This window comes from Hydra vulgaris, chromosome 10 (genome assembly GCF_038396675.1).
Source record: "Hydra vulgaris chromosome 10, alternate assembly HydraT2T_AEP".
Taxonomy (NCBI): Eukaryota; Metazoa; Cnidaria; class Hydrozoa; order Anthoathecata; family Hydridae; genus Hydra; species Hydra vulgaris.
Window position 1 is genome coordinate 28,230,416 of NC_088929.1, and position 144,179 is coordinate 28,374,594.

The following is a 144,179-nucleotide window of genomic DNA, read 5'->3' on the forward strand; positions in this document are numbered from 1 at the left end:
ACCTTACAATTCTCATCACAGTATAACTAACAAATTATACAAAAGATGTATGGCAAAGTTTCAGGTTATTTTATTTAATAAAATAATGAATGGACATTTTTGATCATGGTTGTGTAACTACAGACCCGCGCAGATACTCTAGTTTTATTGGAAATAGTAACGACAAACCGTCAGCAAGCCTAAAAACATTCCTGACATTCACAATTCGCTCCGATAAAGTTTGTAATAAAAAGCTATTTCGCAAAGATGTGGATAAGCACATTCTCCAAATGCTTTTATTAACAATGTTCAAAAATAATGTTATTTAAATAACTATAACTTTCCAAAAATACTTATAAAAGAATATTGATAATAAAAGAATTAGGATTTTCAAGGATTTAAAAGTATATAAATATACTTTAAGTTAAAAATGTAATGCACTTTGTAAAAACATACTTGAGATAAGAATATTGTTGAGCTTAAGGACAAGTTAAACAGATATCAAACACTTTATAAAAACATATTTGAAGCAAGAACATACGCAGTGAAAAAAAAAAAAAGTTAATTAGGATTAACTTTTAAATAATTCTCCAATTTATCCTTTTTATAAAATTTAAGTATAGACAAAGTGCACGATTTATAAATTTATTTGATAAAAAAAAAAGGATTGAAACAATAGGAGTGGGTACAAATTTAAAGATTTAAAAATAATTTTAAAGAAGTTTATTAATGAAAGAAAACCTACTTGTTTATAAGAGTTTTTTAACGTATTTTAGCTTCAAATATAAAGCCCAAAATAAAATTTTGGGCTTTATATTTGAACAAAATTTAAAAAAAATTTAAAAAGATTTTGTTTTGGTAACTGGTTGCCGATTAAAACCTTTTTTGGTAACTGGTTGTCAATTAAAGTTTTCGTTTTAAAAATTGTGTTTACGATTTTCTCTATAAAAATACCATTTCTGAAAAAAAGATCTTTTATATTTAGTAATAAACTAAATTAAATAGGGTATGCCAGGGCTAGTCTTTTTGATCATGCAAAATGTCAAAATATGCTTAACTAAAAACGCATCACGCACCAAAACTTCTTATAAATGAAAGGTAGTGGACTAGAATGGTAATATGCTGCCTCCACTCAATTACAATATGTATGTGTGTTTATATATATATATATATATATATATATATATATATATATATATATATATATATATATATATATATATATATATATATATATATATATATATATATATATCTATTAACGCCTTTCGTTTCTAGTTCCAATGTCATTGCTGGAGATATTGCCGCGTAAACATGTTTGAAAAGTAGGGCCGGCGCGAGTAGGTTTCAAGTGGGAAGTGTTGCCATACAGGTTTTTTGGCTAAAACATTTTCAACACAAAAAAAATCTAAATTGCTCAACAATGTTGAAATTAGTTAATCTATAATTTTTTGTTTTTCTCCTTTAAAAAAAAAGTTGCTTACCGTTTCTAAAGTCACTGTAGTTTTATGAACATTTTTAACTGTACAGTCACAGTAGTTTTGATACACCGAAAAAAATGCATTGATTGGGTACATTTACATTCATAAAACAAAAGCGCCTCCGTTTTGTTTTCTCCCTAAAAGCACGCAAATATGTAAAGCAGCAATGTAAACGATGGTTTGTTGTTACCTAGTTTTCTATTTCCGTTTAAAATAAACGCAGAATTTTGTGATGAGAAACATATATTTTAGGGGGCGCCAGTTGACTGGCTTAGAAAGCGCCGAGGAAGGGGGGCAGCTTGCTTCCCAACATCGTATGCTGAATCTTTAGAACAATATTACTGATCAGTAGTGAGTTATTTCACTATTCTTACTAGAACATTCCAAAATTTTGGCGCGAAACTTTCAATAAGTAAATAGCATTGTTCCTGGGTGATGGAAGCCCATTCTTTTTGGACTCTTGTGATGAGTTGTTGGCGGTTTTAGGGTTTCAGATTTTTAAAAACGCTGTTCTAAAGCCTTGCCCATACATGCTCAATCCAACTAAGGTCTGGTGAATCCTCTGGCCAATCAGCCTAAACATTGTTGAACTCCCCATTGATGACATCCATTGTTGCTTTTATACGCGGTATTAGTATTTTCGCGGGAAAATTTAGTTTCAGGTTCTTAAAAGAACCTTCAGATACCAGATAACAATAACAAACAATTAAAATGTTGAAAAACTTTGAAAAGAGCAACTTAAACATGGCAATGAAAAATATGAGGAATGTATGTACGTATGTATGTATGTATGTATGTATGTATGTATGTATGTATGTATGTATGTATGTATGTATGTATGTATGTATGTATGTATGTATGTATGTATGTATGTATGTATGTATGTATGTATGTATGTATGTATGTATGTATGTATGTATGTATGTATGTATGTATGTATGTATGTATGTATGTATGTATGTATGTATGTACGTATATATGTATGTATGTATGTATGTATATATATATATATATATATATATATATATATATATGTATGTATGTATGTATGTGTGTATGTATGTATGTATGTATGTATGTATGTATGTATGTATGTATGTATGTCTGTATGTGTGTATGTATGTATGTATGTATGTATGTATGTATGTATGTATGTATGTATGTATGTATGTATGTATGTATGTATGTATGTATATATATATATATATATATATATACATATACTAACGTGTGCGTGTACATGCACGCATACACATGCATTAAGAACGTTCTATTCAGTTAAAGAAGGTTGGGATAAAAAAGTATTAAAAATTAAAATCTATTGATAACTAATGCATAAAAGTTTCTAAAAATATAGAATTATAATAATTCAAAGTAAGAATCAAATTAAATAAAAAAGTAAGAAAGATATTATAGAATAATAAAAAACAAACATATTAAATAATAAAAAAAGAATCATATTAAATTTTATTTAATATATATAGACTTTAATTTATTTGTATTACCCATTTAATTATCAACATATAAGCAATATATGTTGATATACTGCGTGGCATAGCTTAAACAAGGTAAATTATAGCTTGGTTTTAAATAAAGGATTAGATTATGATCTTTTCAAGTCTTTTCAGCCATAAGAGCTATAAATAATATATTTATATCTGTTGAAACAGTATTTTATTGCTTGCTAAATAACTTACCAAAACGTTCATCCATGAGTACTGCTTACAAGAATTTTTATAAAATGCTCAATACATTTTGTGTAAAAAACTATTCGATTATTTTTAATATACTTCTTATTAAAGAAACTCAAAAAAGACTCTGTGACTCATTTTGAATTTCTTTGAGCAGCTTCACAAAAAAAGGCATTTAATATGGCAGTTTCCCAAATCCTTTCTCTCCAACGACGCTTTCTTTTATGATCAGAGTAAAATTTTAATCACAGATTCTTGGTGCATAGTTCAGCACTCTAACCAATAAACTACTAAAAAAAGTTACGGATGTACTCCGAACTTTAGCTAAAATAATTATTATCTGATATATTAATTAATTCGTTTTAAATTATCATTTATTTACTATAAAACAAAACTAAAATAAATAAAAATAAAGAATATGTTAATAAAGAATACATGACCAGTGTCGTTTTGTACATTTCGGTAATTTTTTTAAGTAATAAGTCGAAACTTCCTTATCAAATAAAAATGTTTTGTAATTTATTCATTTAATTTTTTTTTAACGTAGCTTATTACCATGCTGTGCTGTAGAAATACTGGATTATTACCATATTTACAAAGTAAATGAATGCATTCATATTTACATTGATAGTAAATAAAATTTCAAACTTTAACCTTGGTATATTATCTTGAAGCATCTATTTAAAGATAGCAGTTTTTAGACAAAACCTTAAAAATTGCCGACTACTTTCTGAAAAAAAAAATCCGATTATAAATTGAAAATCATCTTATTTGGGGTAGGGGGATATGATCAAATCTTAAAATCGCCTCTGCTTGTGAAGCCCAAATATTTAAGTTTAATGTGTATATTCATTTGATTACTAGAGAGGATTATAGTGCGGTTTTGTATTTTTATTTTACCTAAAAAGTAAAACTCGACTTTATCAGTATTTTTATATATGCAATTTAAGTTATTGCACAAATCGCAAGATTTTACTAGCTTTTCTACATCTGAGAGAGTAAGACTAACAACTATTTTACATACATCACCAATCCAGTAAAATTTTCACAGGTAGATGTACCTATGACCAATCAAGATTAGCCGATGAGTAGTTTTTACTAGTAACTGGAACCAATTAACGTTTGTGAATCTTTTAAATGTCCAGTATTTCTATTTTTATAAGTAAAACAAAAGTACCATTACTGCGACTTAACTCCAGTGCCAAACAAGATTTTTAAAGTAAAGATATTTTTTACTCCTTTTGATCTAAGAAATTAAATCGAGAAACGATATAAAGTATGTTATCATGATACTTGATGAACTTTTTTAGTATTTAAACTTTATAGAGTTTTCTACACTAAACAATCTTAAAGATTACTTGAATTTAATAATATAGTAACATGACACTAAGCTTATTTTTTCGCTGAGCTAATTAACGCAAATTGCGGTTATCCGACTGCATAATTAATGCCTGTTGACTTTCAAAAAACGCAAAAACTCGTTAACTAACGCAAAATTTAATTGGGCCGAAGATCAAGACTGCTCGGGAAGTGATCACTCATGTTTTGAATTAATCAAAAATATGATACATTTATAATTAAAAAAAAAAGTTTTTTCACGATAAGATGTGAATAATGTAAGAGTTTGGCAGCGTCTTGTTTCGATATGTGTAAGTTGTTCCAAAACCTCATTTTTTACGTCCAATAGTTTTAGTTCGTTTAGTTTTATGAAGATAGATAAATATTTATTCCTTAGAATATTTTTCTTTTAGAAGCGAGATCTATTTTCCGAATCATACATATTATGGGAAAACCGAAACAAAAAGTTCTAATTATATTAAACTAAATTTTAAGTTAAATAAAACTTAATTTATTTTGACAATTTGTTAAGCACCCGATTTGTAATAACATTTATAAGCATATTTCATAGAAGCACCCAATTTGTAATTACATTTATAAAGTATATAAATGTAATTATATCTATAAGGTTATTTTAAATTTTTTTTAGTCATCTCGAGAAAATTTAGTCACTTGTTCGTAAAGTCATTTTTATTGAATAAATTTGCAACAGTTAGTTAAAATACTATTAAATATAAGTTAATTAAAATACTATTCAATTACTTGTAATAAAATAAAAATTATTAACTTTAATAAAAAAATTTATAAAAACTGCTCTATATATTACTTGCGTATACAAATGAAACTGAAGTAAAAACAACCTTATACATGCAGCATTTTTATTCTAAAAACGTTTTCCGAAATGTAAAAAATTTTTTTTGAATGGTTTTAAACAATATTTTTAACAATATGAGAAGCCTCGATAACTGTTACCGGACGTTTATATTGAACTCTTGTATCAGTAACGGGTACAGCCAAACTGTAAAAAAATAAAGCAATCAGTATATTATTTTTCTCAACAAATATTTCAAGTTTATAAAACTTTTATTTTATTTTTTATATACGATACCTCACGTTCGTTTTGTTGTTTATTATAAATAAGGGGTTTGCTTTTGTTAGAATTTCGTCATTCACAGATATTCCTAAATTGAATTTATTAAAAAATATCAAATACTGTTAAAATAAGATAAAATACTGATAAAACCATTAATTCCTGGTAAATTAATTTTAAACTGCGTCATATAGAGTAAAAGCGAGTCAAAACCGATCACCGAACAATAAAAACCAAATAACTGACTTATTTTTTAAAATTTTTCAACTATCTTTTTAAAAAAGATAGAAAATACCAAAAAGCACATTATCTATTAGATTTTTTTATAATTGTATTTGAAAGTATGAAAACCAAAAGAAAAAAAGATCTTTTTGGCAGAAATTCTGTTAAAATCGATCGATATAAAATACATTTAATAAATTTAAAATTTTATATATCTAAATGTATATATTTTTATATAGCATACAGACATATGCTATACATTTTTTATATAGCATACAGAAATAATAAAAGACTTACAGTTTTACATTTTTTGATAAAATGTAATGTTTTGTTAAAATGTTTTGATTAAATGTAAAACTTTGTTTTACATTTTGTCAAATAATGTAAAATAAAGTTTTACATTTTTTACAATAAAAAAAAATCTGAACCCATTACAAATGTTTTGTTGCAGAACCAAGTATTGCAATTTGGATTCTTGCATAACATTACGTCCAAATGTAATTCTTTTTACGCTTTCTGCATTTAATAACTTTTCTTCTTTTGGCTGAAGGTGATGTAATCGGTTCTATATTTTGAGTTACTTCTTTTTCTGCAGGGTTTGGCATTGGCATTATGAGAACACCGCGTTATGTAATACATTGGCCAGCTATTTTTTGAATATTAGGTTGCCTCGATTTTTTTTTCACGAGACTTATTTTTTTCTTCAAAAAAACTCTTTAGCTCATTTTCCATTTCGATTTTCATTCTCTTACGTAGTGCTTAGTACTCGTCGAACCTTAAGCTGCTGTTAATGGTTTAGAAGATAATGCTAAAGGCTTTTTAGTTGGTAATTGGCAAATTGAAGACGTCGGTTAATTAAACGTTTCAGAGATAGCTAATGCCTGTTGATTGATTTTATTTTTGTCAAGTGAAAATAACCTTGTATATTCAAAACCAGCAATAGCGTGCAAACGTGTAAAACACTTTCCGCTCTCATACACCTGTTTGAGCAACGAAGGAAAATTTTCTTTATCCAACCAGAACTAGAAATTGAATATTTGGTGCCAGTAGGAACACCTAAAGCCCACTCAGCTCTAAAGTTTCGTTTTGCTTTGTATACCACAAATGATAGTGTATAATGGATGTTTTCATTGTTACCATTGAGTTTCAAAACACGTTTCGTACCTTTTCTACATACTACAGTTGCTTTGCCTTAATCACCACAGAAACCCGTTTCATCGCAATTCCAAATGTGACAGCCAGAAGTAATACCAGACAACTGATATTGTTTAGTGACAACTTCAAAATAATTATAAATTATTTCTTGCGTACAAGAAACAGCTCTAGCAGATGCTAAATTGTTAGTTTTTCTAGTGGGAATTTCCTTAGACCATCGCTTCATAAATGGATAAAACAAGACGTTGCTAGGCCCACCATTTTTAAATAGGTCTGATCGATTTGTACGAAGAAGGTAACCGCATACGAAGTCCATGACATCATTTCGTGTTAAACTATAACCCCAATTAAATAGGAACTTAAACGCATGCACCATCATTGACTCTGTTTGCTGTGAGAGTACGGTTGTTGATCCTGATCCCTTGAAGCTATCTTTACTGTTGTTCTTACGACCTATGAGAATGGAATGCCATATTTGAATGCAGCTTTTCTGATTGAAGTATTTTTTTCTTTCATACCATTTAACGCAGGTTCTATATCTTCTTCATTGTATGAATTTTTACTTGTTGTCATCTTGAAAGTGAATAAATAATAAATATCATTGAGTCATTTTTGTAAAATAACTTTATATAGGAAGTACCCGGAACTAACACATGAGAAAATCCAATAATTTATTTCAAATATTTGAAAATTCACATGCTACTTAATAAAGGAACTTAAAGTAAATATGTAAATGATCGGTTTTACCAGAAAAAATTTATTATTAATTTTTCTTACTTTTTTGTCTAATTTTGAAGTATAAACTGAAATAAGAATTATGTAATCGGTATTAAAATTAAATTTTCTACAAGATAGGGGTAAAATTATTTTTAAACGAATTATCGTTGCTGGAGTTATTACGATAGCAAATAAAAGAGAAAAGCAAATATTTATGACTCTCTTTTAAACTTTTATATATAAAAAAAAATAACTGAAAAATGACTTGGATTTTATTTTGACACATATGAATGGAGAAGATGATTCACTTTCTTATGGTGTTTTTATTCTATAAATATTCTTATCAGTTCCGGTTTTTTTAAATTTTTTTGACCAGTGATCTAAAAAATAGCATGATCGGTTTAAGGTTCATGAAAAGCGCAACCCAAAATGATTCAATACTGAAATTAAAACTGTGTCTAGAGAGAAATATATGTTATTTATGAAGTTTTGATGTTGTTCTTCTAAATATAAAGATAAAATTCATACATTGATGTTTCATATATGACGCTTTCAAGCATTGTACAAGTAGTACAAGAAACGCAGACTTCAAAGTTCTGCACAGAATGTCATTCAAAAAAGTGCATCGATTTAACCAGAGGAAATGAGCGAAATGTCCTGACTTTAAGTAATATTATGAAGATATAGATTGAACAATTTCTTTCTCTCCAACTTTCTGTAAAAATTTTTCGCAAAATTTTTTCTACGTAGATAAATTTTAGCTAAGATTTAACTTAAAAAATATTCAATAACCTGCACCCCTAAGGGAGGGCTATGGGGTGAGCAGTAGAAAGATTCCTAACTCCTCCCCAACTCTTTTTTTTTTTTTTACAAATTTTTTAGCTATGCAAAAAACTTATGTAGTTTTTATATAATTTAACAATCCTGCCACTAAAAATAAAGTTTCGCCAGTTTGCCCAAATGGACAAATTTATATGTGTTTTTTAATTTTTACTTAACAATATTTAGAAATTGTTAAATAAAGACTAAAACTCTGAAAAAGTTTGGCTAGTTTAGTGTTTGACAACTTAAAGAAAATTTTGATAAAAGATTATAGAGTTCTGTAAATACATTGGCAAAATGCATTCAGATTATAAAATCAGGTTTATTATTTTCTAATGTGGTCGTAGCACTTAATTTTGAAAATTATTTTGTAACAGGTTGGGGGGGGGGGGGGGGGAAACAACAAGGATATTTGGAACACTCGCTGTTATTATCAAGCTTAAACAGTCATATGATGGCAAAATGTTTCCAATATTACTGTCTCAAATAAATTTATCTTTAATTTAATATTTTATTTCTTGAAGACAAGAAATAAAATATTAAATTAAAGATCATATCTGCTCCTTTCTTGTTTTAATAGGCTGAAGTAGAAGTTATTGAAAAAAAACTACTTTTTCTCTTTCAATTAATATGAATTGTAGTTGTCAAAGACCACATCTGAACTGTTGTTGCTATGTGAATGCCTTAATTATCTTAAACTGCTTTTTTCAAACACTCTTAGGTCAGCATTGCTAAATGCTGACTTAATTCCAAGGACTTTCACTAATATGAGATGATTCTAAGTTTTTATCAATTAAAATTAAGGTATTTTCTTGATTCAATTATTTAATTTTGATGTTTCAACCCTGTTTAATGCATACAAATTTGTTTAGCAAGAAGCATAAATGTTTTTTGGACAAATGTGAAATAAGCTTTATATTCAAAACTTATTTTGGAGACAAACTGTCTCTAAAATAAGTTTTAAATATAAAGTTGTATTGCACGAATTGCATTGATAAGTTTTTTTGATCTTTTTCCAAAGTAAATAAAGCAACAAGCATAAATTAGACATTTTGTATCTGCCATTTTGATAATACCTTTTTTTATATGATTGCTTTAAGAAATATTAGGTGTAATAGCGAGCCTTTATATCTGTATTGTAATTTTTTTTACCCAATTGAATAGATGATCATAAAATGACAATGTCTGGTGGCATTAAATAATGGAAATATTGCAAATAGATTTTTTTAGAATGCAAAAAAACTACTAAAAACCCTTGATCATCTTGAAATCTATGGTCATAAAATTTATTAAGAAAAAATGTTTTTTTTTAATTCAATTTATGCAGTAGTTTTAAGAAAAATAAAAAAACTGGTTTCAAAGAGCCCTGGAAATGATAGCAACACAAAAAACTATTTGCTGAAAACAACAATTTTTTTGTCTGTTTTTTGAGGAAAATGTCAACAAACAATGTATGAGTTTTAAAAAAAAATTAAATAACTTTCATGAATTAAAAAAAAATTTACCATCTAAATATTGTTTTAATAGCGATTTCAGCTGTTGATTTTCTTGACATAGTGCATTTTTCTCATTACTTAAAGCTATTTTGTCAAGTAGCACCTAAACATAGTTTTAAAAATTTATATCACAAGTTTAAAATTTATATCATAATAAAGTCAAAAGCTTAGAATATTGAGTAAAAAGTACACATTTCATGTACAATAAGCTAACTTTCATTGCCTATACAGCATCAATAAAGCAATTTTATATGACTTTTTTTAAACCCAAATTAGTCTTGATCTGAATTGGTCAAAAATATATATGGTATCTAAACGTTTTAAGAGTATTTAAAAGTTGTTTCATATACTTTATTATAACTATAGGCAGTATGATAAAATATAATAATGGAATAGAATATAAAACAAAACTAAAAAGCTTTTACATATTTAAGCTAAGAGATAAAAATAAATTAAATTGATTTAAAACATATATATAGTACATTCAACAACTATGAAAATACATTGACAAAACGCCCATTATACACAATTATTTTTATGTCAAATGTCTTACATATCAAATCGTACATACAGTGCAACACACAGGACAAGTCTAAAGTTTTTGGGTTCAGTCCAGTTAAACTTGGAGTTGATTAGATATAAAATTTAAAAACAGAAAAACCTACTTTATTGTATCTTTTCCAAAAGTTTTCCAAAGGTGAATATTCATGGAAAAGCTGCACAAACAAAGTTCATTTTTTCTTTAAAATTAATACAATAAATAATCTTTTACAAATAATATATTAAAAGAAAACTTAAGTAGTATACCTCTGCAAGAGGTTCTGAGGGTTTTTCCTGATTGAACTCATCTACTTGCTTTTCTTCTAATACAGTCAATGAAGTAGAATAAAATGGAAGAATCTAAAGTTTTTAATCAGAAAATACAACTTAACTTTCAAAAAGGATAACTACCTAATATAACTTATTTATTGAAACTATATAATCATATTTTGATGAAATAATATTTAGACAATAATATAAGTTTATTAATAAATACAAAATAAGACTGCAAAATAAGTTTATTAATAAATGATCATTATACAATGCTATAAGATAATTATTAAGAAGATATAAATATAAGAAGATAATGATGTTATAGACCATAGAACTAATATTATATACATTCATACATATTTATATATATATGTAAGTTAAGCTAGTGTATTCTACAAATAGAGTGCTCAATGTTCTTAAAGAACAGAGCAATAATATATATATATATATATATATATATATATATATATATATATATATATATATATATATATACATACACGTATACATATACATATATATACACATATACATATATATATATATATATACATATATATATACATGTATATATATATATATATATATATATATATATATATATATATATATATATATATATATATATATATATATATATATATATATATATATATATATATCACCCCCTGATGGTTTTTCAATAAAAACAAATTTTTATATGCTTAAATATAGATTTTTGACCCGAATTTTTTTTTTAAATATTGAATTTACATCAAAAAAAATTTTTATAACAAGAAATTTATATTCCTATACTTAAAACAAAAATTATCCATTAAATTAGAAAAAGTGTAAGTCAAAATAGTGTATCACCCCTTAAATAATTATTTTGCTAATATAAAATTAATAGTCTATTTGTGCGCCTTATGCCTTGAAGACTGCAAGACATCTTTTAGGCATTAAATTTACTAAGTTTTTAAGCCATTGGGTGTCAAATTTTTCCCATTCCTCAATGAGAATTGCCTTTAGATGCGAAAAACTGAATGGTTTTTGATCAGCTACTTTAATTTTAAAAAGATTCCATAAATTTTCAATCGGATTTAGGTCTGGTGACTGAGGAACCCAATCTAACATTTTAATACTGTTTTTCTTTAACCATTCAGTAGCTAACTTTGATGTGTGTTTACGATCTCCATCCTGTTGAAAGATAAAATTACGAGATAAGCCAGCACTTCTGGTGCTTGATCTCAGTTTTCGCTTCAGAATATCAGTATAAACCTCTTTTGTTATTATTCCGTCAATGAATTAGAGTTCGCCAACACCACTCTAAGCAAAAGAGCTCCAAACCATCATTTGACCTATGATAAGAGGAAAAAATAAGTTAGAAGTATATATTATATTGAAATTTTATAATAAAGCTTAATATCACCTCCCCCATGCTTGACAGTTGGTCTCATACATTTAGGATTTAGGCATTCACCATTTTTTCTCCATTTGCGCACGATACCACCAGAACCAAACAAACATATTTTTGTTTCATCATTTTGTTTTAACTCTTTGCAATTGGTCAATAGTCCGATTTGAATGTTTCTTAACCCAAGCCAATCTTTTCTTTTGATTCTTTTTACTCAAAAAAGGCTTTTTTGGAGCAACTCTACCTAAAAAACCTCGATTTTTCAAGCGATTGTGAACAGTTTGAGGATTTACAGTTATACCATTATCTGTTTGTAAATCTTTCGCAAGCTTTGTTGCAGATAATCCTCGATCTTGTTCAACTTTTCAAATAATTTCTCTATCAATGCATTGGGTAGTCTTAGCTGGGCGTTCTTTTCTTAGCAAATTTTTAACAGTACCCATTTTTTTATATTTTCTAATGATATTTCCTACACTATTAGGCTTAACATGGAATATTTTAGAAATAGTTTTATATCCTTTTCCCCTTTTATAGTGACCCAGGATCAGTTTTTTTACTGATTCATGAATTTCATATCTTTTCGCCATAATTTTCTTATTAAGAACCTAAAAAGAAAACAAACTTTGCTAAAAAATTAGTTAGAATAACTTCTATCAATCAAATTTGATTGTTTTTGGCTTATTTTCTGCAATTTTACTTATTTAAACAACAGAAAAGTTAAAAAATGATTAGGGGGTGACACTTTTTTGACTTACACTTTTTCTAATTTAGTGGATAATTTTTGTTTTAAGTATAAGAATATTAATTTCTTGTTTTAAAAATGTTTTTTGATATTACTTCAAAAAAAAAAAAAAATTGAGGTCAAAAATCTAATTTTAACCATATAAAATTTTGTTTTTATTGAAAAATCAACAGGGGGTGATAGACTTTTTTGACATACTGTATATATATATATATATATATATATATATATATATATATATATATATATATATATATATATATATATATATATATATATATATATATATATATATATATATATATATATATATATATATATATATATATATGTTAGGGTGGCTCTTAAAACAATATTTTTTGAAAATATCTGCTCTCAACCTCTAAATGTGTTCTATATAATAAATAATACTGGGCCTAAAAATTTTTTATATATATTTATTATATATATATATATATATATATATATATATATATATATATATATATATATATATATATATATATATATAACAATGCGTTTTTAGATTAACCCTGTGACATCACACTAAAATAGCCTGCTGCCAGGAGCTTCAGTACATACATACATTGACTATTTTATACCCTGCAGCCGCAAAGGAGCGCCACCACAAAGACTGAGGGTGTGGCATGGGGCAGCAATCTTTTGTTTCATTATCTTTTAACTTTTTTCTGAAAAAGCTGCAGGCTATAAAGATAAGCAAAACTAGTATAATAGCTGAAATAGTTGAATAGTATAGTTGAAACAACTATACCCACAATAAATTATGTATCCATTTTCATTCTTGTCAAACATCATCAACATGATAAATTTTGTGTTTAATTGTAAGATAATACAGTTCACATAAAAATAAAAAAAATCAAGCAAAAGAAAAAAAAAATAAAGTAATCAAATTAAAACAATATACAAAGTTCAAGTTTCATTTACTTTTTCTTCTTCTGTCTCTAATTTCCTACACCTTTCAGCAAGCTTTAATATCTTTTCACCCTAATAAAACAAAAAGTGTTAATAACACTTTAGAGTACAATGAACAGTTTGAAAATGTTTCTTAAGTTAGAAAAAATTCTCATCATGAGTAATCTTGTTTTTCCTAATTTAATTTCCTCAGAAATTTTATATACATAGAGCACCATATTTCTCAATATTGTTATTATTTAGGTTAATTAATTATTTATCAAAATAATTAATATGCATATATAAATAATCAACTTTCTCTTTTATTTAATTTGCTACATAACTTATGCAAAGAAATGCATTCATTTTAAAGTAAAGTTAGAACAGTGAGAGGTGATGCCTTTACCTCCTGCCTCTTTCTTCTTTGACAAACATAATCAGGGTAACTCAAGAAATTTAAACGGAAAGGCTCTCAAAACTTTTCCTTTTCGCATCCATTTAATTAACCCTTCATCCTGTCAATGGTAGTATAGGGTAGAACCTTAATAACTAAGTTTTCGAGAAATGCTCATTTTACGTTGATAAAGTTATTTATTTATATATTGAAAACAATTGGATAACCATTAACTCTTGCATTATGATGTACTAAAACAAAAAAATCAGCTCTACATATGCCTATTAGTAAAAAGAGCAATTTATTGGACCAGGGAATTTGTCTTATTCATTGAGAACTACTTATTGAATGGGACAAAAATATTATTGAATAGGACAAATATAAAAGATTACAAAATGAAAAGAGGTCAGTCATAAGCTTCAAGTATGTTAAGCAGTAAAGGTTGTTTAGACCACTAGGGATGCCAAAAAGGCTAAGCATATGGTATGCACATTCGTAATAGGAGCACCATGAGAAATTTTTGTTTTAAAGAGACATAAATATGTCCTCATATTGACAAACCTAACAAATTATAATTTTAAAAGCCAAAATTAATGAATTTCATTTAATATAGAATATATGATTTTTTTTAAGTAAAACAAAACAGTGTAGTCTAAAAGCTTAGAACTATTTCCATTAATATAAGTTAATTATTAGCTTGTTAAGTATCTAATTTACTTTGAAAAACTCAACAACAAAGCGACTTATTAGTTTTAAAAAATTTAATTTTATGTGTTAAACTAATACACTAAAAACAACACTTATTGCTTTTCACAAAATATTAAGTAATAAAAATTAATTATATTAAAGGAAGTGATATTAAAAGTAAAAGATATTAACAGTTAACTTCACATAACTCACACTCATAGTAACGCTTCTTACACTTCTTAGCTATTACAATTATAATTACAACACTCTTACACTTCATTGCTATTACAATTACCACATATCCACAATTGACGAGAGAAACACTAAATCCAATAAGGCCCAACAAAATTTTTTGAGTTACATTTGCATATTTTGTTAGTATTTTGTTGTTGTTGGTTGATGATGCATTTTTTACAGATAACACAACTTTTTTTTTTCAAAAACGGCAGGGTTACTTTTGGTGAAGAACTTTATGGAGATTCCTAATCTGCAATAAAAATAAAAAAATAAAATAATAAAATAATTTCTTTCTGGGTGGGTCAGCGTTGTTTTGAATGGAAAAATGACTAAAATATGACTAAATTAACAGGGCGAAACTATAATTAACAAAAAACTTTTTTTTTTAAATTTTTGATTAATTCAATAATTGTTATGTTGAATTTTAGGAAAATTAATTATTTGGTTTGATTATAAAAGTCATAAAAATAAACACAGAAAAGGATTTTTTGTAAAGGGTATTTTTGCAAAAATCAGGCACTTTTTTCATATTTTAGTCAAAGAATGTTATGGTAGATTGTATAGTTTTTTTAAATTTTAATTAAAATTTTCAAAAAAAAAAAAAAAAAAATGTCTTCTTGAGGGTAACGCTTAGTTTTCAATGAAAAAATAACTAAAATATGAATCATTAAAGAGAAAAAAATATAAATTAAAAAAAAAACTTTTTTTAATTACTTGATAAACTCAATATAAACTGAACCATATGTTGAACTTTATGTAAATGTAATATTTTGTTAAAAAGCCAAAAAAATAAACACATAATGGGGGGGGCTTTTGTGAAGGTTGTTTTCAGAAAAAATTAGTCAATTTTTTCATATTTTAGACAGTGAATGTTAGTGTAGGATGCGCTGTCTTTTCTGTAACTAATAATAAGTCAAACAACTTTGTTATAACAAAAAGTATATTATATTCTAATACATTTTATAATATATACTTTATAATACTGATACCTTTATTAAAATGTACATATATTTAACAATTATTAGTTTATAAATTTTATTTAAAATTTGTGAGTCCAACTAAGTTATATTCAGCATTGTTTGTGCTCATAACACCCCTACTGATTTCTTGTGCTCTTATATATCTTTCTCATTTCTTATGGGAATATATTTTTGCACAAGCTTTTGTAACCTATATTAAAAATTAAAAACAATTTAGTCATTAAAAAAATTTAAATAAGTTATTATATTCCTGTAATTATATAAACAAAAAACCTGCTTAACACAATGTTCAATGGATTGGGAATGGCATGGCCAATTTGGAACAACCATATGCGAAAATATTTTCTAACTTCATGGGTTGTGAGGCTTGTGATAAGTAGTGGTTCGTATATTGAATTTTTCCACTCAATTAGATTAGTTAATTTATCAGCATCAGTATATATGCATGGGATTTTGCAAACTCTTACTGAATTATCTCCGAACTGAGTATTATTATCTCCTTCCCTTCTAATCTCTAGTACCTTTTTCACTTCTAACTTTCGTTCCTCTTCGTCTTTGAAAAACAAGAGTCTTGATAATGCATTCACTAAATGCAACCCATGCAGATCTCTTTACAGTTTTCATTCTATTGCAACAACCTCTTTTTTTTGATATTTTAGTTGTTTCAATTGGAATAAAATATCCCGAGGTTCATATAACCAGGAACAAAGAGAATGATAAAAAAAAATGTTTGGGCAGGATTTTTTTAAGTAAAACAAAATAATAAAGGTATACCAAGAAAACCAAACTTTGTTGTTTTACTCAAATTAGTAAAACAACAAAGTTTGTTTTTCTTTTTTACATCTACAAACTTTGTAATTTATTCAAGTGCATTTAACTCCAAAGAGTTTTAGTAAATGACATCATTGCAAAATTTCGATAAGAAATCTGAAAATTCTTCTTTTTTTTTATCAAATTATAGAACCTTTTTTTTATTATTATAGATTACTAAAAAATTGGTTTAGTTACTTATTATTACTAGAGATGGGCCGATTCCGATTCTCTGTTGCAATTTCGATTCTTTACCGATTACGATTCTTTTGCGATTCTTATTATTTTAATTAAAACTGTGAAATAATAGCAACTAAACAAGTAACATAACATTAAACAATATATATGTTTGTATGGAACTTATTATTATTAAGAAACAAATAATATAGTCATAAGTAATGGTAAAAGTGATCAGATACACAGAATGTTGTCTTTTCAATCAGCTTTTACATATGATATTAGTACCGTTAGTACTGATAGTTAAGAAACGGGAGGTTCTTGTTCAAAAACACAAGCATTTGCACTCGTTCCGGAGTTAACCGGCTTCTTTTCCGGTCGCAGATAAGACCCGCAGTACTAAAAAACCGATCCGAAAATACTGTATATAGAGGCGTCCCTAAATATTTCTGTGCTAGTTTTTTCATGTTAAGAAATTTGGATTTCCTCCAGTATTCAAAGACGTCCTAGTGACTTGCAAGTAGAGGTTCTTTCAAGTACATTGCTACTTCATTGTGCAATGCGCAGTATAAATCTAAAACATTAAAACAATTTAAAGGCTTGCAATATTTAAAGTACAATACTAATATAGAAGCACAATACTTACTACAGAATTTGTGTTGATTATTTGGTTATATAATGACCAAACAGCACCTGGAGCAGGTGTGGTAGGTTCTTGATTTTCAGCAGCTTTAATTTCATGACCCTCGTCTATGTCCAATGCATTTAACTCGCCAATTAATAAAGTAACAGCTTTCTCAGCCATCGTCCTGCTCCTAAAAATCTTGTTTTTAAATCTGGGATCTAGTATTGTTGCAAAAGCATATATAGGTTTGTTCTCGCAGTCTCTGTAACGCTGATGCAAATATTGACACAGAGATTCTTTAAAATTTCCGTAGTCCTTGATGGGATCAATTGACATGTTAACTGCATTTATTATTGGGATAACTTCTGATGTGGTCACTTTCGATGAACTTGCAGTAAGCGTGACCTCTTCAAACACTTTTAAAGCAGCAACGAGAGGAACCAAACTATCCCATTCTCCGGTTGACAACTCATTGTTTTGTCTAGTAGCTTTTGGGAAATGTGGCATTACCAACAGAACGCATCTTTTTGTTCAATTAAACGGTTCAGCATGTGGAAGGTGCTATTCCATCTAGTTAGCTCATCTTGAATAATGCTGTGTTTAGGCAGTCCCAGAATATACTGAGATTGTCTCAAAAGTTTGTATGACTTAACCAAATGTTTTAAGTGTCCTACTATTCTTCTACAGGTAGCAGTTAGTAAAGATATGCGTTCATTGTCGAGGCAGCTGTCTTTCACAACCAACTGAAGTGTATGGGAAAGACAAGGAATATTTGTAAACTTCTCGACTTCCATAGCAGAAACCATATTTCTGGCATTATCTCTTACTACTACATTGAGTTTTTCAAGTAGTCCCCAACGCTCAAGTGATTCCTTCATAAAATTAAAAAGATTGGTTGCGGTGTGGGACTCATAAGGATAAGGTACCACGTCAAGACAAATGTGAATTTGTTTCATATCTTCTGTGAGGAAATATGCTGTTAGGCTCATGTAATCAACATTGGCTGTTGAGCTCCAAATGTCGGTAGTTATAGTAACATGATTAGCTTTTTTTGCCAAGAACTGAATTTTACTTGATACCTTCTGATAAATGCTAGGAATTTCAATAGTCGAGAAATATTTTCTGCTTGGTATCGTATACCTTGGCTCCAAAAACTATAGTAACCTCTTGAAACCAGGATTTTCTACTATACTAACAGGTTGGTTATCTGTGCATATCATTTCAGCAATAAGCCTTGTAATTTTTCGTTTTTTTGTAATCGTTAAAAAAAGTTGAGAATCGTGATTCTTACGATTCCTTGAGAATCGGTAGAATCGGAATAGGCCCATCTCTAATTATTACATAAAAGTTTTGTTCATCATAAATTACTGTAGAATTTCTTTAGTTATTTTATTTTCTAAATTTTTCAAAGTTTGCATTAAAAATATGAACAAAATGTTTCAGATATTTTAAGCTCGTCTATTGTTATAAATTATTTTTGTATTATATTTATTGTTTTTAAATGATTATTATCCTTATTGAGACTCTTGTTAAAAAAATTATTTTGTATTATTTAACACTGCCACAAGCCACTAACAGTGGCTTTTGATTTTTTCAAATTTTGACTGCATACCGCTGGTAGCAGCTTTCGAGTATGCTTCACAATTTATCTTGTTTTGTACATAAATTTTCACTGTAGACACATATAACCTGTTTGTTCTTAAGGTTTAATTAATTCTCTACATAATCAAGAACAAATAAGAGCCATATTGTGTTATTATAAAAAGTTATCACTTGACAAAGATAAAAAATTTTGAGTAATCCTTGATTAAAAAAAACTTCTTCAAATTTAGTTCTAAAATAAAGCAGCATTTGCACTGTAAAATTTAACTCGTAGAAGTTAATAAGTATTTAGCTAAGTAATTAAAAACGTCTTTTGAAGAAAAACATTTTTTTATGCATTAAATGAGTTTTGTTTTGGACTTAATGTTTTAATTACTATTTATAAAGCAATGGTTTTAAGCACTTTGCATTTCTTATTGTTTAGTGATGCATGTTGAAAATTTATTTAATTAAAAAGTTCATTTGTTTAGCTTTCTATTGATATATAGTTTGTTATGCTTTTAAAGAAATTTACTATTCGAATTTTAATTAGTTGTCGATGTTATGCCATCCAAATTTTATTCAAAAAAATGTACGGTTGCAGCATAAAGATTTTTGTAAAAACGGCTAGTAGTGAAAGAGTTAACATTATGAAAGTTTAATTAACAGCATTTATTTGCTAAATTTTTTATTGGGTACAAGTATTCTCAAAATTATATTTAATCATGCTAGAATATATTTAATGAAATTCATTCTGTAAAACTTGTATTGGTGATTTTATTTTATTTTTATAATTGAACAATTATTGGTCAAGATTGCAAATAAGTGTAGCATTATCGAGTAAATTTTAAAATTGAAGTTGTTTAATGAAAAACTTTTTAATGTCAATTTGGTAGTTTTTTGATTTATAAATTTAAGAGACAGGTTTTAATGTAAAGTACTTGCCAAATACGACATAAATAGGGAAATATTAAATATACAATTTTTTTAATGCGCGCTGCAACACATTGACAATTTTAATCGCCATCTGTCTTGAATTATTGCCATAAAACATTAATGCTTTAATTAATAAAAAGCTATCTGTAAATTTGTTAAGTGTAAAATCTATAAATATTTTCTAACTAAAAATTTGAGAATTCAGCAAATATCCTTAATAAATGATGTCAATTACCAAAATTCTTTATTAATTAAATATTTAAGAATTTGTAAAATGTCATTTCAATAGGAGAACAAAAACGTCATAGTGATAAACAGCTTAGATAAACTAGAAAAAAAGTTCACACTGTTTAAATAAAAAGAAAAAAGATTCAGAATATATAATAAGGTGATCAACATCTTTTTTGAATATTTATTATATTCAAGAGAATATTTATTATATTTTAACATAAAAACCTTATATTTATTTGGTTCTTGTGCTTTATAAAAAAAATTTCTTTTGTTTAGCTTCCTATAAAATTCCAAGGAAAGTCATACAATTGATAATAAACACTTATTTTAAAAAACAAATAAAATAAAAACAAATAATATCAATTCAAAGAATAAAAATTCTAAAATAACATCATTTACTAAAAAATTTTGGAATTAAATATGTTTGAATAAACTATAAAGTCTGTAGATTGCAGTGTATATATTAAAGACTTTGAGAGACTGGCTAACATGGAGACAGCGAGCTTTGAGTAAAACAACAAAGGTTGTTTTTCTTGGTTTACCTTTATTATTTTATTTACTTAAAAAAATTCTGCACAAACATTTTTTTTTTATCATTCTCTTTAATATGAACACAACTTGTCTCTGCACTTTGCAATCCCTTTAATTATTCATATTTTAGTCACTTTCTCTTTGAAAACTAAGCACTTACCCCAACAAGACACACACACACACACACACACACACATATATATATATATATATATATATATATATATATATATATATATATATATATATATATATATATATATATATATATATATATATATATATATTTCAAATTCAGATTCTCCATAAAATTCCTCCCACAAATGAACTCCCCTTACTTTTAAAGTTTGATAAAAACAGTAAAAAAACAACACACTTTACCGTAACATTCTTTGTCTAAAATATGAAAAAAGTGCCTGATTTTTGTAAAAATACCCTTCACAAAAACTCCTTTTCTGTGTTTATTTTTATGACTTTTTGAACTAAATAACCAATTTTCCTAAAATTCAACATAAAAATATATTGAATTAATCAAAAATTTTAGAAATTTTTTTTTGTTAATTATAGTTTTGCCCTGTTAATGAGTCATATTTTAGTCATTTTTCTGTTCAAAACAACGCTGACTCCCCAGCAAGACATTATTAAAAAAAAAATTTTTTTCGCAGATTAGGAATCCTCATAAAATTCTTCACTAAAAGTAACCCTGCCATTTTTGAAAAAAAAAAAAAATGACACCCTATTCTCTAAAGTTAATTTTTCTTTTTTGTTTTTTTGTGTTATTTTTACCTTTTTCAACATTTTTTCTCTCATTTACTGTCTTTTCTGGAGTTTTAGTTAATATTATACTTTTACCCTGTTGTCATATTTTCTAGAGTCTTTTCTGGGAGGCATTTTAAGGTGTGGATGAACAGTTCCATCTGCACCCTAAAATGCCTGACTAAATATTTTGACTGATGATTCCAAAGAATTAGCTTGATTGTTTATTTTGTATAAATGTTGATTATCTGGTTGTTGAATTTTCTTATTTCTTGGCTAAAGAGTTCTGTCACTAACACTAGATGATATAAAATCACTTTCCCTGAATATTTAACTATTGAGTGGATAGATCCCACATTATTGAAACCCATTGCAAACATTTTTTATTGTGAATGACGTATTATATGCTGTGCATGCTAGTTAGGCAAACTATAAATATTCATAATCTTTCCTAGATTGGAAGCCAACCATTCATTCTGAGCCAAAATAAAATAAGATTTAAAAGGCCCAAACACTGAAACATTTTATGGCTGCAATCTATGACTGCAGTGTGACGGAAATGTTAACAAAATCAAAAAAGTCTTTTTTTCAAATCTTATTATTTCAAATAAAATGAGGCTTTCAAGGTTGTCCATTAATAATAGCACTGGATGATCCGCAGATGGCTTAGTATGGGATACAAAGTGCTTTATTGCAAATAAAAAAGTTGTCACTTGTCATTCAACTACTTTTGTTACACAACCCAAAGCCTCCTGTCAGTGCACCACTTATCATAAAATCCTCGTAATTTACTATTGGAAATATAAATACAGGTGGAACTGTATTACCCATAGCATTCATGAAAGCCAACATCACTACCAACAACCTTCTTTCTGCTGAAACAACATGACCAACTTGCTTAGCTCCACGAGTTAAAATAATATTTGGAGGGTCTGTAAGTGTTATTAACCCGGTCTCATCTGCATTAAAAATACATTCAGGTTTGAATTTATATTTTAATTGAAGTAACAAATTATCAAAAAACATGGACACAGTATGTTCATTAAACATGGACACAGTATGTTCCTTAAACATGGACACAGTATGTTCATTAAACATGGACACAGTATGTTCATTAAAAACATGAACACAGTATGTTCATTAAAAACATGGACACAGTATGTTCATTAAAAACATGGACACAGTATGTTCATTAAAAACATGAACACAGTATGTTCATTAAAAACATGGACACAGTATGTTCATTAAAAACATGGACACAGTATGTTTTTTAAAAACATGGACACAGTATGTTTATTAAAAACACGGACACAGTATATACATTAAAAACATGGACACAGTATGTTCATTAAAAACATGGACTTAGTATGTTTATTAAAGGCAGTTGCATCAGCAAGGCTGACTTTTTCTGGTTTTCATAGTGATAATTTTTGATGGTGCATCGAAAAAAACTGTTGATCTATTGCTTTTCTGCCATTTTATTTAGGTGCCAAGAATCAGGAATATTTTTTGAATTCAATGCAACACTATACTTGTAAGCTAATAATCTAGTTTGTAGTTTAGTTAAACTGTAACACATATTTGAAGACATGCAAATAATTTACAAGAGCACGTTCATCATAGGCGTGAAAATTTTTCTATTTCCTATGTTTGCAATGTATTTAAAGTTTTCTGGCAGCTTTAGAGATCTTTCCATTTTTACAACTCTACCTACTGCAAATTTTGATAAATTATATTTTTTAGCTGCATCTCGAATCAACATACCCTTAAAAACACTTTTGACTGCATCTTCAACATCTAAAGAATTTTTTCGAATTAATTTTGTGTTTGGTTTCATCTAAAAAAAAATTAAAAACTTCATAAAAATCAAATACGTAATCATATAATACAAATGGCCTATGATATTTGCATTATCATAGGGCATTTGTATTATATGATCAAACTATGAACACTATGTATGTGTATGTAACTATGTAGTGTGTATAAATACAAAACTAAATATCGAAAGTAAACTAATTCCTTAAATATATTAATGTATATAAGTATAATAAATTACTACAAACTTAAACTTTAACTATAATTAGATGTATATTTTATGGTGCAACAGAAATTCGAAGAATTACAAAAATTTGTTAAAATGGTTTGATAAAATTGTTTATTAAAATCTTTTTTCAAGTAAAGTGATGTTGCCTTTTTAAATTACTTCAAGTCCAACTTTTAAAGTTGTTGATGAAGTTGAAATTGATTAATTACTTTGAGCTTTCAAACAAATATTTAAATTTTAATTAAAGCATTGGCACACTCGTTTAGAACCGCACCACAAGAACTGCCATTAACATTAAATGAGATAAAAATATGTGACCGTAACTAAATTGCCAAAATATTCATTTATTTTTATTTTTTCCAGTTTGTTTGAATTCAAACAGTTTGTTTGAACAAATCCCATTCAATAATCATTACTTTGTCCCATTCAATAAGCTTCCCACTTTATTCACAAATGAAGGGCCAGACTAAAAACAACATTACCTTAATGTGAATGGTCTAAAAATTTTAAAACTAGAGACGGTGTATTTAAAAATGAAGTTTAATTTTCGGTAACTTCAGTTCTCACTGCTAAATCAGAAAAAAAAAATTGTTTTTTAAAATAACTTTTTGTTCTTCAAAACACAATATCAGATAATGCCATTGCGCTTAGACATAATAGGAATAATGATTCGATCTATTGAATGGCTATTTCTAATACTTTAAACCACAGGAGTTTGAATATGTAACCATAAATGCTTCTATGCAAATTTGATTTTATCCCATTGAATAATTGTCCCATTCATCAAGGTTCTCCTATATGGTTCATAAATAGAATGAGTATATTTAAAAATAAGCCATACATTAATGATTGCATAAAATATTATAAATAGTTTTAAGGCAAAAAAAGGAAACTATCAAAACAATCAAAGAAAAAGTTTTTTCTTCTTGATTATTTTAAAAAGCCAAAAAACTTTTAACGGTGAAATCACTACTTTTAATAAAGGTTAGACAATCACTTTTACCCTAAAACTCTATAAAAATTTTCAAAATTTTAAAATTTATTTATTTAAAATCTTAAAAAGTTCCTTGAATTTTTTCAATGGCAACTACTAGTATCTAGAAACTTTAAGGTAAAGGTTTGTTTTAATTTTAAACTTTATTGTTTAAATCGCTCAAACAAAATTACTCTAATTGATATTATGATAAATACTATGATATAAATAGGTGATATAATGTGTGTTTAAATTACCTTGCATAAAACCAAGTTAAAATAAAACTGTACACACAAAAAAGAGAACTTACATTTTATTTTGTTAAAAAAAATACTTTAACAATAAAGCTGTTTTATGCAAAGGTATGGTGAATGTGGTACTTTAAAAAATTGTTACAAGGCTTAGCTACTTTAGTGATTACCTTATATCTCTCACATTAAAACAAAAATAATGTGGCAAAAATTTTGATACTGTATATTGTTTATATAGTATAATTATGTCAATAACATTTTTTAAAAAGACGTGGCTTTAAAAACTTCTTACTATTTTGATATATAAATGACACATTTGATAATTGCAATTAAAGACATAATATTGTAAATAAAGGCATCAAAAAGAAATTTTGATTTTTGACATTTCATTATAACCTTCTATTACTAATATTTACAAATGAGTATTATTTCTACATAAAAGAAAATTGAAACACATTTTGAACTATTTTTATATTGAAATATGGAATATAAGCATTGAAATTATGCAATTAGATATGGTGACCTATTTCTTTCTATAGACCTCTTATTAACCACCTAACTTAATGCAATGATTATATGTATATTGTATAAACAAACATACTAATTTACTTATTACTATATCAATGAAATATTTAATGTTTATTTAAAAAAACCACCTAAACATTTGGCTTCTACTACATTATAAAGTATTGTTGTGCTGGAAATAACCTTTGATATTTATATACATTTATTTATTATTAATACAGGTTCAGCACACTCTGTATTTTTAAATTCAAAGAACAACAAAAAAAAAAAAGAAAACAATCTTTATCTTTTTTTTGAATAGAAATCAACATGAGTTAGTTTTAAACTTTTTTTTCAAATTTTATAAAAAAGATATAAGTATAAAAGAGATATTAAAAAAAAACCTTTTCTTTCTTTCGTTCTAGCTCTTTGATAACAGAGTTACTTTGAATTATAAGTGTTGTTAATTCAGATCTAATTAAAAAATAAATAACAGCTTTACAAAATAAAAAGAAAAAAAAAATCAGTTTTTCTTGCAGAACAAAAAAAGATATAAAAATGATTGTTTAAAAATATTTGTTTTTAAATATTTTAATATTAGTAAAAGTATATAACAATAAATTAATCACTGTATTAAAAAAAATATTAAATAAATATGTGTAAATTAAAGTAAATATAGTTTACAACATACCTTTGCTTTTCTCTAAATTTATTCATTTGATCTTTAAGTTGATGATACTGATGAGCAATACTTTCTCGTTCCTAAACTAAGTAACTACTTTTATTTTATAAAATTATCATTTTTTTAATGCTTGAGAGAAATTAATCTCTTTTATTTGTAGAGCTAATAGTTGACATAATACACATATACAGTTTATTCAATCTAAAACCTAAAAACTTTATTTCATTCAATATTCTTAATTAACTTATCTATAGTCAATATAAATCAAATGGCATATATAGTATAATAAAACAAATGTTTTGTTAATTTTTTTTTTTACATACACTACCATTCATAATTATTCAAATGACATTAACTTTTTTTTTTAATGTTATTTTTTATTTAACTGTTTTTATGTTTATTTTTGTACTATTAGATAATTTAATGGTACTTTAATTAAAATGCTTTAATAAAAATCATCATAGTAATAAAAATGTTAAAGTTAGCAAAACTACATAAAAAATGGACCATCAATGACTGTAAATGTGGACCGACATGTCGAAGATTCAAATCTTTGATTTTAAGATAAGATTGTTTATCTGGAAAAAAAAATCATAAAATGTATGATAAAATAGTGTGTATGACTGTATAACATGATGTATGTAGTGTTAAGGTGTGAGGCTGTTTTGGTTGGACAGCCACAAGTGACTTTGTAAAAACAGAGAAAGTAATGACAAAAGTAGTTTAATTGTACACATAAAAAATCATGCTACGCCTTCGGAAAGATGAGTTAATGGGAAGCCATTTGTTTTTTTAGAAGAAAATGACTTAAAGCTTAAATCCAAAACATATTTTTCAAAAAATTGTATAAGTTATTTGACTGAGTTTGAGAATGATCAAATATTTAATAGAATGATTTAGCCTCACCAATCATAAGATCTCTCTTCTATCAGATTTTTATGAGAAGAATTGAAATTAATCTCAAAAACTAATACCTAATAATGCATAAGATGGGAAAAACTTATTAGTTAGTGACACAAAATCGACTTATCCAAATTGAAACAATTTGGATAAGTCGTATGTATGTATGTATATTAGGGATATGAATTTTTTAAAATAAAGTTTCCAATATAAAAAACAGATGAGCTTTGGTTTGAAAGTAACTGAAAAGTCATTGCTTTTACATAATTTTTGAAAAAGGTCACCCACCATGACCTTTGATTACTCACTGGCTCCCATATATCAGTGAATTTTTTTCTTCAAAAGTATATCAACCTGGGTCTCAAAAGAACTAAATTTCATAGAGATTTCAAAAATAATAATGACCATGCTCATAAATCTACATGACATTATGGTGTGAGGAAATGTTTTATTTTGCTTTGCTTGCAGTATTGAACCATTAGAAAGCATGGAAGAAGTGAAACAACTAGTTTAAAAATCTACAGCCTGTCAATCAATTGATACAAGCCTAATATAATGGCTGAAAAGGAAAATAGAAGTAAAAAGAATGTAGCAATAAAATAGTATGGAAATAACTCATTATGAGGAACAGAACTATCTACCCTAATTGACTGTAGACCTACATAGTATGCAATATGATATTATCATAAAGATCAAACCAGTGTATGTGTTATTCAAGAATTAACACTATTTCTCAAAAAGGAGTTCTGAACATAGTTCTGACAAACAATGATACAATATTCTAAAGCAATTTGTTTTCACAATTTATAAATAAATGGAACATTAAACTTTGTTTCAATTGCACCTACATACCATTAGAAAATAGCATTGTAGAACAATGTTATCAAACTGTCAAAAGATTGGCAAAGAGAGTTTCATGCAGCATATTAGAGGCAATGTATTGCCATAACGTTGGTTCAAAAGATGGTTGTAAATTTTCTACTGCACCTATGAACTAATTATACCAATACAAAATGAGAGTAAGAGGAATTGACGACAATAAGATGCACATGAATTTTATAAGAAGATAACTAACATATTCAAGCTTGGCAAGAAGGTATGGGTGAAGCCCCTGGATAACTGATACAATTATCAATACAATATTAAAATAATTACAGGGATCATCTCGGAACAAACGATAGAAGTGGAAAAAATGTGCTGGCACATACACTTCTTAAAACCCATAAGAGTGAATGGTGATTCAGTTAAGATGCTGATGGTGCAAAAGAGAATACAGAGAAGTAAGATATCTGAACGTTATAAGATGTAGTATAAGGTAAAGTGATTGTAATAACCAAAGGGAGTGTAATAAACAAAACTTGTTAGATAGGAAGTCATTTGCAATAAAAATTTATTAGTAAAATTGTACAGCAAATGATCAACTTGTATTGTTCAATATGATTGCTCATGAATAATTGTTATATATTATTATAATTATGTTGAATTTCACTAGAAATAAAGATGCTTTACACATAGCTGGCAAAGATTGTTTTTTATTTGAAACAACACTATTTTTGTACCTTAAGACAACTTAAAATAAAACAGTTCCTCTTTAATAAAAATAATAGCACTTAATAGTTTCCCTCTAATACCATTAAAAAAACAATAAATAACATTTTTCAATTAAAATAAATTTTATGCCTTACTAACCACTCATAAAGAACTTTAAAAAAAATTGATTATTTTAAATTTAAGGGAGGGGGGGGACATTTACTAATTTTTTGAAAAATTTTCCACACACCCCAAGCTTATTAAGACCCCCTTCCCCCCTCATTCCATTTATTTTTATTTTTTGACAGAAAAAACTAAATATCTCAAAACTAAAAAAAGAAAAATCAATGAAAATCGGCCTTAAAAATTAGAACACAATTCTTTCAGTCACTGATAAAAACAAAAACTTTCAGTGTAAACAGGCTTTTAAAATTGCCAACCTAGTAAATCGGTTTGTCGAAAATGAGCTTTTGGTTTATTTCTTACCAATGTATAAAACTTATATCAGCATATTAAATCCTATTGAAATTATGATAAAACAGCAGTTCGAAAATGCGCATTTGACCGCAAGTCACACAATAATTAAATAATTTTAAGCGTGTTTTTAAAAAAATATTAGTTCAGATTTATAAACTAAACTTTTTATAAAAAGTACTTATATTGTACCATAAAAAAATTCCAACCCCCCATTTATTAGATCTGAACTAAAATTCCCACCCCCTCTTGTATTAGGGACTTGAGAGTAAATGAATCTCATGAAAACTTAAAACAAATTTTAGATATGCTTGCACTTGAAAAAATCGCTTTTACAGCAGCTGTAGACATAAAATTGGCTAATGCATTTTTTATATGAGGCTTTGCTGTATCCACATATCCAAGCTGCTGGTGTGAAACTTGAAAGAATGACTTTGAAAAACCATGTTTGACTGGGCAGTTACAAACACTTGATCAAATGTCAAAAACTATCAAGAGTTCATTCAAATAAAAAAAAACAAAGCTCTCAGCAGCGCAATGCAAAAGTTGCATAAACCTCCCTTTTGAACCACTTTTGTTCTTGATTTCCTGCCTGTCATGGAATTGCACACGGATCTTAGAATTACCAACCACCTTTTTAATCACTTGAACACTATTTTGAATCAAACAGCTTCTTATTTCTTTAACACAACTGGTTGGTAAAATAAAATGGGTACCCAGAGACCTCCAGTGCATAGAGGATAATTCAATGGCAATCAATCTCAACAACTCTTGAATAAAATTGACTTGATTGAACCATTACTGGCAAGTGTTAAAATTGAACTACAAGGAACAATAAGGCTAAATAAAAGCACATCACCAAATTTGCTTAAAAATCAGACCAAAATGCATGACATGCCTAGCAAAATAAACCTTCCAATTTTTCATAAAGAATTGGCTTTTTTATTAAACAAGTATCAGATTTTGTTCATTCCAATTTCATTAGGCTATAAGAATCTGGTGAAAAAATCTCAAGAGATAATATTCATCTGGAATACAGTACAAAAATCAAAGACTGTGTAACTGCATATTGATCAATAGGGTACAGTGAGATTTATATGTTTTTGAAAAAAATAAAAATTCAAGCTTAAGAAAAGGTGTAAAATTAAATTTCAAGGTAGGTTTATTATGGACCACTTTTTGATCAGAAAATGTTTTGATACCCAAATTTTTATATTTACACATTATTAAAATGAAAAAAACTTAAATTATTATAAAATAAATAAAATCCATTTTTATGTAATAAACTCTCCTAATAAGCACAGCGCCGAATTAATTTAAAAAAAATATTTTCACTTGGTTCTCCGCTGTATAAAACTTTATACAAGATCGTAGTCTGTTACTATTTTATTTGTTATTAGTTATTTAATCGAAATATTTATAAATGTCGAAAGTTAAGACTAGATCATCCACCACTGCAATTTCATATTTTATTGGACCTGGAAAAGATTTTATTCCTAGTGAGCTGCCTACAAACAGAGCAGTTATTCAAAAAGGAATTTTACTAAAAGAACAAAAAAGCATAACATGCAATCTACACCATAATAAATATTCTAACAAAGATCTTGCTAGCGATCTGATTCCATTTGTTCTGCTCAATGGAGAAAAGCAAATGTTAAGTTTCAACAGTCAGTTATTATTGGTGAGAAATCACTTTGTTATAGAATTAAAACCCTTTGGAAGAAAGTAGAAAGTGTTGCATGGGGAAGAACTAAGGCAAAAGTAAAAGAAGAACTTTTATTGAAGTTAGATAAGCTAATGGACCTCATAATATGTCCTCATAAGATACTTCTGTGTGAACATGATCTGTCTGGGTGTTCTTCCCCCCAAAATTGTAAAAGTAAAGCACATATATATTGCACCTGTATTTTTTCTAAAAAAATTCCAACTATGGAGCTCAGGTGGTTATACAGTCAGAGAAATAAGACAGGTGAAAAGTCTGACATACAGATGGGACATGCTGATAAGATTGAGACAACGAAACTTAGAAAAAAATATGAGAAAAATCAGTGACGAAAAAGCTTATGAGAAAAGAATGAAAAAACTACAAGATGATCAAGCATCCTTTGAGGTAAATATAATTTCATAATAATAAATATTTTCCTTGTTTATATAGCAAATTATATATATATATATATATATATATATATATATATATATATATATATATATATATATATATATAACGGCTAAATATATGCATGTATATATATAAATATATATATATGCATATATATACATATGTATATATATACAACATATATATAGGCATGTATATATATACGTTGGTAAATATATACATGAATTATGTAGGTTCATCAGGAAGAATCTTCCTGATGAACCTACTGATGATGAATCTACTTTCTTCCTGATAAACCTACTGATGGTGAAACACAGTGTAGAAGAAATCAAAAATTAGATAAGTGTTTTTACTAATTTATATATATACATATATATATATATATATATATATATATATATATATATATATATATATATATATATATATATATATATATATATATATATATATATATATATACACACATACACATATAAAACAAAAATAATATTTGTAAAAGTTTGGTTTTAGGTCACAGAAAAACAAGATATAGAATTATATGAAGAATATCAAAAAAATATTTCTCCTAATATTTCTCTCAATGACAACTATAATCCAGTTAATGTTAACTTTACTTTAAAACAAGACAATAAAATTAAATAGATGGTTGAAAGGCTTCTAAAGGATAAATTAGGTGTCTATGCTTTCCTTGTAACACGATTTTTAGAAAAGAAGTCAAGAAGAAACACTATGTCAATAAAAAACACAGCAATGGCTAGTATAAGGTAATCATATGGATTATTATTTTGTTGAGCAGCAAAAGTTCGGATGATGAATTAATAAAAATAAATATAAACTAGCTTATTTTATAGGTTTGGGATTTCACCTGCTGCAACTGCAGCAATTGCTACAAGTTATCTGCAAGATTTAATTGAAGCAGGATTTCTCACTCCTGAATACTCTTACCTTGCTTTGATCCTTCTAAGTTGACGAGAGCGAGGAAAAAAGTCATGGTAGTAGCAAAGAATAATGACAATTTTATTTTTCCAAATGCAGATAATATTGGCATTTACTATGATGGAAGAAAAGATTCAACAAGAGCGATGATAAATAATTCAAATAGACAGCTACATCCTATTATTATCAAAGAGCAACACATTACTGTGACTTTAGAACCTGGTGGTCGATATCTTGGTCATTTTACTCCAAATGCACATACTCATTCAGATAAGCCAGCTAAAAGGTATTTATAATTTGCTGCAACAATATAATCTTACTGAATCATGTTTAGTACTTGGAGCTGATAGTACTTTAATTAACACCGGCTGGAAAGGTGGTGCTATAACACATCTTGAAAAGCTGTAAGGTCACAAATGCCACTGGGTCATATGCATGCTTCATTCAAATGAGTTATTTTTAGGTCACCTTATAGAAGGAATTGATGGACTAACATCATGAAGTACTGGCTTTGTAGGTCCTGTGGGAAAACGTCATGCTGATGTTAATAAAATGGAGTACAATCCTCAATTTGAAGCTCTTCCAGAGGAAGAGAGCTTTGCTGACATTCCAGAAACAATACAAAAAAATATGTCAACAGATCAAAAACAAACCTACAAATTATGTAAAGCAGTTAAGATCGATGCATTGCCACCTAATTTTAGAGAAATTCAATGTGGCCCCCTAAGTCATGCCAGATGGCTCACTACTGGCATGAGAATAGTCTTTATGTGGACAAGGAAACATGACTTAACTGATCAGAATTTGAAAAATCTTGAGTTACTTGTCTTATTTTGTTTACAATTTTACTTTATACTTTTTTTTGACATTAAAGTTAAAGACAGACTTGAAGATGCTTCCAATCACATTCTGTCTTAATTGAGAATTCTTAGAAATCAACCTGTTATAGAAAGAGAAATAGTGACTCCCTACATCCAGTTAGGCACTTGATATGCGAACCATGAAAGTTTATTAATCTCTTTATTATCTAGTAATAATGCAGAAGATCGCAACTTTGCAGTTGACCGAATTTTGGAATAAAAGGGTAATGATATCCTTGGAGACATGCGAATCAGACCAAGAAAAACACCTAAACTGAACTTTGCAGCAACTACTCTTCAAGAGCTAGTCAAATGGGAAAATGGTGTAGTACAAGAACCTGTTTTTACTTGTTCACTCACTAAAGATAAGTTGGTATTGCTAAGATTGACACCTCTAATAACTCCTTCTGTAAAAATTCATACTCAAAGTACCGAGAGTGCTGTAAAGCAAGTGACAGTAGCATCCATGTCAGTAGTTGGACCAGATGCAAGAGATGGATATATTAGAGCTAGAGCTCAACATAGAGAGTTGCTACCTGTTTTTAAAACAAAGAAAGAAACTTTAATAAATTTTCAATGTCACTAGATTTGAAAGATATGTTATTTTACTTATTGTTTTTTTAATAGTGTTATAGTAGTGTTATCAAAATATTATTTGGGTAAGATGGGATAAACCTCCTGTTTTTTGGGGAAACCGCATCACTGGCACCACCTTTATTTCTAATGAAACAAAAAAAAAACAACTGTTATAATCAAATTTGTTAATCATTAAAACCTCATAGAAAATTGAAGACCCCCTTCCCTGAAATGTCTAGAATCTGCATTGCTGGTAGGATTCATGCAAGATAATGACTTTGAAACAAGGATCAAAAAAAAATTGCAACTGGTCTAAAAACATTATTTGCATTTAATATTTCATCGCAATGAAAAAGAAGGACTTGTAAAACATAATAAAGGATAAATGTGAGAAACAAGATTTTACTAAATTTTGCAATTTCTAAAAGTGCAAATTTGGGTATCAAAACTTTTTTTGATCAAAAATATTTTTAAGAAAACCCTATTTAAAATTTGATTTTACATAAGAATACACTTTTTCTTAAGCTTTTAGAAAAAAAAAAAATTCTCGCTGTACCCTATTGATCAAAACACATACAAAGAACAAGAAGTATAAGTAGCAACTGAAAGAACTTTTACTACGAATGCACCATTTTTATAAGAACACATTTTGTTGTGTTTGTGATTTAAAGAATCTGTTAGATTTACAGTTACTTTTTGTTGTTTTTTTTTTGTTTTAAACTGCATTATTACATACCATATTTATGGAGAATGAGAATTTCAACAGGATTTTTATTTATCTTATGAAAAATACAGATTTTACATATTGTTTTTTTGAGACTTTAATAAAAAATAGTAAAATGGTCATAACTTTTTTGGATGTCCTAAAATAATTTTAAAAATTTGTGAAAAACACCTCTACATACCTAAATTCTAGAATAAAAATTTTTATTTTTTATCACTGAAAGTAACACATTTTTTACTCTCTACTTTTAATAAATAACTAAAATTGATTGATTAATTTCAATAAACATTAAAAAAATGGTTAATTAATAGATAACTTATTGAGAAAATTGTTCTACAAACAGTAAAAAATAACAACCTCTTTAATAACTCTATTTTTTTCTTCATATTCTTTTGTAATTGAAGCCATTTTAGCCTTTACTTGACTTATTCTGTCCTAAAAACATAATTAAAAAAATATTTTAATTTTAAATGATGATATCTTGAATAGTATTTTCAAAATAACCAGTTGTTTTTATTCAACACTCTTATTAACCAATACGCACAAACTTTTAAGACTAGTTTTATAATAGGATGGTTTAACAATAGTATTAAAAAAATACAAACCAAAAAAATTTTCTTTTTAATCAAGATACCTGTATTCTTTGTATTTTCCTCATCTGCATATCCATTTCTTGTGTGTTTCTATCATCTTTTATTTTCAATGTTTCAAAAGCATTTTTGCGTTCCTCTGTTTGATCGTTATAGTTTTTTAAAGCCTTGTTTAAACCATAAACTTAACATTTTTTTATTATTGTATAACAACTTTCATATATATAACTTAATCAAACAAATAAATTTTTTTAATTACTCCAAAAGATTATGATAAATAGATTGTGGAAAACAGATGTATGTTATAGAAAAGCTTAAAACAAAAGAAAAATTACTGTTTGAAAACTCTTCCACAGCTCTTCAACTTGACCCTCCAACTGTATTCTTAAAGCATGCTTTTCCTCTAAATTCTAATGTGAAAAAATAGATTAAATTCTGTTATAAATAATACTACTTTCCCAGAAAATACAGGGTGTTTTAGATGTCTAAAAGACAAATAATCCAGATAGGTCTTTAAAGACCTATACTAGGTTATATGCAAATTTTAAATAATATTGTTTTATTAGCAATAAATTTATGATAGCTTGTTAGGTTTTGCTAAAAAACAGTTTAATATTAAGAAAATGTTTGTATCTCTTATATATCATATATTAGATCTTGATAGAGAAAAGATATATATATATATAGAGAGAGAGGGGGTGGAAGTGATCCTTTATTACTAAAACACATTCAGTTTAACAATCTCAATATGGAATCCAAATTTCATTGTAAAAGTTCAATATAAAAGTGATAATAAGTTAACCAGAAAATATTAAAAACCTTATTTTTAACTTCGTCATATAAGCTATGGAATTCTTGACGAGCATCTGATTCAGCTTCTTCAAAGTCATGCTCCATAGTAAACAATATGTCTGCCATTTCTTCCATTTCTTTTCCGTGTTGTTCAATCAAACTAGTTCTATTTTTAAAAATTTATAAACCACATTTTGATTAAAATAATCATCAATTTGTAGAACTTTTTTTTTTAACTAAATTTAACTAAAAAATTTATTATAACTGAATAATTATGTTTAAAAAAAAATTAAGAAATGTTATAAGTATAAAATGAAAATGAATAATAACTTCAATTTTTTTTTCATTTTTTATTTAAGAAATATAAAATGCTAATTTTGTTAGGCAATCTTTGGTAATAATATAAATGATTGTTAAATCTGTCTGTTAATTTGCCAGTTCTGCTATTGGAAATATTTTTACTTGTACAACTATTTAAGTTTTTTTTTCCCAGTATATGCAAAAAACTAATAAACAATAAAAAATGACACAATAACCACTTTAGATAACAAATTATATTTTCTTATTACAAGTAATATGATTTTTAAGATGCAGCAGTCTAAGTTTTGAGTTCAATTCTCATCATGCCCGCAGTAATACCACTACCACAATTTATTTTTACCGAAAAATAAAATGAAATCCAACAAAAATGTAAAAATAAAAAAAATATTTTATTTTATTTTTACATTTTCTACATTTTATCTTTACCATATATTACTGGATAAATATTTTGAAAACTTTCTTTAGTCCTTCATTTTTAGATAACTTTGGTGAAACGTTAGTTTTAGTTAAAATAGGTTGTCAACTTAGATTGCCATTTAATGTAGTAAACAAAAAAAAAAACAGTGCTGTTCTTTGTAATTTTGCGTATGAAATGCTTTTTCCTATTATTAAGGTAGTAAATTATCAAGGTAGAAAATCTTTGAAAAAACATTGTTTCTTCTAAAAAGCTAATTGTAAGACATGTATATTCTGATGCAAAATGTATACATGGCTGAAATCATTATCTGTAAAAACATTTAGTTTTTTCTTTTTTTTATCCATTTATTCGATTAAAAATTGAAAGTTACAAATTTTTTATAATTTTACGAAACTAGGTTAGCAGGGTGTTACCCAGGAATAAAATTTATACAGCGTTACCATAATATTGGGAATTTAGGTTGCTGTCAGCTGGCGAGTATAAAAAAAAAAAAAGTCGTTCATTACAAAAGTTTCTAGTTTAAACGATTATTTACAATAACCGTGTATGGGTGTAAATATAGAATTCTTTTTTGTTCATTTACTTTTAAATTATAAGTGTAAAATTTAAATTTTTACAATAGAACTTTCAGATTGGTTCAAATTGCTACAAACAAAAATTGTAAAAACACGGCTGGAATACAAATAAGTCACCACGAATTTTCCGTGAAAAAAATTACAAACATTAAATATTCACCATTTGTCTGTAGTCTTAAATAAAAAAATCAATATATGAGATTTACATTGTAAATTATCAATTTACAACATAATTCTCATACTTTGATTTTTATGTTTTAACTCATTGACAAAGTACTCTAACAAATCGTTGTCAAAACACTCCTTCGGACCTTCTGTTGCAATCATCATCAAGCTTTCTAATGTGCTTTGGCTTAGCTGATTTCGAAGATGGTTTTTAACTATTCTTAATTTTGAAAAAAATCTTTCAATGCAAGCTATACTCAAAGAAAATATAATGAGTAACTTAGTTAAAAACATACAATTACCATAAACACTTATCAAAGCAGGGTCCTTATTAATCACTTCCCATAACCCTTGAGGTATAAAATTGTTTCTTGACTTAATTAAATTATTGAATACCTGTTGATCTTTTTCTTTTGATATACGTATATCGAAACTGTTTTCTCATTCTCAGTGTTTAATAAATAACATAATTTTGAAACTTTCAAATTTGGTTTTTGTCTCGGTTTCTGAGATATCTGGAACTTAAATGTGTAATGCTCCAAATTTGTTACTGCTTTTTGGTTTGCCATAGTGAGTTATAAGTTGCTCTAAGCTTTCTTTACCATAACTAGACAGTTGGCTGAGTGTTTTAGGTAATCGTCTTGGGTCAAAAATCAAAAGCAATTGCCAAAATTTCATTTGCACGAAAGTGTTTTTTAGTTCACTTTTAAAACTGTTATCAAAAGATCTAAAAATGTTTAACTCAAACTCATTTAGGTCAAAGTTTTTATTTTTTTAATTGGCTTGAGGCTAGTAATGAAAAAGTTATTTCATCAGTCACTGATTTCATTTCAATAAATTTGTGAAAACCTGTGAAATACTTTTATCGATTACCCAAAATTAAATCATCTAAACTATGATTAGCTTGATTGACATAAGTTGGAATGTTGCTGAGACTAATTCCTACTTGCGAACTTTGTAGTGCTAGCACAAGTGGGCAAATTGCTTCAAACACATCTAAGAGCAATAATATTGTTGCAATGTTAGATTGTGAACTCGCTTGTATAAATAGCCCAAGTGCTTCTGCTTCTTTTTGTTTGGTATAGCATGTTGACAAAGCGTGTAAAATCGGTTTATAATCTTTGAACACAACTAAACAAGCTTGATCGTGTGCAGTCTAATAAGTTACATAGATTTTGGAGCATTCTTGCAGCAAATGCATGGCTAGTGTGCAGTACTTAAAAAACTTCCATAGATTAAATAAAAAATATATACCTCCATAATAGTAGGAAAGTCCTTAAAAATATGTTTAAAACATAATGCAAGTTTATGACTTGTACACATAACCCAAACACACAGTGGCACATCATCCTCAATGTAGGTTTTTAAACTTCCTTTTACACCAGAATTTATGCTTGTTGTGTCCATACAAGCAAAGCGAGCATTATTAAATGAGATATTATTAGCTCTAAAAAAATTTTGAATAACATCAAAAACATTTGCAGCTGATAGACTAGAACCGATGAGCTTACTTAAAAGAACTATCCCTATAAAATGTTCTTTAAGGATGCTGTTGTGTTCGAAAGTGGCATGTATAGTTAACTGTTCAATCAAAGTAATGTCAGAAGTTTTATCCGAATAAAAAGAAAAACTTCCACCACTTCTAAGTGGAGTAAAAGATTTTTGACAAAATCAAAGATAATGTTTATATACTTAGCAATATATTTTGGAGACATGTATGTTGCATTTGCTGGGCCAGACAAAACGTGCGCCTTAACTTCCTTGCAACCACACGCAGCAATAAGTTCAATAATGTCTGAAAATTTATTAGTATACGCCCAGTTTTTCATGATTAACAGATGCGTGACTCGAAAGAAGGTTTTAATAAAGAAGCAAGAGTTACTTGTTTTTAATATTTCTTTTGCAAGGGTATTTTCATGCAGCATTTTCCAGATACTCGAATCTTGCTTAGACATTTCATCAAAAACTTGTTTATCTTTTAAAGCTGTAGTATGCCTATGCATATTTAAGTGATCGCTAGCACGCTCCGAGGGGTGATCTGCATATTTGCCAGGGTTTTCAATAAATGCACGATTACTTTTTTTCCAGGAGCAAACAATATACAAACTTTACAAAACCAAACTTGTTTTGATGACGAATAAAAAAAATCGGGAAATAACATCTCATACTTTTCTGTTGTTTTAAGTCGTAGGTCATCTACATTTTTAATTGGTATTTGTGCTGGTTTGACTTTTTTTTCTTTTTTCAAGAACTGAAGTTAAAGGAACTGCATATACATTGTTTTTGCTTTCTGCTAATGTAGACTGCTGAGGACTTTCACTAACTGCTGATGTAGGCTGAAGAGGACTTTTGCTTACTACTAATTTATATTGTTGACTATAGTTTTGCACACTTGTTGTTTCTTTGTGTTTTTCAAATAACGCTACAATATTTTTTGATTGAATTTTATTATATTTCTTTTCAAAATAGTATTTTCCATTATTTGAAGGCGTTTTGTTGCTTTTATTTTATTGACTTGAATCTAAATTATTAATAAAACATCAAAGCCTTTCGAGAATATTAAGGTCTTTGAAGCGAAACTTTTTTTCAATAGAATAGAATTTTGTTTGAATAGAATGTTAAAAAGTCAAAAAACTTTTCGTTACTTTAGTCAAATAAAACGTCTACATCTTTTGAGTTAATTTTTTTTAACTGAATAGAATTTCGGTCGAATAAAATGTTAGTAATAAGAACTTTCACTGTTATATGGTATTTTAGAATTAAATTCAATAAATAACTATGGCCAGGGGAGATTTGACCGCGCAAGTAAATCATAGCGACAAATTTCTCTAAGTTGTAATTTGAGTATGAGTAAATTGAAAGAAAAAATTGATTTTTGTATTTGTTAATTTTGTTTTAGTAAATTAAACTTTTTTATTTGTTTATTACAATTTTTGATTTGTTTATTTAAAAAAAAATTGTAAAAGTTTATGTAAATATAGTATTCTTTTTTTATGTTTTACGCAAATAATTTATAACATTTAAAAACACAAACAATTTATTAACTTAATTAATTATAAAATGCTTACACTAAAATGCTTTACCAGCAAATTTAGTTTTTACTTTACCAGCAAATTTAGCAAGTTTACTAGTAGCATTTTTAGTTACCTTAATAAAAAACTTTTTATACTTTTATTTTAAAGTAATTTTGAAATGACATTTACCTCCACAAAAGTCATTTTTTGAATAATTACTAAAATCTTTGTTACTTTCCTAACTAAAGATAAACAGCATTCATTGGTTTAAATTTTTTTTATTGTAAATAAAAAGTCTAAAATAAAAAACACGAATAAAAAAACAAATGTAACAAGCAAAATGAAAAAAATAAAGAACAACTGGCGTCAATTAAAAAATAAAGTTTTTATTTTATTTTTGAATAAATTGCTACGCTTTTTGAATGACTTTGAATTGAATGACTTGCTACGCTTTTTCTTTTGTAAAGATAGTAATTGTTTTCAATCAACTAAATTTTTTTCTTTGTTTTGTGTACTAAGTATTTCTACGTTTCTTGCGTAACACTTAAAATTCAAGTCTGTTAATAATAGGATTAAAGGCTGTTTTTTTTAATGATTTTTTAAACTTTTGGGAAACTTAAAAAAATTGGGGATTCCGCATTATATGCAGTGTCATCAGGCTATTTAACACCCTGGTTAGTTGTCACTAATAGAGGTAAAAACTAGTCATTGGAGTGACACCTAAACAAAATAAACAAACAAACAAAAAAATCAACAGCAATATTAATAAATAAAAGCAAGCATAAATTAAATTGATTAAAAAAAACAAAAACAATTAAGCTATAATAAATTAAATAAAAAGACAAAAAAATATGAAAATACTCAATTAATAACAACAGCAAACAACAATATAAATAATTAGCAACAATAGCGCAAATAATAATAAACTTTACACAAACAAAAAAGGCAAACACAAAAACTACAAAATGAAAAAAAAAATTACAAAACGAAAAGACAAACACAAAAACTTCTCAAAATAAAATAAAAATCTTATGTTAAATTTTGGCGGAAACAGAAAGACATAGAAAATTTGTAGCAACTTATTCTTATGTTTTAATTAGTTCTTTATATTATTTTTTCAAACATTCTTCAAACTTTTTTTCTTTTAACTCAACGCTTTGCTTTTAATCGACTTTTTTTATTTTGTTTTTGTTTTATTAAATCTGTTTGTTCATTTTATACTTTTATTCATTTTCTTGTTTTATTTTTTCTTCAATCTTTTAGTTTGCTTAAACCTTTAAATATTTTTCTCATTTTACTATATTTTTAACTAATCTTTTTTATTCTTTTTTCTCTTTTTTTCCTTTTCACCGTTAAATAAACACTTCTGCCATTTGCGATGTGATTGCAAAGGAATCTAATACAAGCAATCTAGTTGTCAAAAAATAAATTTTTGGCAAATAAAATCTTTCTACTTTCAAATCTTAATGTTTTTCAACTCAAAACTTGAATACTTGTAGACCTAGATTGAACTAGTCAATGAGCAGCCAATTGTCAAAAATAGATCAAAATTACATATATAGTCTATTGCACCAATGTCAAACTAATGTTACTTACCTGGGTCTGTATCAATTCAACAACTTGTTATAAAACCAGGTGTCTGATTAAACTAACCATGTCTTTTCCCATTTTCTCTAAGCCAATATTTTGTTATTGGTAACTTTATTGCTCGTCACACTGAATAGTTAAACTCTTATAACACTAACCTTGCTGACTCTAAAGTTCAAAACTTTTGTTTTTCTGAATCTCATAGTCAAATAGTTAACTTTATAACTTATTTTCAAGACAACCTAAATAACTTATCTTTGCTCCTTGATTTGTTTCTTGACTCTGACCCTAGCTTATGCTCAATTTCTCCTAGTTCTCCTTTAGATGTGTTTATCATGCTATGATCTCACTAAAAAATTGATCTCAAACTTAGTTTACATAAGATTCACCTTATCATCATACTTTTTACTATTACCTAAGATTTACTTGGACTTTTATATGTCCATTATTCTCAAATTACTAAATCATATTTTATCTCAGAAATTAGTTCATAGAGACTTTTGGAAGATCTTTAACAATATCATTAATAAAGAAAAGTCTCACATTTCATCTCTTATTTATGGATCTAATCTTTTTACTTCTCCTAAGGATAAGACAGAATTATTTGCAAAATATATTTCCTCTAACCTATCTCTTGAATGGCAACAAATTTCCTGTCATCCCAAAGAAACAAGTTAAATGTTGTCTTGAAGATTTTAAGTTGGAAATATCTTTAGTAGTTTCCGCTGCTAAAGTTATTTCCAACTTAAAATCTTCAAGACAACATTTCTGTTGCAGTTTTGCAAAAGTGTTCTCCAGAACAATCTTGATTACTCTTTAAACAATTTAACAAGTTCACAGAACCTTGTTTCCCTGACTACTGGAAAATAGCACTTGTTCCAATTTTAAAAACTTAAGAGACCAAACTCATTATTGCCTGATCAGACTTCTTACTATTATAAGCAAAGTTATTTACATAATCCAGATATATATCTCTCAGAATTAAGAAAAAAGAGCTTGGCAAAAATTGCCGACCTTAAACTGTTAGAGGTCACCATCCGGTCGGCAAAAATGACTTTGAAACAAAGGTTTTACCATAAAACATAGAAAAAAGGTCAGCAATTTTTTGATGACCTCAAACACTTTTAGGTCGGCAGTTAGGTCTGAGGGCTGTATATATATAATTTTTATGAAAAAAAAAAAAAAAAAAAAAAAAAAAATAATTACCTTTCCTTTTTAAACTCATCATTAAGGGCATCAAACTCTTTCGCAAAATCCTCATCAGCTTGTAATAAACGAACACTTTGAAACTCTGTAAACAATAACAGATTAAAATTTTTTTTTTTAAATCACACCTTATTTTACCAATACTTAGAGAATAATATATTTAATGTACCTAAAAGTTTCCGTAGGTTATAAAGATGACTTTTAATTGCAGTCTGGTGTTGATCTTCAGCTTCTTCAATATCTTTAAGTAGTGATTTTATAATTGCATCTTTTTGATCAACTATTCTATCAAATGTGTGGTTCAAAACCTCAATATCTTTCTTTAACTCAGAAGATTTTGCTAAAAAAAAAAATCTTTGAATACATTAAGACAAATAATCAGAATACAAGTTAAGAGAAAAAGTTATGGCAGCAACAGCTTTTAAAAATGTGGTTTTTATCTTTAATTTAAAAAGTTGATATTTTTCAAAATCTGCTTTTTAAACAATTTAATATTATTGCAATTATAATTGACATTATTATCATTTAATTGTTTTTATTCACACCTTTTAAAATTATTTTTATAGTAACTTTAAAGTGCAAATATTTTCCTTTCATTTTCACTTGTAGCTTGTTGAAGTTGCACAATTACACATTTTTCTCTTTTAAAGATGTTATAAGGAAAACAGTAACATAGCTGCTATACATCATGTTAATATTGATTTTAATTTTATTTCAATTCACCTCCCTAGGCCACGAAGGCCACTACAGTCAAGGAGGCTACTTATAGTTGTGATAACAACTCTCTCACTCAACTCTATAACTCCAAAAAACGAACCTTGACAAACAAGGCCATTGTGCGGAGAAATAAGTTGAGTGCGGTTCTGCCAGGGACGTAATGGGGATTGCATTTAATTTACTCAATAAACATTAGATAAAACTTACAAAAATATATCTAAGATTTTCATTATGTTTATTTCAGTTTTTTTTATATGCAACCTCATATTTACTACTTTGAACTGCTTGATACTTTTAAACAATTTTAGTACTTAACAATTATTTAAAATGAATAAAACTTGTATAATATATACAAGTTTTATTCATTGTAATATGCACACAATTTACATTAAGGTGTACCAAAAGTGATATCTGTAAAATTTGAAAAAACTAAACTTTTTGAAAACAAATGTCCATTACGTCACTATATTGACTTGTATGGAAAGTTTTACCCATTCTTTATTATGTTTTTTAATAAATCTATTGATAATCCCAAAATAATGCAATTTTATTGCAAGTGTGATACATGCTTATTTTTTTTAGAAGCATACGAAATTTATGAAACAGGTTGGGTATGCTTATGCAAAAAATTTTATGAGGCTTAAACAATGCTTAAGCTTACAAAAACGTGTACTTTCTTGTCTTGTAAGTCTTATAAGCAAGAAAAAAAAAATTTCTGCTTTTATACATACAGATTTTTGTATACATACAGATTTTGCACCACAACACCTTTATTAAACGATTTCCATGCAATAAATAAGTACCTTCAAGAATTCAGGTATTATTAGATTTGTGCTCATAACATGTGCTATTTAGAATAAAACTAAGGAATACATTTATCATATACTCAACACTTGGAATTAGGAGATATATATATATATATATATATATATATATATATATATATATATATATATATATATATATATATATATATATATATATATATATATATATATATATATATATATATATATATATATATATATATATGTATATAATATATATATATATATATATATATATATATATATTATATATATATATATTTATATATATATATATATATATATATATATATATATATATATATATATATATATATATATATATATATATATATATATATATATATATATATACACAACACACACACACACACACACACACACATATATACATGAAAAAAAATTTAATGAATATATTTTTTTAGCACATAAGTACTTTGCTACAAAAATATGCAAACTAAATTAATTGTAAATAGAACATAAATTTAGGTTAGTGGAACCAGCTCATTTGAATAGCAACCATATTTACCTCAACAATTAACTTTTATGCAGTTAAAAATATCTGCTAAAAAAATGCTTGACAAATTATGGGGTTATTCCATATCAAATCACCTAAAGGCTCCCAGGGTATCACCTCAGATTTGCTTTAAATTTTGACCACACACAGATCTTATGAAAGTTATGATTGAATTAAAAATGACCAAAATCTGAAAAATTTGTGTATCAGGAGCTTACAGCAGTTTTTTTCGATTTTTGACAAACCATAACTTTTAAAATAAAGATGGTTTTTGACCAGGTTTGATCTTATGTTGACTTGCTGTTAAAATATCGACTTTACACAATCCCTTAATAATTTTTTTCATGTGGACTTTAAACGGATCACAGCAGTATTTTTGAAGCGCTTCATATCTAGAAATATAGGCTTTTCATGGTGAAAACATATTTCCTCATTTAGTTCAAAAGTGTGTCCAATTCTTTGAATTAAAACTTTAACATCTGTGTTCACAATATCTTTTAGTTTAATTCTTCTAATCATTCTACAATAATACGTTTTGTCGCAATCTTCATTTAAAAATTTCCCCACACAACATTTCTCTGTCATTTTTTACTATTTTTTTATTTTTATTACTAAACTAAAAAGTTTAAAAAAGGTATGAACATATGATATCTCAAAGAAACTAACAAATATCAGACACTGATTATGTCATTATTAGTAGTACAAATTAAGACATTATGTCATTAAAAAGAAAACTGAATATATTCATTCACAGAAGAATAAAAAATATACTACTGTCATTCCTATGTCCAATTATTAGACTATGACCTAAGGCTAGCTCATAGTCTAATAACATTCTCCTTTTGAAAATATCATCACTCTCAAAAGGCTACAATCATGTCATAAGATAGAGTATAGGTCTTTAAATTTTTTTTGGTGATTGCCTATATATAGAACCTCAACATTAAAAAGTTTCATAATTAATTTCAACTGTTTACGCTACTTTCTATGCCAGCAAAGTCGATGTAATTTATCATAATTTTTAAAAAAAGTGATTTTTCAATAGGCTGCTGAATGTGCTAAATTAATTTTTAATGCATAATTTTGATTATTCTAACAAGTGGTGACCCTAAGTACACAAAGGTAACAAAAAAATCCACTTTCTGTAAGTAAGTATCAAACTGTAACACGTTAAAGTTCAAAAAGTATTTATAATATTGCAATATTTAGCAACTTCAAGGTACAATAACTAAAAAACTGTTAAAAATCAGTCAAAAACAACTGCAATAATGGATTATTTAGGTGAAAAACTATTACCCTACAAAATTTCAGGTGATCACCATCTTTATTTTTTAAGTTATGGTTTGTCAAAAATCGAAAAAAACTGCTGTAAGCTCCTGATACACAAATTTTTCGGATTTTGGTCAATTTTAATTCAATCATAACTTTTGAACAAATTGGTCAATCAAGCTGAAATTTTCTGGATTGTATTTTTTTCATAAGATTTGTGTGTGGTCAAAGTTTAAAGCAAATCTGAGATGGTACCCTGGGGAACTTTCAAAAAACTAGGTGATTTGATATGGAATAACCCTATGGTTAATTAAGAAAAAAAAAGGAACAAAATATCAAACAAATTAAAAATTTTTGCTGTAAATACTTCCCCAAGAATGAAGGGCCATATAGTGGCCCCTTAGGAGACTTCTTGTTGTTTTTTTTAACTATTTAAAATATTAAAGGTTGGTACTTTTCTGACTTGATTGATTTTATCATAAACACAAAATTATATACAGTTGTAATTGTGGATATCAGCAATTTATACTAATTAAAATAATATGAGAGTAATGCCACAAATACCAAAGAGAACCATCTAAAAAACATCTCTTTTTTAATTAGTCACTGTTCATTATTGTTATTACTATTAATATTATTATTACTATTATTATTATTATTGCAAAAAAGCTTCTTTTAAGTTACTACCTGCTTATGGCATAATTGACAATCTTCTGAATCGGATTATCAATTTTTTACTTATGAAATCTCAATTAGTTAAGTTAAACAATGTTTTTTCTCACACAATGACTGTAACAAGTGGTGTTCTATTAGGAAGTGTTCTGGGACCTACTTTATTCTTATTGTTTAGCAATGATATCAGTGACGTATATAAAGAGCTTAACATTAAACTTAAGCTTTTTGCTGATGATATAAAACTATATTCCACTTATGATAAATTAGGCTCTCAATCAGACATTACCACAGCTGTTATACCTTTGTATGATTGGAGTTGTACTTGGCAACTTAAAATAGCAATGAAAAAGTGCTTTACTTGCATCATTACTAACCGGAATCAAAACTCAACTAATTATGTTTATAGTATAAATAACCCGGAACTTGATCATGTTAAAAGTATTAGTGATCTTGGAATTATGATCAATAGTCACCTGAAATTTAATCAGCCTATTTATCTTATTGTACATAAAGCTATGTTGAGAGTCTATCTAATTCTAAAGGCTTTTTATTCACAAGATAGATCACTAATGGTAAAAGCCTACTGTATTTATGTATGCCCTATGTTAGAATACTGTTCTTTGGTATATGCCAAATTAATAAAATTATATGCCAAATTAATAAAATTAAGAAAGTTTAATAGTTCTTCATTAAGAGAATAGCTGGTCTGTGGACAGTATCATATGATAAATAGCTAGCTAGGCTTCAGCTCCACTTGCTTGAATATTGTTGAGTTGTTAATAAATTAATGATTTGTTGTTGTTGTTGAGTTGTTAATAAATGAATAAGTTAATGATTTAGTTTTATATTACAAAATTCTAATTGGTAAAGCGATGATGGATTTATCAAATGTTTTTAAATTCACCTCTTACTCAGGTATTTGGGATCCTGCTTTCAAATTTTACAAACACTTTTAAACTCAACAGCACAAAGTTTTACTTTTCAAATCATGATGTCAACTTATGGAATAGTTTACTGGAAAATGTAGTATCTGCATCAACTGTATCTTATCCAACTAAATTATTCTATATAATGCATTTTGGTCTGAACAATTATCAGTATTAGCAGAGATTTATTAAATTATATTAATGTATACTGTGGTGTATAAGTGACCTTTGGGTACTTCTGTTGTTTTAAAATAAATAAAAGTTAGGGCTAAACATGGTTATTTTTAGACCAAATAAAATTTGTTTTCATTACTTAAGCTGGTAACATATAACTCATTAAAAATATCAAAATGTAGCTTTAAACGTATTATCAGCTAAAAATATTAATTTTAGAAATATATTTAACAAAATAAAGTTTCTAGAACACATTTAGAAACACAAACCACATAATTGATACCAAGTTTTATAAACTATATCTACAAGTTGGTTTATATACTTTAGACTTTAGGGACAATCAATTTTTCTCAATCTAAACACTTATTCGCGAAATTAATATTTTTGAACAATTGCGAACACCAATTTTCCGTGTTTATTACAGATAATGTAATAAAAATAAGTATTTAAAGATTAAAACCTAATAATTCCTAATTGATAAATGTTTAATCTTTAATTAATATTTAAATTAAAAATTAAATTACTTTTTTATTCTTATTATTACAAATAAACATCAAACCTTCTCTCATAATAACTCTCCATTGCGATTGAAGTTTTAAAGAGTTAATTTTTGTGTTCTTTTCTTCCTGTGAAAGTTTCTCCTTTAACAATTTTAATGCTAATTCTTCACTCTCTTTTCTTTTATTTTCAGCAGCAACTGAAATTTTTTCCATGCGGAGAAGTTTTTCTTCTTCAGTCATTTTTGCAAGTTTTCCTTTTCCATCTTTTTTAGAAGTCGCCATTGTGTTTTATTTTGTCTTTGTATAAGAAAAGAACAATCAAGCCTTTTAATTATGATAATTTACATTTTACTTGATATATTTATTAATTTTAATTTAATTATTTGCTTCATTTATTAGAAAATGCAATTTCAATTTGTTTAAATTCAAAAAATGTAAAAATGTGCATTTACAGCCATTTTGGTTGTTAGGTATTATTAAAATAATAACTCAAGGGTTGTTGCGGAGTTTCTTATTTTGAACGCGTTTTATATTTTTAATTAAAACTGTATAAACAACATAAAATAAATTGACAAGTTTATATTTTAATACAAGCTTGTGAAATGAACCAAACAACCTTGCTATACTGTTTTATTGTTGTTTTATATAGCATTTTACAATAAAAATTTATTAGACGTTTATATGCCCGTATTGTGGAAGGAGAGTGAGGGTCAGGATCGTTGCATGTGATCAAACCCCTTTTTTTACCGATTTTTCTTTGCAAATTTTGTTAAAAAAATCAAGACAAATGTTTTTTTGGTATTCTGAACTGCCTAATATTTCATATTACGGGCCTTTGCTTTGAAAAAATGCGATATATTACTTACTAACAGGATTCTGTTAGTAGATGATATATCGCATATTGTTTAAAGCAGGCCCGCGTATGAAATATGAGGCAATTCAAAATACCAAACAAATATTTGTCTTGATTTTCTTAATAAAATTTGCGCAAAGCAAAGAAAAATCAAAATTAAAAAAAAAAAAATTAAATGTGTCTTTTAAATAATATTAAATGATAATTTTATTATAACTTTTTTTTAGTCCAAAACCCGTCTCCCAGGAATATATTATCAGTCGTCCTAGGAGTACTGATAATATCTTCCTGGGAGATGTTAATTTAAGTAGTCTCTAAAAATTATACATTAAATGTACATTTAATGTATAACTTTTAGTGACCCATACAAACATATATTTCACAAAAATTTTAATTTGTGTTTAAAATACAGTGATTTTTTTTTATTTAAAAAGAAAAGCAATTTTTAAATGTTTAAAAAAATATTATAAAAATATACAATATTCTTGATATCGTACACATGGCTTAGTACTTATAACACTTAAGAATTACAAATACAATAAACATACATTGCAGACATCTACGCTATCCCATAAATTGAGTTTTGCTATCACATGTGGATCTTGTCAAACTTTTTAGTAAGGTCTTTTTTTTTGTTTTTCTTTTGCCGTGTAAGTATATACAATCCGTAAGTTACTAACAAGATATATTGGTAGCAGGGGCGAGAAGAAAACTAATGTCTTATCGCCAAGCCCCTTGATAAATTCCGTGAATATAAATTTAATTTAAAAATGAGCGATTTCGTTAACTATATAAAATAAACAAATGTAAAAGTGGTAAAGTAATAAATAAAACATATCTAAATAAATTATCATCTTTAAATGAAACACAAGATTAAACCGCAAGAATAGCTATTGGCTTTAACATATTCTTCTAAAAACATGGAAATATTTAGTTTTTATTAATTGAAAAATCATGAATTAAATTTTTTTCTTCTAAAAATTAAACCTCAGAATACAAAGGAAAAGTCTAAGGATCAAAAATATAAAAAATAACAACACATATCAAACAAAGACATAAATAAATTTAAAAAGTTACTAAGCGCATTTAACTCAATCTTTTCTAAAATTAATATTCTTTTCACTTATGTAATAAATCAATCATAAGGGTATATTGCAATTTCAAAAATAATTTTGTCGTATATCATTTTTAACTTTTATTTAAATTTTAAGTAATAACTGTCTAAGTTTAGCTTTAAACTCATTAAACATTGTTGGAGTAAGTTAAGTTGCGAGTATTTTATTCCATGTCTCTCATTCCTCTCATTGAAGCCCTCTAATTTAAGTCCTCTTGTTGAAATTGAAAACTCAGTTGCCGCAAAATAACTTTTGGGTTGCATATAAGTGTCATTTGAATATCTAGTTAAATATTTATTTTGATTTGTTTTGAATAACGGATTTAATATTTAGTATATTTAAAGTAAATAAAGTTTGGGAGGGTGTACAGCGGCTTTCATTGGATATGATTTTGATAGCATGTTTTTGCATATTAAAGAGTTTTTTCAATTTATTTTTATTGGTACTACACCAAGCAATGTTAGCGTAATTAAGACAGGAATGAATAAAGGAGAAATATAAGAGTTTTAAACAACTTGAAATTAAAAAAGGTTTTGCCCTATAAAGTAGGCCAATACTCCTTGATATTTTACCTTCAATATATTTTATATAATCTCTCCACGTTACATTTTTGTCAAGGAGTACTCCTAGAAATTTAAATGATACTCCTTTTTTATTTCACAATTTTTAATACAAAGATTCGGAAGTTTTAATGGAATTTTGTTCTAATAAAGATCCTTACTCCAAAAGTTATTTTCATACTGTTAGTTTTTCCGTAATAATGAGAAATATATTGTTGTCTATTTGACGGGTAGCTTTTAAACCATTTAAAGTTCGAGTGTTTAATAACGCAGTTTTTAACTTGGTTAATAAAGTATAATGATTTAAAGTGTCGAAAGCCTTGAAAAGATCAATAAAAACGTCTAAATTATATTTATTTTCATCAAAAGAACTAAGAACATCATGAACAAAATGAATAATTGCCTAATCAGTAGAGTGACTTTTTTTGAATCCAAATTGTTTATTGTAAAGAATATTATTAAAATCTAAAAAATAGTATAGTCTTTTGTACATAATATGTTCTAACATTTTTGATAAGCATAGAAGTATTGAAATAGGTCTGTAATTTGCGATACAAGTTGCATCTCCAGATTATTGAACTGGTAACAGAACCCTCGCAACTTTCAGTTTATCAAGATAGATTCCTTGTTCTAAAGAAAGACAGAAAAAGTGCAAAAGTGGAGTTTTTAAATAAAATATTGATTTAACTATGACGTTGCTGCTTACATCATCAACTCCATTACCGATATTTGATTTTAATAAAATTTACAGCATCAAATAATTCTTTTTCAGATAACTTATTATTTTTTATAAGATCATTATTAGAGGTTAAGTATGGTTCGAAGCAGGTCTTAACGTTGCTTTGTTATTGTTGGATGTCACTAGGCTCTCACAACTATAATAATTTAGTCCGTTGGAAAAAATTTTAGGTAGTAAAAGTAAAACAAAGTTACTGAAGATTTTTCATATTCAGAACTTTCAAATAAAGTTCGCCATTATTGATTGAAGAGAAACTTATTACCGGGCAAGTACATTGTGAAAAAAGTTTGCTTGTTTAAGTAAATTAAAATTGAAATTTGAAAAAAAGTAAATATCGTTTTTAGTGTGATAATTATAAGATGAAATATTTTACACTGGCCAACAAAACAAAATCCGTTTTTGAGCAAACAATGCGCTTTTTGTGTAGCATTTCTCAAATCTATTTCAGATACGTAACTGCTTTTTCATCATCATGTCATTTTTCATCATCATGTCATAATCATGAATTTTCATCATCATCATTGCAAAGATATTTGGGTTTAAACCTTTTGCATTTAGGGTAAAATCCCTAATATTGTCCAAAAAAACCTTTTAGAGTCAACCTGGATTTGAAAAGAAGCGTATTTTTATAGAGATTTTAGCAAACATTAATATTTTTACTTAAAATTTATTGACAAAAAAATATTTGGAAAAATCGCTAAAGACTCTTAAAACAACTTTAACCAAATGTTTTTCAGCCATAATATAATTATTTCCATTTTTAAATTGTTATTTTTTATTTTGAATAAAAAATAACAATTTAGATTTATTTTTACGAAGATTTATTCTTACGTTGTTTATTAATATAAAATTGTCGAACAAAAATAAAATTATAAATAATCTGAAAGCACAAACCGTCGAAATACACAAACATATTTGTATATTACTATGAAAAACATATTTGCTCGGAAACAGAAAATACTTGTTGGCTTGTGTTATGTTTGAATAATGAGTAAATTATCTTTATGTTTTTAATCGGGTTATAATTAAAATTATGACCTGATAAAATTTGCAACCCCCAAAAATTTACATAGTTATTATTATTACGGGATTCGAAAGTTTATCCACTATTGTCAACACTGTACGTAAAATGGTTATAGGTTACAGCTAAAAAATGAGTAAATTTTTAATTATTGAGGTCGCCGGCAAAAAAAATCTGAGTTTAATGATCAAACTTCATAGAAAGTAGAGTATGTAGAACGTAACATCAAACATAATGAATGGGTATCACCACTAAACTGTCGCTACCTGAGTATTAGTTTACATGCGCGAAACTGACAGTTTTGGAGCTTAGGCTTATTTCGTATATCCTTATCAATCCCAGTAGGTATTTGAACAAAAGCTTGCACAACATAAACTTAATTTGAAATTTTTATTTCTTTTGAGAGATTTGTTTCAAATTCTTCAATTGATAAATCTAGCAATAAATTATAGTGAAAACCCAGTGGGCATGCGCCGTCTAAAGGACGTCCATCGGACAACTTACAGACGTCTGGGCGTCCGTGAGACGTCCAATAGACGTCTTCTGGATGACACAATCCCACTGGCAAGGTGAACTATTAGTAGAATTTAAAAAATCATAAAAGGAATATATCAGTAGAAGGAATACTATTAGCAAGTTTACTTCCGATACCAGTAAAATATTTATTGAATTAATTTGCTGTTTCATTCGGTTCACATATATATACGTTGTTTATTATTTTATTTATTTTTGGTTGGATATTTGGGCAGGTTTTCTGTTTTCCTGTTATTTCTTTTAATACTTTCCATAAATGTTTTTATTCATTTTTATATTTAGTAATTAGATTTAGAGTAATAACTTTTTGAAAAATTTTTACAAATTTTATCAAATAGAAATTTGTAGCTTGGGTTACCAAGTCCCTTGGTAATCCAAGGACTATTTAAGGTTTTTGGTTTTACAATTTTTTCAAGGATTGGAAAATTTTCATCTTTAACTTATCTACAGTTGATGTTACCATAACTTTAATGTTAAAAAACCTAAAGATGGTAACTACGAAGATGGTAGCTACAAAGATGGTAACTAAAAAGATGCTAACAAAGTTTTAAGTTAAAAGATGCATTCATCTTTCGTTCTTTGTATGCAAAAAAGACTTACAGATAAAAGTGGGATCCTTCAGCATCTGCACAATGGTAGAAGCAACGTTCTGTTTGAATCTGAAATAGTGCGTATAACAGTTTTGTCTTCAATAAAATGCCGCAAATTAATAGTCGAGTTAATCAAAAGAATAAATGCTTCAAATCCAACTTCATAATTAACAGCTTATCTAAATCTGAAATTAAACTTTTTGTTTCAAAGAGGGATTACGAGGGATTACTCAACATTGTTTCTTTTTCTTCTGATTCTTAATCTGAATCTATTTATTTTGTCCAAATAAAATCCATTCAGTATTTCAATCAAACTTAATGAAGCTATAAAAAAAAAAGCACATTTTCCCAGCATATTAATACGCTGTGAGACTCTGTCAGTGAAAACTCAAATTGAAATGCCTTCGTTTGAAAATGAAGAAACACGTAGTGATTTACCAGCGTACAATCTAAAGGTGCTTTTTCTGCGGCCGGACTTTTTGAAACAAGAGAAGAAGTCGTTTGGGCGATGAAACTATGGATTTTTTTTTTTTTTTTTTACAATTTACAATTATTAATCGTAATATAACAATATAACAATACTATTATTAGTTTACAATTATTAATCGTAATATAACAATATAACAATACATAAACTTGGTATCTGAAAGAAGATCCAAAAGATCTTGTCGTCAGAACCATATAAAATATATCAAACGTGTATATATAATATAATAAAAATACAATTGATTTAATAATTATTAACAATGTAGAATAAACAAAAACAGAAAATAATTTTACATTTCAAAAATATTTATATATATTGTCAGTAGAAAGAATAAAGTTTTTTAATTTAGTTTTAAAAACAGAAAACGAAATTGACAAATTAAAATTTGGAACAACAATTTTGTTCCATAAATACGGTGCTCGATAGTTTATGCAAAATTGATTAAACTTTGTTTGACAAAAGGGTTCAATTATTAAATTATTATTTTGTAAAGTATATTTGTTTATAGCTTTATGGGCAAAAAGATCTTTAAAAATGAACAATGGTTGTTCACTTTTACAACGAAACATAAAACATAAAATATTATAGACATTGAGTTCGTAAACGTTAAGTGCTTTAACGTTTTTAAACAAAATACTAGGATGAGGAAAACGATTTTCAAAATATATTAAACGCATTGCGTGTTTCTAACGATGGTAGAGATTTCGTAACTTACTTTTAGAGGTACTTCCCCAAACAATATTGGCATAATTTATATAGCTATGGATAAATGAGTAGTAGAGTTGAATTAAATTTTGTTTATTTAGATAGTATCTGACCTTATATAGAATTCCAATACTTTTGGCCAATTTAGTAGAAATAAAGTCGATATGATACTTCCATGTAATATTTTCATCAATGTAAATGCCTAAAAATCTTGTGACCGACTCCTTTTTTATTTCAATTTTATCAATGAAAAGTTTAGGTAAATTATTTGGTAAAAAACGCTTTTTTGCGAGGGAGTGGAAAAGGATCCATTTTGTTTTGTCAATCTTTAAAGTTAACTTGTTGCACTTAAACTAGTTGGATATGTGATTGAGTTCTTTATTCATATTTGAAAAAAGCTCATAAATGTCACTGTTTGACAGAAATAAATTAGTATCGTCCGCAAAAATGATACTCATAAGGTTAATTTTTCATTTTGAAAATAATCTCCATAGAAAACAAATTGTTTTCTATTTGTCAAATAACTTTTATACCATTTTAATAATTTGCCATTAATTCCATAAAATTTGAGTTTCTTAAGTAGAATTTTGTGATCGAAGGTGTCGAATGCTTTTGATAGGTCAATGAAAATACCTAGTGTATATTGTGATCTACCAAATGAATTGGAAATTTCACGAATGAACTGTGTAATGGCTTGTTCAGTTGAACAATTTTTATTAAAACCGAATTGATTTTTATATAGAAGTTTATATAGATTAAGGTAATTGTATGTTCTATTGTATATAATTCTTTCTAAAATTTTCGAGAAGGTTGAAAGAACTGATATAGGGCGATAATTACTAATATTTGATTTTTTTCCATCTTTGTAAATTGGAGTAACTTTAGCTATTTTTAATTGGTCGGGAAATACACCTTGCTGTATAGATGCCCTGAACACTTTATAAAGAATACATTTTAAATTTTCAAAGCAATCTATGACTATGTTGCCATTTATTTCGTCAGCATCTGTAGCTTTGTTTCTTTTAAGAGATTTGTAAGCTCTCTCAAACTCATCAAAAGATAAGTCAGAATATAAATTATCTATAAAAAGCGAATTATTTATAGGCTCTAGGAAATCACTAAAAGTTTTTTCCGTAATAAGAATCTTATTTGCCAATTTAGTTCCTATATCAATAAAATATTTATTAAACTCGTTTGCAATTTCGTTTGGTTCATATATATTTGTTTTATTTATTTTAATTACTTTAGGAAGGTAGTTTGAATTTGTTTTTTGTTTTCCTGTTATTTCTTTCAACGTTCTCCAAGTATTTTTTGAGTCGTTTTTAAATTTACTAATTAAATTTGAATAATAATTTTTTTTTTAGTTTTTTACGAATTTTTTCAAATAAATGTTGGTAATTTTTATATTTTTGTTGGTTTTCATCTGATTTTGTTTATAAATATTTTATATATAGTTTCTGTTTGATTTTAGAGGATTTTCTAAGTCCTTTGGTAATCCATGGACTATTCAAGGTTTTTTTTTGTGTTATTCGTTCACAAAGTGGAAAGTTTGCATTGTATATTGAGAAGAAAGAAATCAAAGAACTTATTATATATTGTATTTGCGTCATCACTAAAGTTAATATGTTTCCAATGCAGAAGTGATAATTGATATTGAAAGGATTTTATATTGTTTTCGTTGAACACACGTTTTTTTACTATATTTTGTCTTTCGGGGTTATTAGAGGATACAGTATGAATTGTAAGAAAAATGGGGAAATGATCGGATATGTCGGTTTTTATAATTCCTTTTTGTAATTTCTTATTATAAATATCTGTTGTAAAAATATTATCAATCAACGTCGTTGAAGTTTTGGTTATTCTAGTAGGGCGATTAAATATAGGAAGAGCTCCTGCCATAAATATTTCATCATAAAAACTTTTTACTTTTTTATCTTTACTATAAATTAGACAGTTCATGTTGAAATCTCCAATTATAAAAATAATTTTATTTTCTTTGCTACCTTTGTGAATGATATTACGCTGTAAAAAGAAACTAAGATTTCAGACGCTTTCTTTATCACCGTCAGAAACGTAAATATATATATGTATGTATATATATATATATATATATATATATATATATATATATATATATATATATATATATATATATATATATATATATATATATATATATATATATATATATATATATATATATATATATATATATATGTATATTTATATATATGAAGACCACACGGGAAAAAACGGCAGAGTCACATTTAAAAAGTTTTGAGAAAGTATATATTAATCATTTATAAAGGTTTTCAATTAGAAAATACAAATAATTTGTAAATTAGAAAAAATTATTTCTTGATTAATTTATCTGAAGATTACATTTTTAATAGAATATTTGTAACTTTTATTAAAAAAATTTTTTTCCTAACTTTACACAAAAACTTTTATAAATGATTCATAAATACTTTCTCAAAACCTTTTAAATGTGACTATGCCGTTTTTTCCCGTGTGGTCTTCATATATATATATATATATATATATATATATATATATATATATATATATATATATATATATATATATATATATATATATATATATATATATATATATATATATATATATATATATATATATATATATATATATATATATATATATATATATATATGTACATTTATATATATATATATATATATATATATATATATATATATATATATATATATATATATATATATATATATATATATATATATATATATATATATATATATATATATATATATATATATATATATATATATATATATATATATATATATATATATATATATATATATATATACACACATTAATCTTTATCCTATATTATTCTAGTAAAATTGTAAATACAGTAACTTTTTTGGTAAACAACATTTTTTAATTAAAGGAATTTAACTGTTACACCAATTAATTTAAATTAAAGGAATTTAAGTGTTACATCAAACTATTTAATAAGCAATATAAATTTTTTTTTTGTACTTGTGAAAAATGTATAGTTATTTTTTATAAACAGAAAAAGATATTAAATGCATTTTATAAAAAGAGAAGCCTAACATATGTATTTAAACAGTGTTTAGACTAATTCATATACGTAATTTGTGCGCGCTTTACCGACGCATACGTTATTAGTATTTGAATGATAACATGGCTTAAGTTCTTTGTCTAAACATAGCGTACTTGGTCCAAATTTGCTATAATTATCTTCATTTGTTCCCCAGCATTCCGCCATGTTTTGTAAACCGATATAACGAATATTCTTTTCTTTAGCAGTAACCAAGCAATCACACAGCAAACTATAATAAATAAAAAATTGTTGCAATATTTAATAGTTATTGCACACTCCCTCTAAAACCATTTTTTTAAACATCTCAAACCTGTCTATTGATTCCTCAACGTTTTCTGAAGAAGGAAACGTTACATGGTTCTCGAAATTTTTTATTATTACTGCAAGTTTTAAAGCAGGTTTTTCAGGCACTTCAGCAAAACATCCGATTGGCTTCACTTGTATTTGACAACTTGCTGAAAGAGTATCTGAATAAAAATGCTGTAATAAATATTTTCATTTTTATGCATTGATATGAAAATAAAGTTAAATTTGAATGGTACTTGATGTATTTTTACCTAATGTGGAAAAGATGGCAGGGGATGAGGCTGTTGTAGGCGCAGATTTTGTTTTGATTTGTTTTTCTTTTGGATCACACGGAAAAGTTATATCGTCCAGTCCAATATCTCCAAGATAACTTTCTCCACGCTCTGATTGAAAAATAATCTATAAAATTGAACAGTTTATTTAAAATAAATATTTATTACAAATAAAAAAATAAAAAAAGGTTTTGTTGTAAGAAAGATTTTGTTAAATCAAGGACGTATAAATAGATAACAAACCTATTTATACATCCTTGGTAATGTTTATGATTTACCAATAACATATTCAAAAATAAAATATAACTAATTCAAAAACGATATTAAAAAAATATTTTTTTTTTACTTCATAAGGAACTTGGCTTCCTAAAATGATATTTCCTTCTTTCCAATCAAAACCTTGGGGACCAATTGTTTCCCATAACAAAATATTCCTCAAATCTCCCACTTCGTGTAAATATATCCTCAGTGCGCCAACGCCAGTTCCATGCATACTATAAAAAAACTTCATGCACCGCTTAAATACAGGTGGAAAAACTTTACTAACCAAATTAGCTGTCATCCCTTTGTCAGCAGGAGGAGATGCTTCTGTATACAAGTAGTATCCTGAATGTAAACCGTTAATAGAAATAGTCAGAACAGACAAAATATTTACTTAAAATAAAAATAATTGATACGATTTTTAGACACTGATACGATTTTTATTGATTGTCTCATGTGATTTTGTGAAATCACATGAGACACGAATTCTAACTGTTTTAAATTAAAACAACACCTTTTCCGGATGTGTGGTCTCCATCTGGTCCAGTGTTACCACTTGGCGTTGAGCCTTTTATTCTTTGCCACTTATAAACATCGGAAGACCTATCTGTCCACGAGCATAGTTTTTGTTCATCAAATAAACAATCGTCATCACCTATTATACACACCGTTTACTTACTAATCCATTTTTTTAAATAAATGTTTTTTAATTATTAAATTCTGAAAAAAAATAAGAATAAACAAAGAACATTTAAGTAATGCTACCAAGTCCACATGGTTTTAAGAAGCATTTATTTATTTCTTTTTCTGATCCTGTACAATTTTTTCCTCCGTACTTTGGCTCAGGATCGTCGCAAACTCGTACTCTTTTCATAAAACCATTTCCACATGAGTCACTACAATTACTCCATGACTCCCATTTATTCCAATGGCCGTCACGTGGTTCTAAATTTTTTATTGATTGTAAACATTTGTGAATACTTATTAAAAACAAACATAAACACATAAACATATAAAAAAATTTAGATTAGAAATTTATACAAATGTTAAAGTATTTGAGAATGAAGCAGTGAATACAATGTTGTGGGCAATGTTTAACACAATGTTGTGCAATTAATTTGATTTGTGGACCAGTGAATACTAAGCAGTGTTTGAAATTCTGTGATTAAGAAAAGCTGCTTCATTATAATTGTAAAAGTAAAAAAACATACTTCGTAAAACCGCAAGTTAAATCAAGTGTGCTTTGATTAGTTAAAAAAGGTGAGATGAGAAAAAATGTCAATAACAAATTTGTCTAATAAAAATTATTAGACGGAAAAAAACACATACTGAAACTTTTTAGTCCCTGTGTTAACCTGCATGCTCTAATTAGGTGAACCTAATTAACAGCATGTATTTCACCTATTGGACCCTCTAAAATCGCGTGTCTGCTATCTCTATACTATCTTTCTAAACCGATTACTTCTATCTTTTACTCTAGAATATCTTCATTCTTCCAAAAATCGCTTTACTCTTGGTCCGTAGAGGGGGATTATGACGCTCATTATGGAGCCGAACCTGTCTTTGCGGTCCTTGGTAATGTGGCCTCTATATGGCAATTAGCCGGAGGAGGATAAACAACAATACCAAAAATTATTAGACAAATTTGTTATTGACAATTTTTCTTTTTGGAGTATGACGAGTAATGCTGCTTTTTGGAGTATAAGGAGAACACTTACATACGCGCATAAAAAAAAAAGTGTACGATGATCTTTATATTCAAACCTGTACCACATAGGTCACAAATAAAAAAATGAATAAAAACTGTAGCTCATAGGTCACACATAAAAATTAAAAAAATAAAAAATCTTTAGCACAGAGGTCACACACATAAAAATAAAACAAAAAAACTTTAGTTCGGAGGTCACACACATAAAAAAAACAAAAAGAAAAACTTCAGCGCAGAGGTCTACAACAAAATAGTTTAATAATATTTTAGTAAATAATATAGTGTTACAAAAAAAGAAAATAAATCTTCGTACTAAAACATTGTTCTTTAGAACATTCTTCGATATCTGTTTCTACACCAAATTGGTTTATTTTAGGGCACATCTTTTTCATCTTATGAGAACAAAATCTCTGTCTTCTTTTTTTACAAAAGGTTTCAGGATTGCATGGCGACCATTCAGACCAAAGTGAGTATATATCACTTGTATCTAAAAAAATGAAGTGTTTGTCCTTGAAATTAAAAAAATTATTATTTTTATGTTTTTAACGTTTAATTATTAGTTTTGTTGTTATTAGTTGTTATTGTTGTTGTTCAAAAGTTTCTTTATTGTTTATTATATACCAGTTATACATTAACCCTATATAGTATATATAGTATATACTAGGGTTATGACAAAAAGTAATTTTATGGCTTGTAGTAGAAGTTGTTTAACAATTCAAAAAAATGTTTCCACACCAAAACATTCGACGACATGTTGAGTGCCATATATTACCAAAAATATTTCTTTCCAAAAGTATATTATGTTGGATCTCAAAAAAATTGAAGTTTCATAAAAAGTTAAAAAAAAATAAAACTTTTAAGTTACATTAAGTATTTATACATTAAATAATTCAAGGATTTTTATAATTATCATGTATAAAACTCTAATTTACCTTGCATAGTTGTATAGTGGGTGTTTAATAAATATATAAATAAACAAAAAATTAAATTTTTTAAAATTTATTGTAAAAAAAAAAAAAACTAACATTTTTAAACAAAAAATAAAAAAAGAGCACTTTTTAAGACTTTTTTTCTAACAATACCTTCTGGTTATAATTAAAAAAACATTGTTATTTACCCAGGAAAAAGTTCTATAGAATTTCTATAAACTTTTGAAACATATGGCCTATAGAAATTCTATAGAATTCTATAGAACTTCTATAGAATCTCTGTTAGTTTCTATAGAAATTTCTATAGGACTTTTTTACCTACTATTTCTTCTATGGAAAAAAAAGTTTTATTGCAATTTTTATAGAAATTGCTAGATGTTCTATAGAAATTCTATAGAATTTCATAGAATTTCTATAGGCCATATGTTTCAATCGTTATAGAAATTCTATAGAACTTTTTTTTCTGGGTATGAAATCTCTTTAAAATATAATTTCTTTTGAGGTCCAAGATAATATACTTTAGGAGAAAAGTATTTATGGTGAAGTAAGACACCCACCGCACCATTAGATGTCTTGGTGTAGAAATCTTTTTTTAGAATCAGCTCTAATAATAATTTTTAAATAATTAGGTTACAAAAGTTCATCCCTTGCGTCTACAGGAAATACAAAATTTTGCTAAAAATTTTTTAGTAATGAACCTATATACCCACCGTAAACACTGTATTAAGTTATACTACTCATAATTAGTCTTCTCCGTTTGAAATTTAATGCCAGCGCCCGAAAAAACGCTGGATGGATGGTCATTTTTAAGTTAGCCTGCGCGATTTAAAAAATTCGTTTTTTTCTGCTATTTAAATTAAAATAAAAATAGCAAAAAGAACGCTTTGAATAAATACTAGATAAAATAATTAAAAAAAAAACTGGTTAAAAAAAATAAATTTTCATAAAAGTTGAACAAATGAACTAAAAAGTTTTTCGTTGCGATTTAAAATAAAACGCTTTTATTTTTTGGCAAGTGCTTTTTTATGCGCTCGCCAAAGTTTTTGCATGTGGGCAAGCGCGAAAAGACTTGAGCGCGAAAGCGCTGACTAAACAGCGAAGACTGCATAATAATAGCATTTCGTATAATGCGAGCATACCTTGACAATTGTATAACTGATTTAACTGAACAATATCTTCATTTGAAAGAAAGTCTCTTTGGCCTAAATTTTTGTTTTTGTCGTCAATGGCTACTAAAGTTGGCAATCCATTTTTGGAAAAAGAAGTTCTTCCGTAATGCATAATAGAATTGATGTCATAGTTGTTGTTAAGAGAGGAAATGTCACCACGATCATATTTTGCAAAATTGTGCTCTTCACCTAAAGTGAAAAATAGTTATTAAGAAATAATGTTATTGTTGTTATTACCATTATTACTATTATTATTATTATTATTATTTTTGTTATTATTATAGTTATTACTACAAGAGTTATTACACCCAGCAAACATTGTACAGCAGAATTTCAGTGGACCTATATAGGGATTTTGAGCGGTCCACTGTAGGATCGCCCATTGGTTATTTAGTGGACCATTAGTAGAAGTCACCATAATTGGCTCCATGATGACCAGTCATTATATCATTTGTTGGAATGTTATCAGCTGGCCACTTATAGTGAATACTACTAATGGTTAACTAAGTAACCAATGAGCAAAACTCCAACAAATCACTCAAAATGTTTATATAAGTCCACTGCATATCCATTTCAAAAATGTTTGCTGGTATTATTTTTACTGTTATTATTAAAATACCGTCTTGAATATTCTCCCAAAATATTTCAACATGTTTATCTCGATCAGGTCTCGATTGTTCGTGCCAAAATCCTAAGGAATGCATAATTTCATGCATTATTGTGCCTTTCATGAGACATCGATTTCCTAAACTAATAATTTGGTGACCAGCTCGCCAAAAACTACGTCCAATGCTCGAGTAGCATCTAAGCAAAAAAAATAATAATTATGCAGATTTATAATAACCCTTAAAATAAACATAAAATAGCATACTTTTGTTTTCATATGTTTTTCAAACTATTAAGTTAAGGTGGAGCTTTCTAAGCATGAGATAAATAGTTGCATTTTAGTTAAAAAACTTGCACAATGTACATATTGTGTTGGACGGATGTATTTTTTCATTAACGCAACTGGCGAAACAAAACTAGGTGTTCTATCACAATATGCTAAAGATAGACTTGAGATGTAACAAGAAAAGCACCGCCTGGGAATCAAAAAAATCAGTAAATTTGATTGTTAGACTAATATAAGGAAAGCATTTAAAAATAGATAAATACATCGTTTTACGTAATTTGTACTTCTTTTATAAGATTATAAGCTTTATTTTAAAGCAAGTTTTTTTTTTAACTTAACTGATTATATTTTCTTCAACTTTTATTTCACATCAGTTTTGTTTTAAAATAAAGAGTAGTATTATTAGCTAACATTATATAATATTAACTACATTATAATAATAACTTTCAAACTTTTACTTTTTGATGAGTCTCATCTCTCTCTATTTTTCTCATAAAATTTAATACTTTAAAGAAAAATAATCACAAAGTTTGCTTTCTATAGAGCACAGTAAAAATGTTGAGGCAGTATTTCTATTATGGTTGCCTTGTGTTTATAAATAAAGTATGAGTTTGCCTTTTGTCTTAATAAATTGTTAATAACTATTACATAAGTCGTATTTTCATTAGTAAAAATGCTAAAAAAACTGTGAGAGTAAATGATCGCTCCAACTTTAAAATATTTATTTTATAGACTTATCTAATTTTTCTGATAACATACGGTAGTGGTGTAGTGGTAGAGCGCTCGCTTCATAAGCGAGAGGTTCCGAGTTCGATTCCCACCACGTCCCTGGTAGTACCGTACTTAACTCCATTTCTCCGTGCAGTGGCCCTGTTTTCGCCAAGGTTCGTGTTTCTGAGTTATAGAGTTGAGAGAGGCTATACCACAAATAAGTAGCCTCCTTGTCTGTAGTGGCCTTCACGGGCTTGAGGAGGTGAATTAACAGAAAAAAAAACAAAAACAAACAAACAGTCATATATTAAAAATAAAAAAATTGGAGTACTAATCTAATAAGTTAAACCTGAAACTTTTTTATGCATGTTATATTTTTACTGTATTAAAACTTATGTATTGCTCTTGGTTTGCAAAGTAAACTATAAACTTATAAAATAAGTTTAAGTTACTTGCATATAAAACGTTAATGATACCCCTAAAATAATTTATAAGAAAATTGTTAGGTTTATGGTTTGCTCAACAACAGATGTCCAATTGACATAGTGGAACTCTCTAGATGTCTAACTTGCGAAATTGTTCTGAACCAAAGGTGATGCTGTTTGTTTTGTTTACAAATATAATCCGCCGTTTTAAGAAATTTTTGTTTTAAGAAAATCAATTTTTAAGATTTAAAACACCGTTAAGTAGTTGTGAATGGTCTTTTTAAATTTTTTTTTAAATATCAAAAAGTAGACAAAACCTATAGGTTTTGTCTACTTTTTGATATTCAAAAATTTTTTTAAAAATACCACTCACAACTGTGAAATACCTTTTTTTCAGTGGATACCAATCAAGTCTCATATTAAAAAAATACTATATATTTTTTTGATGAGTTTGGTAGAGTGTAGATCTTTAAATATATTGGAGGTTTTAACTCATTTAGGGACTTAAATGGAGCTAACGATACTAGAGTTTGATTAACAGCATATACCAATTTAACTTTAATTTTATTAGAAGTAGTAATTTTCAAGTTAAAAGCATCTAACCACATCAAGAACACATTAAAACCATGCATCAAAACCACATCAAAAGAGCTGTTAAGATTGGATTAAAAATTTTGAAGAAAAAGTTTATTTGAAGCTATCCCTGTTAAGCCAAAAAGTTTGGAAAAATATTTTAAAGCTTTACTAAAAAATTAAACCAACATCAATGGAGTCACAACGAGCTTTATTAGCTATGACGTTTGCCACAAAAATAAGAAATACATATACAATACAATACCTATATAATACCTTTGTATGGGTATTGTATTGTATATGCATTTATGCTTTGATTTTAATGCGTCAGTTTTACAAAAAAAGATAAAATTTATGAAACTTTTTTATTTTATTTTGTTAAAAAAACATGTTTTTTTTTTTTTACCTGAAATGACAAAATTCACGCCGTCATCTTGGTTACTAATATTGAGAAAGAGTGTTTGATAAAGTTATTCAAATCATACCTGGGTTATACTCGGGTATATTTAAAATTAGCCATTACTCAGGTAATTTTTCTCTGTCAGGTAACTGAAACACTAATTTAAATATGTTATTTTTTAAATATCATAATGGAATGGAGAATTTTTAATTTATTTATTCAACTTACCCTCCCTCATTTTTGAAGCGAATCCAATTTTTTTCTGTGCTATGTGGGATAAATTTTATGCATGAAACACTTGAGATTTGATTCATGGCTTCTTCAATAATCTTTCTTGAAGACTCTAATTAAAAAGTATTTGAATTATTTATTGATAAAACGTCTTGTCTTTTAATAAAATAATATTTATCAATTATAATAATTACGCAGAGTCTATATTAAATCTTAAAATGTAAAAAGAATCAATTAATTTAAAACTTTCTTTATTCATTGTAGCTTGTAGCATTGTAAACCGAATATTTATATTTTTATCAGTCGCCTTCTACTAATTGGTTCTACCATACAGTTTAGGCCTAAATTGGACTTTTATAAAAAGATTTAACAAAGTTTGGTATAACTACAAAATTGGGAGGTTTGTAGATCCTAAAACTAATTTAATAACTGCACACGCACGCACACACATAAGCAAACGCCCAGAAACTAACCAAGAAACGGAGTTATTTCGTAAGGAACAATTCGATCAACCCATAGATATTCAAGCTGGCGGCGCAAACCACGTTTACTGGCTCCATTTTTTTGAACTTTGCTATGTGGAGTATTGTATTTAAATTTAATTTCTTCGGGAATGTTTTCAATAAAAATATCGGATTCTAAGAAGTGATGACCTTTTTCTAAAAATAAAAAGATAAATAAAATGATTTTAAACAATGAAGTGTACATCTATTTACCCGTTCACGACTGAGTCAAATACAACTACATGACTGCGCGTAAAATGACAAACTAGGATCATGATTAATTGAAAGAGTATAAAATAAAAACTACTACTCAGATTGTTTCAAATAAGACCTTGTTTTTTTTGTCTAAGAATTAACTTTTAGAATATTAAAAATCTTTAAAAAGTTATTCATTATCTTTGTTACGTGATCAAAATACATCATGTTGAAATTAGCAAAAATATATAGTTTCTTTATGTTAACCTAAATAAATAAAGAAGAAACACATAAACATATCGTTTTCGATATTAGATAAAAGAGACATTTATAGTAGTGATCAAATGAATAAAAAATTTCACCCACTATAATTCATAAAAATATCAAGGATCTCATTAATATAATTTAATATACTTTTAGTCATTTTTTTAAATTGATTTTAGAGGATCTATAAATGAAATCAACAAACGGTTTGAATCATTAAATTTAGAAAATATTCATATTTCAAAGATAATTTTAAAGTTTTCCCCAATTGCTTTAGATGTTTTGAAATGTTCAAAATTGTTGATGAACTGCTATGCAGGTCACTCGTCATTTAGAAACAAATTTTATGAACAGCCATACGGGTCACTCGTCACGAAAGGGTCAAGACCGAGCCGCACTTTAAATACATTTACAAGAAAAATACAAGAATATTTCTTTTACCTAAAATTTGGTTACTTTATGCTAAGTAAAGGAATATCGAATTAACGCAAATATTTCATTTACATTGAAATCAAATTACAATCACCAAAATTTTTAAAGCGCCGTAAAAACTTTTTAAAGCTCCTTATACTAAAGTTTTTTTTAAAGCTTTATATAGCAAAAATTTTGTTGGATTTTGAACAATATCTTCTAAATAAAGATAATAGATTATTGTTAAAAATCTTTTTTTTTTTTACTAAATATGGCATTTAAAATTTTGAACGAACCTCGTATGAAATGGAGGATGTTTTTTTTAGTCTGAGTACAGAGAGTCTCTGTAGCAGAAATTTTTTTGTAAAAACAGAGTTAAGAAATAAAAGTTATAAAAAAATTGACAAACTAGTTTGTTCCATTTTATGTTTGTTTAGTATGTAGCTTTAATTCTGGTTATTTCGACTAAATAACATTACATTTTTTCTCGTTAAAAGTTATAGATCATGCTTTGATTTATTCCCATATTTTATCAACAGCTTGTTGTAAACTTTGGAGACCAATTTTTTTTAAAATAGCAGCTAAAACCATTTTTTTGTTTGCTAACAAATTACATTGTCCAAAATTTCATTAATATATAAAAAAAATAGTATTGAACTCAACACCGAGCCTTAAGGCACCCCGCTTATTACACGCATCCAACTTGATGTAGATTCTCTCAATATGATTTTTTGTTCATGATTACGCTCTACTACCTGCTTTTTCATAATAAATTTACACCCATAATTATATGCTCTTGAGAACACTTTAAAACATTCGGTAATCTCACAGCCTAAAAACAAGCTATTCCAATTTTTATGTTCAATAAACAGTTTAAAGGGTTTATAGTTTCTTCTTAAAATGTTATATTTTCTCTTATCAGTAACTCTATCATATTTATTAATATTGTAATACCTTGACAATATAAGATTACCTTGCTTTGTTTGTCCAAGTGAGGTTTAATATTTACATCTAAAATTTTCGTTTCGTCGTTTGTTATAAGTAAATGCAGAATCTTTGTGTTATTTTTTGAGCTCCGATAAAGTATGGTTTTTTCAATTAGCTGTTGAAGAAAACAATTATAATTATTTTTTACTACTCATAGCCTTTGAAACCAACCTGCCCCATTTAACCATTTAACAGTTGGAAATATTAACCATAGAATAGTTGAAATCTCCCGCTTATGAAATATCATCGTATTTATCATTTAAAACCATTTGATTTACATTATAAAAACTTTGATTAGTTATATAATACTATTACATAAGAGTTAGATCTATAAATAAATCCAATTAAAATTTAACTTCATTGAAGTTTAAATAGTACCATGTTTCTCAGGTTTCTACGCTTTTCCCATACGTCTAATTTTCCTCTTTTGAGGGAAGTTTTACCAAAGTCGTTGTACATTTACTTTTACTATGTTAGAAGGTTTTTAAACCTTCTAACATAGGTTATTTTTATATTAATATCAACTTTATCAATAGTTTCATCCTCATTATTTTTCACTTCTTTTACTTCATTTGTTCCAAAAATAAGGAAATTTCTTTAATTTTTTTCAGCTTGCTTATTTTCAATTTTAATTGCATTAAGTATAGCAGTTTCTAGATTTTTTTTCGTTACTTGTTTATATGCATTTTTGTTTAAATTAAATAGGTTACTTAATAATCTGGGTTCAGTCTTTAATTGCGATGGTTTTTAAAGAGTTTCCACTCTTTGTCTTAAGTTTTACAGCAATTATTTTCAATTAATTTGTTCTTGGAGAAAAGACGTGGATAATGATTTGGCTAATTACTTTAGCTAAAAGCAAAAATGTTAACACAGATTTGCATGAGTACAAACCTGTATAAGTGCAAAAGTTAACTTGTATGAAAAAGTAAAGTGTATGCAACGACTAAGAAGTATGAGCGTATTGCAGCAAAATGTACATATATATGCTGTTGGATATTAATTTGAAAAATCGTGTCTATTTATTTTGTTAATTATTTTGTTCATTATGGCGCATATAAGCCAATTATCACTTCATCAAGTTTTTACTGTTTTACAATTATGCAGATTTACGCTTTACAACTAACTCCTGATCATGCAAATTCACGCAAAAGCAAGTTTGCACTAACGTATGTCTTTAAAAACTTTACGCAAAAGCAAGTTTTTCTAACGTCTGTCTTTAAAAACTTTACGCAAAAGCAAGTTTTTCTAACGTCTGTCTTTAAAAACTTTACGCAAAAGCAAGTTTTTCTAACGTCTGTCTTTAAAAACTTTACGCAAAAGCAAATTTGCACTAACGTCTGTCTTTAAAAACTTTACGCAAAAGCAAGTTTTTCTAACGTCTGTCTTTAAAAACTTTACGCAAAAGCAAGTTTTTCTAACGTCTGTCTTTAAAAACTTTACGCATTTACGCTACATATTTTCAACTCTTTGTAAATTTTCACGCATGCGAAGTAGCATTTAGTTAGATTTTTGCAAATACTCCTGGCATCTATCAATTTGTACTTACACATGTTTTTAAATTTTTCTGGATAACAAGATATAAGTTCTTGTAAGTTCACAAAAACTTACAGCTTTTTTTGCTCTTGTGCGGTTCTGAGATTTGATTTTAGGCAGTCGCCCTATTTTTAAATGTTTTAAATGTTTAATTTAAAAGGAAATTCTCTTTTGTTAAAATATAATAAAACTTTAAAAAGCTGGTGACAGAAATTTACAAAATGAAATTTTCTCTGTACTATAATATTCGCTTGCAAAAAAATAAAATCCCTGTATCACGGGTCTTAGAATTATATCACCAACTTATTTATTTAAGAAGTAATAGGCGTATTTGTGGTTCTCTTTTAATTAAATATGAAAAAACCGAACACAAAATTTTCTGCTATTAATGCAGGATAAACTTAGCGTTCTCAGTTAAATAGTCATTTGTTTATAAAAATTAACGCATAGTCTATTAAAACTTAATACAATTTCTCTGAAAGCTTGAAACATTTTAGAATACAAAAGGTATTGTAATAGATTAACTATAAGACTTTCCTCTAGATGTGGCTGTAAAGTGTTTCCTATTAATTAACTGTCAATTTCATGTGGTGCTTTTTGACTTGAATGTTTTTGATATACTATTAGTTGCACTTTGATAAATTATAGACTGTTGATCGCTGAATAATTATGATACAGCTTTACATAAGTTATATTTTTTTCATAAAAATCTCTAAATATTATAATTTCATTGTTTTAGTTGGTGACTAAAGTTTCTTTAGAAGAATAACTCGTTGGATTGTCTGACATTTTTGAACATGACCTTATAGTTTAAAATAAAAGACTTTTTTTATGCCGTATCTGTTTTTTTGTTTTTTTCCAATGCTATATATCTGCTAAAAATCACAAAGCAAAACAACAACAACAACAACAATAAAGCAAAACAACAACAACAACAAATAAAAAGTATCACATAAAAGTATTTTTATATTATGCAGCTAGATAGTGGGTTTTTATAAATTTAATGCAATCAAATCAGATGCAATCACTAAAAAATGAAAACAACAATAGGGTTCATAACCTATATTAAATTAACTTACGTTGATTAATTTTAACAATTGTATCCATTGCTGAATCATTACCAGAAGAATCTAAAACAAAAGCTTTCATAGAATCAATTATATATATATATATATATATATATATATATATATATATATATATATATATATATATATATATATATATAGAGAGAGAGAGAGAGAGAGAGAGAGAGAGAGAGAGAGAGAGAGAGAGAGATTATCTTATAGATGTGTGTGTTTGTATGTGCGTCTAATTAAAACTATCGGTCAAATAGGAAAAACTTTCTAATAATAAGGTAATGATATGATACATGATAGATACTGATAAAAATACCTTCCTTAAATTCTTCATCTTTTAAATGATAATCACTTAACATCCAAGATGTTTGAAAGAAATAAGTAAAAAGTATAACAAGATGATTCATAGCTTGTTGTTGTTCTAAATAAATAGTAAGATTGAGTGCTTAACTTTTATTGCGATCTCATTTTACCAAAAAAAACTTGCTGTTTTTTTTTTAAAAATAACAACATTTAAGAGCATCTAATACTTAAATAAGTTATAACTTGAGATTATTTATAGATAAATAACACAATAAACTTATTTCAATAATGGCATTTGCGTTCGCATCTGTTGAAAGAGATCCCAAACAAATATTGTTTCCCGCAATAAATAGACGGAACCTAAATTTCATTTTTTACTTTTTCTAAAGTTTGTCGGTATATTTGAATAAGTTTTTCACGTTGTTTACTTTACTTTAACGTTTTAGCAAAAAAAAGTGATCGCAATTAAACTGCTCAATATTGGTTATTTATGTAAATGATTCAATGTGACGCCAATGCTGGAGTCTTGGTATGGCGCTTTAAATGCAACATTCACTGGAATAAGTGTTTTTGGACTTTGATTTTTTCAACAAACTTATAAAGACTTCAAGGACAAAAATCAAAAACGAAAAATGTTTTATAACGGCACTGCTAAAGTTAAAAAATGTTAGTGTTATCTGAACGTTATAATATTTTGATAAAAAAAACTTATGGTATCGTATCGAATAATGTTTGCTTAAACATCTGCTGTTGCCAATTTTTCTCTCAAGATTTTCTTTGTTTTAAAAATATTAGGGAGCTTTATAAAAACTTAATACACGTTTTATTATTAATAAAATAAGCTATATAATTTTTTCAGAGCTGTGGCTTACTAAGCTTTTTTTTAGTAAAGCATAGTGAGTATTTTCTCAAGATAATTTTTGGGGGGCCTCTGACCTCCAGCCACGACACTGCTTAAGTGGTAAATTTGTACTATCCAAATAAATACCAAAAGTTTAAGCTAATCGCGCTGCGCAATTTTAAGTTGAATTGAACATCACTACAAACAACTTGGTATCTTTAAAAAAATTTTAAAAATTAGATTAAGAATAGTAATTATTCGCAGGATTCACAAAGTAGTGTAGTAGGCAAGTGATTAACTTTATTTTTGTAAGTGAATAACTTTGTTTTTGAAAAGTTTACAAATTAAAAAGTGTAGGCAAACATTACCAATAAAGTAGACAACAATGACTTAGTTATCTTTCCCCTTTTTATCAAAAATTGTTTAGAATTTATACAACTTGTTTTTGTACTCTTCTAACTAAATTTTAAAGACATCTAGAAAATTTATTTCCTAACTTTTTTTCTAAGGAAGTTTTTTCGGGACACGGTAACTAATTTACCTAATAACAAATAACAAGATTTAGACAATGAACAGTCTGAAGTCAGTTTAGTGACTTAACCGTGTTTAAAACTTGTTATTTATTATCTTGTAAATTGATTACCGTGTCAAAAAAAAATGTGCAATAAAAAAAATGAGCTATAGCACTGTCATAAGCCAAGCTTATGATAATAGTGTCAATATGACTTGGAACTATAATGACATGCATGCAGCATTGAGAGAAAAGTATCAAAGTATTTTTTTTTTTAGCTGTTTATATCGTAATATAAATCTTATGGGTTTCGATTGCGCTGAAACAGCAAAGAAATAGTAACGTATTTTGGGACAGTTTATAAAATAATTATTCTATTCAGCAGTAGTCCTCAGCGGTGACGATTTTTAAAACCACATCTTTTGGTCTCAATGAATGTAATGTCTTAAACCAGGTGGTCAGCTCGAAAACAAATTCTTTGAAAAATTAACTTGAGTTACTTAATTTAACAACACAGGCGTAAAGAAAATATTATTCAAAGAATTCAAAGAAACTTTATACAATTGAAAGGTATATTTTATAATTCGATGGCTACTAAAATTGGTTTATTCGCTCAGTTTAATAAGAGCTCACCCGAAATTCCAATTGTTGGAAGAACTTTATATTTCTTAGGGTGTTTAAAAAACAGATAATATCATATGATCAGTATTTTTAATAAAACTATTAATATTTTTTTATTCAAATACGAGTAAATTTTGATCAATAACTAAATTATTTTTGCCCAATAAAACGGGTTAAACAATCAATAAATTAAATAAAATGATCAGTAAATTTCTTAAAATAACCGGTAAATAATTCTAATACGATGAGTAAAAAATAAAATTTTGATTAGATCTTATTTCTAAAATACCGTTGATAATAACGATAAAAATGATGATGAAAATAAAATTGAAAAATGAAATATATGGAGCATGTAAGAGTGTATATACACCGACTGAAGATTTTGGTTTGGGCAGACAACCTATTAATTAGAAAAATCTTTTTTTATGTTTTTTTAAACTTTTATTGGTCTTCTATATTATTATTAATTTACTAATCATTTAATCAATTTACTGATCGTTTAATCAAATAACTGGTGATTTACTTATTTACTGGTCTACACCCTGTAAATTTTATAATAAAACTGCCATGTCACAAAGCCCAATTTAACACTCGACATTTAAAACTAAAATGGTCACGCAACTTTTAGATATTAGTGTATATAATTACAGTTCATTTAAATAAAAACTGATCATTCAAATCACAGTATTTAAAAAGCGACAAAGATCTAGTTTTGACTGCTAACAACTTTTAACTCGGAAAAAAAAAAATTCTTAAATAATCAATAATTTTTCTGACGCAAGAACTGCATTTGTTTAATAAAACAGTTTGAAATAAGTTCAGTCTCTGATAATGCAAAATTTTATAATCATTTATCTAATTAATTTTTTTAAAATATGCAAAGATGTATACATGTCGATATACATATCCACATGTTAATTATAATACTCCAATAACTTTGTGTTAAATATTTGTAAACTTGCAAGAATCGAAAGTAAAGGTTAGGGGTCACCAGGATGCATATCCGTTATTCGTTTGACTTACATTTGTGCAACAACTTTTTATTGCACGTATTAGGTGGCTAAATAATGTCTGATTCTGGTCAAACCTATGAAAATGGCGCTGCAAAATAAGAAAAAGTTTTTGAAAAAAGTGACAGAAATTAAAATGATTTAAAAAGACGACCAAACGTCTTTTTAAATCATTTTCTTCACAATATACTTTTTTCACAAAGTTAAGAATAATACAGCCGGATAATGCAGTTCTATTAGTAGCATCACAATCTTGTTTAGAAGCTAGTAGTAACACAGATACATTGTTACATATTGGTGTTCTCGTAGCTGTCAAGCAAATTAATAATCAAACCAAAGTAGAAAATCAATATGCATAACAAAACGATTTAGGAAAAAGTGTGGAAAAGTGTCTAACAATGTGCAAGAGTAATTTATGAGCAAAGTAAATACTGAAAGTGAAAACATAACTCGTATTTTTGAAAAGTCAAAGCGGATTTATGATAAACTAAATTGGATTCTTTATTGCTCATTTGCGTTATTCACACGGATACATCCTCTAACTAATGAAAAATTCAAACGTACCTGATTTTAGTTATTCACCAACAAATGGAAAGGTATACTGATTTATGTGCAAGCTTCTCTCATTTACTCAAACAGGTTTATGTAAGGGTTTCATTAAGTGAAATAATGTCTAACGTGCCTTTGAAATTCATAAGAAGAGTCCGTGCTACTAAGCAGTAACTCTGTCTTACATAGAACAATCATGGTTGGCTGGAAGTGCAAAATCATTCATGAAGAAGAAGTTAAGAGTCAGACGAACCTTTGGAGATCAGTTTTGGAGCGCGTGGTAGATGTCATTAAATTTTTGGTTGCAAAAGGTTTACCATTTCGAAGCCATTACGAAAAGTTTTGTTCACGTTTAAATGGTTATAACTTGGGTGTTTTAAAACTAATGGCAAAGTGCGATCCATTTTTAGCAATGCGCATAGAAAAAAACGAAACATGCGGAAAATGTGTCATACTTGTCATCAACTATTTGTGAATTGCTTTAATGCGTCCAGCAGTGCTAATTAGGAAGTCAATGAGTGCTCGTGCTCTCAAGCAGAAGCATCAAAAACAATTCTTGGTTTAGTTATTTCAAAAGCTTCTATTTTAACCACCTGATGAGGCATGTAGAATAACTTCTTAGTTAGTTTGACTTTGGCATGTTTAACTATTTCATCTCTGAGATGTTTTTAAATAATATTGTTATATTCGATAGGATCATTTGATTTTTTCCAGTTTTCCTTGTATGCTCTGTAACCTTGCAATACTCCTATCCAAATAAGATTTGAACATTTCTCTTTTCAATATCCAAACTGTATAGTTATTTGTGGCCATCATTTTTTGATTTTGTAAGATATAAGCAATATGAAGTACTTTATCTCGGTCCTATGACCTTTCTCCTAAATATGGTTTTTTCAGCAATCTCTTCTTCATCATTTCCAGTCCTGAAACCTTTTAACTATATTCTAGCAATATCATCAACACCAATTATAAGATGAATTTTGTAATCATCCTAGTTATCTTCGTTGTAAGACTGAAATCCAGCTAAGCGTTTATATATCTTTTTTAGGACGGGTATCATCAGATTTTGTAATACTGTAAGTACAGTCCTTTCCAACTATATATTAAGGCTTATTATGATCATTTATTAAATATAGAATTGATCAAGTTTGTTGAGAGTTTCACATACCAAACTTTCTACTGCTTCCAATTTTTTTAAAGTTTTTAATAAGTTTACATTTACACTTCATTTTCTGTAAAAGTTGTATTGTTGAACTAAGTTGTTATGAAGATCTATGATATCACGACCATATTGTCGATTAATTTTCATTGGTTCCATACTTTTAGTTTAAAATAATTTTCTCCTTTTCATAACCACATGCATTAAAGGGAAGTCCAGGAGTTTCTTCTTTTCGCGTGCTTGATTACTATTCACGTAGGTATGATAATTTAATAACAGAAGAATAATTTGTGTTGTGGATTTCAGTGCTAAATTGTTCCCAAAAAAGTACCCAATATAAGATGGTGCATAAAACTTTAAAATTTATAGTTTAGAAAGGCCATGTGTATGCGCTAAGTTTTGAGTTATTCCTAGTTTCCTTTTGTTTAGTTCTTTTTTGATGCAAGTAACTTTTTCGTGTATTATCCTACTTTTGTAAATTTTCTTTGTATGCGGTGTTTGTATAAGTGTAGAAATTGGAACTTCGCGTTGCTTTTGAGGCATTTCATTTATGTGCTAGTTTTTGATTTCTTAGATCAGTTGATAATTTGTAGAGTAGAATCAAGTGTCCTGGTAGGGTCGCCACTTTGCATCGTGAATGGAAAATTTATTCTGCTAAAGCCAAGTGACTAAGGCAAATCGACTTAAACGATTCTATATAATTTCAATACAAGCAAAGTAAATTATACAAAAACTGACATAAAACTTCAATAAACTGGCAAGTATAAGTAACTAAAAAAGCATCTCTTGTTGCCACCTTAGCACCATAATTAAAATCAAAGACGTCATTATGTTTTGAATATTGGTTTCCCTGAAATCCTTGTTACTGCTAATGGCTGGCATAACACTCTGATATTTTGCAACTATTGATGGAATCAGCCTCTCTGAGAGCTACAACAGTTTCCTGAGAGTTCGTAAAACCTTAATTCCAACATGCCTCAGAACCATTAAACCAAGTTTTAGAACTATAGCCTCATTAGAAGATAACAAGAAGAGTTGCATAGCTATTATCAAGGAGACACAAACAAAAATCTATGAGTAGAGTCAAGAAGATTCAGCATTAATTATCCCAGGCAAAAAATAATGGAACACAGATATACATCTCCGCGAGCCTTATAGATGAAAAAAGGGTGCGTGCCGAGAGGTGGTCAACAGAACTATTCTGCTTACCCCAAATGTTTTGGAGACCTTTTACAAAATAGTAGGAAGATGCAGTTAACATCTTCCCAAGGTGAGTATTTTTATTGAGAAACCATATCTAATCTTTGCTTAACCAAGAACCTCAAGGCAGGGGAGCTCAATTTTTTTCTCCTAGCCTTTGCATAAAAAATTTTGAAAAGAAAGGTTATTTACTTAAATTGACATCGAAGTTTTTAAACTCTATGCAGATGTGGATTTTTAGAGCTAAGAAACATAACATAATAAAGTTAAGTAGCATAATTGTATAAATTTAACCCGGAACTATGTCATTATGTAAAACCACAAAAATATATCTAGTCCGATTAAATGCGAGTAAAAATTTTTTTTAAATAATGAGATTATCTTAGAGTTGATGAAAGTTTATAAACTTTTAATTTTATCATCAATTAATTTAAGAGTTAGAAGTTGTGTACGTTTAAAAATTACAATCTTTTCATTTTAGTCCTCAAAAAGTATGTCTAAATACTAAAAAAAACAAGCAGTATATTTAAATGCTCAAAATATCTTGATTCACCTCAGCTATCCATAGTATTAAAGATTTTCATAGTTTTAGAGTGAATATAAAAAAACTTGTCATTAAAAAAAGATTGTAGTTTAGTACATCAGACAATAACTTAGTGTCTTTAACAAAAGTTTAGTTATGACGAAGTCTCGTCTAGTTTAGTACACTAGAAGATAGCTTAAGTGTCGTCAAAAAAAGATTTTTACTATACTAGACAATAAGTAAAATTTTTTATGCAAGTAATGGGGAACACCATTGTTTTTATAGTTATTTTTGTGGTGTTTTTGTTAACAGGTTCTTACCATTTTAACTTTTGCTTAACATCTTTATTTAATAGATATTAATTTCTCCATCGCTACAATCCGTTTTTTGCTGCTTTACCATGAAAATTTATGTATATATAAAGTGGCATAGCTAGGAATTTTTTGCTGCTTCTTTGTGTTCAATAGCTAAAACATAGTATTAACGTAGTAACACTAGTTTTTTAAACCTATTTTGACCGATAAAATTTTTTTTATAGTCCTTTATTATTTTCAATAAGCTAAAAGATCTTTCAACGCTACCCACAGTTACTGGTAGGGTAAAGAACAACATTAGAGCTGTATATAATTCTTGGAACTTTCTAAGCAACTGTACTTAGTATAGAGTAAATTTGAAAATTGTTCAACTGATATTTTTGAAGTTAAGTCTGTTTTCAAAAATAAAACTGCTTGCAAAAACTGATTTCCAAAAAGAGGAGACAGAACTTTCAAATATTTCTTGAAACTTTTTCTCACATTTTAAGATATCTGTATCAGCAACTTTATTATGCTTTTAGGTTCTAAAGAACAGTAAAGATTTTTCACTGCTTGCATTCATGAAAAACGTCGTTCAATTTGTACACTGATTTTGTCAAATACATAATAAAAAACATTCATTTTAAACAATCGCTTTCTCTTCTGGAGCCAATTCATCAAAATATTGCTGTAACTTTATCCAAGTCAATTTCTTGTTTGTTTTTTTAAGTTTTTGAAGCATAAATAACCACGCACATTACCTAAAATTAAAAAACAAAAACAAAAAAAAATGTCCCAATTTTTTTTAGAAAATATAAAAGGGAAGTTTCGTCTTTTTATGCTATTTCTAAAAATTAAATAAATATTTTGAAGAGTAGCATAAAATAGTAAGATATTATGGGAACCATTTAGTCATTAATTACCAAATTTGAATTATGATTGTCACAATGTACATACTCAGCATTTGGTTAGATTTATTAATCTTTGTTTTAATTCATAAAATGCTAAAAATATTTCCTTATATTAAAAATGAAATGGTTCTTGATTTTACATTTCTAACAATATGGACATGCCGTGTTTTAACCCTTAATTGGTCTCTCTCGGTAATGTCTGGTGTTGTGTCTTACATTAGGGCATAAAATGGTGACGAATCAATAATTGAAATCAATTTATTTAACAACCTTTTCCCCAAACACTGTATTAGTTCATTATGTATGTGGCTGGATCGCTCAATTAGTTTGAGCGTCAAACGAATTCTTAAAACTCGTGCTGTTGTGCATTACGAGTTCAAACCCAGTCACCGCCAACTCAGCGTTTGGTGGTACTTTGGTACGCATAAATGTTAGTCAATTACAGACGCTGCTTTGGTTTAGTTTTTATGACTATTTGTGGCTGTTCTTATGCTAAGCCAACAATACCTTTGGATAAAAGAGTATTGTATCGCAAAATATAGCATGAAATTCAAATAAGTAAAGAAAACAAAAATATATTTTCTGACATAATTATCTGATTGGACCAGATGGTATTTTTAAAATTTCTAAAATGAAATTCAACTTGCGATAAATGGTCAAACCAACTAGGTCGACTGTGTACTGCGTCCAAAATACTTGAATCCATTGTCTTTGATCGGACCATAGTTTGGGTTCATCAGAAATGTTCTGGCTCAGTTGCACAATTTTATAATATATAATCAGAAAGCACTTTGTTTCCACTAATTTTTATTCATGGCTACCGACTTTATTAAAAATAAACAGTTTCAGTCACAAACAGACTTATTATATTTATAATTTTTTGTTATAAACTTGCTAAGTTTATAAATTTATATTAAGTAATTTATATTCTTTTTTATACAGATAAACTTCTTATACCTACTTTCTTGTTTTTTAAATCAGTTTTTTATGGTAATCTGGTTGTAAACTTGAAACAAATGTTTCTTAGCTGTTTTCTGTAATAAGATCGAAAGATCTTCTTCAAACACCTTAATAATAATAATAAGTACTTCTGTTTTACTCATGTTATAAGACTGGTGCCTCAAAAAACTCTCAAAACTTACTTCGTTCTGGTGCTCAACATATGTTTATAATTTCGTGGACTGATCTTTATAATAACTTATTTTATTATTATTTAGAGTCATGTAATTTTTTTCCTTTCATTTTTCACTTTGTTTTTCTGTGGTTTGAAAATTCTCAAATTAAATAACTAAATTAAATTACTTGATAATTTGTTTTGAATAAGTTTTTGGTTATTTAAAAATGTTATATTGGTTTTTTCAAGGTTTTCTGGTTTTGGTTTAGTTTTTTTTTTATAATAAGTAGATCGGTTTGATTCGATTTTTTAGATTCGGTTTTCACCGAATGGACAGTTCTGTTCGGTTAACCGCGTGGCCTTAGTTTTCAAATAATAATCCTGTTTTTGATTATTTTTTGTTTTTTCTTTTGTGCTTTGTTTGTATTTTATTATATTCATGAATAAAATTTATCGTACACAAATTATTTAAAAAACGGATACTCATAGAGAACCTAGTAGAGGACTTATAACAATTAAAATATATATGCAAAACGTAACATTGAGAAGATAAAAAAAATGAATTCATAAACTATTTAATTAGTGTTGGTAACAAATAATAGAAAAAATATTAATTCAAAACTTAAAAAAATACGAGCATATGGAAAAAATAAATTTTTTTAGTTTACTGTTGAACATGAGGTAATTTAGTCTTTAAAAAAGGTAAAATTAGTTAGTAAAGTCTTTTAAAAAAATCAAAATTTTTTAAAGCTTTTTTTTTTCCCAGATAAAAACTCCCCGATATGGTATAAAAAACATATATTAATAATTGCTCAATGGTACTTTTCCACAATACAGTTATAATACTCATAGTTAGAAGGGGAGTTTTTGATTTGTTAATTATTTCACATTTTTCAAATAACAGACTTTTTTTTTTGTCGGATCGAAACTAGATAAAGATATAAAATGAACCATAAAAAGTTTGCACTTTAATTTTCTTTATAAAGAAGTATATAGTTAATTTAAAAGTATAGTAATATAAATATAAATTAATGAAGTTTTTACGTATGTTAACAACAAATAAAATTTCATAACACTGAAGTTAATATTTCGTCAACTGTGTAAAGCTTTTGCGCGTATGTTCAAATAGCTGCAGCGCACTATGCACCAGTCTTCAAAGTCTTATAAAAGGAACTAAAATTTTAAATTAAATTAAATACAAATATGTATGTTGCATTGTGTATTCTTGTGGTTGCCTTGTTTGGATGTGTCAGCGGGAGTAAGAACGTAACTTAGCATATATATGTATATTTATTGCGTAACAAACATGGTTTTATATTTTAAATATAAAATTACAAATATATTAATTTAATATTATAAACAAAGCTAAACTTAATTAGATAAAGAAAAGTAAGTTAGTAATAATAGTAAATTACTTTTTTATAATTAATAAAAGTTTAAAAAAATTTAATAAAACTTACTTAAAAATTTAATAGTTTAGGATGGAATATAGATTTTCTTTAAAAGAGCATAAATGCAAAAAGCACAATACTATGCAGAAAATGTTATTCTAAAATATTTCGGGATGTGTTGTGTATTCAATGTATATTTTTAAGTAAATTCATTTAGATCAGAGGCACAAAATTGTTGCCTACTGGGGCCAAAACGCTGTTTACAATGAGTTAAAAGAAAGGCAATATTGGGAAAAGGAACTCGTCGATTTTTGCAAGGACTACAATTATGACATTATTGCTTTGTCGTTTCTCAATAACTTTTTTGATGAAAAAAACAAAGGTAAGTTACTTAAGTAATAGTTTGTGCTTGTATATATATATATATATATATATATATGTATATATATATATATATATATATATATATATATATATATATATATATATATATATATATATATATATATATATATATATATATATATATATATATTTGTTCAACATTTTATGTTTATTAAAAAAAGTGCCAAATTTATTAAATACTAGATAAAATGCCTGGTTTCAACTTTGCATTTCACTGTGAAACCCCTATTGCATCTGGATACAAAACCTTATTTAGATGTCCTTTAATTGAAGAAGGAATTAAAGAGTGTCAAAAACGAGGCAAACAGGTTATAATGTCACTTGGCGGAGCAGTCGGTCGCGCCGGATTTGGAAGCGAAAACGATGCCAAATTATTTGCTTACAGAGTTTATCATCTATTACTCGAGGGTACTGATTTACAATCATTGAGACCATTCGGAAGGTAATGAACCAAAAATGAATCTTTTTCTATTCCTTTTTATAAAAATTATTACTACAATTCAATTTTTTTTTTTATAAACTATTATAAATGAGTAAATATTTTTGTAATATTTATACTATATTTGTAGTGCTGTTTTAAATGGCGTTGATCTTGATATTGAAAATGGAGGGTACACTCATTATACTGTGTTTGTTAAGGAGTTAAGAAGGTTAGAAAAAACTGGTTCTCAAAAGATTCTTATTGGAGCAGCACCACAGTGTCCGTATCCTGACAGGTAAAGTTGTTTAAATCATATCATAATACTATTTATATGGCTCTTCATGTTGTACGCAGTGGTGAGAAACTTACTATATATTGAAACTATTTTAAATACAAATATTGTTTTATTTGCAGTGTTTTGCATGTTGCAAAAAATTTTATTTAGTTTATTTCAGCTCTCAAAATGAAACATTTTTTTACAAAGTTTGTTAGGACCTTCTCCAGGACGCGTACTTGGTGATGTACCTGAGCTGGTTGATGAAATATACATTCAGTTTTACAACAATTGGTGTCATACTGGTAATACCAAAGTGTTTGATGATCATATGAAGCAATGGTTAACACACTCAAGAAAACACAATGGACCTAAGATTTTTATTGGAGTGCCAGCCAACACCAGAGCATCCGGAAATCCACAGCATTACAGAAATCCTCAAGAGCTAACTGTCATTTACAATGTAATGAATATATATATATATATATATATGTATGTATGTGTATATATATATATATATATATATATATATATATATATATATATATATATATATATATATATATATATATATATATATATATATATATATATATATATACAACTTGAACTATTAGCTTGTGAGGAAAACGTAAAGGAAAAAAAAAATCAGATTATTACAAATATTGAACTCTTGTTTTTAGAAATATAAAAACGAACCACTTTTTGGTGGAATCATGTTTTGGGATGCATCATTTGACCAAAACAATGTAATTAGTGGAAAACGTTTTAGCGAACATATAGGAAATATGTTTAATAACGTCGGACCTATACCAACAGGAGATCCTATAACGTTGCCACCTTACACAGGGCCACAAACAAAGACCCATGGTGTTGATACAACGGTACAAAAAACTACAAGTGGGCTTCCTACAACCAAACCAAGTAAGTGAAAGAAAAAAATAAAAGGTTTAAATACGTGCAAACATACACACGCACACACATATACTCACACACCTATATATGTATATATATATATATATATGTCTATATATATATATATGTATAGATATATGTATATATATATATTTATATATATATGTATATATATATATATATATATATATATATATATATATATATAAATATATATATATATATATATATATATATATATACATATATATATATATATATATATATATATATATATATATATATATATATATATATATATATATATATATATATATATATATATATAAATCTAAATTTTAATAATTCAAAGAAATAAAAAGTTTTGTATCTATATATAGGTTCAGTATCTTGCAATGGACTTAGCGATGGAATCTATCCTCATCCTTCTGATTGCACTTTATTCTTTGAATGCTCAGGAAGCATTGCGTATTTGAAAGGTTGCCCGCCAGGATTAAAGTACAACGCTGCATTAAAATTATGCGATTGGCCGGATAACGTTAAATGTTAACTTCTATCATACGAACAATAAGAATAAACACAAAAAATATGCATGTAAAATAAATTTGCAAGTCTAATAAAATATTTCTAAACTATTTCCTTTGAAATATGGTTTTTAAAGTCATTCGGTGATCGACAAAATTCAGCATGATGCTTCCCCTATCCCGTTCTTAAATTCGATAAAAGAAGAATCCGTTAATACCCTCAAAAATAAATTTTGATGACATTTTATTTTTGATGACATTTGATTTTTGATGACATTTTATTTTTGTTATTGAACTAGTGCTTTATTTTTAAACTTAAATAAACGTAAATAATAAATAATAACATTAGATATGAAAAACATATTTTAATGGTAATATAATAGGTCATAATAGAATTTATCATAAAGATATATTCTATTATGACCTTTAACGAGTTCTAACTGAAAAAAAGAGTCAAGCCTGAAAAATGAGCCCAGCATGTTGATTAATAATATGAAAAATGAAAAAGTACGGCCTACAAACATACACAAAAATATATAAACCAATAAAAACACAAAACGTTTATTGTTTAGAAAATAAAAATAGGACAAGTTGCAAGTTTTATAACCAATGTAATCAAAAATCTGCAAGTGGAAAATGCAATTAAACGTAAATAAATAATTAAAAAATTAAATAGAACAGATTAAATTGGTAAGGAGATCAAATTAGGTTGGATAGATTATAATTTTATTAAGATCAGATTATATTGGATAGATTACGTTGCTTATAAGATCAGATTAGATCAGATAGATTACTTTGATCACAAGTTCAGATTAGATAATAGATTAGATAATAGATAGCTAGAATGGTGAATAAATCTAAACAGAAAAATATTTTCCGAGTAAAAAATAACTTTATAAATATGTGTTATAATAAAAGTATAAAAACAACTATTAAGAATGACATTTTTTTTTTAACGATTTTATGATTTTATAACTTTTATTATTCAAGTTGTTTAAAAAGCTAATAAAAAAACATAAAGCAAACACCGAATTATTACGTTAATCATATAAATATTATAAACATAAACAATCCCCCTCCCCAACGTTTACATAATTATTGTTGGCGAATCAAACAAATAAAAGGATTATTCTATGTTGACATTTCTCGAGCAAATAAATCCGGCAATTCGATTTCTTATGTATTGTATGCTCCCATATGTTTTTTTTATTGATTTATTAGGATTTTAATATTACGAATTGAGTGTAGCAACGTTAATAAATTATAACCAATTTTGGATACAGAATTGCTTATTGTGTTTAATTTTTATACCTAAATGTTACTTATCCTATTCCAGTTCATTATTTACGAAGCTTTAGAAAGATTTTAAAAAATACATTACTTTAAAGAAAAATTAATAACATAAGTGAGCATTAAGAATACGTAAGCATCATTTTATAAACACATAATATATGTTATGCCTATACATTTTAAACAAAGAATATAATTTTTTTTTTTTCTTTTTTAAAAATAAGACGTTTGAAATACTTGGGCTAATTTATTTTGTTTTTCTTTGAAGCAGCTTTAATGCAACATTTATCAAACAGATGTGGCTTTTTGTTATACTTTTTCTAATTTTTAATTCAAGCTTGGTCGGTGAGTTATTACTATCTACTTTTTTTTTTTTTTTTGATTATATAGAACAAAGATTTATCAATTTTTTATTCTTCATTATATTAAGTTTGGTTAATAATAATAATCAAATATGCCTTAAAACGTATAATAATTGATTTGTAGTAATAAAAATGTTCTTTTAGATGTGAAAGATTCTGAAATTTTTATTAGTGGAAATTTTGTAGTTCACATGATAAGTTTAAATAACTCAACATGTTCGCGAGTTAACTTAGATATTGGAATTCCATTCATGGAAGCAATGATCTATGCTATTGAGTCGACAAAAAACATTTCTAATTTTTTTCCCAACGGATTTAAATTAAGTTATATATTTAATGATTTATGTGAGAGTCGAAGTAAAGTTTATAATTCAATCATCAAGTCAAATGTAGCTGTTGGTATTGGATCGTATAGTTCTACTTCCACTGAGTTCTGGTCAAGGTTTTTGTGGGTGTGGAACAAATGTTTAATAAGTTATGGCGCCACCAGCAAGATTTTTTCAAACCGGAAAAAGTTTTCTTCGCTTTTTACAACTTTGCCACTGGATAATTGGACTTCTTTAGCTTTGATAGAGCTGTCACGCAAATATAACTGGAACTATGTTGGCATAATATCAACGTACAACGAAGACGGAAAATCAATGACATATGAATATCAAGAGTTTATGAAAAAGAATGATATGTGTGTTGCATTTTCTAGAACTATTAACAAAGATGCAAAGCAAGAAGAATTCTTTGAACTAATCACAGACTTGAACAACTATTATAAAACGGATAGAAAACCTAAAACAGTTTTCCTTTTTCTCACGTACGAAGTTTGCCAGCGTCTTTTTGAAGCTTTTGCAAGTTACACGTACTCTTTAAATTTTTTTCAATTTGTTATCGGTACACAGTGCGGAACAATGGCAAGTATACCCACTGCTGTTCAAAGTTTGTTTGAAGGCTTAATAACTTTGCAGGTTGCTAATCCGTTTCCTGCCGACTTTGAAAAATATTTTAGTGGTTTAAACCCAACGAAAAAAATTGGAGCTGTAAATGAAGGTTTTTTTCGTGAATACTGGGAAGCATTGCATCAATGTTCATTAAACGACTATTTTTCTGGCTGCGCAAATCGATCGCATATCGGTTTTAATCGATTTATACCTGTTCGACCTGTTATTAAAGCAAGCTTTGCGGCAGCCTACGCCCTAAAAAACTGGTTATTTCAAAATTGTGTCTTGTGCAAGCCATCATGTGAAAATACGTGCAAGCCTTCTGCAATAAATGATTTGTACAACTATATACCTAATGCAAGTGATGAATATGGAAAACCTTTTCTTAATAACATTGAAGACCCAGAAAACTATGAGTTTTTTCAATATAAAAGAAATTTAAATAACAATTTTGAGTTTCAGCGCATTGGAGAATGGAACTTTGAGCTGTACGTTAAAACAAACGGTACCACAGGTCTAATTATTAATGAGACTGCAATAACTTTACCAACACCATCAGTTTGTAGTTCAGCGTGTAACAAAAACCAAATACAAACAACCGTTATTGGTTGCTGTTGGCGGTGTGAATACTGTGATGTTTCAAAAGAATATGTTAGAAACAATTCTTGCATAGTTTGCCCAATAGGTTCCAGACCAAATATATTGCAAGATAGTTGTTTAAAGTTACCCATAGTTTCTATTCATTCAAATTCTACCTTATCATTTATTGTCATGACAACATCTGTTTTTGCCATGACATGCTCGGTTGTCATTATGGTTGTTTACATACAAAATAAATCAGCTCCTGTTATCAAAGCAAGCAGCTTTGAAATGGCAATCTGTTCACTGGTAGGGATAATTTTAATGCTTGTAATGCCAATCCTTTTTATACAAACACCAACAGAAGCATATTTGTGTCACATTCAGAAAATAGTGTTTGGTTTATCTCTGACGTTATGTTATTCTCCCCTGGTATTAAAAACAAATCGGGTCTACCGTATTTTTACCAGTTCTTCAAAATTTAAATTAAGAAGTTTGATGTTAGTCTCAATGAAGTCGCAGTTTTTACTTATAACTGGAATGGTTGGAATACAAATGGTAATGGCAATTCTATGGATTACAAATGACGTACCTACCCTTATACAAACTTATAACAACGTTTCAGGTTATAATTATTATTTTCTAATTACTATTATTAGTTTATATTTCATCAAGATTAAACTACAGCTTATTTTAAATGGTACAGAATTCAAGGCAACTTCCAACGTTTCCTTGCAACTAATTTACGTAGCGCGTAGTATTGTCAATGAATTGATACTTATTACATTTAATATTTTAACGTGTCGTTTACTTGGAGCGTTGTAAAGTAATTTACGCGACTCATAACAGTGAATTTTCAGTTTAACAAATGGCATTAGGTATAGTTAAACTGTAAATTTACGAAATAACACGCAACGCATAAGTATGACGAATAGCATTATTTATTGTGTAGAATATATTTTATTTACGTATTTTAAAACGCTTTGTATCATATGATGTTATTATTCAAAATAATATGCCCACAAAATATTTACATATTGTCTTCATACAAAACATAATGTCAAAGAGTTTTGGAAGTTCTGGTTTTCACTACTAATAAAAACGAGGTTTGTGTTTGTAAGTTTTAGTATAAAAGGTGCATCACAGTTATAATTATGACCATAGAACAGTTTTAAGTAAAGTACCTAAAATTATTTGTAACTAAGTAAGCGGAGTGCAATATTATTGGGGATCCCTTACTCCAATCGTATGATGTGGTTGATAATTAGTGAAAAATAATAATAACAAATAATAACTATATTTTGGGTGATTTTGGAAAATTTTGTGCACGTATGTGTACATATTATTCCTAAAATTTTTTTAAATAATAAAAATTCTCTGCTAATAAGTCATCAGTGAGAGTTTTCTCTGTTTAGTTGACCATCCCTTATTAACAAAATAAGTTATCAGTATTAATTTCCTCTTTTGAGCTGGTCATCCCTCAATAACACAGTCAATACCAACATTTTTAGAAATATACTAAAGTTATCAACAAGTTTAATCTTTTAATATTTATAGTAAGACGCAATTTTTTTGACTTTATTTTAAAATTAATTAACCTTATTTTACTAAAGGTTGTTACTAAAGGTATGTACATTTGATGTTCTAGTTACATAATGGTAGACAACATAAATGTAATTATTATGTTTCGGATAGACACGGAAAAATCCGGTCAACTTTAAATTAAGTTTCTTTAAAATCATAAATGCTTTTTATTTCAATTTTTATTACATTAAATGTATTTACATCAAATAGGGTTTCAACTTAATTTTAAGGAGCTAGAAGGGCTGTTTGGCAAGAGATCGAATTTTATAGCGGGTTGATGCCATCATATTGCAGATTTTTCTTTTTTCACATTATTAATGGCATTAGTCCACTTTTTTTAGATGTGTTTTTTATTTTTTGTTACTCCACAGTCAAGGTCTTCTTGTGACAAAACAAGAGGACTGCATACCACAGCTATAAATTGCTAACCACACAATGAACTTGGATTCATTTTCTCTTCGTATATATTTAAATTGATCATCGACAGGTTTATCTTTGTTCTTAAAGTAAAATTGTTGACCAGTAAGTTGTGAAAAATCCGTTTTGCAATTCGTTGTCTTCAATTATACATGCTTTTATTCACCTGTTTTTTTTTTTACTTGCCCCAAGAAGTCCTCACGGTCTTATCACAGAGCACCGCGGATGAGTATTTAATTGAAAGTTCACGCCTCTTTCCTAACCGATGTCGCAAAACTTGCTTAGAGGTGGAGTTTGAACCACGAATTCCTTGTTTCTGAGGCAAGTGCGCTACCACTGCGCCACGGCTGTTCAATTATTTTAACCAACCTCTTCGCGCGTCGAATTCCTTTAATTTCATCATTTAAGCTTCTCTTAAGTGTATTATTTTTATGAAATGTTTAATTCCAGCATTTTAAAGTACTTTTTTGATATAAGAACGCGAAGCCTTGAATTTTCTTGCTAGATCTCTCTGTGCCTTGCTTGGATTTCTTGCTATTAAACTCAAAATCAACTTTACCTTTTTGGATTTATGGAAAGTTTTATTTTCCTCCACTTCCAGATTTTCTTTCGAAGCTTTGAGTAATCTTAAATTTATTTATAATATCGAAGACTGTATGATGATTGTATGGATGACTGTAGACTTAGGGACATTAGTACGTTTAAGCAATCAAGCTATGTGAAGTCGATGGATTTTTGCAAAAAAAATTCATAACTTTTTTACGCACAATTAATTTCCGAAACATTTTACAAATCATTCATTTGTAAACAAAAGTTTATCAACACAATTAAAGGTAAGGAAGTAACGTTTAATTAACAACACAATTAAAGGTAAGGAAGTAACGTTTAATTAACAACATAAAAGAAATAAAAAGCATTTCTAGTTTTAGAGAAACCGGTTTTTTTCGCCTAATAGATTTGTGTTAGACCTAAAGCTAATGCAAAACTTAGCCATCACTCAACCATTTTTTATTTAAAACATTTAAATCTTTAGAAATTAGAATATTGGCTATTCAAGCTTTATAAGCATGTCAAATAAATTTCGATATTTTTTTGCAACTTGAAATACCACATGCATCTATTTAATATATACATCCACATAACTTATATGGATGTATATATTAAATAGGTGCATGTGATATTTCAAATTGCCAGAAAATATCGAAATTTATTTGACATGCTTATAAAGCTTGAATAGACCAATATTCTAATTTCTAAAGATTTAGATGTTTTAAATAAAAAATGGTTGATTGAATTGGTAAAACCCTTATATTATAAAACTTTTACCGAGTCAATCCTAATCGAATACCATACTCAATGTCATTAGATTTTTTTTTTTTTTTTTATTACGTATATACTAACTCTTTTTAGATAAGTTTACAATTAAATTAAGTTTGAATTAAGATTTAATAGTAATAATATTATTAAAATAGTAGTAAGTTAATGGTTGATGAGCCCACCAAGTTTGACAAGATATAAAAACTTGCATCAGGTTGTTCGATTTTATATTTCATTTGATTATATTATTATTTGATTTTATTATTCACGAAAATTTTTTTCAACTAACTCATCAAATTTTTTTTCAATGTGGCAATGTGTTCAATGGCGATAAATTGTGTTCAATGTGGCAATGTGGTATAAAAACACTTAAGTCAAATCTATTTATTTACTATTTCTTTTACTGATCTTTCTTTACTATTAATAAATGGGTTATTATTAACAAATGGGTTATTATTAACAAATGGGTTATTATTAACAAATGGGTTATTATTAACAAATGGGTTATTATTAATAAATGGGTTATTATTAACAAATGGGTTATTGATTGTTGTATTATTGTTCAACGATTTATGAGATTTAACTTTCCAACAAGAAATAATATAATTCGAATTCGTAATTGTTTGATCTGAATTATTCTTTTCATTTAGGTTTGTTATTTGACTAATTTAATCTAATCTTTTTTAATTTATTTGTACTGATTCTAAATCATAAATGTTTGTTTAGTTCAACGTTTGAAGTAAGATCTTTATTTGATTGATTTTTTTTTAAATCCTAATAATTTGAAATTAACTTTTCCGTAAATTTTCTTTGTAATTCCCTTTGATCTGAATAAGTCAAAACTATTTTAAACCTTTTAATTGTTTAGCAGTTTTTAATATGGCAAATTTATGACGGTTTGTTACGAGGGGGAGGGTGGGGGTCTCAACTTTGTGATGCAACATTTTTTTTTTTTAGTTTCAAATCTGGAAAAGACTTTCTTTTAATTAAAATAGTATCTGACCAAACCGAAACCCTCAGTTGATCCATCTAAATGTTTATTGTAAAACCAACAACGCCTAAATCTTACTTAGTCGATGTGCACACTCCGTTAACGAAGTTGTTACAGTCTGTTAACGGACTGTTACAACTGTAACAGCCTATGTGCAGAGCAAGTTCTGCGCTTCGACTTTATATGGTAAGAACTTTATTAAGTTAGTGCACAAATGTGTGCAACAATAAAAAAACAACCTTTGTGCACTAAATGCACTAAAACAAAATTTTGATTCTGAGAGTTGAACCTGGAGTCCTCGGAAGTTACGGGAAAATTATATTTATAAAACGTTACTTTTGCATGTGTAATATACTGCAATGTATTAAAAATTTTTTTTTTTTTTACAAAATTGTTGCGTAATATTAGGGGCGTCAATAAAGTGTTACGAATTCGTTACGAGGGAGGAGGGGGGAGGGGATAAAAAAATGTCAAAAACTGAGTGACGTAATGTATGGACGATCTCTAAGTTCTTTATACATCATTAGTATTATTTTTTATTTCACAGAAACGGTTATTAAATATACTTACATCAAGTTTTTTTCTATTTCTAGCATCAGAATCAGTTGAGTTTGGTATGCCAAAAAAATAAATTTTTTCTCTTTTGCCTGCGTCTCTACTTAATCGTTTTTTTTTTAAATCTTGTTTATCTTCTTCTAACATTTTAAATCTTGTAACTGCTCTAGTAATTAATTCTTTAAGCCGCTGTCTAGAAATATGATCAACTTTTTGGTGCCATATATATATATATATATATATATTAGGGATATGACTTTTTAATTTTTTTTCAAATAAAATGTTTCCTGTATCATAAATCGATGAACTTTTACCTAAAATCATGAAAAAAAGCCCAAATAGCTTTCTGCAACAAAAAAAGGTCACCCCCAAAATAAAAATTTGATTTACCATTTTTATACATTCATTTTTGACCGATGTTTTAATCTTAAGCTTAATTCTCAGCTTATTTCTATTTATTTCATTATTTTGTTATGAATTTATAAATATAACGCCACACGTTACCATGGCAACGAAACGGCCGTGTGCCGGCAAATACTTGGAATTGTTATGTGATGACGTCATTGTGTTACCACAGTGATATAGACGACTGTAACAGACTGTAGAAGATTATAGAACTTAGTAGAACATTCTGGAAGCTCTAAATAATTATATAAGCGAGCTGCTGTCAGAGCTCAGTGTTGATAATGTGAATAGTTCTATGAAGTACTCTGCGTGTAACTGAGCTAATAAGGAACTACTGTAGCGAACTAAAGACGCTGTAAGTGTACGAAGTATAAGTAGTTGTAGCATTATCGTTAGGATACGGACTGGATTATCGAACTGTTATCAACATTGACTGGATTATCGAACTATAATTGGATTACTATACAGTTAAAGTATTTTATTAATTAAACGACTTTATTAAACGGATATTTACGCTCAGCTATCCGTAAAGTCGTAACAATATTATATGATGTCTCACAAGAAAAGTCATACCACAGTAACAAAGAACAAGAAGACTTGGACTAAAAATTTGGTGAGATTTCAAGAGTCACACAGAAGAAGAGGAAGCGTGGCTGTAGAAGAACATTCACTCGATGAAAAATCCAGAATACCACTTCAATTGCAGATCGTAGGAAGATACCAGTTTCTCGGAGCATATGTTAAAGGAAGAAAAGAACGAATAGACCAAATTTCTAAGGAAATTACAAAATTGTGGGACAATAAACTGAATTTTCCACGTGTGTCTGATCAAGTGATAAGAGCAAAGCTTATGAAGGTGCTGAAGGTCTATGATGAATGTGTCAAGCGTGGAAAATATGATGTTCTCAATGCATTATTTGACATCACGAAAGTGAATGGCCAGTGGTTATCCTCGGAAGATAAACGTCTATACCACCTACAAAAAGAAAGTAAAGGACAGGTGGGGTACTCAACAGGACAAGTGGCAAGTAAAGAAACCATTCACCCTTCCAAGAGAAGGAAAGTCCAGTCTGGAACAGCAATACCTTCCACATCACAAGTCCTGTCTACCACAGACAGTGGTACTGAATCTGAAAACTGCAAAAGTAAGAGTGAAGATGATGAAGACGACGACGGTGATAAAGACGATGATGAGGACACTCAGAAAAAAACTAGAAAGCACTACAAAAGTAAATTTGCTGTAAGTATGGTTACATCAAGTGGAGTTTCCACAAAGAAAGCTGCTAAAATATGCAATGTATTATCACAACAAGGTATTGATATTCCAACTCCAAGTCAATCAGCAATTTACAAGTCCATATTCAAAGAGGCAGGTAAATTAAAAAAAGAAATGATACAACAACTTAAAATGGAACAGTGGTCCTTACACTTTGACGGCAAACGAATAGATGATACGGAATATCAGGTAGTTGTACTTCAGAATGAAAGAACTGACGTGAAACTTGATGCACTGCGTTTAAAAGATGGCAAAGCTGAAACTGTTGCTGAAAAAATTGCCAAACTTATTGATGAATACAATTTGTGGAATTCAATTAAGATGATCATTACTGATACAACAAACGTCAATACTGGGAAGAGAAATGGAGTTGTTGTGAAGTTGCAACGTATGTTTAAATTAAAGGGTGTCACAATACCACAATTTATCGGTTGTCAGCATCACGTACTAGACAGGATTCTCCGTCTGGTGATGGACGAAGAACTTGGGGGTGATACCAAATCTCCAAACATTGAATACCCATTTGTGTCTGAACTGTTGAATAAGTATGATGAACTGAAGGATAAGTTTGTGAATGGAACTGTAGAAATTCTTGATAAATCAGGGTGGAGAGACGATATGAAGTTTTTGTACCATTTAACAAGAGTGTTTAGGTTCTATGAAGAACAAAGAAACTTCCCTCTGATTCACTTTCAGAACATTCCTAATATGAGCAATGCCAGATGGAACTCAAGAGCCATTCTCGCCATTCTGGCGTTCATTCTTATGCCTGAAGCGAGAAAGAATTTGGAGAAGGTTTGCAGGTTCATTTCATATGAGTGGGCAGAACATTGGTTTAGTAGTCAAAAGTACAATGACAATGACTTCAAGAATTTATCTGATGTATTGAAGCCTTACAAAAAGGCATTGCAGTCATTCAAAAATCACTGGAAGAAAGAGCCATCCGTCATCGACATACCACGAAGTAATCAGATAGCTGAACGTGCAATCAAGGTGATGCAAGACCTGTATGCTTCCTGCAGAAAGAAAGACAAACTGCAACTTCGATTCATTCTAAGTAATAAGCGCTAGACTCTTTATGAGACGTGAGCATCATGTGACCCATGTACTAAACACAGTAGGCCTATAGACACAGACAGTTATGTATATTGTTGTACTAGACGCTTTGATACTGTTAATTTTGTAATACTTGTATAATTATATATCACATAATGTTTTTTGTTATATCACAGTACATGTTGCATAAATAAATAAAATAACAACAGGAGTATGACTCTTACAACATCTTCAGCCTTTATTATTCATTTACTGTACAAAAGTGTACCTATTGAAAATTCGATTTTTTGGTTTTGGGGTGACCTTTTTTCAAAATATGTCAAAATGAAACATCTATTCGTTCTTTTTACATAAAAGTTCATTGAATTACGATACAGGCCTAGTAGGTTGCAAAAAAGTCATATCCCTAATATATATATATATATATATATATATATATATATAATATATATATATATATATATATATATATATATATATATATATATATATATATATATGTACATATATATATTTGTACATATATATGTATATGTACATATATATATATATATATATATATATATATATATATATATATGTATATATATATATATACCATATATTTATATATATATATATATATATATATATATATATATATATATATATATATATATATATATATATATATATGTACATATATATGTACAAATATATATATGTATATATATATATATATATATATATATATATATATATATATATATATATATATATATATATGTACATATCTATATATATATATATATGTACATATATATATATACATATATATATATATATACATATATATATATATATATGTATATATATATATATATATATATATATATATATATATATATATATATATATATATATATATATATATATATATATGTGTGTATATATATATACGTTGAGCAGCCGTGGCGCAGTGGTAGCGCACTTGCCTCAGATACAATGTATCTGTGGTTCAAACCCCACCTCAGCGTTAAACAGACGTAAACTAATACACTTAGCCAACTTAAAATAAAATATTGTGCCAACGTTGGTTTTTTCTTGTTAGCGACGTTGCACGTTGGTTTTTTCTTGTTGCGACGTTTTCGACCAAAATGGTATTTTGGCAACCAATGTTGTGCCAACCCAACTCACAACATTGTTCTAAATATTTACTAATGTATGTGAGTTATCTGGGTAAACACATAAAATTGGATTTACGTTGGATTTGCATCAGAAAAAATAGCTAAAATTTGCTATGGGTTACACATGTTCAAATGTATGTGTGCTAGCTGAGTACCAAACATATAAAATTGTAAGTTTTACAAAAAAGATTTATACAAAAGTTTATATAATAAACAGGGTTACACCTAGAAAAGCATTATTAAAAGTATATTTTAAATGTTTAAATAAAAATGTTATTAAAATTACTGCTGTCAAAACTTTCTAAAATCTAAATTACTGCTGTTGAAAAAAAGTCCATTTCTTTTGATTTTGTGCTCTTCTAAAAGGTTCTGTGACCCGTTTGGACTTTTTAGATCTTAAGTACAAAAAAAAATATCTGATTACTTAAATTGCACATAACCAATTACATTACCAACCTTTATTTATTATGTTTTTATTATTGATTATTATCATTTGTTTCAGTTATATACTTGTTATATTGGACCTTTTATAACTGCTTCGTAAGTTTGTTTTATGATCTAGGTCTTATAACTAATGATAATTTTTTTTTTATATACACATTTCTTAACAGTTTTTTTTTTGTAGGGGTTCAATCTTGTAAAATAACAAGAGAAAGTATGACGTTAAATAGTCTTTTTCCTGCTGTTCTGATAATTTCTTGTGCAGTATATGCTTTTAAAACGCGCCATCTTCCAGAAACTTATTCAGAAATCAAGAGCATTGGCATTTCAATGTATTTTACTTTGTTTATCATCACTATTTGCTTAGTACTGATTATGCTATTAGGTGTGAAGGAATTTGCTGGAACATATATTTTATGTTTTACATTTCAAGCATCAGCGATTGTTGCCCTGATTGGTCAATACGCAATGAAAATTATTATTTTATTTTGTAAAAAAAACGACGAGGCATGCCCAGCAACGTTTAACTATATCACAAGTCCAACAGTATCCCGATTAGCAATGATGGGTAGAGTCAATAGTGGTTATAAAATAGATACTTTAGATCCTATCATATTTCGCGATAATCGCTCAGAATCAATACCCAATTAAAAGAATCAACTTTTGGATACTCATTGGATACAGCCTCCTTTCTTCATTTAATTAATATATATTTGTCCAAATTAGCACACCTATAAAAGTCATGTGACTTTTAAAAACCAAAAGAAAGAGTGTTGAAAATATTAGAAAGAAAACTAGAAATGGATCATTATTTGAGAGAAATGTTAAAATTTTAACAAATATTTATTTATTTATTTTTTGTACTAAATTTCTTTATGAAAGTATATATAACTTTGTATATTTTTAACAGTTTTAGTTTAACAAACTAATTTAGTGATATAATCCAAATTACTTGCTCAGGTGGTTGAGTTCCTTTGTTAAAATATTTTTTTAAAGGTCTCAAACCATCATAAATTCTAAAATATCTGTGTGTCAAAGTTTAATGTAATACCAAGATGTGAAGCTAACTTTGAACTCCGAGTATTTCCATAAGGTTAAAAGTAATGAATAGGGTTGTAAACTATGAAAATGAAAAACTTATTTGCTGAGTATCAGAATATTAATTTGCATTGTAAATAAAAAAATGTATAAACAAGAATTTTAATAACTACAGTAACCGTAAAAAGTATTACGACAAGTTACAGATTTTATCTTTTTTTATTAAAAAGTTGCGGCCCTAAATAGGGTCTTTAAATTTGATAAGTTTTAGTATTTAATTATGTTTCCGTGAGCTTTTATTACTTCTTTCAGACGATTTTGCATACATGAAGCAAGCCTATTACATAATTCTTCGCTAACTTCCGTACACCAGGTCAATTCGAGAGATTCAGTTAATTTCTTCACCAATCCTGTATCGTGGTGTTGTACCTTGTCTTTCATTATTTTCCAAAGATTTTCAACTGGGTTGAGATCTGGGCTGTTTTCTGGCCATTCTAGAACATTTATATTGTGTTCATTAAGCAAATCCTTGACTTTTTGGGACGTGTTGCATATCATGTTGTGTTCATTAAGCAAATCCTTGACTTTTTTGGACGTGTAGCATGTCATGTTGGAAAATTGTTGTTCCATGGAACCGCTTAAATTGTAGAAGATGGTTATCAAGGACTTTAATATAACGATCTCCATTCATTATTACATTTGGAGGCAAGAAATAAAGTCCCCCGTGTCCAACTGCAGAAAAAAAAAACCCTAAACCATGACACCAGGGGAGTATTTCATAGTCTTTTGCGTGTAGGTCGAGTCACAGCGGTTGCTGCCAATGGGCCGATGCACGCTCATTCGACGACTCGAAAATGTTTCATACTTTAACTCATAGCTAAACATTACTTTTTTTCAATCAGCAACATCACAATGCTCTAAACGCTTAGTAAAATTAAGTTGTTTCTTCCTCATGGCGGCTGTGATGAAAGGTTTTTTTTGCAGCCTATGCTGCACAATCTTAATGGAAACGTTTCCAAGCAACTCAGGATTCTCAAACTTTAATTGGCGTGCAAAAATAAAAAGATTATTAACTATTGTACGTTTTACAATTTTACTTGCATCCTAGTAATTTTTCTTGGTATTCCAGACGTTTTTCCTAATGGGGGTCTTGCGTTCAGGATCTGCCAAAATCGTTTCAGCCATCTTGCTACCGTCGAATGATATCGATTAATTTCCTTTCTTATAACCCTAATATTTTTTTCCTCCTTATGCAATAGAAGAATTATTTCTTCTTTTTTAAGATTACGGAACTTCATACTGTTAAAATTTTCGAAGATAGACGTCTTTCAACAAAGATGCAAAAAATAGACTATTTTGCTGAAAGGAGTGACGCAATCGAAAACGGATGAAAACTCTAATATACTGAATTGAAACAGTTTAGTACGCAATAATATATAGTGAAAATACTCCTCGTTATAATAAAAACGGTTGGTTTTAATTAAATGAGTGTACCTATCTTAAATTGGTTTTTTAAGAGATCAAAATTACGAATTTTTTAACACTTGTCGCAATACTTTTTGTGAGTACTGTATATTATTGAACTAAGTTCTTTTTATAACCTAAATTAATATGATTCACGGTAATTAATACTATTCATATCTTTTTTATACTAATATATTTCTTTTTAGTAGTTTTAATCTTTTGTAACGCTTTTTACCATATATAACAAAGAAGATATAGTTTTATCATCTTATGCGATTAACATAATTTTCCGAATACACAAACATCACAAACATTATTATTTCTTAAAGAAAAATATTTATACATAATATACGCAATAAATTAATTTTGAGATTTAATTTCAACGAAAAAAAGTGAACTTTAATGAAAAAAATCCTAATTTCAATGAAAAAAAGTGTGCGTGATGTGATATGCGTGTTTATTTTTGATTAAGCCAAATTAAAGTACTACCTGCCTTAAGCATGAATGATCCTTCCCAAAGGAAAGTAGGAGTTTATTCAATTAGCTTAATATGTTATAGGAGCACCATAAACTCTTCCATCGAACCTATTTCTGAATTTCAGAAGCAGTAAATTAAATAACTTTCTATTAAAATTAAATATATTTTTCATTAAAACTAAATATCTTTTTCTAGTTCTGGCTCTATTTCATCACCAGATTTAAAAAATAAAATCTAGGTATCCAAAATATTTTCTTAAAAACCAAGTCAGGTGGTGATGCAGCGTTTCTTGATATTTGAGATAGCTAACATTTAGACATGGAGCAGTCTCCAAAACATTTATTTAAATATACTTATATCAAATAAGGATGCTTTGCAAAAAATTAACTCGTAAGCATAAAAAAAAATGGCGACATTGTATACAATTGTATTCGCAGAATTTTTAATCTTTTCTCAAATAAATTGTAATTAAGTTTTATTAAAATTATTACTTGATTGTAACTTTCTTACAAACTTTTTTTAATACAATGTTTTTTGTTCAATATTTAAACTAAATATGTTTTACGATATTGGATTCAACTTTCAGAAGATCTAGTGATAGTGAACTCTTGTTGATTTTCAAGTAACAAACAAGTCTAAATTGAACCGGTAAAGTTCAGTAGTATTCTTTCAAATCTTTCAGCCTTGAAATAGATAGTTCAATGCAACCATTAATGTTTGGTGAGTGTAGAATGTACACTTAAACAGCATTTTATTACCTAAAAAACTTAAAATCTATTTTTCAAATTGTGTGTAAAATGAGTTTAGTAATTTAACATTAATGACGTATGGAGTCGACTCCAACAAGTAGGTATCAAGAGATAAAATTTACAATTTTGCAACTATACAATTATTGTTGATGGATATTTTTGCTTTACTGCCTTGATTAAATCTGTATTTTCAATGTCATTAAATACCTTAAACATTTGAACAAGGTTTAATGATGAAGGTTGACTATAACCAGGGTGTTTAAGGCGGAGACTTGTTGAGTTGTAGGAAGAACAATTTTTTTGTTAGTAGAATACTGTCAATCAGTTCTTTAAATTTTGTATTGATCTGAGCTTGAAAAAATTCTTACTTTTATTACAGCACGGGGCTGTCGAACAAAACTCAATTTTTTTGTAGCTTATTGTAATAATCTAGATGTTATTGTAATAATCTAGATCTCCCTATATTTATGAACGATAATATACTTAATGAGTCACCTAACCATCGTCTCCTAGGACTAACTCTAACTTCCAATCTTCCTTGGAAACCATATATCAAACCCATTGCAAAAATAGCATCTGCTAAGGTTGCATCTCTTTATCGTGTTTGTGACTTTCTTACTCCGGATTCTATTCTTTATCTCTATAAATCTCAAATCCGTCCTTGTATAAAATATTTTTTCTATATCTGAAGCGGATCTTCGAATGACGCCTTTTCTCTTTTAGACAGGGTGCAAAAACACATTGTAAACATAGTTAGACCTGTTCTTGCAGCCAACTTTCAACCATTGTTACATCGTCATAATGTTGTTTTTCTTTCTGTTTTTTAAAAATACTTTATTGGGCACTATTCTAAAGAGCTAGCGTCTCTTGTGCCATCTACTGAAATTTATTCTTGTGCATTTATACACGTCATTTATTAAGTCTCATCTTTTTACTGTGACTGTTCCTATCTGCTCTAAAAATTCTTATTCGTCTAATTTTTTTCCTCGATTATCAGTTTTTTTGAATTCGCTCCCTTCATCTTGTTTTCCTCATTCGTATAATTTGCAATCTTTCAAGTTGTCTGTTAATCGTTATCTTGCTTTATAAAATCCATCTATTTTCTTCCAGTAACTTCCAACTAACAGTGGTTGCTTGCAGCCTTGTTGGAAGTAAAGACGTTTTTTTTTTTTTTTAAAAAAAAAAAAAGATCTGGAACTATATCAACAATGAATAAAAATATCCCTCTGATATACTTCTTCTTTATTTTTCCATTAATTTGATCTCAAATTTACGAATAAAGAAAAGATCAGAAGTGTTGGCACTCAAAACTAATCTGTAATGGAAATGTTCGTTTATTTACCTTATTACCTTAAACTTTTTTAAAATAACAATTTATATGATAATATATTAAATTAATATATATATGTTAATAATAAATATATAATAATGTAATACGTAGTAATGTAACAATATTACAAAAGTTTATTTTATTTGTTTGTTAGGACAATTTATATATTTTGTAACGTTTACAAAAATAAGTTTATTTATTTATTTTTGTTATTTAGGTGCTCACAGAGAACCGCGGAACAGCATTCTACCAAAAAGTTCAAGCCCTATTTTTTACTAATGAGCCATATATGGGTGGGATTAGTGATCGACCGAAATTTGTTTCGTTTGCGGCCACAACTCATAAAACGGATATTTCGGTTCCGGTTCCAATATTATTTAAGATTTCGGTTCTGGCCGTAATTTTGGTTCAAAATGCTACCGAAAATGGATATCTTAAAGCTTTTAAGCATTATCATTTTGATAAAATAATTTTAAAAAAAGTTTTTAAAATTAAATGATAAGCTTGAGAATTAACGGAAATAAGCCATTGCTTTGTTTGAAACGAAATAATTAACAAAATAATAAGCAACAGTTTTTAATTGTAATCACGCGAGAATTTCCCTCAAAAAACAATCTAAATGTCTAATTGTACAACTACTTCAATCGGACAACAATTTCAACACTATAATTTCCTTAAGGAAATTGTAGTGTTGAAATCGTTAATATTTGTCCAAAGAGAGCACATTGTTAATTATTGTCCAAAGAGAATTTTTGTGTAGCAGTCATTACAATAAATATTGGAAATACAATAAACTTGTCAATTATATTTTTAACATTTCTATTTGACGCAAATCAGCAAAATTGAAAAACCGTCTTATATTCCTATTAACAAAATGAATTCAAAAAGAAAAACGAGTTTAGCATGGACATATTTCATAATTGAAGTAAACAATCCAAGAATATAACCTTTAATAATGACCTTTTGTGAAGAATAATAAGAATAATGACCTTTTGTGACTTGTGATTGAGAGTTTTTGTACTTTTAATTGATACATCTTATTTTTTCTCTATTTTTATTCTTGAATATAATATCTTTTTTTTTACTACTTTTTTTTTTTTTCCTAAAATAACCTATTTTCAATATTGTATCTTCTTTTTTGACTAATTTTTTTCCCTAAAATTAGTCAAAAAAGAAGATACAATATTGAAAAAAGTGAAAAAATTTTATTTAATATATATATATATATATATATATATATATATATATACATATATATATATATATATATATATATATATATATATATATATATATATATATATATATATATATATATATATATATATATATATATATATATATATATATATATATATATATATACATATATATATATTAATACATATAGTTAAGAAGAAGATATAATATTAATAGATGCTAATAGTCACAAAAGGTCATTATTCTTATTATTCTTCACAAAAGGTCATTATTAAAGGTTATATTCTTGGATTGTTTACTTCAATTATGAAATATGTCCATGCTAAACTCGTTTTTCTTTTTGAATTCATTTTGTTAGAATGAAATATAAGACGGTTTTTCAATTTTGCTGATTTGCGTCAATTACTTGATTTATTAACCATATATTACTATTATTGTTATGATCTGTAGGGAATCTATGAAAATATTAGGTTGGTATCTTGCCATTCATATCATCTTTGAGCCCCTGTCTGTTTATTATTTATACATTTGTAATTATATTTTATTTTTTGTGAATCGGAATTTTAATTTATATAAACAGCAAATTAAAAAAAAAAAGAAAAAAGAATAGTTTAGTGCAAAATATGCAACGGCAAAGTTTCAAGAGGATCTGACAACTCCAAAAAATAAGGATTATATGGACTAACGTCACACCTAAAGAATCATCATCCTGACATCAAACTTACGCCAGAAAATTCAGGAAATCCAAAAGCTAACGAAGAAGCTAAATTGTAATTAAACAAGAGAATGGCAGTTCCAATCTTCAATACACGATCAAAAAAACAAAGAATTGACATATTAAAATCTAAAATGACAAACTGGGTTCAAGCTTCTTCAAAAATTGACTCTAATTCTGAAAAAGGCCAAAAATTTCACAAGTCAATATTTGAAATGATGGTTCTTGACCTAAAACCGTGGTCTATTATCAATGATGCTGGGTTTCTGAGACACCATGTTCTTGTTGCTCCTAATTACAATTTTACTGGATCCAATTTATGAAAATCAGAAGCTGAAAATATGTCAGTCTGTCTTGATGCATGGTCATCATTTTTTCATGGCAATCTAGGGATGATGGTTCACTTTATTTCCAAAGATTGGAACCGTGTCAAATTCTGCATCTCTTGTTCCCAATTTGATAAAAGCATACCGCAAAAAACATTTTCAACAAGATCGAAACAATAGCAGGGGAATAGGAAATTTCTTAAAAAAATTAAGTTCGCTTAAGATACAAAGCAGCAAATGTAAAGGCCTTTAATGAACCAAACTGTAATTATGTGTCAGCTGGATGCCTTAACCACTCCCTTTAGCTTGTCATCAAAAAAGAACTATTTTCACATCCAACCATAGACGTACTGATTGCAAAGAGTCGAAAACTCTGTTTTTACGCATCCCATTCTACTGCTTTCTACACTGAACTTTACAGACAGCAAGAAATTCAAATGAATACAAAAGTCAAACTTGGATAAAAAAGCGGTGTTGCCACAAGATGGAACTCTAGCTATTATACGCTTGAGCGAAAATTACACCTGAAGCTAGCCAATGCCACCTTAAGCAGGTTTTCTTCAGTAGGAATTGAATTTTCTGTCCAAGATTGGAGCCTCTGTGAACAAGTGGTTAATATCTAAGTGTTTTTGAGGAGGCAACAAAAATGTTGTCCGGTGTTGGCTCTTGCATCATACAGGAAGTATTCCAATTGTGACAACTATAATTAAAGCTTAAGAAACAACCTCTAGCGATATCAGTGTTCAGGAGTTGAAAATTGCTATGAAAAATGCAATGGAAAAACGTTTTTCAGCAATTAAAAAAACAAAACATTATTCAGTTGCTACTCTACTCGATCCAAAATACAAATGATATTTGTATTTTGGATCGAATAACTCAAATTCTATCTGGCAACAATGAAAAAAACGCATCTCTGTTCATATAATGTCAAAAGTTGTTGTGCAATCTCAAACTCAAATAGAACCGAATGCAAGTTCATCTTCCAAAATGATAAAAGAAGCGTTGAATGATTTTTTAGATAACCCAATGGCTTCTCGATGAGTTTTGGAAAAGCTATGAAAAAAATCCAAATTCAAAAATCAAGTTAGCGTTGACTAAGGTGGCAAAAAAGTACCTCACACCACCTCCAACATCTACAGATGTTGAAAGACTGCTTTCTACAGCTGGAGATATTCTCTCAAACGAAAGAAACAGAAACCATCCAGAAAATTTGGAAAAACTATTTTGTCGAGAAAATTTTTCAGGTTTTAGATTCTGTTATTAGTTATTTTTATTAATTTAATATTTTGTTCAAAATAAAACTAACTTTAGAAAACAATATATATTATTGAGTTTATTTTCTGTTCCGGTTCCGGTTATGAATACTAAAAATCAATTTTCGATCCGGTTCCGGCAAAATATTAGTTCCGGTCGATCATTAGGTGGGATGAAAATTAATTTCTGTAAATTTGAAATAAATTTCAAATTTACACAAATGGTTTTTTAAAAACACTAAATAACTTCGTTTTCCGGCAGGTGTTACAGGAATTATGGTTATTAAAATTCTAAATACAAATACTACATTTTAAAAAACAAAGCACTCCATGTTCTATTACTTTTTTGTATGGGTTTTTTTTTATATAGGATTTCATAATAATAAATAAAAAGTTTAGTTTACAAAATATGTTGTTAACTTTTGTTTAATAAGAGAATTGATTGTATCGAGTTCCTTAACGAGTTTAATCTAAATAACTTATTGAGCAAATAGAGATTTTTAAAAGTGTTTAATAACATACTTGTCAGGTCTTGTTAATTTTAAGTTTTAAATAGGTTTAATATTTGTTAGAATTCCAATGAGAAGAACTTATTACTATTAACGATACAATTTTTCGTTTTCATTTTAAACATGAAAATTTGGCAACAAAAAATTAAATAAAAAAATAAGGTGAAGTGAAAACTTATTTTGAAAACTTCTTCTGTTACACTCCTTTCACGTCTATACTGTATAATAAAATAACTCTTGATTTAGAAAAAGTTTTGAATAAAAAATATTTTTAGGGGTCCCAACTATCTGATGTTTATATAATGAATAGGTCTTACATATTGTCCAAAAAAAATTTATTTTCAAAAATATGTTAACCTGGTGCTCAAATGAACCAAAATGTTATGAAAATTTTGAAAAATAGTTTTAATATTATTAAAATCAATTTATAAAGATATTATTTTTGATTTTATTGCATAATTATGCAATATGTTTTTTAGAAAATAAAACATCATTTTTAAATATTTTTAAAAAAGTTAAATTTTTTTACGTAGTTTATAAAAAATCATTACCAAATTAAAAACTTTTACAAGATTTTGGTTCTTTTGAGTTCATAGTTGTATGTTTGGGTACAGTAGTTGACATAATTTTTTCGGATGATATAGGGACTGTTAAACATTCAAGGGTCAATTGAGATCACTTCAAATATTAGTTATTTAAACATTTTTTAAACCCAGTTTTATTTCATATTTAGGAAAAACCTTGGGGTTGTACCTTGGGTTGGAGACCCATTTCCCTTTCTCCCCAAAAAAAAACACAATAACAACTTTTTGGCGGGAGAAACCAAAAATTTTACAAAATGTTCCATTAGATATTCCAAAAAAAACAACCCTTCTTAAACTTGCGAATTGGGCGTTAAATAGCCTAGCCACAATTTTAGGTATAGTAGAAGAAATTAAAAAAAAAAGAAGCAATTTCACCACTACCCTATTTGAAAAAGAAGTCCATTGCAGTCTAAAACCGCACTTAAAACAAATCGACATTGGTCTAACATAAAATCAAGCGTTAAAAAATAAACGAATTTAAGAGTTAACTAAAGGCTCAACGAAGAAGTGTGCGAGTGCGAGTTTTTAAAAGTTTGGTCAACTTTAATAACAAAGAACATAAGATGACAAGTAAAAGGTCTAAAATTTAAAACTAAATCTGCTTATAAATTCTCTCAAAAATTATATCTTGTTAATTGTTTGTAAAATATGAAGCATTTAAGATAATCATTTATATGCATTTTAATACAATTTTTACTTAGGATCTTAAGCGAGAGTTATATTGAAATGTATCAATTGATACGTTTGATCAAACGATACCAGAAAATAAATTTTACAAAAAAACTATTATAAATACACAGTTTTACTCCTTGAAAAGTAAAACACACTGTACTTCTTGAAAATTAAAACAGAGTCTGTTGATTTTTTCAATTTAATGTAAAAAATTTTTACTTCCATTTTTGTCCATAAAGAAGTATAATAGTAAACAAAGTGCTATAATTTTTTTTTTTTGGGTTTTATATAGCTATGGTCTTCTACTTCCAAAGAAAGGATTTACAAAGACTGACCTTGGTAAAGTTGCATCTATCTTTGCCGATAACTCAAGCAGTGAAGATGACGAGGAGGTGTGCATTAATATGGGTTTTAAATAATTTGATTTAATTTTAAAAAACCTTTGGTTAGACTAATCAATTTATATTACATTTATATTACATTTACTTCAATCTTTAAGCTATTATCTTACAAGCATGCACTGAGCATTAGTTTTTTTATAACTAAGTGAGTTGTTAGTTGTTAAAAAAGGTAGAGGGGAGAGTTACCTTCATTAGAATGATTAAAGAATAAATATTTATTATTCAAATTTGACCTGACTATGAAAATATTTATGATTTGTTTAATACAAACAAACAATCCTATTATAATTTTACTCATAGTTTGACTTTAAGTGATTGCTCTGCTATTGGAAATAAATTTGTTTTTGCAAAATTTTGTTCCAATCAAGGCAACCTGTTTCCTAAATTGGAACACTTTGATTCATCGATTGAAACAGGTTTTTTCTTTTAAAAAATACCCATTAAAATTAACAAAAATCAGTTAATAATTATATCATTTTAACATTAACAATTTGAACAGTTCATTCAAAACTTATAATAGGATTAATATTACCCTGGCAGTCTGAAATTCTCCAAACAAAACATTGTCTAAAAGCTTCAACTATTATAGCGTGTTTTTATTTTATTGATTAAAAAGCAATAAATAATGTGTTATTTCTGAGGTATGTACATTTTTTTATGGATAACTTTTAAAATCTGTCGAAACAATGTTTTTCTAGAAAAATACGAAAAATCTTTTTTTTTTCTAAAATAAATGCAAGTGTTCCAATTAAGTTAACTATCCCCTAATAACCTTAATGATTTTAATTATTTTTTGAAATTAACAAAAAATAAAATAAAGTATTTTTTAAATATTTTTGAAAAGAAAAATATTTATAATCCTAATTAGGGTATAACCGATTAGGATTTTTTTGCCGATTCCGGATTTTTAAATTTTGTATTTGCCAATTCAAGATACGATTTGGATAGTTATGTTACATATTTATATTTGATATTTGATGTTATGCTTATTTAACAGTGTGTTAGTTAAATCGAGAAAACCACAGAAATGAGTAATATATGCAAAGTGGTGATTTTCTATAAATACTTTTTGAGTTTTTCTGCTTTATTTTACGAAAAACATATTCTTTTGGTTATTTAGTCTTTTGGTATTTTGTTTTAATTATTTACTTATTTTCTTTATTTTTATTTTTGGATTGGTCTGCCGTTTTAGTATGATACCGATTAATTGGTTTTTAGCAAATTCCGGCCGGTAACAATTTCCGGATCAAGATTCGGTTATGTCCTAATCCTAATAGAATCTAAATATAATCAGTGCCACTCAGAATCTACCTTGCTTGAATTGTAATGCTAGGTTAGTGAGTTGAACAAAAATAGAAAATAATAAATTTGATAAACTTTTTTTTTTTTTAACATCTTCGCTTCCAACAAGGCTGCAAGCAGCAACTAATTAAAGTTGGAAGTTACTGGAAGAGAAAAGATGAAGATTGTAGAGTAAGATAACGATTGACGGATAACTTAAAGGATTGCAAATTATATGAATCAGGAAAGCAAGATGATGGAAGCGAATTCCAAAGAGCTGATGTTCAAGGAAAAAAACTAGACAAATAAGAGTTTTTGGAGCACTTAGGAACAGTCACAGAAAAAGAATGAGACTTAATTGAATGACGAGTAACACAAGAATGAATTTTAGTAGATGGCATAATGGTTGACGATGTGATAATGTTTGGAGGTTGGCTGCAAGAGCAGGTCCAACTATGTTTACAATGCATTTTTGCACCTTGTCTGAAAGAGAAAGGGCATCATTAGAAGAACCGCCCCAGATATGGCAACAGTATTCCATACAAGGCCGGATTTGGGATTTATAAAGATAGAGAATAGAATCCAAAGTAAGAAAGTGACGAGCTTGATAAAGAGTAGCAACCTTAGCCTTAATTTTGCAACTGATTTGATATATGGTTTCCAAGAAAGATTGGAAGTAAGAGTTAATCCGAGAAGATGAAGAGTAGATGACTCATTGAGTACATCACCATTCATAATATAGGAAGATCTAAATTATTGCAATAACGATTGGCTGAAAAAAAATTGAGTTTTATCTGTATTGAAGTTCACCAGCCACTGTGAGCCCCTTGCAGTAGCAGAAGTGAGATCCTTTTCAAGCTCAAACGCCCCCTCCAAGCAATCAGAGAGTGTTGGTTTTTTATCACGACAAGAAAAAATGGTAGTATCATCAGCAAACAATGCCACCTTAGATGTGAGAATATCTGGAAGATTGTTAATGTAAATTAAAAAGAGTATAGGGCCAAGGATAGAACCTTGAGGAACCCCAGAAGTTGCAGAATAAGAAGAAAAGTGCTGTCCATCAAGGACAACTTTTATACTACGATTGGAAAGGAAGGATTCAATAATCTTAAAGATGTTGCCAAATACACCATAAGAAGAAAGCTTATGGAGAAGACCAGCATGCCAAACTTTATCAAAAGCTTTTAAAATGTCAAAAGCGATGGCCTTAACCTCTCCACCTTTATCTAATGCATGATAAAACCTATCAGTTATTACTATTAGCAAATCAGCTGTAGAACAAGATGATCGAAATCCATATTGATGGTGAGAAAGTAAGTTATTAGATTCAAGATGAGAAATCAAGTGTTTGTTAATTAAAGATTCAATAACCTTGTTTATGATAGGAAGAAGACTAATGGGATGGTAGTTGGACGAATCAGATCACTCTCCAGAATTTTTGAAGATAGGGATAACAGATGCTGCTTTCCAGCAGGCTGGAAAACAAGACTCTGATAAGCACTTGTTGAATAGTTTTGAGAGTATAGACGACAGCTCCGGAGAACACTTCTGCAAGACAATAACAGGTATGTTGTCCGGTCCACAAGCTCTAGAAGAGTCTAAGCAGGAAATCACTTTAGATACAGAAGCTGGAGTGATATGAATGTCAAGCAATGGATCAACCTGTTTGTTGGCAATATCAGGTAGAAAGCAACTAGTGAAATCAAGAGATGATATTGATGAAAAGTTTTTAGCAAAAAATTCAGCTTTGTCTTTAGATGAGGTGATAAAGTCTGAACCATACAAGAGAGGTGGAATTATAGATTTGCCCTTATTATTGATACTATTAAAGATTCTCCAGAAGTCACGAGAGCCTAATTTTTGAGATGAGATACGAGATTTCATGACCTGAGAATAGCGGGCTTTGGCGTTAGACAAAACCTTTTTACAATGGTTTCTAGCAGCAATAAACAGGTGTCTGTTTTCTGGAAAATTGTTTTGCTAATAAATATGGAAGTAACGGTTTCGATTGGCAATTGCAGCAGCACAGTGTGATGAAAACCATATATAGACTGCTTCATTTTGAGGTCATATATATATATATATATATATATATATATATATATATATATATATATATATATATATATATATATATATATATATATATATTATATATATATATACATTTTGATATTATATATATATATACATTTTGAGGTCATGAAAAAATTTAAATGCTATATCATATACATAAGGGTACTATGCCAGTACTATAGAGATTTTTTTATGCAGTTTCTTTTAATTATTGTGCATTTCAGTAATTTTTCAGAATTTTTTTTTCTTTTAAAGCATATGAAATTGCATAAAATGTCAAGCAAATTCATACAACAAACTTCTTATTAAATTATTATTTAAAAAAATTTGGTGTATTTATTTATTGTTTTTTTTTTGTTTTTCTTGGTGGTCTTGCTTATTCCTCCATACTTGCTTTTGTACAGCATCTTGAGGAAATTTAATCAAAATATTATCAGCAGTGGATCTCTGAAAAACTAGGCTAATAACTCAATATTTTATTTTGTTGGTACCTATGTAGTATGTAGATTGTAGCAATTTATTCTTGATAAAAGTTTTTCTTGTTTTTGAGCAATCAGTAAGTTCTATTGATGATTCTATAGTAATTGCTACATAGTACATAGTAGACATTAATTATACATACCTATACAAATAGTGTATGTTATATATATGAGTAATATCTCACTCTTTGTTCCACAAAAAATATACATACCTATGTAAATTTATTTATATCTATATATTCTGATTTACTTTCATTTTTTGGGTGGGATTAAAAGAAAGTACTACGATAAGCTTACATTTATCTGCTTTCTGAGGCCAAGTGCAAGTTTTGTACTCCCTGGCACTCCTTTTTTTGGAAAAAGGTTGGGAATTGTAGCTTTATGGCAATAGGGAGGATTTTGTTGCACATCAACAAATATTTAGCTTTTTAATAAATAAGTATATATAATAAATTTATTTTTTGGTATCTACTACCTAAAGCTCCAGCTTTTGATAGGTGCAATAGCCAATCTTACAAAACAACTAATACTTGAAAAATTGAAGTGACAACTTCTGTGGCTATCTTCTAAACTACTGGTTTCTCAAAGCTGAACTAGCCTCTTTTGCCTCTATCTGGTAAGTCTCAACTTAAAAAGTATGAAATGTGTAAATAAAGTATACAATTGTTCAAGTATAAAAAAAGATTTTGATAACTAATAAAGCAGCTTAAATATAATTTTTTCTAAACAAAGAACTTAACAATTTGTCTTTACATCTATAAATGACATACATAGTTTCTGAACCCTTACTTTATTTTGCTAGCCCTAGCTGAAGAAAGATGCTGAAGCTGAAGTGTGAAATTGCTCAAAAAACTATGATAAAAGTTGCCAAACTTAGTTCAATTGCTCACAGAAAATTTTTGGCTCTTGTTCCTAATGATAGGCCAAAGTAAAAGTGGCTGTCAATGGATGAACCTTTCCTCCTCCCCCCATTTCCAAGTATTACAATTGAATTCATGAATGTTAAAAGGGTGGAAGTCCAACTATGTAAACTTTCGGGAAACTGAAAAAAACTGCATTTTCCCCCATAGTAAGTTTTTGTTAATGGTTTAATTTTTTTTTTTATAAAGAGAATAATGTTTTTCACCTTCAAAAAAAATTATTAAACCATTAACAAAAATTCATTACGGGGGGAAAATGCAGTTTTTTTTGTTTCCCAAAAGTTTACATTATTAGACTTCCACCCTTTTTACATTCATCAATTCAGTTGTAAGGATTTTTATCTATAATTTCAGGATGCTGTTTTTCATCTTGCTGTTATTAATCATTGCTCTAAAAGAACTGCAACCGTGGCACAGTAGTAGCGTTTGCATCAAAAGCAATTTTTGTTTTAAAGCCAGTTTTATTTAAGTTTTACTACATCAGTAAAGAAGGAGATGTAAACTTCTTGTTAAATGTCTTCCGCAGTGCTTTGTGATAAGACCAAGTATTTAGGCACCTAAAATAAAAAGGTAAATTTGAAAAAAAAGTTGAACTTTTTTTTTTAATTTACCCTTTTATTTTAGGTGCCAAAATACTTGGTCTTATCATCTAATATATATATATATATATATATATATATATATATATATATATATATATATATATATATATATATATATATATATATATATATATATATATATGTATATATATATTTATATATATATATACATATATATATATATATATATATATATATATATATATATATATATACATATATATATATATATATATATATATATATATATATATATATATATATATATATATATATATATATATATATATATATATATGTATATATGTATATATGTATATATTTATGTATGTATGTATGTATATATATATATATATATATATATATATATATATATATATATATATATATATATATAGATATATATATATATATATAAGTATATATACATGTTAGATTGCTTTATTTTGAGGTTATGAAAAATCACACTGCTCACCTAAATCAGCAGTATAAGATAGATATATATATATATATATATATATATATGTATGTATATATATATATATATATATACATACATACATACATACATACATACATACATACATACATACATACATACATACATACATATTCTTGTTAAGAAAACTTACTAAAGTACACGCTTGAAATGAAAATGGATGTCACATTTAAAGATTATATCCCTTTTTGCTTATTTCTTTTTTTGTAATTAAAAAAAACAACAATAAATAAACAAAACTTAAAAGTTTTTTTTTTTTTTTTTGTAGCCATGCATGTTTTTGTGGCCATAAATTGCTACATATAGAAATTTTCAAGTATTTTTTTTTTTTTTTTGTAAATTTTTTAAATAAATTTAATTGATGCTAATTTAAAACAACTGTTTTAGATTAGCATCTCTAAAGCGCTATTTCAAACACATAAATTTGAATTAGTTTCTGCAAATGCACAAAACATTTTCTTGGCTTTCTTAAATTTGATGTTTAATAAAGTTATAATTATTGCAAAAGCTAAAAGGAAAATAAAAAAAATCTTAAAACAATGTTTTTTTCAGGTAGGTCTACAGTTCATAATGTGTTAAAAGTAACATGATTGTTATGTGCTAATAGCAGGGTATTAGCCTAATTAAGAGCAGGGTACTAATATTGCCTGACACTTAAAAGTAAATTTTCTCAGTTTTTAGATAAGGTCATAAATTATGAGCACTTAAAAAATCCTTCTAACCAAAATAACTTTTAAATTAACTGTCTGAGATACCAAAATGTGGATTATAATTGTAGTTGTAGTTGAAACTATCAAAGTTCTAAACTGCTATAATTGCAAAAAATCTCAAATATTCTATTAAAAATTTTATCTAATTTAACAAAGAAATAAATTGATTTACTGTAATATGTTGTATCTATCTGTTGTATTAATCTTTTCTTAGTATTCACCTCCCCAAGGCTGCGAGTTCTTTTACAATTGAAAAGGGTGCTATTTTTTCTTTTTTTTTTTTAAATTGCTGGTGCAACACTCTCTCAACCCATTAACTATGAAGAATGACAATAAAGACAAAAATATGACAATATATAATAACAATATATGACAATATATAATTAAAATATATGACAATATATAATTAAAATATATGACAATATATTTTAATTATATATTTTCATATAAACCAATCTGTTTCTCTGTAGAGAAATGGGTTGAATTTATTTGAATCATTTGAAGCTAATGTATAGTAATTATAGTTTTGTTTATCAAATTGTGTGAAATAATTAACATTATGATGGCACATGACAGAGTTGCTTTTAAATTGCTATTACAAATGCTCTGAAGAAGTTTCAATCAATAGTTTAGATGAGCAATTTGTAGTGGAAAAGGTTTTTGCTGGTTTTTCTAACATAACTAAATCAAAGTTTTAATTGTTTGTTATCTACACACTATGCAGTTATAATTAAAGTTTCAGGTGTCTGTAGTTCATCTAAGTTGTTTTCTGGCTCTCTCATGAATGTAGGCCTTGTTGAGAATGAATTTCAATTTATAGATGCATTAATAAGTTAAAAAGATCCATACTATAGTATTCTCATATTATAAAAAGTATGATCATATTGTGAAAAGTCAGATCAAGTCATAATTAAGTCAGATCATAAGTACTTACAACAGATTATAAGTACTTACAAAAGATCATAAGTACGTACAACAGGTCATAAGTTCTTACAACATATCATAAGTACTCACAGCAGATCGTAAATACTTACAAAGTCAGATGAATGCTACTGACTGCTACTACTGCTGTTAAATTTAAAAAATATCTGTTTCTTTTCCTGCAGTTGAATTGTCATAGATAATGTCATGATGAAATATCTGTATGCAGGGGCTTTGATACAGATTTATTTATTAAGTACTTACATCAGATCATAAATACATTTATTATGGAAACAATTTTTTATCATGACTCTAATTTTTCATTTTTGTCTTAAAAAAACTGTTTCGATTAAATTCAACATATCAAAAATAATTGTAGGTAAAATACATTAGGAAAGTGCTTAACAAAGCTTGAAAAATTAAGAGTGATTGATTGTGTTATTATTATAAAGTGTAATTATGTGTGTTATTATTATTTCTTGATTGAAGGTCTTGAGGCTGCTTATTAACTTTTTACTACTTAAAATTTAGATAGTTGCTTCTGTCATTAATAAGTTAGGAATAAATTCTATGCCAACTCAGCATTTAAAAAAAAGTTTACATAATAGACTGTATTTAAATAAGACAAAAAGTGCAATAGTATGTTTATTAAAAGTGATGTTTGGTATTTATATTAAAAAAAAAAATACTTAAATCTGCCATGGGAAAGATTGTCTATGTACCAAATTTCAAGTTGATACCTCATATAAAAAATGGGGTGGCATATTTTTGGTTTTTCTGCTGATTTGATATGGAGTGTCCTAAATGTAAATCAAAAAAGTGGTGAACAATTTGTTTTGTTTGCTCTTATACCTTTTTTTTATTTTTATCTAAAAATTAAAAATTTAAATTTCAAAATGCCTCGATTTTATTTGTATTAATTATATCTACCACTTATTTATCAATAATTATCTCTAAGAGTTAAATCCTTTTATAAAGTTAATTTTTTATTGGTGCAAAAAAATTCAAATAAAAAAAAATTGGATCTGGTAATATTTAAATTTTAAATATCAGTAAAATTCTTTTATTAGATAAAACTTTGAATATCAGCAAAATTCTTTTGATAAATTAAACTGTTAAAATTTTGTAAACAACCAAATTTTTAAAATAAAGTTATTGTATGGTTATTTTATTTGTTTATTTTTGATTATTATATTTTTATTTTATTTAAAGAGCAAAGCAAAAAAAGCAGTTAATAAAGACATTGATGACTCCAGCACAAAACAAATGACAATGAAGCAGGTAAGTTTGATTTTAATGATAATTTTTACCATAAATAGCTGTAATTTTTATTTTTAAGGTATAAACACATAAAATATAGTTACAACACATAAACAGTTTGAATATAGTCTATCAGGTGCCTTTCATTCATAGAAATATGCTGAAATAGTCTTAACTATTACTAATATACTAAAATCATAAACCAAAACATAAAGATAATTTCTTTATATTTGTGTCTTTAAAGTATAAATTCAAATGTCTTTAATTCATAAATTCATATATAATATTATATATATACAACCCTCGGAATGAGGGTAGGCATTCGGCAATGCCGACCTAACTGCCGACCTGAAAGTATTTGAGATGGGCAAAAATTTGCCGACCTCGTTTCTATGCTTTATGGTTAAACCTTTGTATCAAATTATTTTTGCCGACCTGATGCCGACCTCAAAAAGATTGAGGTCGGCAAATTATTGCCGACCTCATTTTTCCTAATTCCGAGGGTTGTATATATATATATATATATATATATATATATATATATATATATATATATATATATATATATATATATATATATATATATATATATATATATATTTGTGTGTGTATGTATGTATTTGTATATAAATTATTTGGCTTAAGACTCAATTAGAAATGCGCAAAGCTATTGAAGAAGATCCATCAGTTTATGAGTATGATGAAATTTATGATCAATTGGAAAATAAAAAAAAATTGGAATCTGCAAAAGTTGAAGCTGTTGAGAAAAAGTCGAAGTACATAAATAAATTAATTAAAAGTGCTGAACAGAGAAAAGTTGAAGACGAAAGAAGAAAAGAACGAAAGGTTTGTTTATTTTTATCAAATTTATTAGTGTATTGACGCTAGTAAGAGTAAAAAAGTTTTTTTAAAGATAATAGCACAGATTATTCATTGGGATTTTCATAATTTCAATGGCACTTTTTAATTGTAAAACAATACTGTTGTTGTATTACTGTAAACAACGCCATTGCTATTTGTAGTATTTGTATTGTCTATTAAGACTTGTAGTAATTGTAATTGTAAAACAATACTATTGTTGTACTATTGTAAACAACGCTATTGCTACTTGTAAGAAATAAATAGACTGACTAAGGACTGACCTTTTTTTTATCATATAAATACAGTATAATTTTTAATGTTTGATGTTTATAAATGTTAAATTCACATAAATTTGTTTGTAGTAATTTAAATAAATTATTAAAAAAATTTCATACATAAATAAGTAATGAGGATAGCCACTTCTTGTTGTTGTTGGATTTATATAATTTTTTAACATGGAGCAGTTTTTTGAGGGCATGTTACAAAAATTATCCTTGTAGCTAAATGACACAAGATTTTTTTTTCCAACCCCTCTTTTTATAGTTTTTTGTTGTATCTTGATCAATTTAAGCTAAATATTGAAGAATAGAGCTACATAATTTTACATAAAAATGAGGCGCAATGATTGATTGGATCTGCAATCACGAGACTAACGAATGGAACTTCAATAATGACGCTTATAAATGGTTCTGCAATCATGAGATTAACGAACGGGAAAAGATGATTGATAATACAAAAATAATACTTAAATTGAGAACAGAGACAATAATATTTTGTTTAATTGTTAATGCATCAAATAAGCATATGACTATAAAATAAAATATAATTTATCATAGCATTTTTCAATACAACATGCTATTTATCTTTTATTTAAATAAAATATTTTGATTAATTTGAAACTTTTTTTATTTTTGTTTTGTTTTTTGTAATCTAGGTTCAAAAAGAACAGGAAGATAAAGATGGAGAGTTCGAAGATAAAGAAGAATTTGTTACATCTGCGTATCTTTTTTAAGTTTTTATTTTTATTTTATTTATGAATTTTTAGAAAAAACAGTTTTAACATGTAGTTGTTGCTGGTCTTAACAAAATAACTTTAGTTATCGTCAAAAAATGGAAGAGCGAGCCATAGAGGATGAAAGAATTAGAAAGCAAGATGAAAAGGATGGTATATCTTGTTATTTCCTAATCTTAAATTGAGTATAATTGAAACTAATAACTAACAAAAATATAAAACATATTTTGAGAAATATATTTGAGACTTGATTTTTCAGACTGAATAAATATTCCTTTTAATTCATATGCTCTGCATTATGAAACAAGGCATACAAATTTAAATAATACGGGGCAAGTGAAACAGAAGGGTTTGAAAAATCATATTTTGTGCATGCAGGAGTTAATTTAAAAAAAAAAGTTAGTGTAATAAAAATAATAAACTACGGTCGGCTTATTGTTAATATTAAGCTACATTCGGCTTATTGTTAATAATAAGCTACGGTTGGTCTATTGTTAACTTTGGTTACGGTTGGTCTATTGTTAACTTTAATGATCAAGTTCTTACAATAAAAATTTTGAAATAAGCGCTTTGAGAAATAAAGTTCGATGACTTTAGCTCGTTGTTTTAAAATATATCCGTCTTATTTAATTTTTTAAAGTTTTGTTTATATTTAAATATAATAGCATTTTTCTATTAGTTTTATTTTTTATAAATATAAGGTTTTCTAAAAAATGTTTCATTAAATTAGATTACTCAAGATTACTTTCGTTCCTTAAGCGCCACACTGAAGAAGATGCGGGTGTTGTTAATATTCAATTATTTTTTGTTAGGTTTTTTTTATTTATTTTAGCTGCTGCCGAAGTTACCAAACAAAAAGACCTCAGCATGTTTTATAGAAACTTGTTGACAAAGAACACAGCTATGGGGGGTAGTGGAGAGAAAGTAATAGAAGAAAAAATTGAAACGAAACCAACTGATATAAAAGAAAAACAGCGTAAAACAACGAAGAATGACAGTAGTGACGAAGAGCAACTTGAAAAGTTGAAAAAGAAGAACTATCGTTCAAAAAAAAACAGTGATAGCAGCGACAGTGATACCGACGTCAAGGCAGTAAAAAAGTTACCTGAAAAAATATTATCAAACGATCTAGACAAAAAGCGCAAAAAGTTGAATGGCAAAGAAAACTTAAGGAAAAGAAAAAAGAGCGAGTCTACTTCAGAAGACGAAAGATATGACGAAAAGAAAAATAGTTCTAAGAAACACTGTTCTTCGGACGAAGAGAATCAAAAGGTTAAAGACAAAAAGAAAGTTAAAAAAAAAAAATATGAAAGCGATATATCGACCGACGAAAGTGATACCAAATCAAAATTTTCTAAAAAAGGAAACAAAAAACGAAAGTCTCGTGATCACTCCTCTAGCAAAGATAGAGCAGTTAAATCAAAAAAAATACGCAAAAGTCGTGACAGTAGCTTTAGTACTAATTCGAGCAGCGATGAATCTACATACAAAAAAACGAAAAAAAGGTACTCTAGCGAAAGGTCATCGGACGAAACAAAAAATAAAAATTCAAAAACGAAAATAGACAAAGTTAAAAAAAAAGACTCCGGAAAGCAGAAACACAGAGAATCTGAAATTAGCAAGTCTGATCATAAAGAACATGATAAAAGTAAAAACGACCGCAAAAAAGCAATCAAATGCAGCGATTCAGACGTCGAAAAAGAAGAAAAAAAGAGTGATCCGCCTAAAAAAGATATTAAAAAAAACATTTTCGAAAAACGTAACAATGCGGAAACAATTCATGCAGCTAGAACAAGATATTTAGCACGAATGCAAAAGTTAATTGCTGAAAAACATGCCGCTAGGCGTGACTTAGAATGAATTTTAATTTTTTGACAATTTATTAACAATCTAGCCTAATTACGTTACGATCGGAACCCAATCGAATATTTTACGGATTGATATATATTTTTTAAACTGGCATTTTTTGTCAAGACCTCAAAGTTCTTACTAGAAAACTTATAGTATGTAACTAAGTTATTTCTCTTCTGGATTAAACTTAAATGTCGTTCAATAGAAAAGATTTTTATATTAATGTTGTTTTTTTTTTTTTAATGAAGAAATTAAAAAATAAGTATCATCGATAACAGCTATACAAAACCCGCCTGAGTTACTAGTTCGAATGTACTTGGCTCAGATTATTTAAAGGTTGCAATTTTTTTTTCTTTCTTAAAAATGTTAAAACTAAGCTTAAAAAGACCAAATTTATTAGAGACGAGGATAAGCTTAGTTTATGAGACTCTTAGGCTTATTAGGCGCCAATTTATGCCAATTTATTAGGCGCCAATGATATATTACCACTTTAGATCTTCTGTGATCTGAGTTTCTCTCACTGAGATCTTCTCAGCCTTTACTCTTGCTATCTTGCTGCAAAGTTTTTTCTGTGTGAACTTTGCCAATTTTCATGCTTGCGGGAAAATTCCCATGCTTGTTCATACATTGTTATAAAAGTTGCGGGAAAATTCCCTTTTTGGATTGTTATTAAAGCTTTTTATAATGTGGATCAAATGTGCAAATGCTATGTTTGTTTAAAATAACTATATTAGTAGAAACGTCATTGAAACCAGGTAGCATAGCACATTTTTAAGAATCAATTGAACAGTAGGTAATTCAAGTAAAGTATTTAAAAAAAGTATAATTCAGACATTGGGCCGTTAAACTATGCATAATTTGGCTTTTAAGGTTTGATAATTACATGCTTTGTCTCGTGTCACAGTTTAATCTACAAAAACTTCAACCGACTAAAGTGATCTATAAAAAGAAGCATTTACTAAAAAATAGAAATAATTTTTCGTTCCATTCAGACCTAAATTATTTTCAACCGATTAATTTTCTTTATATTTTCGACCAATTTATGACGTTCTCGTTTTCGACCAATTTATGACGTTCTCGTTTTCGACCAATTTATTTTTCAACCAACGTTAGAGATTTTCATATTCAACCGATTTGAGATTTAATTTAATTTTTAACCGGTTATAGTTGATATTTACTTCAAACTACTAGTCTGTGTTTTTTAACGTGTTCACTTTACGCTTTTAGGTTGTTGTTTTTTTTAAACCATTAACAATAAATCAATATTAGACATGTATGACCTCATTCTGAAATAGCTTGCTACTGGGGGTAGCTGGCTATTTTATACATACATAGACTATCTTTTAGCCCGTTGCCGGTAGGACAGTACTGCTATATCGACTAAGGGTTTGTGCTGTGCAGCAATTTTTCTTTTATTGTTTATCGTTTTAATCTTCTTTTTCTAAATCAGTATTACGCTATAAAGGTAAGAAAAAGTTGCAAGTAATTGCTGATATATATAAGTCAACCAAAAAATATGCAAAATAACTTAATATTTAGTTATAAAGTCGATCGAAAATACAGTTGATTGAAAATTCAATCGATTGATAATAAAGATAATACAGTAGATTTAAAATTCATTAGATGGAAGTTTCATGTTATGTTGTTCATGTTTTAATTAGATGTAAGTGTAAAATGTCAGAAGTTGGCGGTTGAAGATCAGAATCAAAAATTTCAAAATTCCGTTCAGTTATTTGCCACAATTTGTTTGAGCATATGTTTTTGAGTTATGAAAAATTATCTCCGTAGGGCTAATGTAGTGTGAAAAATAACTGACTCAAAATTTTACATTTTTAAAATTTTAAAAGTTTCTTTTTTTGTGTGTTTGTTTACACTTATTGGTCGTTGTACAATATTATATATCCAATAATATTAAAAATTTCACAAATTTACAATAATAAACAATATAGCAAGGTACCTGAAAGAACATTATGAAGATCATGTTTTCAGGATCTTGAGCTAGCATTTAACAAAGATAAAAGATAAAACTTTTACAGAACAACAATATATAAATAATACATAAACTACTCATCTGGAGTTAAACGTAGGGGAAAGTCAGGTAGCCCCAATGGCGTTTAGCTACGGACATTTTGTGTGCAGCTAAAATTAAAGAAGCTATTTGGTTTTGAGCAGCCGTGGTGCAGTGGTAGCGCACTTGCCTTAGAAACAAAGGATCCGTGGTTTTATTTTAATTATTATTATTTATTTTTTTTTTTTTTATTTAGGTGCCCCAAGAAGTCCTTATGGTTTTATCACAGAGCAAGTTCACGCATCCTTCCAAACCGATGTCGCAAAACTTGCCCAGAGGTGGGGTTTGAACCACGAATCCTTTGTTTCTAAAGCAAGTGCGCTACCACTGCGCCACAGCTGCTTAGGCTGGTTCGAACCCCACCTCTAGGCAAGTTTTGAGACATGTGTTAGGAAGAAGGCGTGAATTTGTAATTAAAAGCTCATTCACGATGCTCTGTGAAAAGCTCGTAAGGACTTCTTGGGGCAACTAAATAAAATTAAAAAAAAATCATAAAAACACTCTTATAGTTATTTTAAGACATATGCAAAATATCTGCCCCAATATTCCAAAATAATCGGATGGTAGTGCAAAATATTGTTTCCTACCAACAGAATAACAGTGTATTATCATATTTGATTCACTTATAATCGTATCTAATTTTTTACATACATTTAACTTTTTATTTATTTATGATAAAAATTTTATTTACAATGTTTGTAAAAAAAATAATTTTGTTTCATACTTTTATGATTGGTTTTAAAAACAATAATTTGTAATGAGGTATGAACAAGTGGAATCGGACTCATGTTTGGAGGATAGGGACAGCTTATTTCATTTATAAATTAATACTTATGCGATAAATGCAAACTTATTTTTAAATAATGTGTATAGTTGCTCTCATTGTTTGCAATATTAGTATAAATACTAATATTGCAAACAATGAGAGCAACTTTACCTCCATACTTCTCATTTAAGTTTATTGAAAAAATTATTGTTTTCAAAGTTGTTTTTCAATTTATACTCTCGTTTATTTGGTTATATATATATATATATATATATATATATATATATATATATATATATATATATATATATATATATATATATATATATATATATATATATATATATATATATATATATATATATATATAAGGGCGGATGCAGCGTTTTAATGATTTTTGAGATGTCTAATATATATGTATGTATATATATATGAATATATATATATATATATATATATATATATATATATATATATATATATATATATATATATATGAATATATATATGAATATATATATGAATATATGTATATATATATATATATATCATTGGTATAGCCAGAGCCCAGGCCCGTAGCATAGGGGGGAGCAGCAGGGGTATTTGCCCCCCCCCCCCACCTTTAATAATTTTTCAAATAAATAATTTTAAAGAAATTGACAGAAAAAATGACTTAAAGAAATAAAAAAGGTCTTTAAAACTATTTCGGGGTAGCACTGCCCCCCCCCCCCCCATATAATTTTTGTTCCTACGGGCTATAGTATATAGGGGCTCTATGAAAAGACGTATGATTACAGTATAAGTATATATAGGGGCTCTATGAAAAGACGTATGATTATGACGTATGGTGTTGAAAAATAAGTTACGTCAAGTAACAAGTGTTGATCTGGGAAATTTCTATTTTGGTGGTTTTGATTTACAGGTGGATATTTTTTTATTAGTGCTTCAACTAAGTGTATTGTGTAAATTTGTTTTTAAATAAGCTATTTTGTTTCAAAATTCCAATAAAGATACCCGTAGTTGCAATAAGACGTTATAAATGTGTTTATAAGTAATAATAAAGTAAATATATTAAAAACTTTATAAAACGCTTTTCGTTCTTGTTTGAGCAATATACTACTTATTTCTTAAGTGTCCGGTGCTACACAACTTTTCTCTAGTAAAATAAAAAACCTAAATAAAAAAATATTGTTAAACCAAGTACATTACTAGTAAAGTAAAAAGTATAAAAACAGTATATAAAATAAGTTAAAATAAACTTTATACAAACGCAGACAAGCATATAAAAATCAAAAAGTTAAGATAAACAAAAATAGATTTTTACTATTAAAATTCAATATATTAGTGAAAAATAATGTTTTTTAGTTTATTTTTAAAAAGGCGAAAAGTAATAGGAAGATCAAAATCAATATTTAGCGAGGTTAAAATTATCTCTACACTTTTGAGTTTTGAGATAAAACGATTTAAAAATCAAAAACTTTAGCAGACTAAAAGATTTTTTTTAACTTATGTTTTCTCCGCAACTTTTTTGATTATAACTTTTTTAATATAGTGGAAAAACATTTTGAGGTGCATGACACAAGGCGCGTATTGGATCCATTTTCCCTACCGGGAAACTAGATATAATTAGGACCTACTTGTTATATACTTACTAATATAAATGGATTCCATGTTTACCTATGATAATACCCAGGTAGTCTACCCATTTGTTACACTAAGAAAAAACTATACAATTGACACGAACCTAAATAACAAAACCAAATCTACATTTTAATTTATGCTCTATAAAAATAAATAAACAAGAATATTAACATAATAATTTTTCCTGCGTGGTATAAATTATAAAATATGAATAGTAAATTATTAAAAATAGTTCAATACAGAGAAAATAATATACAAATAGTTGAAACAGTTCAATAGTTTAAAAACTAAACTTTCAACATTCTTAATATTTCGGTACTTTTTTCACACATTAAGTCGATGACTTAATTGGTTTAATGTCTGCCAACAATTCCCTTTCACGGCTCATCAAAAACAATAATTCCAAATTCTCCTGTGTTAAACAACATCTTTAATGAATTTTTTAAATTTTAATTTTTGAGAACAATCGTTCACGATGTTACTTGAGTAAGAGGAATTGTTAAAAAAAACTTGTATACTTCAATTAATTCATTATACTCTAAAGACAACATATTGAATTCATAAATAAGATTTTTACGCATAATAAACATGAGTTATATTTTTTTTCTTGTGCACTTAATATTATCATTTTCCTCAGAGTCTGAATCTTCTTGCAAATTGCTTTGGTTTTGGTATACATAATATACATCTCTAATAACAGTTTTGGATATTTAAGTTTTGAATATTTAAGGCCAGAATTTCACAAACGATAAGTGTTCTCCTATTCTATGTTTATCGATATGAGGTAAAAGTTCACAAATTTTATGTATAGCTTCAGAATGAATTCAATTTTTTCTTAGACCTTTTTGGATCAAATAGTTCAAGATCAGAATAAAGTTCTTTACTGCCCAAAAATCTAGATTCTAAGCAAGCAAATAAAATTATCCATATCTACGTTAAATGTTTTGATTTTATAAACATTTTCGGTAAAATTTAAGTACTAACCAAAACATAGGAGATCTCCATTTCCTATGTTTTGGCCTGTACTTGAATTTTCTCCAAAACGTTTTGGAATAGTTTTTCTTCTCTTTTCAGGAAGCTCTGATTCTATATTAATGTCTGACTCATCTTCCCAAATTACACCAAATACAAATTCAATGATTATTTTTGCTCCTGCAACGACTGGTAAAAACTTTCTTTGGTTTTCTTTTAAAGACTTTATTGTTCCTTCAATTTTTCTCCGTGCTTGAATATAATCTAGACCAGATGTATGTAGGTAATCAGATAGAGCCAATCAGATAAGTCAACTAAATTTTGAACTGTACTTTTGTACGCTGTTTAAAAAATCAATAGTAACAGAAATTTCATAAAGTGCAAATACATTTTGCACATATACAAATTGCTTTCTGTCATCATACTTGGTTCTTTCATTTCTCATATCGATACGACCAAATATCTTAATAACCGCATCATTTTTAGAACGCCATCGAGTTTTACCAATATTTATCAAATGTGTCGGACGACTGGGATTGTTCTGATTTTCATAAACATTGAGTCTTTTATAAGATTCTTTGAAAAAAACAAATAGTTCTTGAAGAAGTCCAAAAAAAGAAATAACTGTAACTGAACAAGAAGTAGTTTGTTGTAAGACTAGATTTAACCCATGAGAGTAGCACCATGTATGAATATACCTTGGTAGCACTTCCTTGAGTTTTGCTTGAACTCCTTTATATTGGCTTTTCTTATTGGCAGCATCATCAAAAGCATCTGCTACACAGTTATCTAAGTTAAAGTTCATAGAATTTGAAGTTAGTTTTAATCAATTAAATAAACCCTGTCCTAAAGATGAACTCACGTTGTTTAAAGCTACAACTCGTTCAACAACTTTAACTATAGACCAGGTGCCTTCAGTTCTGTCACTAATATACCGCAAAACAAGTACACATTGATCATGGGAAGATATATCCATAGTTGTATTCATAGTAATTCAACAAATACCAGCTGAATTTACTTCTTCACATATTTTTAATAATATTCGTTGTAGGACTTAAAAAAGTAAACAAATTTTCTCTACCTTTTTTTCCACTTTATTCTCGTTTTTCGTTTTATACTATTGCCTTAGTAGTGTGATCATTTAAATCAATATTAGACTTGGCTATTTGTAAAACAATCTCTAAAAGGTTTCCGTAGTTAACTGCTGCATTTTTTAAACTACAAGTGATGCACGTGGTTCTTATTACTGCTTGATCTGTTTTTCACGATAATCTTCGACTCGACAACGAGCATCTTATTACATTATTAATTACGATCAATGATGAATAAATAGATAATATAGCTACTAATCGCAATTAAAGTTTTTTAAACAAAACAAAAAAATCATAAAAATTCATACGAAACACGACAAGGACTGGTACGTACTACTTAATAATAATTACTGAAGTTTTAATAGTTTTTTCTTTTTTCCACTCATATCGACATCTCATTATTCCAATAGTAGGCCATTTTTACATTGACTTTTCTGTGTTCTAATTTCAAAGTCCTGTCTTAATGTTATTATTTTATTATATAAGTATAATAACATTAATTAGGTTCATCACAATAAATCTAAAATAATTTCAACATTATAAACTATTTTCAATTTATTCAAGTTATTATTCTATTAGTTTGTATTACTAAAGAAATGTAATATTCTAGAAATTAAAAAAAAAATGCAACTCTGAAATGAAAATACTTAATTTAACTGAAACTACAGGTACCTATTTGGTCGTGGGCCCAAATGGGAAAAAAAATTTTCCCATTTGGTTTATTTTGACAAAAATTTTTATTTAAAAAATTATTTTATTATTTTTCAAAACCTATATATTGATAGAATTCAGAGTAAAAAGTTATTTAAAGACTAAGGATATATATAAAAATTTTTTTTCATACTTATGCAAAATCTATTGAACTTTAGGCGACTAATTTATGCGAGTTGCAAAAGTTAGCGCACCCTTCAAAATTAATCAAAAAGCTATTAATTCTTCTTCTTTATTCATTTTCTATGTGGCATGTAGTTACATTATAATTCCATAAGTTTCTAGTAATTTTTTTTGTGTAGGAACGGAGGGGGGATATTTTGACCCACTTAGCCGCGAGTGTTCTTATCCTAGTGCTGTTATCCTAAAATTTGATATAAACGCTAGCTGCTTATTTTTATTATGTAACGTAATTATAAAAGACTTGTATTATGTCCCTCCAGTACAATACTTTTAGAGTTGGTAGAGGCTTTTTATATATTTGCAGAACATTTTAGATAATGCCTTTTATAAACTTTGTTCATGCAAAGAATTTTTCAAAAGTTTTCAGGCGATTTTTAAAAACAAATGGATCCTTTAGCAACCATTTATTGCAATTTGTTCCCGACAGTCATCAGGTTTCTCAATATGAAGTTGCCCATATGTCTAAATTTATCAACAGCTGTTCAAAAGTCTTTGTAATAACAGGCGCTGGGGTTTCAACAGAATCAGGTTTGTAAAATCTTCATAAAATTTCAAGTTTTTTTAATTTTAATTTTTTTTAAGTATCTTATAAAATTTTTATATGGTATTTAAAAAAATTTTAAGTTGTTTAAGTATTAAGATGTTGTATTTCTTTAGAAAGAACCTCTAAATTGTATAAAATAAGTAAAAGCTCAAAAATTGATTCTCTACTAAGTAGAGATTCAATTTTGTTTAGATTTGTCAAAAATATGAAGTTTTAAATTTAAATTTTAAGAGACCTTTGGAAGTAGTCTACTTCTAAAGGTCTTTTAAAGAGAACAAAATATATATATATTATAAGCATACCAGAGTTCGCTGGAGGAGGGCTTAGCTACTCACTTTGAATTTAAGACTACATATTTTTTTAAAAAAAAGGTGTAATAGGGTGTAATAGTTTACACTTACCAAGTCACAAAATTACATAGATTTTTTTTGTTAAACAAATTTATTAAAATAAAAAAATTTTATTTCTAATTTTTTTAATAAAAAATAAGTATATTAACTAAAAATTCAGTTTTTATAATCCCAAACAAACCTAATATTTTGAATAGATAATCATTTATTTATTTTTCTAATTATATTTTTGAGAGAATTGTGGCTGTGTAAAAAGATTTTTTTATATAAACAGTTTGACTGCCTATTAGAAATTAGCTCAAAAAAATTGTTAAAACATCTATAGTTCTAAGCAAAGTGACTCATTAGGGTATCCCCAAAATACAACTTTTTCACAAAATTAAAAGATTTGAAACAACCTGGTTATTCTGGTATCTTAAATAAAATATACATGTTGAATTTAGGCCTCTAAATCTTTAGGAAATGTTAGATAAATGTTTGCTTTTCTCAAAAATATTTTTATTAATCTTTAAAAACTGATACAAAATGAAAAATAAAAATTATTTAAATTTCAAAATTATTTTATCGCTGGCTTTTCATGTTGATGTCTGCCAGAAAATCTTGAAACAGGCTAATATTTATTTTAGAGCACTGGATATTTGACACATAGTCTTCGAAAAACTTTAAACTAAAATGAAGATATACTATGAAGATATAACAGTATATCTTGCATACTAAGATTTAATATGAAAAAAGATACCAGCTGTTTTTTCTGAAAAACTTATTCAGATAATTGTCAACGACTATGTCATTTCTGATCTCAAGTTTCTTTATTTTAAAGTAAGATATACCCTCTGGATAGAGATACTTGATAAGTTACAGTGGCACTAAGGATTTATCTACATTAGCTATGTCTAGATATGTGAGTAAGACAACAACAACAACTTTTAAAAGAGTACCGTGAGTTAATATCTTAATTGTATACATAAAAGTTTTTAAGACAATTTCTTTTTAAAATTGCAAACAGTTCTTTTTTGATGCTTTAGCCTTTCTTGTTAGTGCTTGAATATAACGACAGATCTATGTTTCATATATGAGACACATCTGTTTCCCAATGACATGCTGAGTTAAAGTTGAGTTCCTAAAATGTGTGTACCAGTGTTGTGTCAAATAGCAAAAAAGTTATTTGTATATTTAAAAATCTTCCATTACATTTTTATTTGTTTTGCCTTATCTTTGGCTTTTAATAATATTGACTGGAAAACTATTAGCAGAAAATCACTACTACTATCATCCACAGTAGCTGTCATTCTTACTCAAGTTCTTTTCATTTTAAAACTACTATTATTTTTAAAATCTCATTAAAATCATTACACAGTTTGCTGTTATAGTGAAAGACAAGTTACTTGGTAAAAAAATTGAATTGCTGTATGACCCTTCACTTCAAGAGGAAAATCTTCTGGCTACTTTTAATGTAACTTTTAATTATCAATATTGAGTGTTGCAGTCATCAGACTTTTTTTATAGAGTTTATAGTACATGGATTTTTTTATTCGTTTTACTAAATGCATTGAAAAATGAATCTCTAGTGAAATTGACAAAAGTTATATTGATTTTGTTTTAAAATTAGAGATATAATAATTTTTAAATTTCAAGTTTTTTTTTCCAACTGCATGTTTTCCAAATGCATGTTTAATTTTCTTTCATTAAATCATGTCAATATCCTCAGCTACAGCAATTATAGGATATTGAACTCTAGTGCAAATAGAGGATATTAAGTTTTAAATAATTTAATGTCCTATTTAATGGCATCAAGGGTCCTGTCATGGTCTGCTTACATTTTTATTACATATTCTTGCACCCATGTCAAAAATTCATTTGATATTTTTATAAAATCTATTTTAAGAATTAAATGATTTTCTTTAAAGAGAGGTTTATTTTAAGATGAAGAAAAAAAAGATTTAAATTAGTAATGCAACTTTAAAAGATGTTAAAAATGTAAAATCAACTTTTAAAAATGAAAAATTATTTATTGCTAAAAAATTGATAAACTTTTTCTTTTATTGACAATATCTTTTTAAAATATCACCATTTGTTGACAACTGTGATTTGTGAAACTTTGAATTTTGGCCTTTCCAATTTATTTATATATCAAAAAATATTATTAAAGCTTTATTCATTTTTTATAATATTTTTGCTTTGGTATATTTAGATATCCAATGGTCATAAAATTAAACAAATTTTACATGATTAGCACTCAAGTTAGTTATGTTATATATTCTGTGTAATAGTATTGAGAAATCATACTTGCTTATTTATAAATTCAAAATAGGTAAGGGAGAGAGAGGTAGAAGTGTATAATTTATGTGAAAAGCCATAAATGCATAATAGTCTGTTTGTCAGTTTTTGCACCTTAAAAGGGTCACTTTAAAGGGTCTTTTAACACTTAAAATTTCTAAAATTGCTTTTTCAGATTTTTTTTTGGGACTCTTCAATACTCATATTGTATTCAAAAGCATCCTAATCCTCACTTGTTCGGTTTTCTGTAAGAAATAATATGTAGATCAATGTTCTTTTTTTAAAAACTAAGATATCTGCTATAGTATAACTCTTGGCTGTAAGTGGCAGAATTATGCCACTGTTTCATTTAATGATAGCACTGACAAAAATATCTTTAATATATATGCAGCCTCATTTTTTTATAAGTAAATATATCATCAGCCATTATTTTAGAAGTAAAATTTAACTCTGACTTGACAGTTGTTAACCTTGAGTTGAATTTTTTTATTGACAAAATTATTTCAGCAGTCTGTAAGTCTAAAAAGGCCAAGTTTATGCATCATCTGCTCCACAGTGGAATATCATTGATTCCATTTCCTGTGTGTTCTCTAATTTATGGATCTCATTCATTTTTGTTTGTAAGTTGTTTTTATTAAATTGCTCTTTGAGCAGAAAGCTGGGTCTGAGCTGATGCTAATTGTTTTTTATACAAAGATATGCATTTTTAATTTAGGTTTAAATTTTTTTTTTATTTCTCAGCAATTGACGGATTGTCGTTCTGAGCAATAGTCTGATGTTTAAAACCTATATGTTCTCAATTAAATTTTTCCCTCAAAATTTTCAAATCCTCTTTAAGCTTTAGCATTTTTGTGTTATATATTGAATATATTGTTACATATTTTTGTGTTATATATTGTCATATTTTAAATGGATAAACTCTATTTGAAGTTAGCAAGTTGTAAAGCAAAAGATAAAGAGCCAGTATTATAAAAAAAAGTAGCACATGATTCAGTAGAATTAATTAGTTTAATAAAGGTTGAAAAAAGTCAAATAAAATTGAAATTATAAAATGATTTAACAAAGATCTTAGTAGGCGCTATAACAGTTGCCATATCAATATCATCTGCAATCTTATTGAATAACCAAATCTTTGGCCAACATTGCTACTGTTTTAGTAGATGCGAGTTCATAGAAAACAAAACTTTTTTTTTAAGCATAGCTGATAAGAAATTAAATTTTCAAAACTAGGTAGTTTTTCGAAGGTGGGCCGAAAGTAATCCAAAATTACACAATTTGAAATTTAATTTCTTCAGATATTATTTCTTTATCTTTAACATATAACCAATGGGTTGACTTTTTCTTTACTTTGTTAAGACTTTAGAAATAGCAACACATCAACATCTTATGCATGAACTAGAAGTATCTGTTGTCACTGGAAAACTGCCTCACCAGATTAGTGACTTTCTTGCTAATTAAAAGCAGAGAGTTGTTCTTGACTAGTACAAATTGAGCTGGGCAAACACACTAGTAATGTGCCACAGGGTAGTGTCTTGGGTCCGCTTCTGTTTATTATTTATAAATGATATTCCATCAATTATCAGTTTTCTTGTTAATTGTATGTTGATAACTGCAAAATCATAACTTCTATTAAAGAGGCTCCAGATTCAGACAAGCTACAGCCAAATTTCAATGCTATTGCTCAATGATCTAAGAAATAGTACAAGAAACTGAACTACAAAACATTAGTAAATATTTAATTACAAAAAAAAAAAAATTTGATGCTGCATCTTTCACCAACCTAAATCTAATGAAATCTGAAAAGTTGCATGATCTCATCATTATCATCATGCCGAATGGTAAATGGTGTTCACAAGCTTCTGAAATTGCATCTAAAGCTAATAGCATTTTAGGATAGATCAAAAATTGATTTGTCAGTAGATAAGTAAAACATTTAATTATAATTATACACTGTATATCAAACATATCCAGCAATGAGTTGCAAAGATATCTCATTGTCTAAAACTATTTTACTATGAAAAACATTTACAGCTTCTTAATTTAAACTCCTTAGAAGTAAGCAAAACTTGTTTCAACTGTATTCAGCATTTTAAAATTGATAGTAGGATTGATAGCATTAAATATCATGGTTTTAGTGAAGTTTATTTAAAAACATTTATAAATACATTTTTAAATAAACTACACTAAGTATTAGATAAACTGAACAATATTATTAACTTCTTACTCTGCGAATAGCAAGACTTGTATATTATACTCCATTTCAGGAATTATCTCCTTACAGTAAATATATATAAATACAATATGTGTTTTAATATACATATATGCTTGCTTTAAAATGTCACAGATAATAGATGTTATTTATTTTATAAACTTTGATTTACAAAAAATTGAAATGTTTTTGTTACATGTTATAAATGTTACATTGTTTCCAGTTTAGGATGTTGAATGCTGGATCTTCTTGACTCAATGCATGGGTTTTACTTGTGTCTCTGTTTTTATGACTAGGCAACTCATTCTATTATCTCCTAATGAAAGTACAGCTCTAAAACTCAGTTTTATGGTTCTGAGGCTGGCTGGTAGTCAGGTTTCCCGAATTCTGTGGTAGCTCTCAGAGAGGTTGATTCCATCAACAGCTGAAAAATATCAAAGTATTAACAGTGCAATGTTGCGCATGGATGGTGTCCCTGTTTGTACTTTGTGCATTGCGGAGGCCACATTTGGAGCCCTTTGTTACGGCTTAGGGTTTATTAGTAGTAATGAGGCAAATGCTTGGGCTATTAGAGAGTGTTCTGAGTACTATCTATGCTTTGAGTCAAGTTCTTCATCAAATTTAAAAATAAATAAAGTACCAAAAACTATAAAACACAAAAAACCAGCTTCATCACCATGTTCTCTAATTAGCATCTGCTAAAGTTGCATCTCTTTATCAAGCTCAACACTTTCATAAGCACTTAAGTGCTAGTGTCTCTTGTGCTATCTACTAAAATTCATTCTCGTGTTACTCGTCATTTAATTAAGTCTCATCCTTTTTCTGTGACTGTTCCTAAGTGCTCCAAAAACTCTTATTTGTCTAGTTTTTTTCCTTGAACATCAGTTCTTTGGAATTCGCTTCCTTCATCTTGCTTTCCTGATTCATATAATTTGCAATCCTTTAAGTCGTCTGTCAATCGCTATCTTGCTCTACAATCTTCATCTTTTCTCTTCCAGTAACTTCCAACTTTAACTAGTGGTTGCTTGCAGTCTTGTTGGAAGCGAAGATGTTTAAAAAAAATTAATATTAATAGTATTTTAAACTAATTTGCAATCTCTCTGCCTTGGTATTGTTTAGTTTGAAATTCTAGTTCTAGTTTGTTTGATATGCTAACTTTTTCTGAAAGAAAAGATTCTTTAATTTCAAACTTGTTTAAATAGAGTTACCAATTACAATGTTTATATATTTCTTATCTCGTTTCATAGAGATAATAAAGAAAAAAAGAACTTTGAATGAGCTTATCGAAATTCTCCTCTTACGTTTTTGTTGTATCTGAAACAAATTATATCAATATTTATTACTCATGAATGATATAGAAATTGAAAGATTTAATAAAAATTGAAGTTTAAGCTTTACCTACTGAACCCAGTTGCAGTGGAGCAGTTTACACATCATCTAACATATATTTTTTTTAATTAATTTTATATGCTTTAATATTTTTTTATACATTACTTTGCCAACAAGAGTGAATTAAAAAAGTTTTATTGATAACATTTTTATCAACTTTTACCCTTACAATATTTTTACTTACAATTTTGTTTTTATCTACAGTTCAAAATGGCTTACTCAACATTAAAAATAAAATTAAAAAATACTTAATGAAATTAAATAATACATGTTGACATCTTCATTACAAAAAAACAATCAATTGAACTCTTTATCAAAAATAACTAAGTTCAATGATAAATTAATAACTTATTTTTAATTTTCAACTTTTTCAACAGTTTTTTCCTTTCTTTTAACTATTCATAACAGAAGAAGTTAAAACGTTTATTTTTACAAGGAATCTTAAGAAAAGTTTTAGCCCTAATACTAACTGCCCTTCAATTTTAAAACTACCATTGATGTGCTGCTATGGGTTTGTACCAGCTCGATAGAGTTTCAAAATAATAACTTTAAATAAAATCTTTGCTTTATATAAACAAAAAAACTATTTAAGTAAATAACTATTTAAGTAAATAACAAAAGTTCGCATTAATAGCTAACATTAATAGTTTGCAATAACTCTCATGTGCAGAGTTTTATTATTTTCGTATTAAAAACTTTAAATGAAATCTTACCACAAACAGTTTACATTTTTTACTGTAGGGTATACACACACAGATATATATATATATATATATATATATATATATATATATATATATATATATATATATATATATATATATATATATATATATATATATATATATATATATATATATATATACATACATACATATACATACATATATATATATATATATATATATATATATATATATATATATATATATATATATATATACATACATATACATACATATATATATATATATATATATATATATATATATATATATATATATATATATATATATATATATATATTCTGACCTTCAATTTTTTACAATTGTGAGTTGCTTATCACTGATAGAAATTCATTATTTCTGGTTTACAGAGAAAGAGAGACAGTTTTAAAAAGTAATTTTATTGTTTTTTATAACAGGCATTAAAGATTATCGTTCTGAGAAAGTTGGTTTATATGCTACATCTAAGCAGCGGCCCATTGAGTATTTAGAGTTCTTAAAGAACCCAAATAAGCGGCAAAAGTATTGGGCACGAAACTATTTAGCATGGCCAATTTTTTCTTCTTTTCAACCAAATGTAAATCATCATTTTTTATCAGCTATGGAAAAACATGGAAATTTACATTGGCTTGTAACACAGAATGTTGATAGTCTTCATTTAAAGGCTGGATCAGTCAGAGTTACTGAGCTTCATGGTTCTTCTGCGAGGTATAAAAACATTAAATTATCATTTTTTTTTTACTTTATTTTTTTTTGGTAATCTAAATTTTTGAGGAAAAATAATTTTAATAAAAAGAATAAAAAAAGTTGTATTCAAATTATTCTTGTTCAACTCAATTATAATTAAATACGAAAATGAATAATAAATTTTTTTTTCTTGTAAGTTGTAAATAATTTATTATTTGTTTTTTTATTTTTTAAACTATTATTACATTTTTAAAAAAAAAAAAAAAAAATGTGATAAATAAAAGTACATTGTTTAATCAACTATAAATTTTACTAATGCGCAAACAGAATACAAGTGTTTTTAATGATTCTTTGTAAGCTTTTAAAACAAGCATTTCTCAATTTATATTAGTGGTCTGTAAAATACAAGTGTTTTTAATGATTCTTTGTAAACTTTTGCTCCTACTCTGATTATCAATAAGAAGCGCTTCTTTATGTTTTTACTACTACTGCAATGACATCTCTCACACAATGACATCTTTAATAAACAGACTTCTAGGGCAAATCCACAAAACCGAATCTTTCAACTCAAAATAATTCCAAATGGTAATTTTTGCAACCTAAGTTTTTGCTATGACTACACAAAAAATTATTTTTATTGTTTATGATAAAATGTGACAACAACTCCGTCATATGTTAGCACTTGGAAACCTTAAAAATAAGATGTGGATAAAACTGTTGAATCATTGAATGGTCAATGATGATGGACCACCATCAAATTAAGCAATTTGTAATTGCTTAATTTGCACATTGGATTTATTTTTAATCGTGTCTTTATTAAGCATTTTTCAAATACAATGTTTCTATCAATAAGCAATTTTTAAATTTAATATTTGTTTATAGTATTAAGCATAGATTTTTAAGTAAAGTAACTCAGAAATAAATAGATAAAAAATCAATTTATGAAAAATATTAATAAATAAATTTAAAAAAACACAATAAATCATAATGAATTAATTGAAGTTCCAAGTTTTTTTTTATTAAGAGTGGTATGTTTAACATGCGGAAATAAAATTAGTCGATTTGAACTTCAAAAGCAGTTGCAACATATAAATTCCAACTGGAGGTCCATTTCTTCCCTAAATGAACAAGGTCCAGATGGTGATGTTTTTATATCTGAATCTGATGCAAATCAATTTAAAATGGTTGACTGTCACAAATGCGGCGGAATTCTAAAGCCTGAAATAGTTTTTTTTGGTGACAATGTTTCTCCCACAGTAAAAGAGCTTTGTTATAAAATGTTATCAGAGTGTGATGGAGTACTTGTCATCGGTTCTTCCCTTCAAGTCTATTCCAGCTTTCGATTTATTATAGCAGCAAAAGAGAAAAGAATCCCAATAACAATATTAAATATTGGAGAGACAAGAGGTGATCCATACGCTTATTTAAAATTACCTTATCGTGCTGGAGAAGTATTACCGAAATTGAGTTTGAAATGGATGACTTAACAAGGCTTTTAAAGTAGGTCGTTTTCGATTATATCTTAAAAATATGAGCTATTGATAATTGACTATTTTAATTTTTGTATTATACATAAATTGTATATATATTTATTAGTGTTGTATTTTAATATAGTTTTAACTACTTTTATGACTTTTTAAATATCGGTTAAAAATACTTAAAAGAAGTAAATAGTAATTTTGTATTATTTTTTTTATTGTAAATCATTTTCACGGATCGTAAAAAATATCTATTAAATGAAACTAAGTAACTTTCCTCCACATGATGTATTTTAATATTTAAAAATGAAGTTGAAGCAATTGATCGAAGAGCTAGTAACCGTTTGTAAATTTCATCGGAGAGCTAGTAACCGTTTACCAGACATCGTTGCATCAACTTGGGAAACAGCCTAATAAAAATATAAACATGATTACAGGATTTAGAAATATTCAACCGCTTCCTGATTTCGCGACTGCTCGTCTTCGTTTTATGCATGCTCATGGCCAACTATAATTATTCGGCTGGGTTTGTAGCTTTTTACGGCATAAAGCTATAAAGCCAGTTTTTTGAAAAAAGTTTCGAGTTTTTTACAGAATATGCTTAAATAATAATTAAAAACATACTAAAGAGAATTAAGTATTACCATTTTACTAAATCTCGTATCTTAGCTTAGAAGTTAGGCTCTAGAGACTTGAAAAATTTCAACAGCGTCATTAACAAAGGTAAGTATAATATTCCAAATCAAATTCATGGGACTGACCTTATTACCTCTCCTAAGGATAAGGCAGAAATATTTGCAAAGAACTTTTCTTTTAATTCGACTCATGAATCTAAAGGCCATACTCCTTCTGTCATTCCATTTAAACAGGTTAACGCATTGTTAGACATTCAAATCACTCCAGCGTCCGTTGTTAAAGTCATATCTCAGTTAAAATCTTCAATGGCTTGTGGTCATGACAACATTACTCTTATAGTCTTACTAAAGTAAACTATTTAATAAGTGCTTGACTGAGTCTTTTTTCCTGCCTGCTGGAAAATGGCATCTGTGGTTCAAATTTTACAAAAACTCCGAAGAACATTCTGACCCCTCCTATTATTGTCCGATCAGACTTCTTTCTGTTATTAGCAATTGTCAACAAATTTTTCACATCCCATCTTGTGTCAAAAAACTTACTGTCAAACAATCAATACGGTTTTCGATCCTCTCGCTCTACGGCTGACTTGCTAACTTCTGTGACAAGCAGTTAGGAAGTTAGCTGTGAAAGATTTTATCGTGCACAAGATGGGAGCGGCGCACAATGAATCCAAATCACAAAAATGTGGCCAAAAGTCGTTTTTCAAAAGTGTTCCAATATATATATTTTTTATAATTTAGAAAGTATATTTACTCAATTGCTGAAAAAAATATTTTGCAGAATTTTTAATACGCCCTTTATAAGTTTTGGGAGTGATCTATCACGCTTAAAAAATAAAATAAAAATTCCCAGAATAATTCTCGAATTTTTGTATTTTTTTTTAAATAAGAGACTTTTTATATCATTTACAACATTTGTGATTTTTTTTTAAATTTCATTTTCTTATATTATTGTTAATATTGTTTTAATCAAAAAAAAAGTAATAACTCGATATTTCAGCGATTTTGGGTTTTTGAAGAAAGGAGTAAAATTTTTTAAATATGTATTTTCACGGTCACAAAAAGGTATAAAGCTTAAAATGTCCACTTTTTACCCCTCCTAAATTTTTACCACATTATTATGTGTTGGGTATAAAACAAATAATTTTTAGCTGCTCGAATTTGCTCCATTTTGGTTTTATTTCAATTGTTTCAGGTCATTAGAAAAAGCCCGGGGGGGAGGGAAGACTTTATTTAAGCATCTTTATAACTTGAGATCTTTAAAAGTTTATATATATACATACATACATACATACATACATATATATATATATATATATATATATATATATATATATATATATATATATATATATATATATATATATATATATATATATATATATATGTATATGTATATATATGTATATATATATATATATATATATTTGTATGAACCAATATTTGCAACATTTAGTAATATTGTAAAAATTATTTTAAAAATATTTATTGTTCATCAAGCAAAAGATTTGAAACTTCAGAATCTAAGTTAACAGCACCAATAGATTTAGTTATTTTGAAGATGAATGATGATACTATTGGATCACTACGTAACAGCAGATAATGATATTGGTTTTCCATTGCATTTTTTCTTGAAATTTTACATGTATGGTTTAGTCTTGCATTTCGAATGTATTTATTTTGTGCTTCCTGTGCCTCTTCTGAATATATACCTATTGGGAGTTCAAAGCAATCAGAAATTTGATAACTATGTTCTAATAGCTTGTGTACTGTAGGTGGCATTATGTTTTATTTTCAATTATTATTACCAGTTATATTTTCAATTATTATTTCAGAAGTAGCTAAACAATATTTTTTGAAGGCCCTCAAATCAAGGTGGTATCCACTGCACACAGCTTTCATTATATTTCTCAATCTAACAATTATTTTAACATCAACTCCTGTAATGTTTGCAAAAGTATCAGCATTGTCAAATGCTCTTCTGGCTGTGTTACCTGTGTTTGAGGAACCTTAGCCATGCTTTGGCATATTGCCAACAAGGCTGAGCTCGCTTCTAAACCGATTTTGAATTTCATTTTTTTGCTCAATAACAGAAATGTTCTTTTGATCTTTCCTAATATTTTTTTAATTTTCATTTTATATCCTAAGTGTAGCACATACTCAAAAAGTCTAACCCAGCAATGTAAAGTAGATAATCCCATAGTAAGAGATTTTTTATTTGGAGTAAACATTCTGATTTTTACTAAATTGTTCATCTTACTCGGTTTTGCAAAACAAACATTGCACTATTGTGATGAATTCGAAAACAAGCATTTACTGACTTGCCATCCAACATAGACAATTCAACAACAATTTTAATTTTTAATGGAACAGTGCTTTTTATTACTGAGAAAATCTAGATCTAAAATATAGTCTTGCAGATTTTCGATTTGTTTTCTAAGATTTATTTCTTCTGCTGCAATGAGTTCATTTGTTTCCTTTAGGTATTGTAGTTCAAGAGATCTACAAAAATGAGGGCTGGATGGTTTAGGATTTTTCCAGATGTTTGAACCCCCAACTTTTAATTTCAAAGGAACGATTGCAGTTTGAAATACTGACTGTTCATTCTGCATTTCAGTAGTAAGATCAGTATCATCAAACCTTTGATTATAAATACTTTGTGAAGATGCACCATCCATGCCACATTTCAAATTGAATACTTCATGTGTAACTGTTTCATCTAAATTTTGAAGCTGCTCAGAATTTAGTTTCAAAATTCGAAGCAAGGTATGGTTAACCATGTTCTGCAAACTACACTTTGCAGACGTTTCTGTAATATGCAAACCCTTTGGGTATAACATATTACACATTTTCTGGGATAACAATCTGCTTTTGATTTTAGGATTGCTTTTAATGGGGGATAAATGTCAGCATTTTGCATAAGAGATGTGTGTCGAATAATCTGTTATTGTAAATCACTCAAATCACATTGAATTTTAAGTGATAAAGCTTGATCTGCAGATATTATAGTTGGCTAATAATTATCAGATCGGTAAGTTTGGCCTTGTTGATCTTTAGAAAAATTTTTAATATTCTCTCCCAAATCGGATTTTCCAGGATTTGATTTTGCACGTACAACAACAGCTTCTGCTAATTCTTCAGTTGTATGAGTTTTAGCCAAACTAAAATAAAAATAGATAACATCGTTATTTGATAAACTATTTCCATTATGATAATGTAAAAAGATGATACTATGGAGAACTGCCTAAACCACACAAGTATGGAACTGTAGGCGTAAATTTTCAACAACAAAAAACTGTGTTCGATGACCTCCTTACATTATTCTAATGGAAGATAGACTTCTAGAACAGGATTGAGTATTGTTATTGTGGCACCATCACTAGGAAGATTACTATCCAAGGTTTAAGAGCTCCTCTTACCTCTTATTTTATATTAGAGTTTCCTGCTCCACCACGACTAAGGTGTCTCACCTGCCTGCTATATATATATTTTTATTAAAACTTATGTTTTTAATCAGTGGCTTTTAAAAATAAAAATAATAGTTCTAAATTAGAAGCTACCTTAAAACTTTCCTCATTTTTGTTCTTAATGACTACTCTATCCATTCTTTTTCTGGTCGTCCAGTTTTTAAAGTTGAATCAAGTTTAGTATTTTGATTCTGAAACAACTCACCCTCTAACCAGGGCACTTCTTGTTTATTTAATCTTTTAAAATTACGACTATGCTTAGCATATTTAACTCTAAATTTATAAATAAAAAGTCTAATTTTTTCTGAGAGTCCTACTTCAGACTGTTCTTTATTGGTTAGCAATTTATTTTTTGCTTCAGTTTCTAAAACGGCTTGCAAATTCGCATGATAAATACCAACTTCTTGAAATATATTTATTAGTTTAAATCTTTTTATATTTAATCAACAACAAAGAAAAAACACCTGTATAATCTTCTAGAGGCACTCTTTGCAATAAATATTTTATGAAAACAAAGCTATAAACTTACTTTACAGAAAAAGACTCTATGTTGAGTTTAAATACAGTTAGCATCTGTTTAAAGTAAAAAGATTGCACAAAGTTCACTTTCTTTTAAAAAAAAAAATCGGAATTTTTCGAAATTTTGCGAAAAAGTGGCCAAAAGTTTTGGCCACTTTTTCGCAATTTGGACTCATAGTGCGGCGAGGCTGGGGCTATTGCTCTTGACATATCTAAAGCTTTCAATAAAGTTGGGCATTCTGGTCTTCTTCGTAAGATCGCTTTATATGGCGTATCTGGGAAAATTTGTGATACTATCAAATCATTTCTTTTCAACCGCTTTAATAAAATCATTTTCGAATTCCAACACTCTTCTTCATTTCCACTAACTTTTGGGATGCCTCAAGATTCGATCGTTGGTCTTGTATTTTTTCTTATATACATTATTGATTTTCGTGACAATCAAACATCTAAAGTGGCTCTTAATGCTGACGACTTAACTTATACTTCTGTCTTTACAAAAACTCTTATCTTAACGATCTTAGAACTATGTCAGATGCTAACTTTGCAATTGGTTGACCATATGTACAATCAATCGCAAAGTTTGCAATTGGTTGACCATATGTACAATCAATTGCAATTGGTTGACCATATGTACAATCAATCGCAAAGTTTGCAATTGGTTGACCATATGTACAATCAATCGCAATTGGTTGACCATATGTACAATCAATTGCAAAGCATCTGATAGGGTTGCTTTTCTTTATCGTGCTTGCTATTATCCTACTTCTGATTCCATCCTCTACCTCTGCAAATCTCTTAATCGTCCTTATATGGAATACTGTTGTCACATTTGTTCGCCTTTTTTTTCCCGCACTCCAATTTTTTAGAACTCTTCATGTTTTCCTAACTCATAATACAGCCTTCAATTTTTAAATCTCCTGTCCAAGGGCGGATCCAGCATTTTTTGGTATTGGAGCCTGGGAACAAAAAAGCCCCAAAATTTGCGACGCCAATGCCCTAAGACTTTATTGACACGTTTAGGGAAACGTGTCAATAAAGTCTTAGGGTTAAATTTCATAGAATAATCTTTTAGCGTTCAAAATTATGACCACAAAAAGTTTTTTACCCCCTCGCTAGTTTTGGGGTTTTTTTGTTACCAGGCTCCAATCACTGAAATTTTTGTTAAGCGTCTTTATTTGACATAAGCTTAAATAATTAAATGTTTAGAGTTTGCTCCATGTCTGGAAGTGAGCAAAAGTTAAAAAAAATCTCAAACACGAAAAAATGCTGGATTCGCTTATGTTAACTTTATTTTTTGTTTTCTAATAACTCCCAACTTAATAGTGGTTGCTTGCAGTCTTGTTAGGAGCGAATTCGATTTTTAAAGAAAAAAATCAATTTTTTAATATAAGTTCTGTAAAAATAACAACAATAAATAAAAATCAAAATGCTTTCTTTTAGTTCTTTTAGAAACGAAAGCTACAGCCTCGTCATTTCATTTTCCGTCATTGATAATGATTTGCTTATTGTTAAAATCTTTCCATATTCTCAAAAGTCCAAGAAAGTTAATTTTGTAAAATATACAACATATTTTACAAAAATAACCTACTCTATGTTAATCATAAAAAATAATAACTCAACAGAGCATGCAATTATCAAATTTGTAGATGAAATTTTAAAATCTTTTAAACAGTTAAAGTATATCTTTGGTATCTTTATCGACCTATTGAAGGCCTTCAATACGGTTGACCGTCACATCTTACTCAAAAAACTGAACTACTATGGAGTAAATAACTAAGCGTTAAGGTGGTTTAGAAGTTTCTAAACAAACCGAAAACAGTTTGTTGTTAGTAATGACAACTATCAAAACAATTGTTTAAATATAACCTGTGGAGTTCCACAAGCTTCAATCTTCGGACCACTCATTTTTTAATCTACATAAACGATCTAAATAAAGCTACTAATCTGATGAACATTATTTTTGCAGATGATACTAATTAGTTTTGTCAGAAAATGAAATTTGTCGTTTATGTACGTTTCACACTTTTTACTTAATTTTATTTTTAATCTGTCAGTTACGAAATAATATGTGTTGAATAATATATCTTGAACTTTTCTTTTCCTACTAATGTATTATTTTCACCTTTTCCTTCGTCAAGCTGGGATTTAGTTTTTTTTTTTGCCATTTTTTATCTTGTGCATAAAGGTTAAACCCAAATTCATCCTTTGCTAACTGTTCATAATGGTCAAAGTTATCTCTCAAACTGTCAAAAAAATTTAAGAAACGTTTTATAAAGTGAAACTACACTTACAAGATCGATATTGACACTTTTTTATTAGTTTTGTTAAAACGCTCTTTTATTTTATCCCAAGATCATTATGACCGATTCTAGTCTTTTCAGGAATTTCAGGATATCATAAGCTTTGTTGTGTGTGTTTCTTTTTTTATCAGTGATAGCCATTTGCAATGCTGTAATTATTTTAGACGATCTATCCGATAGTGCTTTGCATGCCTCATGTCTAGCTGACCATATAGTTAGAGAAAGAGTTTTTAAAACATGACTGTCTGGTTTAAAATGAGTAAAGAATATTTCCCAGCGATGAAATAAAATTGTAAAAAAGTTATACTTGAATTGTACCAAAAAATGTTGATGCTTTTTTGTAGCATCCCACCGCTTATGAGCCTACCAAAATCAATGAATGAGCTGCGCAAGGAATGTAGCATACAAGTGGAATAACTTATTTTAG

The 144,179-nt window shown here is 27.6% G+C and overlaps 6 protein-coding genes and 1 long non-coding RNA gene across 9 annotated transcripts; 5 read left to right on the forward strand and 2 right to left on the reverse strand.

The window, feature by feature from the left end:
• Positions 1–5,201: 5,201 nt before the first annotated feature.
• LOC100198299 (dynein regulatory complex subunit 2) lies at positions 5,202–49,131 on the reverse strand. Its single transcript, XM_065807688.1, has 15 exons — positions 48,705–49,131; positions 43,210–43,380; positions 43,041–43,125; positions 35,782–35,920; positions 35,298–35,372; positions 35,007–35,129; positions 34,730–34,807; positions 26,260–26,330; positions 25,973–26,042; positions 13,885–13,944; positions 10,799–10,891; positions 10,657–10,707; positions 10,001–10,094; positions 5,598–5,670; positions 5,202–5,507 (listed from the first exon to the last, which is right to left on the reverse strand). Exons 1-15 carry the CDS (start codon positions 48,925–48,927, stop codon positions 5,417–5,419), a joined length of 1,497 nt encoding a protein of 498 aa, XP_065663760.1. The 5' UTR covers positions 48,928–49,131; the 3' UTR covers positions 5,202–5,416.
• An 873-nt stretch (positions 49,132–50,004) lies between these two features.
• Positions 50,005–57,113, forward strand: LOC136085883 (uncharacterized). Its single transcript, XR_010641242.1, has 2 exons — positions 50,005–50,115; positions 56,721–57,113. It is a non-coding gene; the product is annotated as an uncharacterized LOC136085883 (long non-coding RNA).
• A 1,040-nt stretch (positions 57,114–58,153) lies between these two features.
• On the reverse strand, positions 58,154–71,898 carry LOC100199496 (uncharacterized). Of its 2 annotated transcripts, none has more exons than XM_065807689.1 (13): positions 71,527–71,898; positions 71,211–71,261; positions 66,712–66,897; positions 66,236–66,350; positions 63,626–63,810; positions 62,977–63,195; positions 61,222–61,395; positions 59,966–60,145; positions 59,715–59,855; positions 59,286–59,545; positions 58,919–59,066; positions 58,672–58,828; positions 58,154–58,590 (listed from the first exon to the last, which is right to left on the reverse strand). In XM_065807689.1, exons 1-13 carry the CDS (start codon positions 71,615–71,617, stop codon positions 58,371–58,373), a joined length of 2,127 nt encoding a protein of 708 aa, XP_065663761.1. In that variant the 5' UTR covers positions 71,618–71,898; the 3' UTR covers positions 58,154–58,370. The 2 variants fall into 2 exon arrangements, with proteins under 2 accessions (XP_065663761.1, XP_065663762.1); XM_065807690.1 differs by having other exon boundaries at positions 59,487–59,545; positions 71,527–71,709.
• Positions 71,899–81,364: 9,466 nt separating this feature from the next.
• On the forward strand, positions 81,365–84,298 carry LOC100214985 (uncharacterized). The gene is made up of 7 exons (XM_065807691.1): positions 81,365–81,503; positions 81,854–82,018; positions 82,225–82,483; positions 82,611–82,757; positions 82,947–83,199; positions 83,420–83,660; positions 84,032–84,298. The coding sequence occupies exons 1-7, from the start codon at positions 81,449–81,451 to the stop codon at positions 84,199–84,201; spliced, it is 1,290 nt and encodes a 429-aa protein (XP_065663763.1). The 5' UTR covers positions 81,365–81,448; the 3' UTR covers positions 84,202–84,298.
• A 1,042-nt stretch (positions 84,299–85,340) lies between these two features.
• LOC101236308 (metabotropic glutamate receptor 8) lies at positions 85,341–97,485 on the forward strand. Of its 2 annotated transcripts, none has more exons than XM_065807693.1 (4): positions 85,341–85,597; positions 85,737–85,810; positions 85,972–87,963; positions 96,731–97,485. In XM_065807693.1, the coding sequence occupies exons 2-4, from the start codon at positions 85,762–85,764 to the stop codon at positions 97,195–97,197; spliced, it is 2,508 nt and encodes an 835-aa protein (XP_065663765.1). In that variant the 5' UTR covers positions 85,341–85,597; positions 85,737–85,761; the 3' UTR covers positions 97,198–97,485. The 2 variants fall into 2 exon arrangements, with proteins under 2 accessions (XP_065663765.1, XP_065663764.1); XM_065807692.1 differs by having other exon boundaries at positions 85,358–85,597; positions 85,734–85,810.
• Positions 97,486–106,609: 9,124 nt separating this feature from the next.
• LOC101235989 (nuclear speckle splicing regulatory protein 1) lies at positions 106,610–119,960 on the forward strand. Its single transcript, XM_065807694.1, has 7 exons — positions 106,610–106,769; positions 107,157–107,256; positions 115,966–116,034; positions 116,659–116,859; positions 117,809–117,873; positions 117,972–118,039; positions 118,719–119,960. The coding sequence occupies exons 1-7, from the start codon at positions 106,756–106,758 to the stop codon at positions 119,744–119,746; spliced, it is 1,545 nt and encodes a 514-aa protein (XP_065663766.1). The 5' UTR covers positions 106,610–106,755; the 3' UTR covers positions 119,747–119,960.
• A 7,389-nt stretch (positions 119,961–127,349) lies between these two features.
• Positions 127,350–137,027, forward strand: LOC100199518 (NAD-dependent protein lipoamidase sirtuin-4, mitochondrial). Its single transcript, XM_065807695.1, has 3 exons — positions 127,350–127,697; positions 135,083–135,371; positions 136,375–137,027. Exons 1-3 carry the CDS (start codon positions 127,487–127,489, stop codon positions 136,835–136,837), a joined length of 963 nt encoding a protein of 320 aa, XP_065663767.1. The 5' UTR covers positions 127,350–127,486; the 3' UTR covers positions 136,838–137,027.
• Positions 137,028–144,179: the final 7,152 nt, after the last annotated feature.

Bases quoted from the DNA above. Each gene is read 5' to 3' on its own strand.
- LOC100214985 (XM_065807691.1), top strand. From the start codon at position 81,449: ATGTATGTTGCATTGTGTATTCTTGTGGTTGCCTTGTTTGGATGTGTC. The intron at 82,484-82,610 runs GTAATGAACCAA...CTATATTTGTAG, and splicing joins TCATTGAGACCATTCGGAAG to TGCTGTTTTAAATGGCGTTG. The intron at 83,661-84,031 runs GTAAGTGAAAGA...ATCTATATATAG, and splicing joins GCTTCCTACAACCAAACCAA to GTTCAGTATCTTGCAATGGA.
- LOC101236308 (XM_065807693.1), top strand. From the start codon at position 85,762: ATGTGGCTTTTTGTTATACTTTTTCTAATTTTTAATTCAAGCTTGGTC. The intron at 85,811-85,971 runs GTGAGTTATTAC...ATGTTCTTTTAG, and splicing joins TTTTAATTCAAGCTTGGTCG to ATGTGAAAGATTCTGAAATT. The intron at 87,964-96,730 runs GTTATAATTATT...TTTTTTTTGTAG, and splicing joins AACTTATAACAACGTTTCAG to GGGTTCAATCTTGTAAAATA.
- LOC101235989 (XM_065807694.1), top strand. The intron at 107,257-115,965 runs GTGTGCATTAAT...TTTTATTTAAAG, and splicing joins GCAGTGAAGATGACGAGGAG to AGCAAAGCAAAAAAAGCAGT. The intron at 117,874-117,971 runs GTATCTTTTTTA...AAATAACTTTAG, and splicing joins GAAGAATTTGTTACATCTGC to TTATCGTCAAAAAATGGAAG.
- LOC100198299 (XM_065807688.1), bottom strand. From the start codon at position 48,927: ATGGCGACTTCTAAAAAAGATGGAAAAGGAAAACTTGCAAAAATGACT. The intron at 10,892-13,884 runs GTAAATGAAACT...TAAAAACTTTAG, and splicing joins TAGAGACAGAAGAAGAAAAA to ATTCTTCCATTTTATTCTAC. The intron at 5,671-10,000 runs GTAAATTTTTTT...AATTCAATTTAG, and splicing joins ATTAAAACAATATTTAGATG to GAATATCTGTGAATGACGAA.
- LOC100199518 (XM_065807695.1), top strand. From the start codon at position 127,487: ATGCCTTTTATAAACTTTGTTCATGCAAAGAATTTTTCAAAAGTTTTC. The intron at 127,698-135,082 runs GTTTGTAAAATC...TTTTTATAACAG, and splicing joins TGGGGTTTCAACAGAATCAG to GCATTAAAGATTATCGTTCT. The intron at 135,372-136,374 runs GTATAAAAACAT...TTTTTTATTAAG, and splicing joins CTTCATGGTTCTTCTGCGAG to AGTGGTATGTTTAACATGCG.
- LOC100199496 (XM_065807689.1), bottom strand. From the start codon at position 71,617: ATGAATCATCTTGTTATACTTTTTACTTATTTCTTTCAAACATCTTGG. The intron at 66,351-66,711 runs GTTAGTTTCTGG...CTTTTTAATTAG, and splicing joins CGAAATAACTCCGTTTCTTG to AGTCTTCAAGAAAGATTATT. The intron at 58,591-58,671 runs GTTTGAGATGTT...TATTTATTATAG, and splicing joins GTTGAGGAATCAATAGACAG to TTTGCTGTGTGATTGCTTGG.